Source organism: Pseudophryne corroboree, chromosome 12 (assembly GCF_028390025.1).
Source record: "Pseudophryne corroboree isolate aPseCor3 chromosome 12, aPseCor3.hap2, whole genome shotgun sequence".
NCBI lineage: Eukaryota > Metazoa > Chordata > Amphibia > Anura > Myobatrachidae > Pseudophryne > Pseudophryne corroboree.
This window is the reverse complement of record NC_086455.1, coordinates 37,980,179-38,102,074: the sequence shown is the minus strand read 5'-3', so window position 1 is coordinate 38,102,074 and position 121,896 is coordinate 37,980,179. Positions and strand designations below refer to the sequence as shown.

General features: G+C 47.4%; 1 protein-coding gene across 2 annotated transcripts; it reads right to left on the bottom strand.

The window, feature by feature from the left end:
- Positions 1 to 281: 281 nt before the first annotated feature.
- EXD1 (exonuclease 3'-5' domain containing 1) lies at positions 282 to 98,048 on the bottom strand. 2 transcript variants are annotated; one of them, XM_063947353.1, is made up of 13 exons: positions 97,894 to 98,048; positions 81,253 to 81,351; positions 69,348 to 69,496; positions 68,277 to 68,345; positions 67,016 to 67,082; positions 57,957 to 58,081; positions 54,680 to 54,741; positions 45,471 to 45,557; positions 42,702 to 42,806; positions 33,464 to 33,544; positions 24,346 to 24,489; positions 3,967 to 4,158; positions 282 to 905 (listed from the first exon to the last, which is right to left on the bottom strand). In XM_063947353.1, exons 3-13 carry the CDS (start codon positions 69,478 to 69,480, stop codon positions 789 to 791), a joined length of 1,182 nt encoding a protein of 393 aa, XP_063803423.1. In that variant the 5' UTR covers positions 69,481 to 69,496; positions 81,253 to 81,351; positions 97,894 to 98,048; the 3' UTR covers positions 282 to 788. The 2 variants fall into 2 exon arrangements, with proteins under 2 accessions (XP_063803423.1, XP_063803422.1); XM_063947352.1 differs by lacking the exon at positions 81,253 to 81,351.
- Between the last annotated feature and the right edge of the window lie 23,848 nt (positions 98,049 to 121,896).

The window sequence follows — 121,896 nt, the reverse complement described above, 5'->3', positions numbered from 1 at the left end:
TGTCCCATATTAATGTAAAAGAAAGACGCCAGATCTAGCCAAGCTGCATGGGACCTGGCGGCTCACTCACGCCAGGCATCTTGCTACGCGGCGTATTGAGCCTAGATATAGGAGGACACATCTGTACAGGGTAACACATGCGCTGTATTAGTTGTTAGAGGATTTCAAGCACGATTGCAAAAAGAAAAAAGAATAATCGCTGAACTACGTTAACATCGGCGCTGCGAGTGAATCAGGCCCAAGTGTGGACGTGAGTTGTCAGTAGGAAACCAGAGAGGGCATGACATTTGCAATGATATTTTTATTGGTTATAGCGATAACATTACTATTTTGGAACACATCCAAAAATTATACAGTGCTTCACAAAAAAAAACTTAATGGAATTATAAAGCACATAGGTTTAAATGTATGAAGCAGTGAAACGAGTGGAGAAGTGAGCAAGCGGAGAAGTTGCCCATGGCACCCAATCAGCTGCTCTGTATAATTTTATATAGTATGCAAATTCTGAATGTTACTTCATTGCTAATTGCTTGCCGTGTGCAACTTCTCCACTGGTTTACTTCTTCACTCTGATAACTGCTTCATACATTTACCCCATAATTAAGTATTATGAAGAAGACAAATTAGAGGTACAGACTATGCTGAAGCACAACAGTCAACGGAAAGCTTGTAGCTCAGGGACAAGCAGAAAATCTCTGCTTATAGACTGGTACGCACCATAAATGTGCCAAAGGGGTGTGTTAAGGTAGGTTGTGATGGTGAGGTATTGCAGCTGTGTGTTTGACTCTTCAGTCCCGTGTGAGGAACCCTTGGTCACTAACAATAAATTCATGCAGGGCCTTCTCACGCCTGACTTGCTGCAAGACAGAAAGTTGCTGAAGTTCTTTTGGAAGCTCAGAGCAGATCTGTGGGGGCAGAAACAGACAAGACTGTAATCACTGATTATATGATATCAAACAAAGAAAATACAATTACATATTCACCAATTAAACTTTTATCAATTGAACCATTTAAAAATAAATACTACAGAAGAAACACGTGGCAAGGTAATAATAATGACAACTCAATTATATTATATATATATATATATATATATATATATACATACATACATACATACATACATACATACATACATAGAGTCAACATTCCCTATCTCGACTACCCAATGTTGACATGTCCATGGTGTTTACAAGCACAATGTCATCTTGGAACATGTCGACACTAACAAAAAGTCAACATGTTTAAAAATGTTGACAATCGTTTTTTTATTTAAATTGGGTTTATTTATAAGTTTTAAAGTTTATAACCACAAGAACATAATGCACCGAACAAGCAAGAGTCACGGCAAATGTGTAGCAATACATGTAATAATATAGCGCTGCGGCACATATAAAAACCATGAGGGGGAAAAAAAGAAAACAGTAAATTTGAGAAATGCAACATAAACACAGCATATTAAATACATCACAAAAATGGGTGTGTGGATCATTAGGTCGACAGTCAATAGGTCAATCCCATATGGTCAAAATGTCGACAGTCATTAGGTCAACATGTAAAAGACAGACAATGGAAAAGGTTGACACATGAAAAGGTTGACATGAAAAGGTTGACATGGTAAATGGTTGACACAAAAAGTTAGACTACGGTTTTAAATTTTTTGGTGTCATTTTTTGCAGTCACAGCACAGGGAAAACCAAATAGTTTACTGCGACCCCTGTCACGGCTTTCCTCACTCGCCATGCTTCGGGCAAGGCGCCTCACATGCTACCAATGCACTTGGCACAGGTTACTATTCCCAATCGTAGTCCACGTGGATGGTAAAGTATGAACAAGCTGGAAAAAAATGTAAATAACCCTTAAAAGGTTGTGTGTCGATCATTGTCACATTAACCATTTGAACCTGCCGACCTTTTGCATATCTACCTAATGAATGTTGACCATTAGTGGTCGACCTACGGACTGTCGACCTTTACATGGTTGACCTATAGTGGCCCATGAATTCAAAAAGAGTGGCCCTTGTTCAGGTGGAAACAGTGTAGCCACCACAAGAGGGAGTAGCAATCCTCTAGCGAGAGGATTATTCTCCAGGCTTTGATGTGCAGATGTGACTTGTTCCACCTGGCAAGAACTTCCAGCTGTAGAGAATGGGAGTGAAACTGGGCATACGCTACCTTGTCGAACGTGGAGACTAAAGACCCCATGATCTGCATGCTAGAATGGATAGACACTAGACGAAGACCGAGAAATGTGCGAACCTTGTACTGCACAGCCTGGAGACCCATTAAGTGTGGAATCCAGCAACATCTCCAGAGTAGTTGATAACGAAGACTTGCGCAAATTGATCTTTTGCGTGACTGCTGACGCTCCAACATCAGCTGAATATGGCTCGTGAAAAGCTCTGGCGACTGGGCCAGTATCAGAAGGTCATCCAGATAGGGAAAGATTCTGACCCCCCTGCGAAGCAGGTTGGCTGCCAAGACCACCATGACCTTGGTGAATACCTGAGGTCCCCTGGACAATCCAAACTGTAATACCCAAAATTGGTAATATTCAGAACGAAACATAAATCTGAAAAAGCGCTAATGGTTGGCTCGGATGGGGATGTGTAAATATGCATCCTAGATGTCCAACGATGCCATAAAGTCTCCTGGGTCCATGGCCAAGATAATGGAGTGAAGAGACTCCATGTGGAATCTGGTGATACGCAGATACTTGTTCAGCACCTTCAGATTGGAGGATAGGTCGTAACGAGCCATCAGGCTTTTGAACTAGAAAAAGGTTGGCATAAAAAAGCCTGAACCTCTTTGAGACTGGGCGACCAGGATGATGACCTTGAGACTAAAAGGGAGAAGACCAATTTCGTCCGGGAGCGCATAGCTAATTAGGACAGCGCTATGAAGTTGCGCTGTCTGACTGGCTGGTGCCCCAGCGACAGGAGTCACAAGGGCTCCTGCCATTCGGGGAAAGGGTGGTTCTGTGGGGGTAACTCCAAGTTGATCGCAGCAGGATTTTTGATAGCAATTGGGCAAAACCATGTGCACTGCAGGGGAGGCAGATATAACATGTGCAGAGAGAGTTAGATTTGGGTGTGGCGAGTTCAATCTGCAATCTAAATTGCAGTGTAAAAATAAAGCAGCCAGTATTTACCCTGCACAGAAACAAAATAACCCACCCAAATCTAACTCTCTCTGCAAATGTTATATCTGCCCTCCCTGCAGTGCACATGGTTTTGCCCAACTGCTAAAAAATTTCCTGCTGCGATCAACTTGGAATTACCCCCTGTGTTCCTTAAAGCTAACAGTAAAATACAGAGATTCCAGGCAAGGTAGAGAAGTGACATACAAAGCTTGTACTCTAGATCTAATGGCCACGATCTGCTGTAGAAAGTGTCAGCAATGCTATGGAGACTCCTGCTTAATGAAGCTGCTTTAGGGTGTGCGTGCAGAAGCACCCTTACTCCTAAGGCACATCATTTACATGGAGTTTCTCCGATGTGAGGGAATAAAGATGGGGAGTGGCTTTTAGAATATGTGTAGAATTCAATCCCTAGTCCAGAGGTTCCCAAACAAGGCCCTCAAAGCACCTTAACAGTCCAGGTTTTAAGGCTATCCATGGCTGAGCACAGATAGTTAAATCAAAATGACTGCGGTACTAATTCACTTGTACTCAAGCATGAATATTCTTAAAACATGGACCGTTAGGGGACCACGAGGACTGAGTTTGGGAACCCCTGCCTTAGTATAAAAAACCGTCATGGTCCGTTTCCCCTAACTTGCTGACCAAGAGAATGAAGTAGTCGGATAAAGAGGTTTTAAGCTCACGAACTGCTACTGATGAGAACGGTTACAAAGAAACAAAATAAAAATATTGATATTATAGAATAATAATTTCTTCATTAAATCCACAGACCTAAAGATAAACTAGTATAATTAGACTACAGAACTAAATTACTATTTAACTTACCTCAGTGCTGCCTAATGCATCTGCTGTTCCTTGGCAATATGTATTTAGATACCCATCAACCAATAATGTAAAATCAGCTAACATGGCATCCAGCATGGCTAAGCGCAGAGCCAAAAGGTGCATTACTTCCAGAGCCAATACTTTCAGCAAGTGTGTGGGCATTGGACGATCAAGCCATATATTGGGGTTATCCTGTATAGGGAAAGTATATAATATGATGTTAGAAAAACAAACAAAAATCCTAACAAGTGTAAACTGATCATGTATGACATCACCAACAAGATAAGACCCTCAATGCCAATGTATCCTTAAAGAATCGTAAGCAATCAAAATTTCCAAAAAGCATTTTTGGGATTAAGGGGCCCATTTATCAAGAGTTTAGCTATTTAAAAAACTCATTGCATATGATAAATGGTGCTTCAGCCAATCAGCTCCCAGCTACCATGTGTTTTGAAATAGTTAGGAGCGGATTGGCTGAAGCACCATTTATGATACGTAACGAATTACAAATAGCGAACACTAGTTCATATATGGGTTCCTTATTACGACTGCAGAATCTTCTTTCCAAGAAGGATGGGCTTGCCCAAGATCTTCTGTGCAGTGAGCCTTGTACACCTAAGGTTGAGACTTGTAGAACTCACAAGCGGGTCTTCTTGACGAGAATAGCCACTTTTACCATAAGGCGGAACGTTCTTACAGTACTGGGATGCCACTTCGCCCCAGTTACCAGGGAAGCTGCGGATGGGGAGCGGAAGTACGCAGGGCCGGATCTAGACCTTGTGGTGCCCAGGGCGAAAGTGTCCTTTGGCGCCCCATCCCCCCCTTCCCAAAGAGTAAAACAGGCATAGTGCGCGCCTACAGTGTGCGGCAAAAATATAGGATTTTAATTGCCTACCGGTAGATCCTTTTCTTGTAGTCGGTAGAGGATGCTGGGGTCCATATTAGTACAATGGGGCATAGACGGGTCCACAAGGAGCCATGGGCACTTTAAGATTTTGATAGTGTGGGCAGGCTCCTCCCTCTATGCCCCTCCTACCAGACTCAGTCTAGAAACTGTGCCCGAGGAGACTGACAACTTCGAGAGAAGGATTTTACAGATAGTGGCGAGATTCACACCAGCTCACACATACAAGGCAAACCAAGCTAACCAGCTTGAAAACACAGCAACGGCTGAACAATATTAATCAAGTAACAAAAAACAGTACTCAACCAAGAACAAAGCAGTACTGAACTAAGTAACCATTGCAGGATCACGAAGCACTGGGCGGGCGCCCAGCATCCTCTACGGACTACGAGAAAAGGATTTACCGGTAGGTAATTAAAATCCTATTTTCTCTTACGTCCTAGAGGATGCTGGGGTCCATATTAGTACCATGGGGATGTACCAAAGCTCCCAGAACGGGAGGGAGAGCGTGGAGGCTCCTGCAAAACTGATTGACCAAACTTTAGGTCCTCAGAGGCCAAAGTATCGAACTTGTAGAACTTAGCAAAGGTGTTCGACCCAGACCAAGTAGCCGCTCGGCAAAGTTGTAAAGCCGAGACACCCCGGGCAGCCGCCCAGGAAGAACTCACCTTATGAGTAGAGTGGGCCTGAACAGATTTAGGACAGGGAAATCCTGCCGTAGAATATGCATGCCGGATAGTGACCCTGATCCAGCGAGAGATCGTCTGCTTAGAAGCAGGACACCCAATTTTCTTGGGATCATACAGGACAAACAGAGTCCGATTTCCTGTGACGAGCAGTCCTCTTCACATAGATTTTCAGAGCCCTTACAACATCCAATGACTGACGGAATTGAGGAGTCAGTAGCAACTGACACCACAATAGGTTGGTTGATATGAAATGCTGACACAACCTTTGGAAGGAACTGCTGACGTGTTCGGAGCTCAGCTCCATCTTCATGGAAGATCAAGTAGGGGCTTTTACAAGACAAAGCCCCCAACTCCGACACCCATCTAGCAGAAGCGAAGGTCAACCAAGTGACAGCCTTCCATTTGAGAAACTTGACCTCAACCTCCTGTAGAGGCTCGAACCAATTCGATTGGAGGAACTGTAACACCACGTTAAGATCTCAGAGTGCCGTAGGTGGCACAAAGGGAGGCTAGATGTGCAGAACCCCTTTTAAGAAAGTCTGAACCTCAGGGAGTGAAGCCAGTTGTTTCTGGAAGAAAATGGATAAGGCCAAAATTTGGTCTTTTACGGATCCCAAACGCAGGCCCATATCCACACCTGCTTGCAGGAAGAGGAGAAACCGTTCCAGATGAAACTCCACCATCGGAAACTTCTTGGAATCACACCAAGAGACATACTTTTTCCAAATGCGATGGTAATGCTTAGACGTTCCTCCTTTTCTAGCCTGAATCAGGGTAGGAATAACCTTGTTCGGAATGCCCTTCCGAGCTAATATCTGGCGTTCAACCTTCAAGCCGTCAAACGTAGCCGTGGTAAGTCTTGATAAGCGAACGGCCCCTGTTGCAGAAGGTCCTCTCGGAGAGAAAGAGGCCTTGGATCTTCCAGCAGTAGATCCAGAAAATCCACGTACCAAGCCCTTCTTTGCCAGTCTGGAGAATGAGGATTGCCTGTACTCTTGTTCTCTTTATGAGCTTTAGAATTCTTGGAATTAGCGGAAGTGGAGGAAAACACGTACACTGACTAGAACACCGATGGTGTTATCAGGGCGTCCATCGCCACTGCTTGTGGGTCTCGTGACCAGGAACAATACCTCCAAAGCTTCTTGTTGAGACGGGAGGCCATCATGTCTATTTGAGGTACACCCCAAAGATTTGTCACCTCCATGAACACCTCTGGATGAAGCCTACTCTACCGGATGGAGATCGTGTCTGCTGAGGAAGTCCGCTTCCCAGTTGTCCACTCCCGGAATGAAGATTGCTGACAGCGCTAACGCGTGCCTTTCTGCCCAGAGGAGGATTCTTTTACCTCTGACATTGCAGCTCTGCTCTTCGTTCCACCCTGTCGGTTTATGTAGGCCACCGTCGATACATTGTCCGACTGCACCTGAATAGTCCGATCTTGTAGAAGATGTGCCGCTTGGATAAGCCCGTTGTACATTGCCCTTAATTCCAGAATGTTGATTGGAAGAATGGATTCCAGACTTGACCACCTTCCTTGGAAGGTTTCCCCTTGGGTGACTGCGCCCCAACCTCTGAGACTTGCATCCGTGGTTAGAAGGATCCAGTCCTGAATCCCGAACCTGCAGCACTCTAGAAGGTGAGGCAAGTGTAGCCACCACAGGAGGGAAATCCTGGCTTGTGGTGACAGACGTATCCTCTGGTGCATGTGCAGATGAGATCCCGACCACTTATCCAGGAGATCCAGTTGGAAGGACCGTGCATGAAATCTTCCGTACTGAAGAGCCTCGTAAGAGGCAACCATCTTCCCCAGAAGGCGAATGCACTGATAAACATATACCCGGGTAGGCTTCAAGACATCCCGGACCATACTTTAGATCACCAACGCTTTTTCCACCAGTAGAAATACCCTCTGTACTTCTGTGTCGAGGATCATTCCTAGGAAAGACAATCTCCTTGTCGGCTCCAAATGTGATTTTGGAAGATTCAGGATCCATCCATGTTCCCTGAGCAGTGGCGTCGTGAGAGCAATGGACTGCAACAACCTTTCCCTGGAAGATGCCTTTATCAGCAGATCGTCCAGGTAAGGAATTATATTCATCCCCTGCCTGTGGAGGAGAAACATCATCTCTGCCATTACCTTGGTGAACACCCTCGGTGCCGTGGAGAAACCAAATGGCAGGGCCTGGAACTGGTAGTGACGGTCCTGTAGTGCAAATCGTAGGTAAGCCTGATGAGGCGGCTAAATCGGGATATGAAGGTACGCATCCTTGATGTCCAGAGACACCAGAAATTCTCCCTCCTCCAGACCTGAGATCACCGTTCTCAGAGACTCCATCTTGAATTTGAACACCCTTAAGTACGGGTTCAGTGACTTGAGGTTTAAAATGGGCCTTACCAAACCGTCCGATTTCGGTACCACAAACAGGTTAGAGTAATAACCTTTGTTTTGTAGGTGAATTGGAACTGGGACAATGACCTGAGATTGTACCAGCTCCTGGATTGCTGCCTGCAAAGTCAGACCTGCTTCTGGTGAAGCTGGTAAGCCTGATTTTAAGAATCTGTGAGGTGGGAGTTCCTGAAATTCAAGTCTGTATCCCGGGACGATAAGGTCTTTGACCCAGGGATCCTGGCATGATGTTGCCGAAATGTGACTGAAATAATGTAACCGGGCTCCCACCTGCCTGTCCTCCAGGCAGTGCGGTCCACTGTCATACTGAAGGCTTCGAGGAAGCAGAACCAGCGGTCTGTTCCTGAGAACCTGCAGCTGCTGGTTTTCTGGGTTTACCTCTATTACCTTTGAAGGCTGTAGAAGAACCTTTGAATTTGCCTTTGAATTTCGTTGTCCGAAAGGACTGCAGAGTTGGAGCAGAGTAGGTTTTCCTAGCCGACGGTGCTGCGGAAGGAAGGTACGTAGACTTACCCGCCGTAGCCTTGGATATCCACGTATCCAGTTCATCTCCAAAAAGGGCCTCACCTGTGAATGGTAGGCTTTCCACGCCTTTCCTGGAATCCGCGTCTGCAGTCCATTGGCGTAACCACAAGCCTCTGTGTGCTGACACTGCCATGGCAGTGGCGCGTGCGCTGAGCAAATACATTTCCTTTAAGGCCTCCACCATAAAGGTAGCAGAGTCCTTAATATGCTGTAGGAGTAAAATTATCTCCCCCCTGGGTAAGGAATCTAATCCGTCAATTAGGTTACCTGACCACTTAGCAATGGCCTTAGTGATCCATGCACAAGTAATAGTGGGTCTCTGGGTCACCCCAGCAGCAGTGTATAAAATTTGAGAGTGGTCTCAATCTTGCGGTCAGCCGTGTCCTTTAAGGATGCTGCCCCAGGAACAGGTAAGACTATCTTACGTGATAACCTAGATACCGATGCGTCCACAATCTGCGGGTTTTCCCATTTCTATCCTCCAGAGGAAAGGGAAAGGATGTAATCAACCTTTTAGGGATCTGAAACTTTTATTAGGATTAGCCCAAGTTTATTCAAAAAGAGCATTCAATTCCTTTGATGCTGGAAAAGTAGCCGAGGATTTTTTTTTTACATTAAAATAAGATTCCTCCTCTACCTCCGCCACCTTGTCAGGAATGTGCTGGACATCTCTAATAGCTTTTCTTAGGGCCTGTATTCCTTGTGACATGACTGCATCACCCCCCACTCGCATCCACTTCACCCTCCTCTGAGTCTGATGTATCGTCATCAGTATCATCCTGCATGAGATGGGCCAGAGTACGCTTTTGTGGGCAAATGGCAGGGGTGTGAGACGCTGGTATGGGGACTGAATCTCTATGACTGTCTTAAGTATTGCGTCTCTTTCTCAGTATGGGATAATTTAGTAGAAATATTAGATATCATCCCTTTAATGGAATATAACCATGGGGGTCCTGCCCCACTAGCCAGAGAATGCGTACTATTCGGGGTACATGGTAGAGAGTCTCCGGGGGAGGACAGATACTCTGCTGTGCAGGAAACACAATCCCAGGACGTGAAGGGACCCACACACACCCAGAAGGTGAAAACAGTTTTACCCACACAGAGCCGGCAGGGAGACACAGACAAAAGGAGCCAGCCACACTGCGCCCTTTTAGCAAAGTAAAAACTCAGCTGGGTCGCCACACTAAATCCCTTAATAGGGCTTAGTATACTACAGACCACAGAAAAAAACAAATAGCAGCGCTAGCGTGATAATGAATTAAGACGGATTGAGTGATAAAATTCTTCACATTTAATAGGGTATGAAATTAAACTACTTTAAAAACACGTTTAAAAATTCATAAAAAGTAAAAAATAAATATGAATAAAAATAAGGGTCACAATTACAACTGCCTATATCAATGTAATCCGTTTCGGTTTGGAATAAACTGGATTGCAGATGGGTTTAATCCAGTTTATTCCAAACAGAAACGGATTACAATGGTATTGGCAGTTGTAATTGTGACCCTTATTTTTATTCATATATATTTTTTACTTTTTATGAATTTTTAAATGTGTTTTTAAAGTAGTTTAATTTCATACCCTATTAAATGTGAAGAATTTTATCACTCAATCCTTCTTATTATATTAATTCATTATCACGCTAGCGCTGCTATTTGTTTTTTCTATGGTCTGTATTTTTGGGTGTAACTACCTCAAAAGGTTTAGCAACAGCATAAGAGCCACAGCACCTATTAGCGCCCGATCATCCATTTCTTGGTATTTTCTTTCTTGCTTAGTATACTACAACCTTCCCCCCCTTCTAAGACCCCCTGGTACCACTGAGGAGACGTGGAGTCTTCGTGGAGGAGCTGCGCTTCCCTGTGATTCCTGTCAGTACAAGCTGCAGAGGGAAAATGGCGCTGGTGAGCTGCTGGATCCGCTCAGAGTGAAGCCCCGCCCCTGAAAAGGCATGCAGCTTCTCGTTTTTTTATACTGGCCTGAGGTCTTGTTTTATATAACAGAGGGTTAGAACTTGTTAGTTATGTGCCAGTGTGGGTATCATTGGTAGCTCAGTGCGCCCCTCACAGCGTGTCCTCCTGAGCCTCCCGGAGCGCAGCCTGCATATCAGCACTGCGCTCCAACCCGTGTGCCGCCATTCCCGCCGGCGACCCGCTAACCGGGACGCCTGCATTCTACTCACCACTCTTCTTTATTCTGGCTCTGTTAGGGGTGGCGGCGTGCTGCGGGAGGGTACGTTCGCCGTGCTGGGGCTTGCGAATTACTCCCTCAGGAGCTCAGTGTCCTGTCAGCGGAGAAACGGGACCATTAACTCTTTGGGAAGTTGGGCCGTTCGCCCCCCTAAGTCCCACGAAGCAGGCAGTCTGGTGCCACCCAGCAATGCCTGTAAAATAACAAACAGAAAATAAATTGTAGAAAACTCTTCAGGAGCTTCCATAAGCGTGACCAGCTCCTCCGGGCACATTTTCTAAAGTCTGGTAGGAGGGGCATAGAGGGAGGAGCCAGTGCACACTATTGATTTCTTAAAGTGCACAAGGCTCCTAGTGGACCAGTCTATACCCCATGGTACTAATGTGGACCCCAGTATCGTCTAAAATGTAAGAGAAATAGGGGTGTGGCTTCATGGGGAAGGGGCGTGGTCACAGTTACTAACCCCTGTAGCTGTGCCCCCTGCAGCTGTGCCCCCACAGTACTGTGCCCCCTGTAGCGCCGATTACAAAAAAAAACACTACATAAATAAAAAAACTCACCATCCCCGCTCCTGCTTCCCGAACGCTGCTGCCCTCCGTCTCTGGCCGCCGGCGCCACTCCTCGGATCTATGGGAGAGACGTCATGACATCTCTTCCATAGCACCGCACAGACACTAGAGGTCAATTATGACCTCTAGTGTCTACGCCCGCTCCCACAATGCTGTGCGGTGCGCAATGACATCATCGCGCACCGCACGGCACCAGTAGCGGATCTTGCCACGGCGGCGGTGCCTTCAGGACAGCGGCGCCCCAGGCAAAAATCCTGCTTGCCCATGGCAAGATCCGCTACTGGAAGTACGCAAGCGTCTGGTCGTTGCTAAGCGGGAGTCACAGTCCATGGCGGATCGTGACACCCCTACGTTCAATATGAGCAAGTTATGCTAAGGAGGAGTTGAGGTGTAAACTGTATTAGACAGATATCTTGATGTGGTCTGTGGGGGGGTAGGGGAAACAAGAAAAAAAAAACCCTCAAGTTTACATTATTCAATAAAGGAAACATCTAAAAATTACATAAACATATAGAAAAATAACTTGGCAATAACATTCATTCACCGCTATCACCATTTTGAACCAGCATGTAAAATATCTATGCCTACTATACTGAAAACGTATGGCTGATTCAATTATCAGCAAAATACGCAAATGCCGCAACTTGCAGCAATCACTAACAATTGAATAGCCGCCATAGAAATGTGAAAAGAATCCCCGACAATAGTTCAAAGCAAAAGGAAACTATCTACAACTATCAACATCAAACTACACCTAAAACTACATTTTTAGTTCTAGGTAGCGTTCTTCCAATAAAGAGTTAATAAATATTATTTACATACAAGTAGTTTTTTTCTATTACAATCTATAATAATATTACTTCCCTCTAAGGAACCAAATAAACTTTTTACTTTATATTTTTGCATATCAAATTCTTCTATCATTAGAACTTCATATGTACACATGCGAAGATTATGGGGCATATTCAATTATGCGCATGACTTCGGCCGCAAAATGTTTTGCGGACCTCGTGACCAATTGTGAATTACTGCAGGTATACACGTCCCCACAAAATTCAATGTAAAAATAAATGGTTGCAAAGTTTTTTCCGGCCAAGAACGCATCATAGGGGAAGAAAAAAAAAAGCCCATACCTGCCCACCACCACCCGCCAACTTACTGGAGGAGATTGTGGTGGTGCTGGTCCCAGCTGGACCAGCGAGCGTTCCAGGGGATGCAGCCCAAGACCTGGAGCACCAGAGTCATGGCCGCCAGCCGCAGCCAGTCTGTCGTCACTAAAGAGGAGAAAGAGCCCGGAGAAGCTGAAGGAGGAAGCTGTCCTGCTATATATGACGCTATGCAAAATGCTTGGGAGGAGAAGAGACCTTTGGTGGCAGAGAAAGAGGACAGTGCTGCCGGAAAGTCATGTATTTAGTGGGCTAATTAAGCTATCTGGAAATTTCCAATTGCTTAATTTGTCAATAGGGGGAGTCTTCAAAGGGTTTCCGAAGCAAGACCCTACAATTTTTTTCTTAAAATAACAATTTAAGAAAAAATTATACCAGCTCTGGAGCTACGGAAAAAAAAAATAAGAATTTACTTACCGATAATTCTATTTCTCATAGTCCGTAGTGGATGCTGGGGACTCCGTAAGGACCATGGGGAATAGCGGCTCCGCAGGAGACTGGGCACATCTAAAGAAAGCTTTAGGACTAACTGGTGTGCACTGGCTCCTCCCCCTATGACCCTCCTCCAAGCCTCAGTTAGGATACTGTGCCCGGACGAGCGTACACAATAAGGAAGGATTTTGAATCCCGGGTAAGACTCATACCAGCCACACCAATCACACCGTATAACTTGTGATCTGAACCCAGTTAACAGTATGATAACAGAGGAGCCTCTGAAAAGATGGCTCCCAACAATAATAACCCGATTTTTGTAACAATAACTATGTACAAGTATTGCAGACAATCCGCACTTGGGATGGGCGCCCAGCATCCACTACGGACTATGAGAAATAGAATTATCGGTAAGTAAATTCTTATTTTCTCTAACGTCCTAAGTGGATGCTGGGGACTCCGTAAGGACCATGGGGATTATACCAAAGCTCCCAAACGGGCGGGAGAGTGCGGATGACTCTGCAGCACCAATGAGAGAACTCCAGGTCCTCCTCAGCCAGGGTATCAAATTTGTAGAATTTAGCAAACGTGTTTGCCCCTGACCAAGTAGCTGCTCGGCAAAGTTGTAAAGCAGAGACCCCTCGGGCAGCCGCCCAAGATGAGCCCACTTTCCTTGTGGAACGGGCTTTTACAGATTTTAGCTGTGGCAGGCCTGCCACAGAATGTGCAAGCTGAATTGTACTACAAATCCAACGAGCAATAGTCTGCTTAGAAGCAGGAGCACCCAGCTTGTTGGGTGCATACAGGATAAACAGCGAGTCAGATTTCCTGACTCCAGCCGTCCTGGGAACATATTTTCAGGACCCTGACAACATCCAGCAACTTGGATTCCTCCAAGTCCCTAGTAGCCGCAGGCACCACAATAGGTTGGTTCAGGTGAAAACGCTGGAACCACCTTAGGGAGAAACTGAGGACGAGTCCTCAATTCCGCCCTGTCCGAATGGAAAATCAGATAAGGGCTTTTACAGGATAAAGCCGCCAATTCTGACACGCGCCTGGCCCAGGCCAGGGTCAACAGCATGACCACTTTCCATGTGAGATATTTTAACTCCACAGATTTAAGTGGTTCAAACCAATGTGACTTTTGGAACCCAAACTACATTGAGATCCCAAATTGCCACTGGAGGCACAAAAGGAGGCTGTATATGCAGTACCCCTTTTACAAACGTCTAAACTTCAGGGACTGAAGCTAGTTCTTTTTTGGAAGAAAATTGACAGGGCCGAAATCTGAACCTTAATGGACCCCAATTTCAGGCCCATAGACACTCCTGTTTGCAGGAAATGTAGGAATCGACCCAGTTGAATTTCCTCCGTCGGGCCTTACTGGCCTCGCACTACGCAACATATTTTCGCCATTGCGGTGATAATGTTTTTGCGGTTACATCCTTCCTGGCTTTAGACCAGGATATGGATGACTTCATCCGGAATGCCTTTTTTTCCTTCAGGATCCGGTGTTCAACCGGCATGCCGTCAAACGCAGCCGCGGTAAGTCTTGGAACAGACAGGGTCCTTGCTGGAGCAGGTCCCTTCTTAGAGGTAGAGGCCACGGATCCTCCGTGAGCATCTCTTGAAGTTCCGGTTACCAAGTCCTTCTTGGCCAATCCGGAGCCACGAATATAGTGCTTTCTCCTCTCCATCTTATCAATCTCAGTACCTTGGGTATGAGAGGCAGAGGAGGGAACACATACACTGACTGGTACACCCACGGTGTTACCAGAGCGTCTACAACTATTGCCTGAGGGTCTTTTGACCTGGCGCAATACCTGTCGAGTTTTTTAATCATGTGGACGATTTCTGGGTGAAGTCCCCACTCTCCCGGGCGGAGGTCGTGCTGAGGAAGTCTGCTTCCCAGTTGTCCACTCCCGGAATGAATACTGTTGACAGTGCTATCACATGATTTTCCGCCCAGCGAAGAATCCCCGCAGCTTCTGCCATTGCCCTCCTGCTTCTTGTGCCACCCTGTCTGTTTACGTGGGTGACTGCCATGATGTTGTCCGACTGGATCAACACCGGCTGACCTTGAAGCAGAGGTCTTGCTAAGCTTAGAGCATTGTAAATGGCCCTTAGCTTCAGGATATTTATATGAAGTGATGTATCCAGGCTTGACCCTAAGCCCTGGATATTTCTTCCCTGTGTGACTGCTCCCCAGCCTCGCAGGCTGGCATCCGTGGTCACCAGGACCCAGTCCTGAATGCCGAATCTGCGGCCCTCTAGAAGATGAGCACTCTGCAACCACCACAGGATGGATACCCTTGTCCTTGGTGACAGGGTTATCCACTGATGCATCTGAAAATGCGACCCGGACCATTTGTCCAGTAGGTTCCACTGGAAAGTTCTTGCGTGGAATCTAACGAATGGGATTGCTTCGTAGGAAGCCACCATTTTTACCCAGAACCCTTGTGCATTGATGCACTGAGACTTGGTTCGGTTTTAGGAGGTTCCCGACTAGCTCGGATAACTCCCTGGCTTTCTCTTCCGGGAGAAACACCTTTTTTCTGGACTGTGTCCAGGAACATCCCTAGGAAACAGAAGACAAGTCGTCGGAACCAGCTGCGATTTTGGAATATTGAGAATCCAATCGTGCTGCCGCAACACTACCTGAGATAGTGCTACACCGACTTCCAACTGTTCCCTGGATCTTACCCTTATCAGGGAATCGTCCAAGTAAGGGATAACTAAAATTCCCTTCCTTCGAAGGGATATCATTTCGGCCATTACCTTGGTAAAGACCCGGGGTGCCATGGACCACCCCTACGGCAGCGTCTGAACTGATAGTGACAGTTCTGTACCATAACCTGAGGTACCCTTGGTGAGAAGGGTAAATTTTGACATGAAGGTAAGCATCCTTGATGTCCCGAGACATCATGTAGTCCCCTTCTTCCAGGTTCGCAATCACTGCTCTGAGTGACTCAATCTTGAATTTGAACCTCTGTATGTAAGTGTTCAAAGATTTTAGATTTAGAATCGGTCTCACCGAGCCGTCTGGCTTCGGTACCACAATAGTGTGGAATAATACCCCGTTCCCTGTTGCAGGAGGGGTACCTTGATTATCACCTGCTGGGAATACAGCTTGTGAATGGCTTCCAAAACTGCCTCCCTGTCAGAGGGAGACGTCGGTAAAGCCGACTTTTGGAAACGGCGAGGGGGAGACGTCTCGAATTTCAATATGTACCCTTGAGATATTACCTGAAGGAACCAGGGGTCTACTTGCGAGTGAGCCCACTGCACACTGAAATTCCTTGAGAACGGGCCCCCACCGTGCCTGAGCTTGTAAGGCCCTAGCGTCATACTGAGGGCTTTGCAGAGGCGGGAAAGGGTTTCTGTTCCTGGGAACTGGGTAATCTCTTTTCCTCTCCCTCTGTCACGAGCAGAAAAGAGGAACCTTTTGTCCGCTTGCCACAAAGGACTGCGCCTGATAATACGGCGTCTTATTTTGAGAGGCGACCTGGGGTACAAACGTGGATTTCCCAGTTGTTGCCGTGGCCACCAGGTCTAAAAGACCGACCCCAAATGTCCCCTTTCAAAGGCAATACTTCCAAATGCCGTTTGGAATCCGCATCACCTGACCATTTTACTGGTAGAATTGGACAACGCACTTATACTTGATGCCAGTCGGCAGATATTCCGCTGTGCATCATGCATATATAGAAATGCATCTTTTAAATGCTCTATAGGCAATAATATACTATCCTTATCTAGGATATCAATATTTCCAGTCAGGGAATCCGACCATGCCAACCCAGCACTGCACCTCCAGGCTGAGGCGATTGCTGGTCGCAGTATAACACCAGTATGTGTGTGTGAATACATTTTTGGATACCCTCCTGCTTTCTATCAGCAGGATCCTTAAGGGCGGCCATCTCATGAGAGGGTAGAGCCCTTGTTCTTACAAGCGTGTGAGCGCCTTATCCCCCCTAGGGGGTGTTTCCCAACGCACCCTAACCTCTGGCGGGAAAGGGTATACAGCCAATACTTTAAGAAATTATACATTGTTATCGGGGGGAAACCCACGCATCATCACACACCTCATTTTATTTCTCAGATTCAGGAAAACTACAGGTAGTTTTTCCCTCACCGAACATAATACCCCTTTTTGGTGGTACTCGTATTATCAGAAATGTATAAAACATTTTCCCTTGTCTCAATCATGTAACGTGTGGCTCTACTGGAAATCACGGTTGTCTCTTCACCGTCGACACAGGAGTCAGTATCCGTGTCGGCGTCTGTATCTGCCATCTGAGGTAACGGGCGCTTTAGAGCCCCTGACGGCCTATGAGACGTCTGGACAGGCACAAGCTGAGTAGCCGGCTGTCTCATGTCAACCACTGTTTTCTTATACAGAGCTGACACTGTCACGTAATTTTCAACAGTACATCCACTCAGGTGTCGACCCCCTAGGTGGTGACATCACTGTTACAGACACTCTGCTCCGTCTCCACATCATTTTTCTCCTCATACATGTCGACACAAACGTACCGACACACAGCACACACACACAGGGAATGCTCTGATAGAGGACAGGACCCCACTAGCCCTTTGGGGAGACAGAGGGAGAGTATGCCAGCACACACCAGAGCGCTATATATATATATATATATATATATATATATATATATATATACAGGGATAACCTTATATAAAAGTGTTTTTCCCCTTATAGCTGCTGTATGTTTTAATACTGCGCCTAATTAGTGCCCCCCTCTCTTTTTTTAACCCTTTCTGTAGTGTAGTGACTGCAGGGAAGAGACCGGGAGCTTCCCTCCAACTGAGCTGTGAGGGAAAATGGCGCCAGTGTGCTGAGGAGATAAGGCCGCCGAAAAGGGGGCGGAGCCTATCACCCGTTTTTCTGTATATTCTGGCATGGGTTAAATGCATCCATATAGCCCAGGAGCTATATGTGATGTATTTTTTGCCATGTAAGGTATTTTTATCCTGTTTTATTGCGTCTCAGGGCGCCCCCCCCAGCGCCCTGCACCCTCAGTGACCGGAGTATGAAGTGTGCTGAGAGCAATGGCGCGCAGCTGCAGTGCTGTGCGCTACCTTATTGAAGACAGGAACGTCTTCTGCCGCCGATTTTTCCGGACCTCTTCGCTCTTCTGGCTCTGCAAGGGGGCCGGCGGCGCGGCTCCGGGACCCATCCAGGCTGGGCCTGTGATCGTCCCTCTGGAGCTAATGTCCAGTAGCCAAGAAGCCCAATCCACTCTGCACTCAGGTGAGTTCGCTTCTTCTCCCCTTAGTCCCTCGATGCAGTGAGCCTGTTGCCAGCAGGTCTCACTGAAAATAACAAACCTAAACTAAAACTTTCACTAAGAAGCTCAGGAGAGCCCCTAGTGTGCACCCTTCTCGTCGGGCACAGAAATCTAACTGAGGCTTGGAGGAGGGTCATAGGGGGAGGAGCCAGTGCACACCAGTTAGTCCTAAAGCTTTCTTTAGATGTGCCCAGTCTCCTGCGGAGCCGCTATTCCCCATGGTCCTTACGGAGTCCCCAGCATCCACTTAGGACGTTAGAGAAATAAGATTTGAAACCTACCGGTAAATCTTTTTCTCCTAGTCCGTAGAGGATGCTGGGGACTCCGTGAGGACCAGATAGACGGGCTCCACAGGAGACATGGGCACTAAAAAGAACTTTAGATATGGGTGTGCACTGGCTCCTACCTCTATGCCCCTCCTCCAGACCTCAGTTAGAGAAACTGCCCAGAGGAGACGGACAGTACGAGGAAAGGATTTTTGTTAATCTAAGGGCAAGATTCATACCAGCCCACACCATCCACACCGTATAACATGGAATATACGAACCAGTTAACAGCATGAAACCAAACAGCATCAGTCCGAGACTGATCAAAACTGTGACATAACCCTAAAGTACGCAAAAACTATATACAAGTCTTGCAGATGTAGTCCTCACTGGGACGGGCGCCCAGCATCCTCTACGGACTAGGAGAAAAAGATTTACCGGTAGGTTTAAAATCTTATTTTCTCTTACGTCCTGGAGGATGCTGGGGACTCCGTAAGGACCATGGGGATTATACCAAAGCTCCAAAACGGGCGGGAGAGTGCGGATGACTCTGCAGCACCGATTGAGCAAACATGAGGTCCTCCTCAGCCAGGGTATCAAACTTGTAGAACTTCGCAAAGGTGTTTGAACCCGACCAAGTAGCAGCTCGGCACAGCTGTAAAGCCGAGACACCTCGGGCAGCCGCCCAAGAAGAGCCCACCTTCCTAGTGGAATGGGCCTTTACAGAATTTGGTAACGGCAAACCAGCCGTAGAATGAGCCTGTTGAATCGTGTTACATATCCAGCGAGCAATAGTCTGCTTCGAAGCAGGAGCGCCAACCTTGTCGTCTGCATACAGGACAAACAGTGCCTCTGTTATCCTAACCCGGGCCGTTCTGGCCACATAAATTTTCAATGCCCGGACCACATCAAGGGACTCGGAATCCTCCAAGTCCCGTGTAGCCACAGGTACTACAATAGGTTGGTTCATATGAAAAGAAACCACCTTGGGCAAAAATTGAGGACGAGTCCGCAACTCTGCTCTATCCACATGGAAAATCAGATGGGGGCTTTTGTGAGATAAAGCCGCCAACTCCGACACTCGCCATGCCGATGCCAAGGCCAACAACATGACCACTTTCCTAATGAGATATTTTAGTTTCACGGTTTTAAGTGGTTCAAACCAGTGAGACTTAAGGAACTGCAACACCACGTTAAGGTCCCAGGGTGCCACTGGAGGTACAAAAGGAGGCTGGATATGCAGCACTCCCTTCACAAAAGTCTGGACTTCTGGGAGAGAAGCCAATTCCTTTTGAAAGAAAATGGATAGGGCCGAAATCTGAACCTTAATGGAGCCTGATTTTAGGCCCAAATTCAATCCCGTTTGTAGGAAGTGAAGGAAACGGCCCAAATGGAATTCTTCCGGAGGAGCATTCCTGGACTCACACCAAGATACGTACTCTCTCCATACACGGTGATAATGTTTCGCTGTCACGTCTTTCCTAGCCTTTATCAGAGTAGGAATGACCTCATCCGGAATGCCCTTTTCCGCTAGGATTTGGCATTCAACCGCCATGCCATCAAACGTAGCCGCGGTAAGTCTTGGAACATACAGGGCCCCTGTTGTAACAGGTCCTCTCTGAGAGGAAGAGGCCACGGATCTTCTGTGAGCATTTCCTGCAGATCCAGATACCAGGTCCTTCGCGGCCAATCTGGAACAATGAGAATTGTTTGTACTCCTCTTCATCTTATGATTCTCAATATCTATGAGATGAGCGGAAGAGGAGGAAACACATAGACCGACTGAAACACCCATGGTGTCACGAGGGCGTCCACCGCCACTGCCTGAGGGTCCCTCGACCTGGCGCAATACATCGGTAGTTTCTTGTTGAGGTGTGACGCCATCATGTCTATCTGAGGCAGTCCCCACCGACTTGCAATCTCTGCAAAGACTTCCTGATGAAGTCCCCACTCTCCTAGATGTAGATCGTGTCTGCTGAGGAAGTCTGCTTCCCAGTTGTCTACTCCCGGAATGAAGACAGCTGTCAGGGCGCTTACATGATTTTCCGCCCAGCGAAGAATCCTGGTGGCTTTTGCCATTGCCACTCTGCTCTTTGTTCCGCCTTGGCGGTTTACATGCGCCACTGCGGTGATGTTGTCTGACTGGATCAGAACCGGTAGGTTGCGAAGCAAATTTTCCGCTTGTCGAAGGGCGTTGTATATGGCCCTCAACTCCAGTATGTTGATGTGAAGACAAGCCTCCTGGCTTGACCAGAGACCCTGGAAGTTTCTTCCCTGTGTGACTGCACCCCAACCTCGGAGGCTCGCGTCCGTGGTTACCAGAACCCAGTCCTGAATGCCGAACCTGCGACCCTCCAGAAGGTGAGCACTTTGCAGCCACCACAGGAGAGATACCCTTGCCCTGGGGGACAGGGTGTTCATCCGATGAATCTGTAGATGTGACCCGGACCACTTGTCCAGAAGGTCCCATTGAAACGTTCTCGCATGGAACCTGCCGAATGGAATGGCCTCGTAAGTCGCCACCATCTTTCCCAGAACTTGAGTGCAGTGATGCACCAACACCCTTGTTGGCTTCAATAGGTCCCTGACACCCTTGTTGGCTTCAATAGGTCCAAAGACATGAGTTCTTGGGCCTTTTCCATCGGTAGATAAACCCTTTTCTGGTCTGTATCCAGAATTATGCCTAGGAAGTGCAAACAAGTCGTTGGAATCAACTGTGACTTCGGGATATTGAGAATCCAGCCGTGCTGTTGCAACACCCTCAGGGAGAGTGATACGCTGTTCAGCAGCTGATCTCTCGATCTCGCTTTTATTAGGAGATCGTCCAAGTACGGGATAATTGTGACACCCTGCTTGCGCAGGAGCACCATCATTTCCGCCATTACCTTGGTGAAAATCCTCGGGGCCGTGGAAAGCCCAAACGGCAACGTCTCAAATTGGTAATGACAATCCTGTACCGCAAACCTCAGGAACGCCTGATGAGGTGGATATATGGGGACATGAAGGTATGCATCCTTTATATCCAGGGACACCATATAATCCCCCCCTTCCAGGCTGGCGATGACCGCTCTGAGCGACTCCATCTTGTACTTGAACCTTTTTAAGTATAGGTTTAAGGATTTTAAATTCAAAATGGGCCTGACCGAACCGTCCGGTTTCGGGACTACAAACAGGGTTGAGTAATACCCCATTCCCTGCTGCAGCAGGGGGACTTTTGACTTGTTGAAGACACAATTTTTAAATAGCCTTGAACACTAACTCCCTCTTTGGGGGAAAAACCGGCGAGGAGGCACCTCTTCGAATTCCAGCTTGTAACCCTGGGAAACAATTTTTATTGCCCAGGGATCCACCTGTGATTGAACCCAGACGTGGCTGAAAAGTCGAAGACGTGCCCCCACTGGGGCGGACTCCCTCAGTGGAGCCCCAGCGTCATGCGGTGGATTTTGTAGAGGCCGGGGAGGACTTCTGCTCCTGGGAACTAGCTGTGGTTGGCAGCTTTTTCCCCTTGCCCTTACCTCTGGCAAGAAAGGAAGATCCCCGCACTCTCTTGGGTTTATGCGACCGAAAGGACTGCATCTGGTAATGTGGCGTTTTCTTAGGCTGTGAGGAAACATAAGGCAAAAAAGTTGATTTACCTGCCGTAGCCGTGGAAACTAGGTCCGTGAGACCGTCCCCAAATAATTCCTCACCCTTGTAAGGCAAAACCTCCATATGCCTCTTCGAGTCGGCATCGCCCGTCCATTGTCGGGTCCATAGGGCTCGCCTAGCCGAAATCGCCATAGCGTTGGCTCTGGAACCCAGTAGGCCAATGTCTCTCTGAGCATCTCTCATATATAGGACCGCATCTTTAATATGACCTAGGGTCAACAAAATGGTTTCCTTATCCAGCGTATCCATTTCAGCCGATAAGGTATCTGTCCACGCCGCTACAAACCCAAACCGACGCTATCGCCGGTCTGATTAAGGTACCAGTATGTGTGTAAATAGACTTCAAGGTAGTCTCCTGCCTGCGATCAGCAGGATCCTTGAGGGTTGCCGTATCTTGAGATGGCAGCGCTACCTTTTTGGATAAACGTGTCAACGCTTTGTCCACCCTTGGGGAGGATTCCCACCGTATTCTGTCCTTAGCCGGGAAAGGATACGCCATAAGAATCCTTTTGGGAATCTACAGTTTTTTATCTGGAGATTACCAAGCCTTTTCAAATAATTCGTTCAGCTCATGAGATGGAGGAAAGGCTACCTCAGGTTTCTTTTCTTTAAACATGTGGACCCTCGTGTCAGGGACAGAGGGTTCATCCGTGATATGCAACACCTCTTTTATAGCAATAATCCTATAATGAATACTTTTAGCCAATTTAGGCTGCATCTTTGCATCATCGTAGTCGACGCTGGAATCAGAATCCGTGTCGGTATCAGTGTCTACTATTTGGGATAGTGGGTGCTTTTGAGACCCAGAAGGTCCCTGTGACATAGTGAAAGGCAGGGCTAAACTTGTACAGTCCCTGGACTCAGCTTTGGCCAACCTTTTATGCAATAAATTCACATTTGCATTTAACACATTCCACATATCCAACCAATCAGGTGTCGGCGTTGCCGAAGGAGACACCACACTCATTTGCTCCACCTCCTCCCTAGAAGAGCCTTCAGCTTCAGACATGCCGACACACGCGTACCGACACACCACACACTCAGGGAATTCTCTATCTGGAGACAGTTCCCCCACAAGGCCCTTTGGAGAGACAGAGAGAGAATATGCCAGCACACACCCAGCGCCAATGACCCAGGGAAATAAATTACCAAGATAGCGCTTTTTAAAAAAAAAATTATATATATATATATATATATATATATATATATATAACTCTGCGCCAAATTATGTGCCCCCCCCCCCCTTCTTTCAAACCCTCTGTCACCGTGTTCAGTAAGGGAGAGTCCGGGGAGCCAGCTTCTCAGCGTGTGCTGTGGAGAAAATGGCGCTGGTGAGTGCGGAGGATCAAGCCCTGCCCCCTCAGCGGCGGGCTTCGGTCCCGCTTGATTGCTTTGAAAAACTGGCGGGTGCTCTCCTATATATTGAGCGAAGCCCATATATATATATATATATATATATATATATATATATATATATATATATATATATATATATATATATATATATATATATATATATATATATATATATATATACACACTAATGCCAGAGAAGAGGCTTAATTGCTGCCCAGGGCGCCCCCCCTGCTCCGTGCTCCCTGCACCCTTACTGTGCCTGCCGTGTATGTGCTGTGTGGGAGCAATGGCGCGCAGCGTTACCGCTGCGCGTTACCACTGCGCGTTACCTCAGTGAAGATCTGAAGTCTTCTGCCGCCTTTGAAGTCTTCTTTCTTCTTATACTCACCCGGCTTCTATTTCCGGCTCTGTGAGGAGGACGGCGGCGCGGCTCTGGGACGAACTGCAAGGAGAGACCTGCGTTCCGACTCCCTCTGGAGCTAATGGTGTCCAGTAGCCTAAGAAGCAGAGCCTAGCATTTAAGTATGTCTGCTTCTCTCTCCTCAGTCCCACGATGCAGGGAGCCTGTTGCCAGCAGGGCTCCCTGAAAATAAAAAAACCTAACAAAATACTTTCTTTCAGTGAACTCAGGAGAGCTCCCCTGTAATGCACCCAGTCTCCTCTGGGCACAGTATCAAAATCCTCTAGGACGTAAGAGGGGGGAAAAAAAGTCAGTGATTTCTCACTGCCGCTCATTTTCTCTTCTTCTGGGTTTAACTATATTTCACCCCCCAATTGAATATGCCACTATGCATCTTTCACGTCAATCTAATTAATTAGGATACACAAGTACTAGCATAGAACTCTGGGGCAGTTCTTATTTGAGAGAGTCACAAGTCTACTGTTGCTAAAGCATCTTCAGAAAATAAAGCTCACCTTTATTAAAGTTTGCTTGTAAGTCAGGAAGGATATTTGTGAGGATGGCATGTTGAGATGTCGAGTCAAACATTCCTTAACTGAACATGTACGATTAGGAAGGAAGCCACCAGTTTCCATAAAGAATAGGTATACATCTCCAACCTATTTTAAAAGTACATTTTTGACATTACATGAACACAAATAAAAGATGTTATTCCGTTACATTTAATATTGCAACAACATCATCATAGTATGACAATGAGCCTAATTCAGTAAGGATCGCTTATGCAACCCTTACTGCAGTTTCCCGATGGTGGGGAAACTGCGCACATGCAGGACATAAAAGGAATGTAAGGTTAATTCACTATGAAATGCACGAGAAGGATATGAAAAAGAAAAGGCAAAACTAATTTATAACTACAATATAACGCAGAGTGATTGATACTAAATGTTCAGCAGTCACATATTGGGATAGGGTAGAGTTATTCTCTGATACATAGGGACACTATTTAAAGAGCTATATATTTTATGATATATATATATATATATATATATATATATATATATATATATATATCTGGAGAGACCAGATGTAATTGTTTACTATTTTTTTTTTTTTTTAATCTCTTAACGAGGATGAAAAAATACGGAAAGGGGAAAAAAATAATACATTTTTTAAAAAAAGAAAAAAAAGGGAAAGGGGGTGTGGGGGGGAGAACAGGTAAGGGGAATAAAGATGTATATAAAGTACAATTGGTAAAAATACACCGCTCAAATTAAGGTCTACCACTGATAACATAAGAGAGGATGCCCAATGGAGCTAAAAAAGGCAAATGTAGGATGCAGGAAAGTATGGGAAATTAGGAGAGAGAAAAATGTCTGGAGAAGAGGAGGAGCGAAGGAGGAATTTTTTGGGGTTTTTTTTTTTTTGGGGGGGGGGGGTTGCTATATATGTGTATCACATTGTATCACATATCGAATGATTATTTATATGGTATAAAGCATGTGAAGGTGTGAATTTGTATCTATATATACAAAGAAAAGTTTAATAAAGAAATTCTCAATTGAAAAAAAACAAAAAAACAGGAAACCCCTAACTTTTATGTTGCTAGCCTGGAAGGGTCGCACCACTCTTCCATCAGTGACAGAACGCTCACCTCCACATTACAAATAGTTGTGGTTTCTGAGGCGAGTTTTGGCTAATTTGCAGCCTAAGGCAGGGTAGGGAAAGATTAATGAGGGTGGGGGCAGCAGTAGGGACAGCGCGTCAGAGCACACAGACACTATCGCGGCATTTCCCCTCACAATTCCGAGACTGCCTACGCATGGAGGAGCTCCTCGGTAGCCGCTGTTAATAAACAGCTGAGTCGCCGGAGGGAGACTGCTCCGATTCAACAACGCAACGTGTGTGGGCGACTGGGACAGCTGCCCCGGTCGCCCCTCCCTTAATTCGGCCCTGAGGTATGGATACACAGACACGAGACATGTACAGAAGTGTCCAATTCTTTGGGAGCAGATCTGACCTTGGGAATTGCGCCACGCTTCTTGCCTGTCCCGGCAAACGGGATACGGTCATTAGGTCGACAGTCATTAGGCCGACCACTGAAGGTGGACATGCATTAGGTCGACATGGTCAATAGGTAGACATAGTCATTAGGTCGACATGTACTAGGTCGACAGGTCAAAAGGTCGACATGAGTTTTTCACATTTTTGGGATTTTTTCATACTTAACAATCCACGTGGACTACGATTGGAACGGTAACCATGTTTTATCATATTAAAACTTCATTTCATAAGCTGGTTCTATGTGATTCTTATCTGAGCTATTTGCCTGAGGATTCAGCTAATTAATGCTACTACAGGTTTTTATTTGTAAGCCTCTCTGTCTGGGCGCGCGCCAGCCCGGACGGAGACGCTCTCCATTCAAGCGAATGGGGAGCATCTCCGTCCGTGCGCACCCGCCCGTCCAGACAGAGACACAGTGACTAGGTGCGCCCAGGTGGGCGTGCCCAGTCACATACGGAGCAAAAATAATGGAGGCTCCATCTGTAGCTTCTGAAAAAACTTCATTCTCAGGTTCAGCCACCACGGATTAGTAAAGGTGTGAGTTACCGGGCAGAGCGTAATAATTTTTAGATAGACCCGTTTTTTTTTGTTTGTTATTTTTTTTTAAATTAACCATGTGTTACACATATGTCACGCAGGCTCAAGAGAGTGCTGCTCGTCACAAGTTAATGAGAGCAGCTAGACATAGACATTTCTTAGAAGAGGATCTGTGACACATTCTTAGCTTGCAATTTCTCTACAATTTTACTGTTGATTATACCTAACCCACCCTCTTCTTTTGCATACTGCTTGGGTACGCTTCGTATCTGCTATGAAGGAAATGTAAAAATGACTACTATTGTTTTTTATTCATTTGAAATACTGTATGCCATGACAGCTGGAGATTCCAACCCGTCTGACTAGTTTAGGTTTTTTTAGGACCGCTTGGCAAGATTCTGAACACCACCAAAAGGAAGAAGACATGTTACCTTCTGGGAGCGAGTCTTTTCCTCTCTCTACTGAGCAGACTATAAACCATTATAAGTATGATGAAGTATTTAGTGGAAAGAAAATTAATTGTAATAATTCTCCAACTCTCTTCACTCATCCTGTATGCGCTATGGGCCCAATTCAATAAGGATTGCAAATTCTGCTAATTAGCAGAATTTGCAATCCTTCTGTTCGCATGCTGGTGGCCGCCCATCACATGCTGACCGCCGCCCCCTTCCCCCTTCAACAAGCAGAAATTGTGATCGCATTGCAATTTCTGTTTGTTAGCAGAAAATAAGATTTTACTTACCGATAAATCTATTTCTCGTAGTCCGTAGTGGATGCTGGGGACTCCGTCAGGACCATGGGGATTAGCGGCTCCGCAGGAGACAGGGCACAAAAATAAAGCTTTAGGATCAGGTGGTGTGCACTGGCTCCTCCCCCTATGACCCTCCTCCAAGCCTCAGTTAGGATACTGTGCCCGGACGACCGTACACAATAAGGAAGGATTTTGAATCCCGGGTAAGACTCATACCAGCCACACCAATCACACCGTACAACTTGTGATCTGAACCCAGTTAACAGTATGATAACGTAGGAGCCTCTGAACAGACGGCTCACAACAATAACAACCCGATTTTTTTGTAACAATAACTATGTACAAGTATTGCAGACAATCCGCACTTGGGATGGGCGCCCAGCATCCACTACGGACTACGAGAAATAGATTTATCGGTAAGTAAAATCTTATTTTCTCTAACGTCCTAGTGGATGCTGGGGACTCCGTCAGGACCATGGGGATTATACCAAAGCTCCCAAACGGGCGGGAGAGTGCGGATGACTCTGCAGCACCGAATGAGAGAACTCCAGGTCCTCTTTAGCCAGAGTATCAAATTTGTAGAATTTTACAAACGTGTTCTCCCCCGACCACGTAGCTGCTCGGCAGAGTTGTAATGCCGAGACCCCTCGGGCAGCCGCCCAGGATAAGCCCACCTTCCTTGTGGAATGGGCCTTGACAGATTTAGGCTGTGGCAGGCCTGCCACAGAATGTGCAAGTTGAATTGTGCTACAAATCCAACGAGCAATCGTCTGCTTAGAAGCAGGAGCACCCAGCTTGTTGGGTGCATACAGTATAAACAGCGAGTCAGATTTTCTGACTCCAGCTGTCCTTGAAATATATATTTTCAATGCCCTGACAACGTCCAGCAACTTGGAATCCTCCAAATCGCTAGTAGCCGCAGGCACCACAATAGGCTGGTTCAGGTGAAACGCTGACACCACCTTAGGCAGAAAATGAGGACGCGTCCGCAGTTCTGCCCTGTCCGAATGGAAAATCAGATATGGGCTTTTATACGATAAAGCCGCCAATTCTGACACTCTCCTGGCTGAAGCCAGGGCCAGTAGCATGGTTACTTTCCATGTAAGATATTTCAAATCCGCCGATTTGAGTGGCTCAAACCAATGGGATTTGAGAAAATCCAAAACTACATTAAGGTCCCACGGAGCCACTGGGGGCACAACCGGGGGCTGTATATGTAGTACTCCTTTTACAAAAGTCTGGACTTCAGGAACTGAAGCCAATTCTTTCTGGAAGAAAATCGACAGGGCCGAAATTTGAACCTTAATGGACCCCAACTTGAGGCCCATAGACAATCCTGTTTGCAGGAAATGTAGGAATCGACCCAATTGAAATTCCTCCGTGGGGGCCTTCCTGGCCTCACACCACGCAACATATTTTCTCCAAATGCGGTGATAATGTTGTGCAGTCACCTCCTTCCTAGCTTTTACCAGTGTAGGAATGACCTCTTCCGGAATGCCTTTTTCCCTTAGAATTCGGCGTTCAACCGCCATGCCGTCAAACGCAGCCGCGGTAAGTCTTGGAATAGACACGGTCCCTGTTGAAGCAGGTCCCGTCTTAGAGGTAGAGGCCACGGATCTTCCGTGAGCATCTCCTGAAGTTCCGGGTACCAAGTTAGTCTTGGCCAATCCGGAGCCACGAGTATCGTTCTTACTCCCCTTTGCCGTATAATTCTCAGTACTTTTGGTATGAGAGGCAGAGGAGGAAACATACACTGACTGGAACACCCACGGCGTTACCAGAGCGTCCACAGCTATTGCCTGAGGGTCTCTTGACCTGGCGCAATACCTGTCCAGTTTTTTGTTGAGGCGAGACGCCATCATGTCCACCTTTGGTTTTTCCCAACGGTTCACAATCATGTGGAAGACTTCTGGATGAAGTCCCCACTCTCCCGGGTGTAGATCGTGTCTGCTGAGGAAGTCTGCTTCCCAATTGTCCACTCCCGGAATGAACACTGCTGACAGTGCTATCACATGATCTTCCGCCCAGCGAAGAATCCTTGCAGCTTCTGCCATTGCTCTCCTGCTTCTTGTGCCGCCCTGTCTGTTTACGTGGGCGACTGCCGTGATGTTGTCCGACTGGATCAACACCGGCTGACCCTGAAGCAGGGGTTTTGCCAGGCTTAGAGCATTGTAAATCGCTCTTAGCTCCAGTATATTTATGTGAAGAGACATCTCCAGGTTTGACCATACTCCCTGGAAGTTTCTTCCCTGTGTGACCGCTCCCCAGCCTCTCAGACTGGCATCCGTGGTCACCAGGACCCAGTCCTGTATGCCGAATCTGCGGCCCTCTAACAGATGAGCACTCTGCAACCACCACAGCAGAGACACCCTTGTCCGTGGCGATAAGGTTATCCGCTGATGCATCTGCAGATGTGATCCGGACCATTTGTCCAGCAGATCCCACTGAAAAGTTCGTGCGTGGAATCTGCCGAATGGAATCGCTTCGTAAGAAGCCACCATCTTTCCCAGGACTCTTGTGCATTGATGCACAGACACTTTCCCTGGTTTTAGGAGGTTCCTGACAAGTTCGGATAACTCCTTGGCTTTCTCCTCCGGAAGAAACACCTTTTTCTGAACCGTGTCCAGAATCATTCCCAGGAACAGCAGACGTGTCGTCGGGGTCAATTGAGATTTTGGAAAATTCAGAATCCACCCGTGCTGTTGCAGCACTATTTGGGTTAGTGCTACTACGTCCCCCAGCTGTTCCCTGGACCTTGCCCTTATCAGGAGATCGTCCAAGTAAGGGATAATTAATACGCCTTTTCTTCGTAGAAGAAACATCATTTCGGCCATTACCTTGGTAAAGACCCGAGGTGCCGTGGACAATCCAAACGGCAGCGTCTGAAACTGATAATGACAGTTTTGCACCACGAACCTGAGGTACCCTTGATGTGAAGGGCAAATTGGGACATGCAGGTAAGCATCCTTGATGTCCAGGGACACCATAAAGTCCCCTTCTTCCAGATTCGCTATCACTGCTCTGAGTGACTCCATCTTGAACTTGAATTTTTGTATGTACAGGTTCAAAGATTTCAGATTTAGAATAGGTCTTACCGAGCCGTCCGGCTTCGGTACCACAAATAGTGTGGAATAATACCCCTTTCCCTGTTGTAGGAGGGGTACCTTGACTATCACCTGCTGAGAATACAGCTTGTGAATGGCTTCCAATACCGTCGCCCTGTCTGAGGGAGACGTTGGCAGAGCAGACTTTAGGAACCGGCGAGGGGGAGACTTCTCGAATTCCAACCTGTAACCCTGAGATATTATCTGCAGGATCCAGGGGTCCACCTGTGAGTGAGCCCACTGTGCGCTGAAATTCTTGAGTACACCCCCCACCGCCCCTGAGTCCGCTTGTAAAGCCCCAACGTCATGCTGAGGGCTTTGCAGAAGCCGGGGGGGGCTTCTGCTCCTGGGAAGAAGCTGCTTGGTGCACTCTCTTACCCTTTCCTTTGCCTCGGGGCAAATATGACTGTCCTTTCGCCCGCTTGTTCCTATAGGAACGAAAGGACTGCGGCTGAAAAGACAGTGTCTTTTTCTGTTGGGAGGGGACCGGAGGTAAAAAGGTGGATTTCCCGGCTGTTGCCGTGGCCACCAAATCCGATAGACCGACCCCAAATAATTCCTCCCCCTTATACGGCAATACTTCCATATGCCGTTTGGAATCCGCATCACCTGACCATTGTCGCGTCCATAAACTTCTTCTGGCAGATATGGACATCGCACTTACTCTCGATGGCAGAGTGCAAATATCCCTCTGTGCATCTCGCATATATAGAAATGCATCCTTTAAATGCTCTATAGTCAGTAAAATACTGTCCCTATCCAGGGTATCAATATTTTCAGTCAGGGAATCCGACCAAACCACCCCAGCACTGCACATCCATGCAGAGGCGATGGCTGGTCGCAGTATAACACCAGTATGAGTGTATATACTTTTCAGGGTAGTTTCCAGCCTCCTATCTGCTGGATCCTTGAGGGCGGCCGTTTCAGGAGACGGTAACGCCACTTGTTTTGATAAGCGTGTGAGCGCCTTATCCACCCTAGGGGGTGTTTCCCAGCGCGCCCTAACCTCTGGCGGGAAAGGATATAATGCCAATAACTTCTTTGAAATTAGCAGTTTTCTATCGGGGTTAACCCACGCTTCATCACACACTTCATTCAATTCGTCTGATTCAGGAAAAACTACAGGTAGTTTTTTCAGACCCCACATAATACCCCTTTTTGTGGTACATGCAGTATCAGAGATATGTAAAGTCTCCTTCATTGCCGTGATCATATAACGTGTGGCCCTACTGGAAAATACGTTTGTTTCTTCACCGTCGACACTAGATTCGGTGTCCGTGTCTGGGTCTGTGTCGACCGACTGAGGTAAAGGGCGTTTTACAGCCCCTGACGGTGTCTGAGACGCCTGTACAGGTACTAACTGGTTTTCCGGCCGTCTCATGTCGTCAACTGATTTTTGTAATGTGCTGACATTATCACGTATTCCATAAATAAAGCCATCCATTCCGGTGTCGACTCCCTAGGGGGTGACATCACCATTACCGGCAATTGCTCCGCCTCCACACCAACATCGTCCTCATACATGTCGACACACACGTACCGACACACAGCAGACACACAGGGAATGCTCTTATCGAAGACAGGACCCCACTAGCCCTTTGGGGAGACAGAGGGAGAGTTTGCCAGCACACACCCAAGCGCTATAAATATATAGGAACAACCCTATAGAAGTGTTGTCTCCCTTATAGCAGCTTAATATATATCAAAAACACCAAAAAAAGTGCCCCCCCCTCTCTTTTTTACCCTGTTTCTGTAGTGCAGTGCAGGGGAGAGTCCTGGGAGCCTTCCTCGCAGCGGAGCTGAGCAGGAAAATGGCGCTGTGTGCTGAGGAGATAGGCCCCGCCCCCTATTTCGGCGGGCTCTTCTCCGGAGTTTGTGAGACCTGGCAGGGGTTAAATACATCCATATAGCCCCAAGGGCTATATGTGATGTATTTTTTAGCCAGAACAAGGTATTCTCATTGCTGCCCAGGGCGCCCCCTGCACCCTCCGTGACCGCTGGTGTGAAGTGTGTGACAACAATGGCGCACAGCTGCAGTGCTGTGCGCTACCTCATGAAGACTGAAAAGTCTTCTGCCGCCGGTTTCTGGACCTCTTCGCTTTTCGGCATCTGCAAGGGGGTCGGCGGCGCGGCTCCGGGACCGGACTCCATGGCTGGGCCTGTGTTCGATCCCTCTGGAGCTAATGGTGTCCAGTAGCCTAAGAAGCCAATCCATCCTGCACGCAGGTGAGGTCACTTCTTCTCCCCTAAGTCCCTCGTTGCAGTGAGCCTGTTGCCAGCAGGACTCACTGAAAATAAAAAACCTAAAAACTTTTTCTAAGCAGCTCTTTAGGAGAGCCACCTAGATTGCACCCTGCTCGGACGGGCACAAAAACCTAACTGAGGCTTGGAGGAGGGTCATAGGGGGAGGAGCCAGTGCACACCACCTGATCCTAAAGCTTTATTTTTGTGCCCTGTCTCCTGCGGAGCCGCTAATCCCCATGGTCCTGACGGAGTCCCCAGCATCCACTAGGACGTTAGAGAAATTAAGGATGCCTACTGCCGGCCCACCGCCATATTTCCGATAACGGCTGCTGCGTGTGAACGCCACACAGCTGCCGCGATCACACCCCCCTACGCGCCACACTGCCCCCCGTTTGCCGGACTCCACCCCCGCAACACTCCATCTCCTCCCTGGAAACAGAGCGTTGACGCCCCCCCTCTGCCTGATTTGACAGGCAGAAGCAATCGCATTTTCTGGAGCCCCTCCGCAGAAAATGCGGAACGGGCGCTGCGCCCGCATCTTTTTCTAATTTTTTGCGGTTGTATCACACACTGCGATCCAACCTGAATTAGGCCCTAAGTATTTATGTAGACATTTAACGACAACTGGTAAATGTACGTAGACTTTCCAGACAGTCATAACCTATTCATTGTATCATCATCTACAGATAGAGTACATTCCAACACCAACAAAAGGCATACATTAATAGATGTGTACACATTTAATTCCTATGCTTGGACGATAAAAGGCTAATCTTAGAACTCGAGGATTTCTAGCAATTATAGTGAGTAAAGAGGGGACAGCTCACAAAAGAAGGGTGGGTCGGGGGTATTTAAGAATATACTGTCAGAAAAAGTACTTCAGTCATCTGGTTTAATATATTTATTCTGGCTATGATTATTCTGTAGGCATACCTGTGTATCAAATACATTGCTAAGGACCACACTATATTGGTGGGACAAGACCTCCCCCAGCCAGCGACAGTCATGAACCACCTAAGAAATATAACCAAAATATGAATTAGTTCTTGTTAATCTACAGTAAACATATATTGTGTCGACACACCGTATTAATGCATAACCCATATTAAAATATAGAACATTTATCTTAAAACATTTTACATTCCCTTTGCTGTGGTGTTCCTAATCCTCTTGGCTTTGGTTTACTTTATCTTAAATCATACTAAATTTTCCAAAAAGTCTATTCCATATGCCTCAGTGTATATAACCATGGGGGAGGTTTATCAAACCTTCTTAAGAGGACAAGTGTAGGTGTTGCAAATAGCAACCAACCAGATTCTCCCTATCATTTTTCAGAATGCACTAGAGAAACTTTAGCTAGATTGTGATTGGTTCCTATGGGCAACACTGCAACTTCTCATTTGTACGCATCTTGTTGCTGGTCACTTGCGGACGGATGGGCATTTCTGGTTAATAACTGGCCATAAGCACATAGAATAAATTAGTCTTGAGCATGTAAAGAGTTAAGGTGGGTACACACTGATAGATATATCTGCAGCTCAATTGATCGGCAGATATATCTATGGACGGATCGGGCAGTGTACTGTGCATACACTCTGCCCGATCCGTCGGGGACTGACGTCATGAACTGGGCGGGCGTGTACACACGCCCGCCCAGTTCAGCTGTCAATCACCGCCGGCTACCACAGCTTGTGTACGGGCGGCCGGCTAGTCGTCCTTACACACACAGCGATGCGCCAATATATCGGTAGATATATTGGCAGTCGGCTGTGCTGCGGGACGCGATATGTCTGTTCACAGACATATCGCCCGTACACACTGGCCGAAAGACCCGCGATATATCGGCCGTTCAATAGAATGGCCGATATATTGGCCAGTGTGTACCTACCTTAAGGAAGAAGACGACCATCCTGCTGCTGGGCAGAGTTCTGAAGATGCTGGTGTCCGTGAGCCCCGGAGGTCAGCAATGCTCTTGTGGAATTGTGCCATCAATATCTCTGGTACCTCCCATCCTTTCCTTTAATAAGTCTATGAGATGTCTTCTCTGATCCATCTTACAAGTGTATTTTTGGGAGAAAGGATTTTACTGCTGCACAGGATTGTGGTGAACAAGTAAACAAAACAAATGGAGTACCAACAATAATTAAGGCATATGGGAATATATTTACCTTTTCAGAATCTGTGTGTTGGTGGAGCTCCCACAGGTCAAAAAGGTCAGACTAATATGTAACAGAATAATGGAGCTGAGCACCTATTTGTGTAACCCAGAGTTTCCAAAACGCCATCATTACAGTCCAGGTTTTCAGGATATTCGTGTTTGAGCACAGGTGACTTAATTAGCACCTCAGTCAATTTGATTTAACCTTCTGACTTAAGCATTGATATCATTAAATTCTGGACTGTAATGGCAAAGCTTGGGAAACTTTGGTGTAACCCCTTCTCTCCACTATTGTGGTCCGTAATTACCTTTGGCCCCCACAACTGAGGACCAGATTTTCTTAGTAGGCGGAAAAGCCAGATTTAAGTTGGCCTCACCGGCCACTCTCATCCTTGTATCAAGCAAGTAAGTTTACATTTGATATCTGGACAGTGCACATTACAGTTGGTGCTTAAGCTGGGTCCATGACGTATTGAGTGTAGTTTCTACGTATGTCCTGCCTTTGTTTACGTGGGGGGTGACTCCGAGGACTCTGGTTTTCTACCCACAATCCAAAACCATGCTGGTGGCTTAATGTTAAATTATGATTTTGTGTGTTAATGCTAAAGACTAAGGGACAAATTCAGAGATGGACGCAGATCACACAGCATCTGTGTCTTTGGACGCCCCTAGGTTATGAAAATATAATAATGCCCAGGAGGCATTTTGTGTAAATAGAAGCATCCTGCCAGCTTCTCTGACCCCGAACACGCAGCTTCAGATCATCTGATAGCCCCCCGTTTTGTAAAACGGTCACCATAGCTGCCACCATCCCCAAACTGCAGCATCATGTCAATCAAGCCGCAGGTTAGGGGACACTGCAACTGCCAGTGCATCCATACATCTGCACACGCGCAGTGCTGAACCCATGCAGACACAGATCAGTGACCATCATAAAGGTACACAACCATCGGGTATGCGTACAACCTAAACTCCAGTGCAGCAGGGACAAACAGTGGTGCCAGCAGCCATCTCATGGTGTTAGCAATCTGAAGCAGAGCTATAATGAAAGCAGGACCAACACAACGCTGAGGCTTGGGCCTACCCATGAACCATGCTCTCCATTGTGAGAGCAAAGTACAGTTATGGATCCTAGCAGCACAGAAAGCTGGTCCCAAGTTAGAGGTCACCATAATTCCCTACAGATTCCAGCGGTAACTTCTGGATCACTTCCATGGTATCCTTTACATAAGGTTTCAGCTTTTTCACTTCTGGCTGTAGGAAATGGTCCAGAAAATGCGACAGGTTAGAGGTTAAAGAGTCTGTGCCCGATATAATTGGATGACCGGGGGGATTGTGTATGTTTTTATGGACTTTAGGTAAAATATACATCATTGGTAATACTGGATTCTCTTTAATTATATATTTGGCTTCTTGTTCTGTGATTGTTCCATTTTCTTGTGATCTTGAAATGAATACCATATTTTTCGGACCATAAGACGCACTTTTTCTCCCCAAAAATGTGGGGGGGAAGTATGTGCGTCTTATGGAGCGAATAAGACATGTGGAGAGCCATCGCAGATGGAGTGTGCGGGTAGCGGCGGGTCCTGGATGCTGCTGCTGCGCTGTCATCTCAGAGCCCAGCAGCAGAGCCGGCATCATGTTTCCTGATCGTTCAATTGTCTTAAAACCTCATTGTTGTATTTAGTGGTGTCCATTACAACCACTCCTCCCCCCTTATCAGCTGGTTTAATGGTGATATCTGAATTCTTTTCCAATTTTTCTAATGCTAATTTCTCTCTTGATGTTAAGTTCGGTTTCTTATCCACCCGGTGAGACAATTTTTCTAGATCTGCACATACCATTTTATTGAAACGTTCTACCAGACATCCTCTGCTAAAAATGGGATTAAATGTGGATTTGGGTTTGAAAAGATTAGGTTTATTGCTAGTGTCTACCTTCTGACCCACAAAATACTTTTTGAGAGACAGATTCCGTACATATTTTTGGATATCGATGTATGTCTCAAATTTAGTTTACTCTTTGGGGCGAATTTTAGTCCTTTTTTTAGGACTGACGTCTCATCTGTACTAAGTGGATATTCACTTAAGTTGAATATTTTAATGTCTGGATTGTCTCCTAGTGTATTTTCTACCACCCCCTTTAAATGTTCTTTGGCTTTTCTTTTCTTTCCTCCTTTCACTCTTTTGCCTCTGCTGTCTGTCTGCTGGTAACAGCGGACGTCAGTTCATTATATACTATCATACAACATGAAAGGGGAATTGAAGCGGTAGAATTTTTCCTCCGGAAAAGTGGAATGGAAGAAAATAAAATAAAGTTTGTCAAAGAAGGCATATCATTCATATTGAACAATAACTTTTTTTGGTTTAACAGGAAATTCTATAATCAAACACGTGGGACCGCTATGGGTACACGTTTCACCCCTCATAAGCAAATCTGTTTATGGGATGGTGGGAGTAGATGGAAATATGGAGAGCAGACAATATTTACAGTGGTAATATAACTTGGATCAGATTTATAGACAACATATTTTTTGTATGGAAAGGGGATCGGTTATTATTGGATACTTTCTGCAGTGAATTAAATGAAAACCAGCTAAACATTAAATACATTTTTAAAATTGATGTACAAGAGGTTGATTTCCTAGATTTAGTTATATAAACTCCTACATACATACATACATACATACATACAAGTAGCCATCATCATCCGAGATGGTTACATAATGTCCCAAAGGGTCAAATACAACGGATAAGATGTAATTGCACAGACGATAACATCTTTAAAGTACAAGCAGGAGAATTAAAAAATAAATTTGTTAGCAAAGGCTATGCAGAATCCCAGATTGACTTGGTCATTACAGAAATAGGTGCATCCAAACAAGAAGATCTAATCGTATATAAGGATAATAAGAAAATGAACGGTAAGAAAACCAGTGTTACCCTTTATCGCTACATTTAACAATGCATATAAATCAGTTAAGAAGATAATCTCCAAACATTGGCCCTTGTTACTTCAGGATCCAATATTAAAAAACATAATTCCGGAGAGACCGCAATTTACATATAGGAAGGCAGCCAATATAAAAAATAAAATAGTAAGGAGCACTGTACCAGAAAAACGAACAGGTCGAATCAAAACAGTTGGTTTCCACAGATGTGGTACATACATAATTTGTAGAACACACACAAAACAAGCTACAAAAATTGAAACCGTAGAATTCAGTCAAAAAAATGAATATAAAATAACGAGTTTCATTACATGCATGAGCAAAAACTGTATCTATTTGATACAATGTGAATGCGGTTTAGAATACATCGGGCGAACATCAAGGATGCTGAAAGAAAGATGGTGGGAGCATCTTCGTAACATTACAAAAGGTTTCTAAAACCATTCAGTATCAAAGCATTTTAAAGACAAACATGAATGCAGTACAAAGGGAACTAGGAAAATTGTAGGAAGTAAAAAGATCAAGGGTAACTGGAGAGTGAAGGGAACCGAGTCTACTTTAGCAAGAGCAGAGATTAAACTAATTTATGACATGCAAACACTTGAACCTAGGGGTTTGAATAGTGAATTTGAATTAAAAGTGGTTTTTGTGATGAGTTTGTAAAGTCTGGGGGGATTCACTGTACACACACGGTGCCGCGTGTTACAAATGTGTCTCTTTTCCCATACCCTAGGTTCATTGATTATTAGAATGTATACATGGTTCATGTCACTTAAGTATCAAAATGTTACAAAATTGCATCCAGGACAGTAATGCATCTCTCTGTAATTGCAATCCTATGAGGTATATCATAAATCAATGTAAACGAACACTTCAAAATATATATATATATATATATATATATATATATATATAATGGAATGAACGAGGCGGCACTCAGAGACTTTCAATTCAAACGTGTAGTTAGTGCAAAACGTGCAAGAAAGGTCACATCAACGTTTCGGGGACCTGGTCCCCTTCTTCAGGATAACAACAGTGCAAAAACAACAGTGTTTATATAAGGTAAAAGACACTTACCCCCCTGACCCCATTCGGTCACATGCTGTAACGCTGACCGGCGGTCAGCGTTACAGCATGTGACCGAATGGGGTCAGGGGGGTAAGTGTCTTTTACCTTATATAAACACTGTTGTTTTTGCACTGTTGTTATCCTGAAGAAGGGGACCAGGTCCCCGAAACGTTGATGTGACCTTTCTTGCACGTTTTGCACTAACTACACGTTTGAATTGAAAGTCTCTGAGTGCCGCCTCGTTCATTCCATTACATACCACCGGTCCCCGGTTGGGGAGGGCACCAGAGCAGGTCGAGTCCAGCTTTGGACTCTGTGGAGTGCCGGAGCAGCCATACTTTTTATATATATATATATATATATATATATATATATATATATATATATATATATATATATATATATATATATATACACCGTATATATATATATATATATATATATATATATATATACCGTATATACACTCGATTATAAGCCGACTTTTTCAGCACGTTTTTCTGTGCTGAAAAAGCCACCTCGGCTTATAATCGAGTCAGCGTTGAGGGACACGAAGAGCGCAGCGCGCGGCTCTCCTGTGTCCCTCCTGCATCTCCGGCAGCAGCGGCGTCTGAGTGTTAAAGGAAGTGCACGAACCGGCACTTCCTTTAACACACGCCGCTGCCGCCCGAGATGCAGGAGGGACACAGGAGAGCCGCGCGCTGCGCTCTCCGTGTCCCTCATTTAGAAGACAGCGCGGGAGCGACGGAGGGTAAGTATCTAGCACTGTGGGGCATATCAGGCAGAGGGGGGCATATCAGGCAGAGGGGGGCATATCAGGCACTGTGGGTCATATCAGGCAGAGGGGGGCATATCAGGCACTGTGGGGCATATCAGGCACTGTGGAGCATATCAGGCAGAGGGGGGCATATCAGGCACTGTGGGGCATATCAGGCAGAGGGGGGCATATCAGGCAGAGGGGGGCATATCAGGCACTGTGGAGCATATCAGGCACTGTGGAGCATATCAGGCAGAGGGGGGCATATCAGGCACTGTGGAGCATATCAGGCAGAGGGGGGCATATCAGGCACTGTGGGGCATATCAGGCAGAGGGGGGCATATCTGGCACTGTGGGGCATATCTGGCACTGTGGGGCATATCAGGCACATCTGGCACCGTGGGGCACATCTGGCACTGTGGGGCACATCTGGCACTGTGGGGCATATCAGGCACTGTGGGGCATATCAGGCACTGTGGGGCATAATAGGCACATCTGGCACTGTGGAGCACATCTGGCACTGTGGGGCATATCTGGCACTGTGGGGCATATCAGGCACTGTGGGGCATATCAGGCACATCTGGCACTGTGGGGGCATATCTGGCAGTATGAGGGCATATCTGGCACTGAGGGCTGTGTACGGCTAGAGCTGCATTTCCCACCCTAGGCTTATACTCGAGTGAATAAGTTTTCCCAGGTTTTTGGGGTAAAATTAGGTGCCTCGGCTTATATACGGGTCGACTTATACTCGAGTATATACGTTATATATATATATATATATATATATATATATAAACACGGGTGTTGTATATATGTTTGTCTAATTTTAAAAGACTTTGAGGGCTCTGCTGGGAAATAAAGAGTATATTGAACCCCAGTGGACCGCAAATGTGCTCCATGGCTGAGGTCATGTGACTGGAGATCGAGAGGGGTAGTGTGATGGCGCTGCGGAACTGGGAAGTCCAGCGGCGGGTCCGGGTGGAACGCGGCTGCGTTCCATACTGCACAACAGGAGGTCACGTGATCCCGGATATCCGGATGTTAGAGGTGGAACCCAGATGCGTTCCACATCGACGGTAGATCGCGCGGAGGTCCGGGACACTCATATATTGTGTAGTGATGAGGGGTGTTGCTTGGAAGAAGCAGGCACAAGTTTATGTAACCGAAAGTACTAAAAAATGACTTCCGGGGGAAATGGATATGAATGGAATAATAAAAAAACCCTTATAACTGCACATTCAGAGAGATGTTTCAGTGTTCACAGGGATCAGACAGTCACAGTGTGGTATAATGTTAAAATAGTCTATGAATTAAGTTGTTTTGATGATTTTTAATGTATCAATTGACACAGTACCTCCCACTTGTTTATGATTGGTTAGAAGTAGTATAAATAGAGAAGGCTTAACAACCACCATTACACCTTGAAAAAGACTGACTGATGAAACGCGTAGGTGGATACAGGCAGAGACTGACACAGTGTGGATCCTTAAAGGGCTGGACATCTGGACCGTGGAGGAGTTATACCTGGGACTAACCCTTTCAGGTAAAACATATGCCTTGTACAGGCCCACTCTGGTACGCAGTCACTCTGTATGGTGGTGGAGAAATCATTTTATATCATTTTATGAACTTCATGGTTTTATAATAAACGTATAAAAACTGTTTTACGCTATGAAAGGTGCATCTTTCTAATTTTGTTTGAGGTATCTGAAGAAAACGGATACAAAAGAAGATATACAAGCGTGACACAGTGAACATAATATAAACCTTTACAAATTGGATGGACATTATAATTGGCGATATATACCCTAATTGGGGAGCGTAATTTACTACTTTTCTTTTATACATGCATGTTTAAGGTTTGTGGTGACCTGGTGAACAGCTGCACCCCTTCAGTCTTAGCGCAGATAATATACTTTTTGTTCGATAACAATACAAGACTGCCCTATTGCATTTGAGAGGAGACACAGGAGAGAGGACACCAGCGCACCCAACGCTGCACCGCCCCAGTGAGGCTGTCAGTGTTTCACATATACATATAAACAGTGAGACTGTCTAATGAAAAATCCCTCAAAGGAATGATATTTGTGCACAATATAGCGGCTTTACCCCTCTACACCCGGTACCAGTGATCCAGCGTGTGACCGTTATTGAGGAGCCATATGAGGCTGCTGCTGCTTATGCAGAGGAAGGCGCCAAAATGCCGCTGAGCCCACTCTGATGTAGCCCCGCCCCCCGTAATGGCGCCAGAGCTACTGTGTAATATTTATACTGGCCATCTCTCCCTATGTGTTTGTAGCCTCACATAAATGCTTGGTACAAGAATATGTAGCCAGTCTCACGCAGGGGCTACAGCGGGTCCCCCCAGGAGGGACCCGTATGCCACACCCGCGCTTTTGATGCACAGCGAACCAGGGGACCCCCCTAGCGGGGTCCCCAGTGTGTACTCACCACCGGTGATCATCTTCAGGTAGGGGTGTGCGGCATGCTGCGGCTGCGACAGCCAAGGCACCATGCCCTGCTGAACTAATAGCCCCTCAGGACAGTGGTCCTGCAGCGGGGAAGCGGCTCTGCACCTCAAGAGGCCGGTGACCGCCCCGTCCCCCCACGAACCCCCAAGGGCCAGGTATGCTGTTGCCCAAACAGCATACCAAAATAAATAAATGTTACAAAGAAATTGAAGAAAAAACTCTGGAGCTCAGAGTTGTGCATCCTCTACTGAGGGCACTTTTTTCTAAACTGACCTGCGGGAGGAGGCATAGAGGGGAGGAGCCAGCACACCCAGTTGAAGAAATTTAAAGTGCACAGGCTCCTTTGGACCAGTCTATACCCATTGTACTAAATCTGTCCCCAATATCCCTTATGGATGCTAGAGAAATATTGGCTGCTTTATTTTTACACTGCAATTTAGATTTCAGTTTGAACACACCCCACCCAAATCTAACTCTCTCTGCACATGTTACATCTTCCACACCTGCACTGCACATGGTTTTGGCCATTAGAGAAAAAGTTTGCTGCTGCGATCCGGTCTAAATTAGGCCCAATGTCAGAATGATACCTGGGGGTGTCAGTATTTCTTTCGTATTTACAGATTCAAGAAGACTGAAATAGTAACATTGGTTTCAAATCAGAACATGCTATTATCTTGCATTGGCACCTTTCATTTCAAAACGAGCTAAAGTACTTTTTGAAAAGATTTCAAATCCATGTTCCAGCTAAATAACCGTTGTCTTATTACCTTTAGAATGCTTTTGTCTTCGAGCACCATTTGAAGCCCATTTCGGAAAACTCCTGGCCCCAAGAGAAGGATGTCAAAAAGATAAACACATGTTTTCGTTGCCACCTGTTATAGAAGCAAATTCAAAATAAACCAATAAGCAAATAAAATGTCAATTTTATACTTTACAAAAGACCTTCTCCTGTAAGGTCCTTGGAAGGTGGAGGAGAACTGGCCCTGTCACAAGAAGGAAGAATAGCATTTTTTGTTTTTTTTGTAGATGTGGTTGGAGTTGTTTCCTTATAAGCAAATGTCCACCAATTAACTGGACAAGCCAATCTTATAAGAAACTACAAAAAAGCTTTTTCCTCGCTCACCGTACCTTGAACACCAAAACACAAAAAAATAACCCAAAGTCATATCTGTGGGAGTTCAGTAGAGGCTATTCATTACATACTTTGAGAGAGCTAGTAGAATAAAAAATGGGGATAAGAAAAACTAAGGAATCCCTATAAGTGTATGTCATACCTCCCAGAGTCTGGAAGATAGAACAGCGTTTGGTTGCATTATACAGAGATGGCTTGTGCCTATTCTCCCAGTGGAATCCACTGGTGCCCTGTGCCTCAATGCATGAACAGAGAAACAATCTTATGACCTTTACACTGAAATAACTAGTATTACTGATCAAATATGGCCATAACATATGAGGTCTACGAGAAATGTCTATTCTCATACTGCATTTTACTGTTCTTGTTAATAAAGCACAGACGTATTACACAGTGCTGCACACCGAGGGGAACATTATACAAACCAATGGGATGTAGTTATCATTCCGGCGGTCTGGATCCCGGTGGTCAGCATTCCGACGCCGGCATCCCGACTGACAGAATGTTGGCAGGGGGCCCAAGGGCTATTTCCACTCGTGGTTGTCCACAACACCCATAGGGGGTATTCAATTGTTTGAAAAGTCAGTTGGGAGTCTGTTTTTTCTTATCTAATAGACAGGAAAAACCAGACACCCAACCGACTTTTCAAACAATTGAATTCCACCCATAGAGTGGTATTAGAACCTGTGGCATGCGCGAGTCACCAAGCCCGTAAGGGGCTTCATTGCGCTCGCCCCCATTCTGGCAGTCGTGATACTGGCGTCTGTAAACTGGGCACCAGGATCCCGGCCGCCGGTCACACAACCCAAACCAATGACACAATAACATGAAAAAAAAGGTAACGATGGCCATGTCCATATTTTTCAATATAAACCGTGTACTGCCGTGACCGATCTATAATTATTGGTCTTTCGGATATGCAAAATCGTCCAGCAAGTCCGATGAATCCGGTCATATGTCGTCTGCATCTGGCGGAGTATGCACTGCAGCGGCCAACCTCCCGACATTTACTCTGTTCCTTTATAGATAAGGAACACGGGGGGTCATTCCGAGTTGGTCGCTAGCTGCATTTGTTCGCAGCGATGAGGCAAAAAAACGGGACTGTGGTGCAATGCGCACGCGCGACGTACTATTACAATGAACGATGTCATTTCACACAGGGTCTAGCGAAGCCTTTCAGTCGCACTGCTGACCACAGAGTGATTGACATGAAGTGGGCGTTTCTGGGTGTCAACTGACCGTTTTCAGGGAGTGTTCGAAAAAACGCAGGCGTGCCAGGAAAAACGCAGGCGTGGCTGGGCGTGTTCGTGACATCAAAACAGGAAGTGAACAGTCTGAAGTGATCGCAAGCGCGGAGTAGGTTTTGAGCTACTCTAAAACTGCACAAAAAAAAAAACTTTGTAGCCGCTCTGCGATCCTTTCGTTCGCACTTCTGCTAAGCTAAAATACACTCCCAGTGGGAGGCGGCATAGTGTTTGCACGACTGCTAAAAACTGCTAGCGAGCGATCAACTCGGAATGACCACCACAGTTCTCCTATACTGGACGCAGGTATCTCACATTGTACAGATACCATATATGACGGGTTTCAGATTGTCTGACAAAATGCCTGTTGGTCTGACAGACATTTCCTCTCACAGTGTGTGCCCAACTTTAATTCAAAGAGACAATTGTATTGATTAATGACAAAACAATCCTTTATAGTATAGAATCTCAAACTCTGTCCTCAGGGCCCCAAACAGTCATCGTTTTCCAGGTCACATAGCTGGTGCACAGATACATTCATTACCCACTGACACATTTTTAAAGGTAATTATTCACTTGTTATTCTGTGAGGAGACCTGGAAAACATGCACTGTCTGGGTCCAGAGGACAGAGTTTGAGAACTTGTGCAGTAGAGCAAGTCTTCTAAACACCAGTCCTCAAGTATCACCAACAGGTCATGTTTTGTGGAGGTCTTAAATTATACACAGGTGCGTTAAGCTACACACTGGCAGATATTTTGGTCGGCCTGACAATTGAGCGAATTATTCGCCTAGAGGGGGAGGGGGTCCCGATATCTGTTCTACACACTTTATTTTTTTCTTTGAAAATTCAGACAATTTTTCCTGAAATCTTGAGAAATCGGGCGATGGAAAAAGAAACCGATCCTTCGTACACACTATACAATAAATATGCCCGATATACCAATTACTGGCAAATTGGTCCAATAATCGTATAGTGTGTACCTAGCATTACTCTATGTTGCTGGGTCAGTAATTATCCCGCCTGCTTTCACAGACAGAAAACCTCACAACATGACCTGTTAGGAAGACTTGAGCGTTTAGGTTGAGAACCAGTGGTTTATAGGCCCCTGCAAACAGTCTATTTATCAGCCATATTTAATCAGCCCCTCAGTGTCTAACCTGCAGCCAGCACAACTTCCCATGGCGATACAAGTTCAGCCCAACAGCCCCTAAGCTCAGGACTTTCTGGCTCTGTAGATGTCGAATCTAATAAGTGAAAAATAAAACAGAGCTAACCGTTAAAGAGTGTACAGTTATTAATATCCTATCATTTATATAGCCCAAGATTGTGAAGCTCCATAATAATAATAATTAATTATTATTATTATTATTATTATTATTTATTAACAGTTTCTTATATAGCGCAGCAAATTCCGTTGCGCTTTATAATTGGAAATAACAATGATATAACAAAACTGGGTGATAACAAACAGTCATGGAGGTAGGAAGGCCCTGCTCACACGCTTACAATCTATAGGGAAATAGGCATGTATACACAAGGATAGGTGCCATCTATTGCATAGTTGTCCGCTAGATTGCAAAGGTTCTTGGTGGGCTGTATGATATGGTCATACAGCAATGATGAACCGGGGTCGAGAGGAAGGGAAAGTGAAGAATGAGAAGACATGTGAGGATATGTGTGGACTGTGCAGAGTGGATGCAATTTGATAGGAAGGTTTATGAAAGTTATGTGGGCGGTTCTGGAATTTGATACGCTTGCCTGAAGAGGCGAGTTTTCAGGGAATGCATGAAGGTTTGGAGACTAGAGGAGAGTCTTATTGTGCGTGGTAGGGCATTCCACAGAGTGGGTGCAGCCCGATGAAAGTCCTGCAATCGTGAGTGGGTGCGAGTAATGAGTGTATGAGAGACGCAGGTCTTGTGAAGAGGTCGGGTTGGGAGATATTTTGAGAGAAGCGAAGTGATGTACGTTGGTGTAGTTTGGTTAATGGCCTAGTGTGCGAGTAAAAGTATTTTATATTGAATACAGGTAACCAATGGAGGGACTGACAGAGTGGATCTGCAGACGATGAACGTCTAGCGAGGAAGATTAGCCTCGCAGCTGCATTCTGAATGGACTGTAGTGGTGAGAGTCTTGTTTTGGGAAGGCCAGTTAGGAGACTATTGCAATAATCAATGCGGAAGATAATGAGAGCGTGGATTATGCAAATAAATGAGAGGTCAGATTCTGGTAGAACTGAAAGCGAATGAATGAAATCACATTTAAAAAGGTACAATAATAATTATAATTTTTTTTAAATGCATTTGCATTTTGCCTTTACACCCAGTCAATGCACACTGCAAAATGCCTGCATGACCTTTCCAGCACACTTGAAGATGAACTATAAACCCCAGCTTTTGGGAAATAATTCTACACACGTAAAAGGTTGAAGGAAAAAAAAAAAAAAAAATCTACTTTTCATGCCAATAAAATATGTTCACTGTATTGTTTGGCAGTCATTATGATGCTCTCTGTATTTGAGTGGTATTAAATACTGTGGCAGTATCACCAAGGAAGGCATTGGTGAATAGGCTATTCAGTGTGTGGCTGGAGGGATCCGCCCACATAAGAACAAAAAAGAGGCGTGTCCACACCTAGATGATGCCCTTTGCAAAGAGCCCAGGTGAGGCTGGAGAAGTCCCGTTCAGAACTGCAGTGAGAGTCCATTGCCTGGAGGCTAGAAAGCCAGCACGCAGGGAGAACCCTAAAACTATAAAGACTGAGTTACCTGCAAAGAAGCAGGTCAGATTGTGGGACTCTGGGACTGGACTTATGTTGCTTGGAACAGGGCCGGCGACAGGGGGGTCAAAGGGGACACCTGTACCTGACCGAAGGATTAGAGGGGCCCGAAGGATATGCCACTTGTGAGCCTTCTTTCCTAAATAGGGCAGCGAGCTGAAGGAGGTGTGGGCACAGGAACCTCTCGCACACAGTGACTGGGTGGCGACGGTGTGCCCCCGCTCTTCCGGATCCAGCTCTTTTGCAGGCAGTTACGGGACATGGCAGCAGCTCCACTGACCAGGATTCCCGTGCCCTGCGCAGGCCTCTTCTGGTGGGGTGTCAGGGCCGCATGGTTCCTGCTGTGCGGTGTACGATCTGTATACTGGGGAGCAGGTCCTGCAACAGAAATCTTGGGGCCCGGTATAGGTATATCTCTGGGAAGATTTCTGTTGCTGGCCTTGGCTTGGAAGAAGCCAGGCCAGTGAGACTGAGTAGCTGTGGCAGCCAAGCCAGGCTAGAGCCTGTGATATATTTGGAGAGCCTTTGTTCGAAGGTTAGCTGCTCGAGTATAGTCAGGGGCGAAGCAGTGAGTCAGTGCCCTGAATGGGGCTAGGTTGATTTTGTTTTGTTTCTGCTGACAGTAAAGCATTATTTCTTACATAAGCACCTAGACACTGCACCAAATACACCCCTCTACCAAGCCAATTACCCCATATCCTCACAATGCATAATACCTGACTTTAATATTTATCACTTACTCTCATACATAATGACTCTATGGAGTAATATTTAAATACGCAAACTGGTGGTCCATATTTGTAACACTTCCAAACCTGTGATAGCCAAGAAATGCTAATCTCCTGTACACATTCATTAGGGGCCCTTCGGGACCCAGAATCATTTTGTGGCCTCAATGGAATATATTACGTGCTTGCAAAACTCCTCCCTGGCCACCTTTCACATAGGGGGTAATTCTGAGTTGATCGCAGCAGGAATTTTGTTAGCAGTTGGGCAAAACCATGTGCACTGCAGGGGGGACAGATATAACATGTGCAGAGAGAGTTAGATTTGGGTGGGGTGTGTTCAATCTGCAATCTAAATTGCAGTGTAAAATAAGAATTTACTTACCGATAATTCTATTTCTCATAGTCCGTAGTGGATGCTGGGGACTCCGTAAGGACCATGGGGATAGCGGCTCCGCAGGAGACTGGGCACATCTAAAGAAAGCTTTAGGACTAACTGGTGTGCACTGGCTCCTCCCCCTATGACCCTCCAAGCCTCAGTTAGGATACTGTGCCCGGACGAGCGTACACAATAAGGAAGGATTTTGAATCCCGGGTAAGACTCATACCAGCCACACCAATCACACCGTATAACCTGTGATCTGAACCCAGTTAACAGCATGATAACAGAGGAGCCTCTGAAAGATGGCTCACAACAATAATAACCCGATTTTTGTAACAATAACTATGTACAAGTATTGCAGACAATCCGCACTTGGGATGGGCGCCCAGCATCCACTACGGACTACGAGAAATAGAATTATCGGTAAGTAAATTCTTATTTTCTCTAACGTCCTAAGTGGATGCTGGGGACTCCGTAAGGACCATGGGGATTATACCAAAGCTCCCAAACGGGCGGGAGAGTGCGGATGACTCTGCAGCACCAAATGAGAGAACTCCAGGTCCTCCTCAGCCAGGATATCAATTTTGTAGAATTTTACAAACGTATTTGCTCCTGACCAAGTAGCTGCTCGGCAAAGTTGAAAAGCCGAGACCCCTCGGGCAGCCGCCCAAGATGAGCCCACCTTCCTTGTGGAGTGGGCATTTACAGATTTTTGGCTGTGGCAGGCCTGCCACAGAATGTGCAAGCTGAATTGTACTACAAATCCAACGAGCAATAGTCTGCTTAGAAGCAGGAGCACCCAGCTTGTTGGGTGCATACAGGATAAACAGAGAGTCAGATTTCCTGACTCCAGCCGTCCTGGAAACATATATTTTCAGGACACTGACAACGTCTAGCAACTTGGAGGCCTCCAAGTCCCTAGTAGCCGCAGGCACCACCAATAGGTTGGTTCAGGTGAGACGCTGAAACCACCTTGGGGAGAAACTGAGGACGAGTCCTCAATTCCGCCCTGTCCGAATGGAAAATCAGATAAGGGCTTTTTCAGGATAAAGCCGCCAATTCTGACACGCGCCTGGCCCAGGCCAGGGCCAACAGCATGACCACTTTCCATGTGAGATATTTTAACTCCACAGATTTAAGTGGTTCAAACCAATGTGACTTTTGGAACCCAAAACTACATTGAGATCCCAAAGTGCCACTGGAGGCACAAAAGGAGGCTGTATATGCAGTACCCCTTTTACAAACGTCTGAACTTCAGGGACTGAAGCCAGTTCTTTTTGGAAGTTGACAGGGCCGAAATTTGAACCTTAATGGACCCCAATTTCAGGCCCATAGACACTCCTGTTTGCAGGAAATGTAGGAATCGACCCAGTTGAATTTCCTCCGTCGGGCCTTACTGGCCTCGCACCACGCAACATATTTTCGCCAATTGCGGTGATAATGTTTTTGCGGTTACATCCTTCCTGGCTTTGATCAGGATAGGGATGACTTCATCCGGAATGCCTTTTTTCCTTCAGGATCCGGCGTTCAACCGCCATGCCGTCAAACGCAGCCGCGGTAAGTCTTGGAACAGACAGGGTCCTTGCTGGAGCAGGTCCCTTCTTAGAGGTAGAGGCCACGGATACTCCGTGAGCATCTCTTGAAGTTCCGGTTACCAAGTCCTTCTTGGCCAATCCGGAGCCACGAATATAGTGCTTTCTCCTCTCCATCTTATCAAACTCAGTACCTTGGGTATGAGAGGCAGAGGAGGGAACACATACACTGACTGGTACACCCACGGTGTTACCAGAGCGTCTACAACTATTGCCTGAGGGTCTCTTGACCTGGCGCAATACCTGTCGAGTTTTTTAATCATGTGGACGACTTCTGGGTGAAGTCCCCACTCTCCCGGGTGGAGGTCGTGCTGAGGAAGTCTGCTTCCCAGTTGTCCACTCCCGGAATGAATACTGTTGACAGTGCTATCACATGATTTTCCGCCCAGCGAAGAATCCCTGCAGCTTCTGCCATTGCCCTCCTGCTTCTTGTGCCACCCTGTCTGTTTACGTGGGTGACTGCCATGATGTTGTCCGACTGGATCAACACCGGCTGACCTTGAAGCAGAGGTCTTGCTAAGCTTAGAGCATTGTAAATGGCCCTTAGCTTCAGGATATTTATGTGAAGTGATGTATCCAGGCTTGACCCTAAGCCCTGGATATTCCTTCCCTGTGTGACTGCTCCCCAGCCTCGCAGGCTGGCATCCGTGGTCACCAGGACCCAGTCCTGAATGCCGAATCTGCGGCCCTCTAGAAGATGAGCACTCTGCAACCACCACATGATGGATACCCTAGTCCTTGGTGACAGGGTTATCCGCTGATGCATCTGAAAATGCGACCCGGACCATTTGTCCAGTAGGTTCCACTGGAAAGTTCTTGCGTGGAATCTAACGAATGGGATGGCTTCGTAGGAAGCCACCATTTTTACCCAGAACCCTTGTGCATTGATGCACTGAGACTTGGTTCGGTTTTAGGAGGTTCCTGACTAGCTCGGATAACTCCCTGGCTTTCTCTTCCGGGAGAAACACCTTTTTTTCTGGACTGTGTCCAGGAACATCCCTAGGAAACAGAAGACAAGTCATCGGAACCAGCTGCGATTTTGGAATATTGAGAATCCAATCGTGCTGCCGCAACACTACCTGAGATAGTGCTACACCGACTTCCAACTGTTCCCTGGATCTTACCCTTATCAGGGAATCGTCCAAGTAAGGGATAACTAAAATTCCCTTCCTTCGAAGGGATATCATTTCGGCCATTACCTTGGTAAAGACCCGGGGTGCCGTGGACCATCCCTACGGCAGCGTCTTAACTGATAGTGACAGTTCTGTACCATAACCTGAGGTACCCTTGGTGAGAAGGGTAAATTTTGACATGAAGGTAAGCATCCTTGATGTCCCGAGACATCATGTAGTCCCCTTCTTCCAGGTTCGCAATCACTGCTCTGAGTGACTCAATCTTGAATTTGAACCTCTGTATGTAAGTGTTCAAAGATTTTAGATTTAGAATCGGTCTCACCGAGCCGTCTGGCTTCGGTACCACAATAGTGTGGAATAATACCCCGTTCCCTGTTGCAGGAGGGGTACCTTGATTATCACCTGCTGGGAATACAGCTTGTGAATGGCTTCCAAAACTGCCTCCCTGTCAGAGGGAGACGTCGGTAAAGCCGACTTTTGGAAACTGCGAGGGGGAGACGTCTCGAATTTCAATATGTACCCTTGAGATATTACCTGAAGGATCCAGGGGTCTACTTGCGAGTGAGCCCACTGCGCACTGAAATTCATTGAGAACGGGCCCCCACCGTGCCTGAGCTTGTAAGGCCCTAGCGTCATACTGAGGGCTATGCAGAGGCGGGAAAGGATTTATGTTCCTGGGAACTGGGTAATCTCTTCAGCCTTTTTCCTCTCCCTCTGTCACGAGCAGAAAAGAGGAACCTTTTGTCCGCTTGCCAACAAAGGACTGCGCCTGATAATACGGCGTCTTATTTTGAGAGGCGACCTGGGGTACAAACGTGGATTTCCCAGTTGTTGCCGTGGCCACCAGGTCTAAAAGACCGACCCCAAATGTCCCTTTCAAAGGCAATACTTCCAAATGCCGTTTGGAATCCGCATCACCTGACCATTTTACTGGTAGAATTGGACAACGCACTTATACTTGATGCCAGTCGGCAAATATTCCGCTGTGCATCATGCATATATAGAAATGCATCTTTTAAATGCTCTATAGGCAATAATATACTATCCTTATCTAGGATATCAATATTTCCAGTCAGGGAATCCGACCATGCCAACCCAGCACTGCACCTCCAGGCTGAGGCGATTGCTGGTCGCAGTATAACACCAGTATGTGTGTGAATACATTTTTGGATACCCTCCTGCTTTCTATCAGCAGGATCCTTAAGGGCGGCCATCTCATGAGAGGGTAGAGCCCTTGTTCTTACGAGCGTGTGAGCGCCTTATCCCCCCTAGGGGGTGTTTCCCAACGCACCCTAACCTCTCGCGGGAAAGGGTATACAGCCAATACTTTTTAAGAAATTATCAATTGTTATCGGGGGGAAACCCACGCATCATCACACACCTCATTTTATTTCTCAGATTCAGGAAAACTACAGGTAGTTTTTCCCTCACCGAACATAATACCCCTTTTTGGTGGTACTCGTATTATCAGAAATGTATAAAACATTTTCCATTGTCTCAATCATGTAACGTGTGGCCCTACTGGAAATCACGGTTGTCTCTTCACCGTCGACACAGGAGTCAGTATCCGTGTCGGCGTCTGTATCTGCCATCTGAGGTAACGGGCGCTTTAGAGCCCCTGACGGCCTATGAGACGTCTGGACAGGCACAAGCTGAGTAGCCGGCTGTCTCATGTCAACCACTGTTTTTTTATACAGAGCTGACACGGTCACGTAATTTTCAACAGTACATCCACTCAGGTGTCGACCCCCTAGGTGGTGACATCACTGTTACAGACACTCTGCTCCATCTCCACATCATTTTTCTCCTCATACATGTCGACACAAACGTACCGACACACCGCACACACACAGGGAAAGCTCTGATAGAGGACAGGACCCCACTAGCCCTTTGGGGAGACAGAGGGAGAGTATGCCAGCACACACCAGAGCGCTATATATATATATATATATATATATATATATATATATACATATATATATATATACACAGGGATAACCTTATATAAGTGTTTTTCCCCTTATAGCTGCTGTATGTTTTAATACTGCGCCTAATTAGTGCCCCCCTCTCTTTTTTTAACCCTTTCTGTAGTGTAGTGACTGCAGGGAAGAGCCAGGGAGCTTCCCTCCAACTGAGCTGTGAGGGAACATGGCGCCAGTGTGCTGAGGAGATAGGCTCCGCCCCCTTTTCAGCGGCCTTATCTCCCGTTTTTCTGTATATTCTGGCAGGGGTTAAATGCATCCATATAGCCCAGGAGCTATATGTGATGTATTTTTTTGCCATGTAAGGTATTTTTATCATGTTTTATTGCGTCTCAGGGCGCCCCCCCCCCAGCGCCCTGCACCCTCAGTGACCGGAGTATGAAGTGTGCTGAGAGCAATGGCGCACAGCTGCAGTGCTGTGCGCTACCTTATTGAAGACAGGAACGTCTTCTGCCGCCGATTTTTCCGGACCTCTTCGCTCTTCTGGCTCTGTAAGGGGGCCGGCGGCGCGGCTCCGGGACCCATCCAGGCTGGGCCTGTGATCGTCCCTCTGGAGCTAATGTCCAGTAGCCAAGAAGCCCAATCCACTCTGCACGCAGGTGAGTTCGCTTCTTCTCCCCTTAGTCCCTCGATGCAGTGAGCCTGTTGCCAGCAGGTCTCACTGAAAATAACAAACCTAAACTAAAACTTTCACTAAGAAGCTCAGGAGAGCCCCTAGTGTGCACCCTTCTCGTCGGGCACAGAAATCTAACTGAGGCTTGGAGGAGGGTCATAGGGGGAGGAGCCAGTGCACACCAGTTAGTCCTAAAGCTTTCTTTAGATGTGCCCAGTCTCCTGCGGAGCCGCTATCCCCATGGTCCTTACGGAGTCCCCAGCATCCACTTAGGACGTTAGAGAAAAATAAAGCAGCCAGTATTTACCCTGCACAGAAACAAAATAACCCACCCAAATCTAACGCTCTCTGCACATGTTATATCTGCCTCCCCTGCAGTGCACATGGTTTTGCCCAACTGCTAACAAAATTCCTGCTGCGATCAACTCAGAATTACCCCCTTGGTGTGGTCCCCCTGTCGTATTCTCTTTTTCCTCCCCTTAGTTTATCCTCCATTCGATTGTACTTTTGCTCCCTACACTCAGTTTCCCTTCTGGTTTTTCCGTATCTTCTATTACATGCCACCACTTAGTGAACTTACACCCATGATCTTCATTTATGACCGAGGTAAGACTCTCATGTCTTAAGTTCCAATGCCCACTGAGAACTTCATCTAGCACGGCACAGTGTGCATTTGTTAGCATCTCAACTGAAGTGCAACAAGGCACAAAACAGCAAATAACTTAAAAAGGAGTATAAGACAAGACTCAAAGTTAGGTCTCAGCCGGTGCAACACTGGAGTGTTTTGCAAATGGAACCAGGTGCGAGTTCCAATGAATGCCCCTAGAAATTAAACCCTTGATCGGATTATATCTTATTTCTGCACTGTAAACCATGAAGCATTACTGCCTCAATTCTAGATTTTACTAGGACAGTCTTCACCCTCCCCATTTTATTCCTGCTGCTCTCAAAAAAACGCAACTATCTTGTTCTCTAAGCATGTTCGCAGGCAATTCATTTTCAAGGCGACCATCGTCACTCTACGCAGTTGTTTTTTGCCTCGCAAATAATCTCCACTTTTTGAAGCAACTGTTAAAAGAATTCCATGTTATTATTATATACTCTGCAGATACCAATGAATATAAATCATGTTATTAACTGTAATAAATATTGATCAGAACTTACTGCAGGGCCGAGCATGGGCTGAAACTGGTCTATCACAATATAGTTTACAGCTTCATCCTCAACTGAAACAATAAAAACACACATTCTGTAAATGAGAAGTCCAAACATGTTACCAGGTATGCAGTAAAGAAAGTTATAAGCATAAGCATTTTGGCTGGCCAATTAATAAAATATACCCAAGCAAATTTTTTCTTTTCTTTTTTTATACCCATCATTATATGATGACATCACCATAACATCACCATGTTTAATAACGTTTACATGTCAATTGTAATCTCAGCCTACAAGAATTGATTTCAAGATTATGCCTTTTGTACGTAGAAAGGGTCTGCATGAGCGCTATTAATGATGCGGTAATTGAATTTTAGTGGTACTACAAGGACTGCAGGGGCCGGATGTAATGGATTGAGAGACGACCGCAGCTCCGAGACTCCGGCAGAACTTATACGTTTTTTAAAGCAGCAAACCGTTACAAGGCAATACCACCTTGTAAATGTTTGCAGCTTTAATAAAATTGTACAAGTTCAGCCGAAGCTACAATCCATTAAATCTGGCCCCAATTGTGAGTTCAGAAAGACTCCTATACCAAGATAAAGTGGTCACATAGGGCGGGATTCAATTCTTTTCACCCCTTTCCACGATGTTCTGTTTCTGCCCTCAGGGGCGTGGTATCATTATTTCAGCTCGCTACCCCCGGAGTAGGGAGGCACCCAACCCTTTACACAGCTAAACCTGATCACTATGGGCGCAATATGCGCAATAACGGAGATAATTTTAGAAAGGAAATTGGGTGTGATATATAATTTGAATCACACCCATAAAATCCTGTGTATTGTATTAACCCTGCTATGCTTGCAACATGCAATGAACAAACCACAAGAAATCAGACCGCAAACAGATTTTACAATGGACAGTCTAAATTCATAAACAGATTGCTTTAATTTTAAAGTATTGAACTACGGGGGATCATATACTTAGACAAATATCTTGAAAAAATGTCCCCAGATACTTTATGCCAGTGGTTCTGTGTGTGTGCGCCTAGTACCCGTACCTGTGTGCTAGTACCTGGGGTACTTGCAGCGGTGCCTTGGATTGGTGGTACAGGACCAATTCTAATTATTTATGGTCAATGTAATAGACAAAACCAGCGCTGGTGGCTGCCAATCATAAAATATGTGGACAAACAGAGGCAAATCTTGTCCCTCACCACAAAACTGACCCTAAAGATGACATATAAACACAGAGCAGCAAGGGCTGCTGATCCGCCCTAACGATTGCTGACAGTGTGGTATCACTAGTGGACGCCTTCAAGTTCCTAGGGACCACAATATCCCGGGACCTTAAATGGGGATCCAACGCTGACGCCACTGTCGGGAAAGCGCAGCAGAGATTGTTCTTACTCAGGCAACTAAGGAAGTTCAACATCCCACAGAAACTTCTGCTCCTCTTCTACTCCGCGACTGTGGAGTCGGTACTGTGTTCCTCGATACTGGTATGGTACGGCTCCGCTAGCACGAGGGACAGATGTAGGCTCCAAAAAGTGGTCAGAACCGCAGAGAAGATCATCGGGGCCGACCTTCCCTCAGTCCAGTACCTGTACAGAGTTAAAAAGCGGGCAACACAGATAGTAAAGGACCAGCTACACCCCGACCACAGCATGTTTAACTTGCTTCCTTCAGGCAGGCGTCACAGGGCCGTATAGCCAGAATGAGGGGTTCAATACCCTGAGCAGAAGCGGAATCCCCACTAATGGGATCCAAGTCCTCCCCATCCTCCTGTATATCCTCATCTGAATCAGAGAGAAGAGCAGGTAAACCACGCTTTTGTGGTCCTGAGTTAGAGAGGGGGGGCTGTGTAACATCTGCCCTAGCAGCTAAGTCTGCAACAGCCTGTTGTAGTAGCAGAGTTTTCTAAACATTAGCAGTGAGTTGTGATGACATATCAGACATCATATTCTTAAGGACCCCTAGCCAGGAGGGCTCTGGACCCTCTTCCCCAGCTCCCTCACTGAGTTGTGAAGATTGGCTGCATTGTTCACATGAAACAGAATTAGATAAGGGAGATAATCTGGTGTGGCACACACTTTATAGTTTGTGTTTACCCATGTAAATCACTATGACATAGGCATACACACTGACAGTAATACTTATCAAGCCTGCCCTTACTGTATGTGAGAGGGAGACACAGAGAGAAGACCAACACAGCTCAGCTACACAGCCCCAGTGAGGCTGTAAGCTTATTATATCACGGTGATACACTAATGATTTATGTCCTGTATAGGACACAGATAGTTTACAACAGAGTCTCTCCCCCTTTGCTACACCCTGTACCAGTTTTTCAGCCTTTTTTGAGTGTCAGGAGGAGCTGTGTGTGCCTGCTGCTGCTGCAGTAAGCAGAGGAAGGCGCCAGAACACCGCTGGTCCTGCTCTGAGGTAGCTCCACCACCCCCAATGGCGCCTGAGCTACAGAGATTTTTATACTGGCAGAGTCTCCTAAAGTGCTTAAAAACATCACACAAGTGCTAGTTAAAGCCACCGCTAGCCAGTTTACACAGGGGACTCTAGCGGGTCCCATATGCCGCGCCTGGGTTCAGCCGCACCATGAACCTAGTGGGGCCCCCTGTTTGTACTCACCACTGTCCGTGACCTTCAGGCATCTGTTAGGGGTGTGCGGCGTGCTGCAATTGCAACACCTAAGGCGCAGTGCCCCGCTAAACAAACAACCTCTCAGGATGGTGGTCCTGCAGCAGGCAAGTGGCTCTGACACCTCGCAAGGCCGGTGACCATTCCCCCCCTAACTGCCACAGTGCAAGTATGCTGTTGCCAAACAGCATATCAAAAATAATAAAAGTTTAAAAGAAACTGAAGAAAACTCTCTAGAGCTACAGAGTTGTGCATCCTCTCCTGAGGGCACTTTTTTCTAAACTGCCTGTGGGAGGGGCATAGAGGGGAGGAGCCAGCACACCCAGTGACGAAATTTAAAGTGCACCGGCTCCTTTGGACCCCGTCTATACCCCATCGTACTAAGTCTCCCCAATATCCCTTATGGATGCTAGAGAAAAGGGGTCGACGCAGAAAAAACCCAGGTCTGCGGTAAAGTTTGAAAGGGGTTCTCCGAGCTGGGACCCAAGTTACACCTGTGTTGAAAAACCTGTGTCGGAGCAGTGTGTTTGCCTGGACGTATATCCAAAAGGGATATTGCGGTCAAAGTAAATACATGGATTAAGATTAAGAGTTCTGAGTTAATCATTAACAAATAGGATTCTAAAATAACATACCTGCACGTTTAATGGCCTGTATGATACTAGCATGCATCTCGTGTGGAGCAGATGTCTCAGTCTCTTTAATTTCCATGGCTTGTTCCCCAGCATATTTGTCACTCTCTTGTGACAAGCTATTATCTCTGCAAGAAACAGGTTGAAGATCCACTAAATTTAACTGCTGAAATTTTCAGAATTATTATAAGAAATTAGACTAGATCAAATGAATGCCAATCACATGGGAGGGTGAAGAGGTCCATTGAGAGTCTAAAGGGTGAGGTCTAGGGGAAGTGGGGATGTCAATAGGGATATTGAAGTTACCCAAGATGAGGGAGGGAAAGCTTGGTGAGGATAAGTGGGAGAGCTAGTAGGCAAAGTGGTCCTGGAATTAGGAGATATGGCAGTGGAACCATAAAAGAAAGCTGCTGGAAGGTGAATAGGGCGGAAGAATCGAATAGCATGAACCTCAAAGAAAGAGAATGAAAGGGATGGTTCTGAGGGTAGGAGTTGGAAGAAGCAGCAGGATAGAATGAGTATGGGACTCCATGTCGATACCAAAAAGGTCGACACCAATTGGTCTACACCTGAAATATGTCGACATGGACAAAAGGTCGACATGAACTTTTAATGGTTTTTGGTGTCGTTTTCTTCGTAGTGTGACCGGGAACCCCAATTAGTGCACGGTGTCCCCTCACATGACTCGCTTCGCTCTCCATGCTTCGGGCAAGATTACTGTTCCCAAATGTAGTCCACGTGGATCGTAAAGTATGAAAGACTTCCAAAAATAAAAAAATATGAAAAACTCATGTCGACCTTTTGTACATGTCGACCTATTGCAGGTGTCGATCAATCGGTGTCGACCTAAGGTGTGTCGATCTAAGGTGTGTCGACATTTTGGTGTCGACCTGGAGTACAGATACCGGATAGGAGGACCCCTATGCCACCATGCTGACACCCAGGGCAGGGTGTATGAGAGACCAGCAAGATAAGTAATGTTTGAAGGGGAAATCCAGGATTTAGTGATGGCTAGGAGATTCAAGGTGTTGGAGATGAATAGATCATGAGTGGGGACCAGTTTGTTATAGACAGATCTTGCATTCCAGAGAGAAAAGAAAAGAGGGACAGCGTTAAGGGGAGAGACGTGATATTATCAGGGTTGTTGTACCTTGCAAGGCTTAGTGGTGGGGTAGCGGGACCATGGTGGTAGAGAAGCAAGTGGAATGGAGGAACAAGAAAGGAGGGGTGGAAAGCAGAAAGAGAGGTGAGACAGGGGGAAGGAGGAGATAAGAGGAGACTTGACGGGGGGAGGGGAATGGATTAGGTGACAAAGCAAACGATTATCTAGCGGGGGAATTAAGTGAGTGGAGGAACTGAAATAAAGATGGACAGTGCATGTGGGAAAGAGGGAGGATAAGCTGACATAGTAGGGGAGACCATGTGATGCAGAAACAATGCACTTAAAATGTCAAAATATATACAAATATGCAGATAAAAAGAACAATGCTGGTAAATATTTAAGCACAACTACAATATCGTATTATAAAAAAATAACTCACAGAAAAATAAGAATTTACCTACCGATAATTCTATTTCTCGTAGTCCGTAGTGGATGCTGGGGACTCCGTCAGGACCATGGGGATTAGCGGCTCCGCAGGAGACAGGGCACAAAAGTAAAAGCTTTAGGACTAGATGGTGTGCACTGGCTCCTCCACCTATGACCCTCCTCCAAGCCTCAGTTAGGATACTGTGCCCGGACGAGCGTACACAATAAGGAAAGATTTTGAATCCCGGGTAAGACTCATACCAGCCACACCAATCACACTGTACAACTTGTGATCTGAACCCAGTTAACAGCATGATAACAGAGGAGCCTCTGAAAAGATGGCTCACAACAATAATAACCCGATTTTTGTAACAATAACTATGTACAAGTATTGCAGACAATCCGCACTAGGGATGGGCGCCCAGCATCCACTACGGACTACGAGAAATAGAATTATCGGTAAGTAAATTCTTATTTTCTCTGACGTCCAAAGTGGATGCTGGGGACTCCGTCAGGACCATGGGGATTATACCAAAGCTCCCAAACGGGCGGGAGAGTGCGGATGACTCTGCAGCACCGAATGAGAGAACTCCAGGTCCTCCTCAGCCAGGGTATCAAATTTGTAGAATTTTGCAAACGTGTTTGCCCCTGACCAAGTAGCAGCTCGGCAAAGTTGTAAAGCCGAGACCCCTCGGGCAGCCGCCCAAGATGAGCCCACCTTCCTTGTGGAATGGGCATTTACAGATTTTGGCTGTGGCAGGCCTGCCACAGAATGTGCAAGCTGAATTGTACTACAAATCCAACGAGCAATCGTCTGCTTAGAAGCAGGAGCACCCAGCTTGTTGGGTGCATACAGGATAAACGGCGAGTCAGTTTTCCTGACTCCAGCCGTCCTGGAAATATATATTTTTAGGGCCCTGACAACGTCTAGCAACTTGGAGTCCTCCAAGTCCCTAGTAGCCGCAGGCACTACAATAGGTTGGTTCAGGTGAAACGCTGACACCACCTTAGGGAGAAACTGAGGACGAGTCCGCAGTTCTGCCCTGTCCGAATGGAAAATCAGATATGGGCTTTTGTGAGACAAAGCCGCCAATTCTGACACTCGCCTGGCCGAGGCCAGGGCCAACAGCATGGTCACTTTCCATGTGAGATATTTCAAATCCACAGATTTGAGCGGTTCAAACCAATGTGATTTGAGGAATCCCAGAACTACGTTGAGATCCCACGGTGCCACTGGAGGCACAAAAGGGGGTTGTATATGCAGTACTCCCTTGACGAATGTCTGGACTTCAGGAACTGAAGCCAATTCTTTCTGGAAGAAAATCGACAGGGCCGAAATTTAAACCTTAATGGACCCCAATTTGAGGCCCATAGACACTCCTGTTTGCAGGAAATGCAGGAATCGACCGAGTTGAAATTCCTCCGTGGGGGCCTTCCTGGCCTCACACCACGCAACATATTTTCGCCAAATGCGGTGATAATGTTGTGCGGTCACCTCCTTCCTGGCTTTGACCAGGGTAGGTATGACCTCTTCCGGAATGCCTTTTTCCCTTAGGATCCGGCGTTCAACCGCCATGCCGTCAAACGCAGCCGCGGTAAGTCTTGGAACAGACAGGGTCCTTGCTGAAGCAAGTCCCTTCTTAACGGCAGAGGCCATGGGTCCTCTGTGAGCATCTCTTGAAGTTCCGGGTACCAAGTCCTCATTGGCCAATCCGGAGCCACGAGTATAGTTCTTACTCCTCTCCGTCTTAGAATTCTCAGTACCTTGGGTATGAGAGGAAGAGGAGGGAACACATACACTGACTGGTACACCCACGGTGTTACCAGAGCGTCCACAGCTATTGCCTGAGGGTCCCTTGACCTGGCGCAATACCTGTCCAGTTTTTTGTTGAGGCGGGACGCCATCATGTCCACCTTTGGTTTTTCCCAATGGTTCACAATCATGTGGAAGACTTCCGTGTGAAGTCCCCACTCTCCCGGGTGGAGGTCGTGCCTGCTGAGGAAGTCTGCTTCCCAGGTGTCCACTCCCGGAATGAACACTGCTGACAGTGCTATCACATGATTTTCCGCCCAGCGAAGAATCCTTGCAGCTTCTGCCATTGCCCTCCTGCTTCTTGTGCCGCCCTGTCTGTTGACGTGGGCGACTGCCGTGATGTTGTCCGACTGGATCAGCACCGGCTGACCTTGAAGCAGAGGTCTTGCTAGGCATAGAGCATTGTAAATTGCCCTTAGCTCCAGTATATTTATGTGGAGAGAAGTCTCTAGACTTGACCACGTTCCCTGGAAATTTCTTCCCTGTGTGACTGCTCCCCAGCCTCTCAGGCTGGCATCCGTGGTCACCAGGATCCAATCCTGAATGCCGAATCTGCGGCCCTCTAGTAGATGAGCACTCTGCAGCCACCACAGAAGAGACACCCTTGTCCTCGGAGACAGGGTTATCCGCTGATGCATCTGAAGATGCGATCCGGACCATTTGTCCAGCAGATCCCACTGAAAAGTTCTTGCGTGAAATCTGCCGAATGGAATCGCTTCGTAAGAAGCCACCATTTTTCCCAGGACCCTTGTGCAATGATGCACTGACACTTTTCCTGGTTTTAGGAGGTTCCTGACTAGCTCGGATAACTCCCTGGCTTTCTCCTCCGGGAGAAACGCCTTTTTCTGGACTGTGTCCAGAATCATCCCTAGGAACAGCAGACGTGTCGTCGGGATCAGCTGCGATTTTGGAATATTTAGAATCCACCCGTGCTGTTGTAGCAGTACCCGAGATAGTGCTACACCGGCCTCTAACTGTTCTCTGGATCTTGCCCTTATCAGGAGATCGTCCAAGTAAGGGATAATTAAGACGCCTTTTCTTCGAAGAAGAATCATCATTTCGGCCATTACCTTGGTAAAGACCCGGGGTGCCGTGGACAATCCAAACGGCAGCGTCTGAAACTGATAATGACAGTTCTGTACTACGAACCTGAGGTACCCTTGGTGAGAAGGGCAAATTGGGACATGAAGGTAAGCATCCTTGATGTCCAGGGACACCATATAGTCCCCTTCTTCCAGGTTCGCTATCACTGCTCTGAGTGACTCCATCTTGAATTTGAACCTTTGTATGTAAGTGTTCAAAGATTTCAGATTTAGAATAGGTCTCACCGAGCCGTCTGGCTTCGGTACCACAAATAGTGTGGAATAATACCCCTTTCCCTGTTGTAGGAGGGGTACTTTGATTATCACCTGCTGGGAATACAGCTTGTGAATTGCTTCCAATACTGCCTCCCTGTCGGAGGGAGACGTTGGTAAAGCAGACTTCAGGAACCTGCGAGGGGGAGACGTCTCGAATTCCAATCTGTACCCCTGGGATACTACCTGTAGGATCCAGGGGTCCACTTGCGAGTGAGCCCACTGCGCGCTGAAACTCTTGAGACGACCCCCCACCGCACCTGAGTCCGCTTGTTAGGCCCCAGCGTCATGCTGAGGACTTGGCAGAAGCGGTGGAGGGCTTCTGTTCCTGGGAAGAGGCTGTCTGCTGCAGTCTTTTTCCCTTTCCTCTACCCCGGGGCAGATATGACTGGCCTTTTGCCCGCTTGCCCTTATGGGGACGAAAGGACTGAGGCTGAAAAGACGGTGTCTTTTTCTGCTGAGAGGTGAGTTGGGGTAAAAAGGTGGATTTTCCAGCTGTTGCCGTGGCCACCAGGTCCGAAAGACCGACCCCAAATAACTCCTCCCCTTTATACGGCAATACTTCCATGTGCCGTTTGGAATCCGCATCACCTGACCACTGTCGTGTCCATAAACATCTTCTGGCAGAAATGGACATCGCACTTACTCTTGATGCCAGGGTGCAAATATCCCTCTGTGCATCACGCATATATAGAAACGCATCTTTTAAACGCTCTATAGTCAATAAAATACTGTCCCTGTCAAGGGTATCAATATTTTCAGTCAGGGACTCCGACCACGCCACCCCAGCGCTGCACATCCAGGCTGAGGCAATCGCTGGTCGCAGTATAACACCAGTATGTGTGTATATACTTTTTAGGACATTTTCCAGCTTCCTATCAACTGGCTCCTTGAGGGCGGCCGTATCAGGAGACGGTAACGCCACTTGTTTTGATAAGCGTGTGAGTGCCTTATCCACCCTAGGGGGTGTTTCCCAACGCGCCCTAACTTCTGGCGGGAAAGGGTATAATGCCAATAATTTCTTAGATATCAGCAATTTTTTATCGGGGGAGACCCACGCATCATCACACACTTCATTTAATTCTTCTGATTCAGGAAAAACTACGGGTAGTTTTTTCACACCCCACATAATACCCTTTTTTGTGGTACTTGTAGTATCAGAAATATGCAAAGCCTCCTTCATTGCCGTGATCATGTAACGTGTGGCCCTACTGGAAAATACGTTTGTTTCTTCACCGTCGACACTGGAGTCAGTGTCCGTGTCTGTGTCGACCGACTGAGGTAATGGGCGCTTTAGAGCCCCTGACTGTGTTTGAGACGCCTGGACAGGCACTAACTGACTTGCCGGCTGTCTCATGTCGTCAACAGTTTTTTGTAAAGTGCTGACACTATCACGTAAATCCTTAAATAAGACCATCCAGTCAGGTGTCGACTCCCTAGGGGGTGACATCACTAATACAGGCAATTGCTCCGCCTCCACACCATTTTCCTCCTCATACATGTCGACACACGCGTACCGACACACCGCACACACACAGGGAATGCTCTGATAGCGGACACGACCCCACTACCCCCTTGGGGAGACAGAGGGAGAGTTTGCCAGCACACACCAGAGCGCTATATATGTATAGGGACAACCTTATAAATAAGTGTTTCTCCCTTATAGCTGCTATATATGTTTTTATATGCCAAATTAGTGCCCCCCCCTCTCTTTTTTACCCTGTTTCTGTAGTGCAGGACTGCAGGGGAGAGTCAGGGAGACGTCCTTCCAGCGGAGCTGTGAGGGAAAATGGCGCTTGTGTGCGAAGGAGATAGGCTCCGCCCCCTTCACGGCGGCCTTTCTCCCGCTTTTTATGAGGTAAAATGGCAGGGGTTAAATACATCCATATAGCCCAGGAGCTATATGTGATGTATTTTTTACCATAAATAGTGTTTTCATTGCGTCTCAGGGCGCCCCCCCCCAGCGCCCTGCACCCTCAGTGACCGGAGTGTGAAGTGTGCTGAGAGCAATGGCGCACAGCTGCAGTGCTGTGCGCTACCTTTCTTGAAGACAAGATGCCTTCTGCCGCCGATTTCTGGACCTCTTCACTCTTCTGGCTCTGTAAGGGGGCCGGCGGCGCGGCTCCGGGACCCATCCATGGCTGGGCCTGTGATCGTCCCTCTGGAGCTAATGTCCAGTAGCCAAGAAGCCCAATCCACTCTGCACGCAGGTGAGTTCGCTTCTTCTCCCCTTAGTCCCTCGATGCAGTGAGCCTGTTGCCAGCAGGACTCACTGAAAATAAAAAAACCTAAGTCTATACTTTTATTCTAAGCAGCTCAGGAGAGCTACCTAGATTGCACCCTTCTCGGCCGGGCACAAAAACCTAACTGAGGCTTGGAGGAGGGTCATAGGGGGAGGAGCCAGTGCACACCATCTAGTCCTAAAGCTTTTACTTTTGTGCCCTGTCTCCTGCGGAGCCGCTAATCCCCATGGTCCTGACGGAGTCCCCAGCATCCACTTAGGACGTCAGAGAAATAGATATTTACAATGATGTGTACCCTGCCTTACACAATCCTGCACTTGCATCTAAAAATAGGCTGATGCATCGTAACATATGCTCCTTTTATTTATTTATTATAAAAAGGAAGGCGTTACCCAAAATGTGGCGAACAAAATTGAATAAAACTAATTTATGCACACACAGTACACTTAGTGACCACCATTGGCTGAAAAGAAGATTTGGTACCAAGAACAGCCCCACCTTCACAGAAGATAAGCAAAAGTAGACCTACAAGACAGAATTCCCAGCTCCAAAATCCTGCAATCTGTGGAGATAGCTGAACAGGAAGACAGTCTACAGTATGTAAGGAATCATCACCTGAATCCATTGGGACAAAGGGGTGTACTGCAGGAGCCCAAAACTGAAAATGACAGGACTACATACTGTAGCATTCTGAGGAGGCATTGGTGAGCTCCCAAATGGAACATACCACAGAGTGGTGGGATCTGGACACCTAGCTGCCCACACCTGCTGCCTTCTTTGAAGATCTACGCGGGGAGTGGAGAGCACACGACGATCTCACTGAAAACACATCAGCTCCTTAAAACTCATTACCTATTATATAACCTACGTAAGGTTCACCTTGCAGCCCACTTGCTCATTTATAATTTCATTTGTTTATAAATTATATAGACAATAGATATAAAATTACTGTCTTTGAGTCTAGAATTCACTCAAGATCTGTTATGCACACCAGTGCCTGCAGGAATGTACTGGTGTCTGAACTGTTATGCACACCAGTGCCTGCAGGAATGTACTGGTGTCTGAACGGATAGGGATGCAAAACAAATGAACTCACAGACAGACTGGGGAATATGACATTACGTACACAGAAGGTGATAGGGTAACAAAAAAAACACAAAGTGAACAGAGAAGCCCAGAGGCTAAGAAACTGGGTGTCTCCCTAGTATTAGGAATGCTCAGATGGAAAAAGCAAGATGTTGTGTTTTAATACGTAGAGAACCCGAAATGCTGTTGCTAAGGGCAACAGCAAAACCCTAAAGGGTTACCAACGGGTGTGGCAGTAAACTCCTTGGTCAGAGATGGAATGATAGACACAAGGAGAGTCTCCACAATCCTAATCCTCACTTGCAGTGCACAGGTTCAGCTTACTGCCACTAAACTGACACCTGAACACCTTGCACAGTGAGAAAGGATTTAGGCAGGCAAGTCTGAGAATACAGCCGCAAACTTGCTAAGTTCACAGAGTAGCAAAAGAACCCCAGCAAGTTAAACGACTGACTCCAGTCTTACTGCTAGGTCTGGATTGGCAGAGTGTAGTACCAAACCCCAAGGCCTATTTGCAGTAAGCAACAACAAATACAAAGCTACACAGTACTGGCTAACTTTCAGGAACTGACTAACCAACAAAGATTCAGCAGCATCTGCTTAACCTGAGAAGAGGGTTTATAAAGCAGGTGCTGTCCACGCCCCACTCAGACCTCACAGACTGTGAGCACAAAAACCAGCACCGGATCCCCTGCCGTGCACAGAGCCTGTAACCACTGCACAGCAAAAGACCCGAACCGGAGTATCAGCTCCGCTCAGGTTACTCCGCTAGCACTTGTCTCCCGGTTGCCATGACGACGTGGCAGCACAGGGCAGGAGACCCTAACAAGATCATATATCCCTAATAAATCATTCTCCATTCATTTTTTCTAGAGGAACTTAAGAAATAAATTATGTTTCAACCATAAAAAATGAACCAATATGAGGCTGGGCGTCTCATCCAAGAATGTAAAGTCTGCGACTAATGGGAGGCTGTCGCTCAATGTCCCCGTTAACTTTAATTAAATCCATACTTAAGACAGAGGTTAGTTCACTACCGTTCGTTAACTGTCAGATCTTCTGGCTCCTGAGATGAAAGACCTGAAGGTTCTTCTTGAGGTTCCACTACAAACAATATAAATAGAGAAAAACAGGTCAACAAGGGGCTTCATTTAACCTACTGATTTTTGGCACTTTAATTAAAAAGGGTCCCTAAATAACAAATATTACACCATGTGTGTTTCAACAACAACTCTATAATTAAGGAGCAATCCTCTTTACCAGAATCAATATTTCATTGTGATTTTCTGAGTGAATTATTATTAGCAGTTTCTTATATAACACAGCATATTCCGTTGCGCTTTACAATTAGAACAAGTTATAGAACAAAACTGTGCAAAGACAGACCTAGAGGTAGGAAGGCCCTGCTCGCAAGCTTACAATCTATAGGGAAATAGGCATTGATACACAAGGATAGATGCTACCTAACATAATGGTTCCCCAGATTGCTAGGTTCTTAATGGGTTGTATGATATGATCACCCAGCAATGTTGGAAGACAAAATGTGATGTTATGCGGACTGTACAGAGAGGATGTAATTGGATAGGGAAACATTGAAGGTTATGTGGGTCTGGAATTTGATAGGATTGTCTGAAGAGATGAGTTTTCAGGGAACGTTTGAAGGTTTGGAGAGTCTTATTGTGCGTGGGAGGGCATTCCACAGAGTGGGTGAAGTCCGGGTGAAGTCTGGGTCAAGTCCTGTAACTTTTCTGACTTCTGGCTCTGTTAGGGGAGGCGGCGTGCTGCGGGTCTGTACGCTCGCCGTGGTGGGTCTTGCGAATAGAACCCTCAGGGGCTCAGTATGCTGTCAGCGGGGAACGGGACCATTAACCCTAGGGAGGTTGGCCCGTTACCCCTCCCAAGTCCCACGAAGCAGGCAGGCTGGTGCCAATCAGACCTACCTGAAAATAGAAAATAAGTGCAGAAAACTCTTCAGGAGCTTCCCAAGCGTAACCGGCTCCTCCGGGCACATTTTCTACACTGAGTCTGGTAGGAGGGGCAGAGAGGGAGGAGCCAGCCCACACTATCAAATTCTTAAAAGTGCCCATGGCTCCTTGTGGACCTGTCTATACCCCATGGTACTAATGTGGACCCCAGTATCCTCTAGAACGTAAGCGGAAAAAAGTTGTTTTTTACAGACATTCAGATCATGGTTCGCATAGCTGAACCAACTACAAAACAAAGGCTAGCAAGACTGCTGATTTATCACATACAGTATGTATTTTTTATCATCATTTCTTTCGGCCTTTATAATATTACCTTTCAGAATGGTATGGCCAAAAAGGATTTTTGTTCCAGGCACGGCCTTCCCAGTTGCTACATCCTTAACTGAAATAAAGTAAAATAATATAATTAGGGGACTGAAAATCACAGCACAAGAACATTTATGAGAATACTGAGCTACACTGATGTGCACTCTTACACAAGTTTGGTTAGCAACCTTTATCAAAGATTACAATTTAAGTTTAAAAAAAAAAAAATGCTTATGAAGAATATGATGGTTTCCTATAGAACACTGAGAAATCATTGCACCAGTTCTCACAAATGTCATCCATTATAATTCAAGTGCACCTGTATCAGTGGTTGACAAGCAGGATATCAGGGAAAATAACTAAAATTAAACCACAGAGATTGGGCAAAATGTCAAGGAAACTAACCATGTGGAAAACGGGTTTTTGTCTCGAAAAGTATAAATGGTACCATGCACTCAAAAAGAGAAAATTGGTTTTCTAGTACTGCAGATAAACCATGAGACTCCTGTCAGTCAAGAACACAAATGAACAGAAATGCATCAAATCTATGAAATCTTGTATTTTTTTAGGTTACCAGTTCATCCGTATGGTTGGTATATTTTATGTTAATGGTCAATAATTTTTTAAATATGTAGTACTTTGGAGCCGTCATTCACCAATTTGCTGTCTTTCTCCTCTCTGCTACCAAACCCCCATTTGTCTCCCATCTTCTTTGTCCCCTCACATCTGTCTCTCTCTCTCATCTCTACCTCCCTCACTTCATCTCTTTGATCCATGTACCCCTCCCTCCTTCTCTCTCCCATTCATTTCTGCCCACCCCCACCCGTCAACTATCATATAATTGAATATGTGTTATTGAACAAGAATGCTTTCATGGTTTGGGATCTGTTCAATCCAAATCTGTGTGACACAAAACAGAATGGGTTTCCATTTAGGAACAAATGTGTGTAAAAACAGTCATGTGCTTTTAGGCACTTAAAAATCATATGGGAGTAGCAGGCTTTAAAAGTTACTAAAGGTTTCCTCTTTTTTTTTTTTTTTGGTTATTAAAAACACCCAACATGTTTTGCATAATTACCTTTTATTAAAGTGATTGTACGGCTTGCATGAATACTCAGGAGCACGCCCTGAAAGCATCCATTGATGGCTGTAACTTTTATATACTTCCCAATAACCTTCGTTAGGAAGCTGGTATCAGTTACTATATCCATGTTGAACTTGTACTACCTATAGAACAAAAGAACATAATATCAGCTAATGTAAAGTCATATTCAGAAAAAATAAGAATTTACTCACCGGTAATTCTATTTCTCGTAGTCCGTAGTGGATGCTGGGGACTCCGTAAGGACCATGGGGAATAGACGGGCTCCGCAGGAGACTGGGCACTCTATAGAAAGATTTAGGACTATCTGGTGTGCACTGGCTCCTCCCCCTATGACCCTCCTCCAAGCCTCAGTTAGGAACTGTGCCCGGAAGAGCTGACACAATAAGGAAGGATTTTTGAATCCCGGGTAAGACTCATACCAGCCACACCAATCACACCATATAACACGTGATAGGAACCCCGGTTAACAGTATGATAACAAATGGAGCCTCTGAAGAGATGGCTCACAACAAAACCCGATTTTTGTAACAATAACTATGTACAGGTATTGCAGACAATCCGCACTTGGGATGGGCGCCCAGCATCCACTACGGACTACGAGAAATAGAATTACCGGTGAGTAAATTCTTATTTTCTCTGACGTCCTAGTGGATGCTGGGGACTCCGTAAGGACCATAGGGATTATACCAAAGCTCCCAAACGGGCGGGAGAGTGCGGATGACTCTGCAGCACCGAATGAGAGTACTCCAGGTCCTCCTCAGCCAGGGTATCAAATTTGCAGAATTTTGCAAACGTGTTTGCCCCTGACCAAGTAGCTGCTCGGCAAAGTTGTAAAGCCGAGACCCCTCGGGCAGCCGCCCAAGACGAGCCCACCTTCCGTGTGGAATGGGCTTTTACAGATTTAGGCTGCGGTAAGCCTACCGCAGAATGCGCCAGCTGAATAGTGCTACAAATCCAGCGCGCAATAGACTGCTTAGAAGCAGGAGCACCCAGCTTGTTGGGTGCATACAGGATAAACAGCGAGTCAGTTTTTCTGACTCCAGCCGTCCTGGAAACATATATTTTCAGGGCCCTGACTACGTCCAGCAACTTGGAATCCTCCAAGTCCCTAGTAGCCGCAGGCACCACAATAGGTTGGTTCAAGTGAAAAGCTGAGACCACCTTCGGGAGAAACTGAGGACGAGTCCTCAATTCTGCCCTATCCATATGGAAAATCAGATAAGGGCTTTTACAAGACAAAGCCGCCAATTCTGAAACCCGCCTGGCCGACGCCAGGGCCAACAGCATGACCACTTTCCACGTGAGATATTTTAAACCCACAGTCTTAAGTGGTTCGAACCAATGCGATTTCAGGAATGCCAAAACCACATTGAGATCCCAAGGTGCCACTGGGGGCACAAAAGGAGGCTGAATATGCAGTACTCCTTTGACAAAAGTCTGAACTTCAGGCAATGAAGCCAGTTCTTTCTGGAAGAAAATCGACAGAGCCGAAATCTGGACCTTTATGGACCCCAATTTGAGGCCCAACGTCACCCCTGCTTGCAGGAAGTGTAGGAATCGACCCAGTTGAAATTCCTCCGTTGGGGCCTTCATGGCCTCACACCAAGCAACATATTTTCGCCAAATGCGGTGATAATGTCTTGGGGTGACATCCTTCCTGGCTTTGATCAGGGTGGGGATGACTTCCTCCGGAATACCCTTTTCCTTCAGGATCCGGTGTTCAACCGCCATGCCGTCAAATGCAGCCGCGGTAAGTCTTGGAACAGACAGGGTCCCTGCTGCAGCAGGTCTTGTCTGAGCGGCAGAGGCCAAGGGTCCTCTGTAAGCATCTCTTGAAGTTCCGGGTACCAAGCTCTTCTTGGCCAATCCGGAACCACGAGTATGGTTTTTACTCCTCGCCTTCTTATTATTCTCAGTACCTTGGGTATGAGAGGTAGAGGAGGAAACACATAAACCGACTGGTACACCCATGGTGTCACTAGAGCGTCCACCGCTATCGCCTGAGGGTCTCTTGACCGGGCGCAATATCTTTTCAACTTCTTGTTGAGTCGGGACGCCATCATGTCTACCTGTGGTTTTTCCCACCGGTTGACCAGCATTTGGAAGACTTCTGGATGAAGTCCCCATTCTCCCGGGTGGAGGTCGTGCCTGCTGAGGAAGTCTGCTTCCCAGTTGTCCAATCCCGGAATGAACACTGCAGTCAGTGCTAACACATGATTCTCTGCCCATCAGAGAATCCTTGTGGCTTCTGCCATCGCCATCCTGCTTCTCGTGCCGCCCTGTCTGTTTACATGGGCGACCGCCGTGATGTTGTCTGATTGGATCAGTACCGGCTGGTTTTGAAGCAGAGGCCTTGCCTGACTCAGGGCATTGTAAATGGCCCTCAGTTCCAGAATATTTATGTGTAGGGAAGTCTCCTGACTTGACCAAAGTACCTGGAAGTTTCTTCCCTGTGTGACTGCCCCCCCAGCCTCAAAGGCTGGCATCCATGGCCACCAGGACCCAGTCCTGTATGCCGAACCTGCGGCCCTCTTGAAGATGGGCACTCTGCAGCCACCACAGTAGAGATACCCTGGTCCTTGGAGACAGGGTTATCAGCCGATGCATCTGAAGATGCGATCCGGACCACTTGTCCAACAGGTCCCACTGAAAAGTTCTTGCATGGAACCTGCCGAATGGGATTGCTTCGTAGGAAGCTACCATTTTTCCCAGGACTCGCGTGCAATGATGCACAGATACCTGTTTCGGCTTCAGGAGGTCTCTGACTGGAGATGACAGCTCCTTGGCTTTCTCCTCCGGGAGAAACACTTTTTTCTGGTCTGTGTCCAGAACCATCCCCAGGAACAGTAGACGTGTCGTAGGAACCAGCTGTGACTTTGGACTGTTTAGAATCCAACCGTGCTGTTGTAGCACTTTCCGAGATAGTGCTACCCCGACTAACAACTGCTCCTTGGACCTAGCCTTTATAAGGAGATTGTCCAAGTACGGGATAATTAAAACTCCCTTTTTTCGAAGGAGTATCATCATTTCGACCATTACCTTGGTAAACACCCTCGGTGCCATGTACAGTCCAAACGGCAGTGTCTGGTAATGGCAATCCTGTACCACAAATCCGAGGTACTCCTGGTGAGGATGGTAAATGGGGACATGCAGGTAAGCATCCTTGATGTCCAGGGATACCATGTAATCCCCCTCGTCCAGGCTTGCAATAACCGCCCTGATCGATTCCATCTTGAACTTGAATTTTTTTATGTATGTGTTCAAGGATTTTAAATATAAAATGGGTCACACCGAACCGTGCGGTTTCGGTACCCCAAACAGTGTGGAATAGTAACCCCGTCCTTGTTGAAGTAGGGGCACCTTGACTATCACCTGCTGGGAATACAGCTTGTGAATTGCCTCTAGCACAGCCTCCCTGCCTGAGGGAGCTGTCGGCAAGGCAGATTTGAGGAAACGGCGGGGGGGAGACATATCGAATTCCAGCTTGTACCCCTGAAATACTACTTGAAGGAAACAGGGATCCACCTGTGAGCGAGCCCACCGATTGCTGAAATTTTTGAGGCGCCCCCCCACCGTACCTGGCTACGCCTGTGGAGCCCCCGCGTCATGCGGTGGACTCAGAGGAAGCGGGAGAAGAATTTTGATTCTGAGAACTGGCTGACTGGTGCAGCTTTTTCCCTCTTCCCTTGTCTCTGTGCAGAAAGGAAGCGCCTTTGACCCGCTTGCTTTTCTGAAGCCGAAAGGACTGTACCTGATAATACAGTGCTTTCTTAGTCTGGGCCAGATGTACTAAGCTTGAAAAGTGATAAATATCACTGTGATAAAGCACCAGCCAATCGGCTCCTAACTGTCATTTTTCAAACACAGCCTGTGACATGGCAGTTAGGAGCCGATTGGCTGGTGCTTTATCACAGTGATATTTATCATTTTTCAGGCTTAGTACATCTCCCCCTCTGTGAGGAAACCTGAGGTAAAAAAATTTCTTCCCAGCTGTTGCTGTGGATACGAGGTCCCAGAGACCATCCCCAAATAATTCCTCACCCTTATAAGGCAGAATCTCTATGCGCCTTTTAAAGTCAGCATCACCTGTCCAGTGACAGGTCTCTAATACCCTCCTGACAGAATGGACATTACATTAATTTTGGATGCCAGCCGGCAAAATATCCCTCTGTGCATCCCTCATATATAAGACGACGTCTTTAATATGTTCTTATGTTAGCAAACTAGTATGTTTGACAGGGTCACCGACCACGCTGCAGCAGCACGATCTGCAGGTCTCAGTCTAGTACCTGAGTGTGTAAATACAGACTTCAGGATAGCCTCCTGCTTTTTATCAACAGGTACCTTCAAAGTGGCCGTATCCTAAGACGGCAGTGCCACCTTTTTTGACAACCGTGTGAGCGCCTTATCCGCCCTAGGGGATATCTCCCAGCGTAACTTATCCTCTGGCGGGAAAGGGTACGCCATTAGTAACTTTTTAGAAATTACCAGTTTCTTATCGGGGGAACCCACGCTTTTTCACACACTTCATTCACTCATCTGATGGGGGAACAAAACACTGCCTGCTTTTTCTCCCCACACATAAAACCCTTTTTTAGTGGTACTTGGGTTAATGTCAGAAATGTGTAACACATTTTTTATTGCCGGGATCAAGTCACGGATGTTCCTAGTGGATTGTGTATATGTCTCAACCTTATCGACACTGGAGTCAGACTCCGTGTCGACATCTGTGTCTGCCATCTGAGGGAGCGGGCGTTTTTGAGCCCCTGATGGCCTTTGAGACGCCTGGGCAGGCGCGGGCTGAGAAGCCGTCTGTCCCACAGCTGTTACGTCATCCAGCCTTTTATGTAAGGAGTTGACACTGTCGGTTAATACCTTCCACCTATCCATCCACTCTGGTGTCGGCCCCACAGGGGGCGACATCACATTTATCGGCATCTGCTCCGTCACCATATAAGCCTCCTCATCAAACATGTCGACACAGCCGTACCGACACACCGCACACACACAGGGAATGCTCTGAGGACAGGACCCCACAAAGCCCTTTGGGGAGACAGAGAGAGAGAGTATGCCAGCACACACCAGAGCGCTATATAATGTGGGGATTAACACTATAACAGAGTGAATTTTCCCCAATAGCTGCTTGTATGTACAATATCGCGCCTATATTTAGTGCCCCCCCCTCTCTTTTTAACCCTTTGAGCCTGAAAACTACAGGGGAGAGCCTGGGGAGCTGTCTTCCAGCTGCACTGTGAAGAGAAAATGGCACCAGTGTGCTGAGGGAGATAGCTCCGCCCCTTTTTCGCAGACTTTTCTCCCGCTTTTTTTATGGATTCTGGCAGGGGTATTTATCACATATATAGCCTCTGGGGCTATATATTGTGATTGTTTTACCAGCCAAGGTGTTTTTATTGCTTCTCAGGGCGCCCCCCCCAGCGCCCTGCACCCTCAGTGACCGGAGTGTGAAGTGTGTATGAGGAGCAATGGCGCACAGCTGCAATGCTGTGCGCTACCTTGGTGAAGACAGAAGTCTTCTGCCGCCGATTTTCCGGACCTCTTCTTGCTTCTGGCTCTGTAAGGGGGACGGCGGCGCGGCTTCGGGAACGAACACCAAGGCCAGTTCCACGCAGTCGATCCCTCTGGAGCTAATGGTGTCCAGTAGCCTAAGAAGCCCAAGCTAGCTGCAAGCAGGTAGGTTCGCTTCTTCTCCCCTTAGTCCCTCGGTGCAGTGAGCCTGTTGCCAGCAGGTCTCACTGTAAAATAAAAAACCTAACATATACTTTCTTTCTAGAAGCTCAGGAGAGCCCCTAGTGTGCATCCAGCTCGGCCGGGCACAAAGATCTAACTGAGGCTTGGAGGAGGGTCATAGTGGGAGGAGCCAGTGCACACCAGGTGACCTAAAGCTTTCTTTAGTTGTGCCCAGTCTCCTGCGGAGCTGCTATTCCCCATGGTCCTTTCGGAGTTCCCAGCATCCACTAGGACGTTAGAGAAATAAGATTTTACTCACCGGTAAATCGATTTCTCGTAGTCCGTAGTGGATGCTGGGGACTCCGTAAGGACCATGGGGAATAGTGGCTCCGCAGGAGACTGGGCACAATTAAGAAAGCTTTAGTACTACCTGGTGTGCACTGGCTCCTCCCACTATGACCCTCCTCCAGACCTCAGTTAGGATACTGTGCCCGGAAGAGCTGACACAATAAGGAAGGATTTTGAATCCCGGGTAAGACTCATACCAGCCACACCAATCACACCGTACAACTCGTGATATTATATCCAGTTAACAGTATGAAATATAACGGAGCCTCTCAACAGATGGCTCTCAACAACAACCCTTTAGTTTAACAATAACTATATACAAGCATTGCAGACAATCCGCACTTGGGATGGGCGCCCAGCATCCACTACGGACTACGAGAAATAGATTTACCGGTGAGTAAAATGTTATTTTCTCTAACATCCTAAGTGGATGCTGGGGACTCCGTAAGGACCATGGGGATTATACCAAAGCTCCCAAACGGGCGGGAGAGTGCGGATGACTCTGCAGCACCGAATGAGCGAACTCTAGGTCCTCCTCAGTCAGGGTGTCAAACTTGTAGAATCTTGCAAACGTATTTGACCCCGACCAAGTAGCTGCTCGGCAAAGTTGCAAAGCCTAGACCCCTCGGGCAGCCGCCCAAGAAGAGCCCACCTTCCTCGTGGAATGGGCTTTCACTGATTTAGGATGCGGCAGTCCAGCCGCAGAATGTGCAAGCTGAATCGTGCTACAGATCCAGCGAGCGATAGTCTGCTTAGAAGCAGGAGCACCCAGCTTTTTGGGTGCGTACAGGATAAATAGCGAGTCAGTTTTCCTGACACCAGCCGTCCTGGAAACATAAATTTTCAGGGCTCTGACTACATCTAGCAACTTGGAGTCCTCCAAGTCCCGAGTAGCCGCAGGCACCACAATAGGTTGGTTCAGATGAAACGCTGAAACCACCTTAGGAAGAAATTGGGGACGAGTCCTCAATTCCGCCCTATCCATATGGAAAATCAGATAAGGGCTTTTACATGACAAAGCCGCCAACTCTGACACCCGCCTGGCCGAAGCCAGGGCCAATAGCATGACCACTTTCCACGTGAGATATTTTAGCTCGACCGTTTTAAGTGGCTCAAACCAATGTGACTTAAGGAAATCCAACACCACGTTGAGATCCCAAGGTGCCACTGGAGGCACAAAAGGGGGCTGGATATGCAGCACTCCCTTAACAAAAGTCTGAACTTCAGGCAATGAAGCCAGTTCTTTTTGGAAGAAAATCGACAGAGCCGAAATCTGGACCTTAATGGACCCCAATTTGAGGCCCAAAGACACCCCTGACTGTAGGAAGTGCAGGAATCGACCCAGTTGAAATTCCTCCGTTGGGGCCTTCCTGGCCTCACACCAAGCAACATATTTCCGCCATATGCGGTGATAATGTTTTGCGGTCACATCCTTCCTGGCTTTGATCAACGTAGGAATTACTTCCTCCGGAATGCCCTTTTCCTTCAGGATCCGGTGTTCAACCGCCATGCCGTCAAATGCAGCCGCTGTAAGTCTTGGAACAGACAGGGCCCCTGCTGCAGCAGGTCTTGTCTGAGTGGTAGAGGCCATCGGTCCTCTGAGATCATTTCTTGAAGTTCTGGGTACCAAGCTCTTCTTGGCCAATCCGGAACAATGAGTATAGTTCTTATTCCTCTCTTTCTTATTATCCTCAGTACCTTGGGTATGAGAGGAAGAGGAGGGAACACATAAACCGATCGGTACACCCACGGTGTCACTAGAGCGTCCACCGCTTTCGCCTGACGGTCCCTTGACCTGGCGCAATAGTTTTCTAACTTTTCGTTTAGGCGGGACGCCATCATGTCCACCTGTGGCTTTTCCCAATGGTTTACTATCTGTTGGAAGACTTCTGGATGAAGTCCCCACTCTCCCGGGTGGAGGTCGTGCCTGCTGAGGAAGTCTGCTTCCCAGTTGTCCACTCCCGGAATGAACACTGCTGACAGTGTTAACACGTGATTTTCCACCCATCGGAGAATCCTTGTGGCTTCTGCCATCGCCATCCTGCTTCTCGTGCCGCCCTGTCGGTTTACATGGGCGACCGCCGTGATGTTGTCTGACTGAATCAGTACCGGCTGACTTTGAAGCAGGGGTCTTGCCTGACTTAGGGCATTGTAAATGGCTCTTAGTTCCAGAATATTTATGTGTAGGGACATCTCTTGGCTTGACCATAGTCCCTGGAAATTTCTTCCCTGTGTGACTGCTCCCCAGCCTCGAAGGCTGGCGTCCGTGGTCACCAGGACCCAGTCCTGTATGCCGAATCTGCGGCCCTCCAGAAGATGAGCACTCTGTAGCCACCACAGTAGAGACACCCTGGTCCTTGCAGACAGGGTTATCATCCGACGCATCTGAAGATGCGATCCGGACGACTTGTCCAGCAGATCCCACTGAAAGATCCGTGCATGGAACCTTCCGAATGGAATTTCTTCGTAAGAAGCTACCATCTTTCCCAGGACTCGCATGCAGTGGTGCACCGACACCTGTTTTGGCTTTAGGAGGTCTCTGACTAGAGATGACAACTCCCTGGCCTTCTCCTCCGGGAGAAACACCTTTTTCTGTTCTGTGTCCAGAACCATCCCCAGGAACAATAGACGCGTTGCAGGAACCAGCTGCGACTTTGGAATATTCAGGATCCAGCCGTACTGTTGTAGCACTTCCCGAGCTAGTGCTACTCCGATCAACAACTGTTCCCTGGACCTCGCCTTTATAAGGAGATCGTCCAAGTACGGGATAATTAAAACTCCCTTTTTTCGCAGGAGTATCATCATTTCGGCCATTACCTTGGTAAATACCCTCGGTGCCGTGGACAGACCAAACGGCAACGTCTGGAACTGGTAATGACAGTCCTGTACCACAAATCTGAGGTACTCCTGGTGAGGAGGGTAAATGGGGACATGCAGGTAAGCATCCTTGATGTCCAGTGATACCATGTAATCCCCTTCCTCCAGGCATGAAATAACCGCCCTGAGCGATTCCATCTTGAACTTGAATTTCTTTATATACATGTTCAAGGATTTCAAATTTAAAATGGGTCTCACCGAACCGTCCGGTTTCGGTACCACAAACATTGTGGAATAGTAACCCCTTCCTTGTTGAAGGAGGGGTACCTTGACTATCACGTGCTGCGAATACAGCTTGTGAATTGCCTCTATCACTGCCTCCCTGTCCAAGGGAGTCGTTGGCAAGGCAGATTTTAGGAAACGGCGAGGGGGAGACGTCTCGAATTCCAGCTTGTATCCCTGAGACACCACTTGCAGTATCCAGGGATCCACCCGTGAGCAAGCCCACTGATCGCTGAAGTACTTGAGACGGGCCCCTACCGTACCTGGCTCCGCCAGTGGAGCCCCAGCGTCATGCGGTGGACTTTGAGGAAGCGGGGGAGGACTTTTGTTCCTGGGAACTGGCTGTATTTTGCAGCTTTTTCCCTCTACCTCTGCCTCTGGGCAGAAAGGACGCGCCTTTAACCCGCTTGCCTTTCTGGGACCGAAAGGACTGTACCTGATAATACGGTGCTTTCTTTTGCTGTGAGGGGACATGAGGTAAAAATGCTGACTTCCCAGCCGTCGCTGTGGAAACTAGGTCCGAGAGACCATCCCCAAACAACTCCTCACCCTTATAAGTCAAAACTTCCATGTGCCTTTCAGAATCTGCATCCCCTGTCCACTGCCGGGTCCATAAACCCCTCCTGGCAGAAATGGACAGTGCATTTATTCTAGATGCCAGCCGGCAAATATCCCTCTGTGCATCGCTCATGTATAAGACAGCGTCTTTTATATGCTCTATGGTTAGCAATACAGTGTCCCTGTCTAAGGTATCAATATTTTCTGACAGGGAATCTGACCACGCAGCTGCAGCACTGCACATCCATGCTGAAGCAATAGCTGGTCGCAGTATAATGCCTGAGTGTGTATAAACAGACTTCAGGATAGTCTCCTGCTTCCTATCAGCAGGTTCCTTGAGGGCGGCCGTGTCCTGAGACGGCAGTGCCACCTTCTTTGATAGACGTGTGAGGGCTTTATCAACCTTAGGGGGCGTCTCCCAGCGTAACCTGTCCTCTGGCGGGAAGGGGTACGCCATTAGTAACTTTTTAGAAATTACCAGTTTCTTATCAGGGGAAGCCCACGCTTCTTCACAAACTTCATTTAATTCATCAGATGGGGGAAAAACCACTGGTAGTTTATTCTCCCCAAACATTATACCCTTTTTTGTGGTACCTGGGGTAACATCAGAAATGTGCAAGACATTTTTCATTGCCGCAATCATATAACGGGTGGCTCTATTGGAATGTACAGTAGTCTCATCGTCGTCGACACTGGAGTCTGTATCCGTGTCGACGTCTGTGTCTGCCATCTGTGGTAGCGGGCGTTTTAGGGCCCCTGATGGCTTTTGAGACGTCTGGGCAGGCACGAGCTGAGAAGCCGGCTGTCCCACATCTGTTATGTCGTCAAACCTTTTATGTAGGGAGTCGACACTATCACGTAATTCCTTCCACATTACCATCCATTCAGGTGTCGGCCCCGCAGGGGGTGACATCACATTTATCGGCATCTGCTCCGCCTCCACATAAGCCTCCTCATCAAACATGTCGACACAGCCGTACCGACACACCGCACACACACAGGGAATGCTCTGACTGAGGACAGGACCCCACAAAAGCCCTTTGGGGAGACAGAGAGAGAGTATGCCAGCACACACCAGAGCGCTATATAACACAGGGATTACACTATAACTGAGTGCTTTTTCCCCTAATAGCTGCTTATATATATGTAATTTGCGCCTAAATTTAGTGCCCCCCCTCTCTTATTTACCCTATGTAGTCTGGAAAACTGCAGGGGAGAGCCTGGGGAGCGTCCTTCCAGCGGAGCTGTGAGGGAAAATGGCGCCGGTGTGCTGAGGGAGATGGCTCCGCCCCTTTTTCGGCTGACCTTTCCCACACTTTTTAAATGTATATGGCAAGGGTATTTTACACATATATAGCCTCTGGGACTATATATTGTGTAGTTTTTGCCATCAAGGTACTTATATTGCAGCCCAAGGCGCCCCCCCCCAGCGCCCTGCACCCATCAGTGACCGAAGTGTGAGGTGTGCATGGGAAGCAATGGCGCACAGCTGCAGTGCTGTGCGCTACCTTGTTGAAGACCGAAGTCTTCTGCCGCCGACTTTCTGAACCGTCTTCTTGCTTCAGGCTCTGTAAGGGGGACGGCGGCACGGCTCCGGGACCGGACTCCGAGGCTGGGCCTGTGTTCGATCCCTCTGGAGCTAATGGTGTCCAGTAGCCTAAGAAGCCCAAGCTAGCTGCAAGCAGGTAGGTTCGCTTCTTCTCCCCTTATTCCCTCGTAGCAGTGAGTCTGTTGCCAGCAGATCTCACTGAAAATAAAAAACCTAAATATACTTTCTTTTCTAGGAGCTCAGGAGAGCCCCTAGTGTGCATCCAGCTCTGCCGGGCACAAAATTCTAACTGAGGTCTGGAGGAGGGTCATAGTGGGAGGAGCCAGTGCACACCAGGTAGTACTAAAGCTTTCTTAATTGTGCCCAGTCTCCTGCGGAGCCGCTATTCCCCATGGTCCTTACGGAGTCCCCAGCATCCACTTAGGACGTTAGAGAAAATGTGTCTAAGTGCATAAAATGGAGACAGACTCCTTTTATGGCTTTGTTGCCAGTCTGGGTACTGTGTCCGCTGTTCAGCGTCTGTGTCCGTACACAGCGGGAGACAGACCGCCTCGTTTAGAAGCCATGAGTCTCCGTACCCTCATGCCGCCATAATGGACGGCAACCCGCTACCTGGGACGCCGGCTTAGTACTCACCACTCTTCATTCTTCTGGCTCTTAGGGGTGGCGGCGTGCTGCGGGAATGTATGCTTGCCGTGGTGGGGCTTGCGAATAGTTCCCTCAGCAGCTAGTGTCCTGTCAGCGGGGAACGAGACCATTAACCCTTCAAGGAGTTGGAAATCAGAACACTACCCAAATGTTGTCCAGTCTTTTCATGCAGTTATCACCTGCCATAAGTAACCAAAGGGGACACATTTCTAGGTAATTACTTTATGGAGTCGGTAACAATAGGCGTCCTCTCTGCCGCTCACAAAGGAAATGCGACTCCGAGCAAAATACCCAAACCAATCATCAAGGACAATTTGAATCTTCAAAGCATATTTCTTCATATTTCAGGATTAGGGAAATTTGCTTTGTAATTTATATTTAAATAAAAGAAATGTATAATGTGTGCAAATTAGGATAAACTGATGCACGGAGAACCTATGTTAATCATGTATCTTCTGTAGGAAAGATTATAAATGCCATAAGAATGTCATCTATTATATCACAATGTGCGGCCGGTTACGATCAAAGCAGTTGCGCTAGAATCAGTTTCTGTTAAATATTATTGAAAATAAGAATTTACTTACCGATAATTCTATTTCTCGGAGTCCGTAGTGGATGCTGGGGTTCCTGAAAGGACCATGGGGAATAGCGGCTCCGCAGGAGACAGGGCACAAAAAGTAAAGCTTTAGGATCAGGTGGTGTGCACTGGCTCCTCCCCCTATGACCCTCCTCCAAGCCTCAGTTAGGATACTGTGCCCGGACGAGCGTACACAATAAGGAAGGATTTATGAATCCCGGGTAAGACTCATACCAGCCACACCAATCACACTGTACAACCTGTGATCTGAACCCAGTTAACAGTATGATAACAGCGGAGCCTCTGAAAAGATGGCTCACAACAAATAATAACCCGATTTTTGTAACTATGTACAAGTAATGCAGATAATCCGCACTTGGGATGGGCGCCCAGCATCCACTACGGACTCCGAGAAATAGAATTATCGGTAAGTAAATTCTTATTTTCTCCATCGTCCTAGTGGATGCTGGGGTTCCTGAAAGGACCATGGGGATTATACCAAAGCTCCCAAACGGGCGGGAGAGTGCGGATGACTCTGCAGCACCGAATGAGAGAACTCCAGGTCCTCCTTAGCCAGGGTATCAAATTTGTAGGATTTTACAAACGTGTTTTCCCCTGACTAAATAGCCGCTCGGCAAAGTTGTAAAGCCGAGACCCCTCGGGCAGCCGCCCAAGATGAGCCCACCTTCCTTGTGGAATGGGCATTTACATATTTTGGCTGTGGCAGGCCTGCCACAGAATGTGCAAGCTGAATTGTATTACACATCCAACTAGCAAAAGTCTGCTTAAAAGCAAGAGCACCCAGTTTGTTGGGTGCATACAGGATAACAGCAAGTCAGTTTTCCTGACTCCAGCCGTCCTGGAACCTATATTTTCAGGGCCCTGACCACATCTAGCAACTTGGAGTCCTCCAAGTCCCTAGTAGGCGCAAGACACCACAATAAGCTGGTTCAGGTGAAACACTGACACCACCTTAGGGAGAGAACTGGGGACGAGTCCGCAGCTCTGCCCTGTCCGAATGGACAAACAGATATGGGCTTTTTTGAGAAAAAAACCACCAATTTGACACTCGCCTGGTCCAGGCCAGGTCCAAGAGCATGTTCACTTTTCATGTGAGATGCTTCAAATCCACAGATTTGACTGGTTTTAAACCAATGTGTTTTGAGGAATCCCAGAACTACGTTGAGATCCCACAGTGCCACTGGAGGCACAAAAGGGGGTTGTATATGCAATACTCCCTTGACAAACTTCTGGACTTCAGGAACTGAAGCCAATTCTTTCTGGAAGAAAAATCGACAGGGCCGAAATTTGGACCTTAATGGACCCCAATTTGAGGCCCATAGACACTCCTGTTTGCAGGAAATGCAGGAATCGACCGAGTTGAAATTTCTTCGTGGGGCCTTCCTGGCCTCACACCACGCAACATATTTTCGCCACATGTGGTGATAATGTTGTGCGGTCACCTCCTTTCTGGCTTTGACCAGGGTAGGAATGACCTCTTCCTGAATGCCTTTTCCCTTAGGATCCGGCGTTCCACCGCCATGCCGTCAAACGCAGCTGCGGTAAGTCTTGGAACAGACATGGTACTTGCTGAAACAAGTCCCTTCTTAGCGGCAGAGGCCATAAGTCCTCTGTGAGCATCTCTTGAAGTTCCGGGTACCAAGTCCTTCTTGGCCAATCCGGAGCCATGAGTATAGTTCTTACTCCTCTACGTCTTATAATTCTCAGTACCTTAGGTATGAAAAGCAGAGGATGGAACACATACACCGACTGGTACACCCACGGTGTTACCAGAACGTCCACAGCTATTGCCTGAGGGTCTCTTAACCTGGCGCAATACCTGTCCCGTTTTTTGTTCAGACGGGACGCCATCATGTCCACCTTTGGTAATTCCCAACGGTTTACAATTATGTGGAAAACTTCCCCATGAAGTTCCCACTCTGCCGGGTGGAGGTCGTGCCTACTGAGGAAGTCTGCTTCCCAGTTTCCATTCCCGGAATGAAACACTGCTGACAGTGCTATCACATGATTTTCCGCCCAGCGAAAAGTCCTTGCAGTTTTTGCCACTGCCCTCCTGCTTCTTGTGCCGCCCTGTCTATTTACGTGGGCGACTGCCGTGATGTTTTATCCCACTGGATCAATACCGGCTGACCTTGAAGCAGAGGTCTTGCTAAGCTTAGAGCATTATAAATTTACCCTTAGCTATATTTATGTGGAGAAAAGTCTCCAGACTTGATCACACTCCCTGGAAATTTTTTCCTTGTGTGACTGCTCCCCAGCCTCTCGGGCTGGCCTCCGTGGTCACCAACATCCAAAACTGAATGCCGAATCTGCGGCCCTCTAGAAGATGAGCACTCTGTAACCACCACAGGAGAGACACCCTTGTCCTTGGATATAGGGTTATCCGCTGATGCATCTGAAGATGCGATCCGGACCATTTGTCCAGCAGATCCCACTGAAAAGTTCTTGCATGAAATCTGCCGACTGGAATTGCTTCGAAGGAAGTCACCATTTTTTTACCATGGCCCTTGTGCAATGATGCACTGATTTTAGGAGGTTCCTGACTAGCTCGGATAACTCCCTGGCTTTCTCTTCCGGGAGAAACACCTTTTTCTGGACTGTGTCCAGAATCATCCCTAAGCACAGGAGACTTGTTGTCGGGATCAGCTGCGATTTTGGAATATTTAGAATCCACCCCTGCTGTTGTAACAGTATCCGAGATAGTGCTTCTCCGACCTCCAACTGTTCCCTGGACTTTGCCCTTATCAGGAGATCGTCCAAGTAAGGGATAATTAAGACGCCTTTTCTTCGAAGAAGAACCATCATTTCGGCCATTACCTTGGTAAAGACCCGGGTTGCCGTGGACAATCCAAACGGCAGCGTCTGAAACTGATAGTGACAGTTCTGTACCACGAACCTGAGGTACCCTTAGTGATAAGGGCAAATTTGGGACATGGAGGTAAGCATCCCTGATGTCTCGGGACACCAGATAGTCCCCTTCTTCCCGGTTCGTCATCACTGCTCTGAGTGACTCCATCTTGATTTGAACCTTTGTAAGTGTTCAAATTTTTTTAGATTTAGAATAGGTCTCACCTAGCCTTCTGGCTTCAGTACCACAATATAGTGTGGAATAATACCCCTTTTCTTGTTGTAGGAGGGGTAATTTAATTATCACCTGCTGGGAATACAGCTCGTGAATTGTTTCCCATACTGCCTCCTTGTCGGAGGGAGACCTTGGTAAAGCAGACTTCAGGAGCCTGCGCAGGGGAAACGTCTCGACATTCCAATCTGTACCCCTGGGATACTACTTGTAGGATCCAGGGGTCCTGTACGGTCTCAGCGTCATGCTGAGAGCTTGTCAGAAGCGGTGGAACGCTTCTGTTCCTGGGAATGGGCTGCCTGCTGCAGTCTTCTTCCCTTTCCTCTATCCCTGGGCAGATATGACTCTTATAGGGACGAAAGGACTGAAGCTGAAAAGACGGTGTCTTTTTCTGCAGAGATGTGACTTAGGGTAAAAACGGTGGATTTTCCAGCAGTTGCCGTGGCCACCAGGTCCGATGGACCGACCCCAAATAACTCCTCCTTTATACGGCAATACACCTTTGTGCCGTTTGGAATCTGCATCACCTGACCACTGTCGTGTCCATAACATCTTCTGGCAGATATGGACATCGCACTTACTCTTGATGCCAGAGTGCAAATATCCCTCTGTGCATCTCGCATATATAGAAATGCATCCTTTAAATGCTCTATAGTCAATAAAATACTGTCCCTGTCTAGGGTATCAATATTTTTAGTCAGGGAATCCGACCAAGCCACCCCAGCTCTGCACATCCAGGCTGAGGCGATCGCTGGTCGCAGTATAACACCAGTATGTGTGTATATACTTTTTATGATATTTTTCCAGCCTCCTGTCAGCTGGCTCCTTGAGGACGGCCCTATCTATAGACGGTACCGCCACTTGTTCTGATAAGCGTGTGAGCGCCTTATCCACCCTAAGGGGTGTTTCCCAACGCGCCCTAACTTCTGGCGGGAAAGGGTATACCGCCCATATTTTCTATCGGGGGGAACCCACGCATCATCACACACTTCATTTAATTTATCTGATTCAGGAAAAACTACGGTAGTTTTTTCACATCCCACATAATACCCTCTTTTGTGGTACTTGTAGTATCAGAAATATGTAACACCTCCTTCATTGCCCTTAACGTGTGGCCCTAATAAGGAATACGTTTGTTTATTCACCGTCGACACTGGATTCAGTGTCCCTGTCTGTGTCTGTGTCGACCGACTAAAGTAAACGGGCGTTTTAAAACCCCTGACGGTGTTTTTGAGACGTCTGGACCGGTACTAATTGTTTGTCGGCCGTCTCATGTCGTCAACCGACCTTGGCGCGTGTTGACATTATCACGTAATTCCCTAAATAAGCCATCCATGCCGGTGTCGACTCCCTAGAGAGTGACATCACCATTACAGGCAATTGCTCCGCCTCCTCACCAACATCGTCCTCATACATGTCGACACACACGTACCGACACACAGCACACACACAGGGAATGCTCTGATAGAGGACAGGACCCACTAGCCCTTTGGAGAGACAGAGGGAGAGTTTGCCAGCACACACCAAAAACGCTATAATTATATAGGGACAACCTTATATAAGTGTTTTCCCTTATAGCATCTTTTTTATATATTTCTAACGCCAAATTAGTGCCCCCCCTCTCTGTTTTAACCCTGTTTCTGTAGTGCAGTGCAGTGCAGGGGAGAGCCTGGGAGCCTTCCCTCCAGCCTTTCTGTGAGGGAAAATGGCGCTGTGTGCTGAGGAGATAGGCCCCGCCCCTTTTTCGGCGGCCTCGTCTCCCGCTCTTAACGGATTCTGGCAGGGGTTAAATATCTCCATATAGCCCCCGGAGGCTATATGTGAGGTATTTTTAGCCAAAAATAGGTTTTCATTGCCTCCCAGGGCGCCCCCCTCCCAGCGCCCTGCACCCTCAGTGACTGCCGTATGAAGTGTGCTGAGAGGAAATGGCGCACAGCTGCAGTGCTGTGCGCTACCTTAAGAAGACTGAGGAGTCTTCATGCCGCCGATTCTGGACCTTCTTCTTGTTTCAGCATCTGCAAGGGGGCCGGCGGCGAGGCTCCGGTGACCATCCAGGCTGTACCTGTGATCGTCCCTCTGGAGCTAATGTCCAGTAGCCAAAGAAGCCAATCCATCCTGCACGCAGGTGAGTTCACTTCTTCTCCCCTAAGTCCCTCGTTGCAGTGATCCTGTTGCCAGCAGGACTCACTGTAAAATAAAAAACCTAAGCTAAACTTTTCTAAGCAGCTCTTTAGGAGAGCCACCTAGATTGCACCCTTCTCGGCCGGGCACAAAAATCTAACTGAGGCTTGGAGGAGGGTCATAGTGGGAGGAGCCAGTGCACACCACCTGATCCTAAAGCTTTACTTTTTGTGCCCTGTCTCCTGCGGAGCCGCTATTCCCCATGGTCCTTTCAGGAACCCCAGCATCCACTAGGACGATAGAGAAAATAGGATTTTAATTGCCTACCGGTAAATCCTTTTCTCGCAGTCCGTAGAGGATGCTGGGGTCCACTTTAGTACCATGGGGTATAGACTGGTCCACTAGGAGCCATTGGCCCTCTAGAAGGTGAGGTAAGTGCAGCCACCAGAGGAGTGAAATTCTGGCCTTTGGCGACAGACGGATTCTCTGGTGCATGTGTAGATGGGATCCCGACCACATGTCCAGGAGATCCAGCTGGAAGGACAGACTGTGAAACCTCCCGTATTGCAGAGCCTCGTAAGAGGCCACCATCTTCCCCAGAAGGCGAATGCACTGATGAACTGACACCCGGGTTAGCTTCAGGACATCCTGGACCATTGTTTGTATCACCAACGCTTTTTCCTCTGGAAGAAACACCCTCTGCACTTCCGTGTCGAGGATCATTCACAGAAAGGACAACCTCCTGGTTGGTTCCAAATGTGATTTTGGAAGATTCAGAATCCAACCATGTTCCCTGAGAAGCTGGGTCATGAGAGCTATGGACCATAACAGCTTCTCCTTGGACGATGCTTTTATCAGCAGATCATCCAGATATGGAATTATGATCACCCCGTCTGAGGAGGAGAATCATCATTTCCGCCATAACCTTGGTGAATACCCTCGGTGCTGTGTAGAAGTCGAATGGCCTGGAACTGACAATGACAGTCCAACAGTGCGAATCAAAGATAAGCTTTATGTGGCAGCCAAATTATAATGTGGAGGTACGCATCCTTGATATCCAGGGATACCAGGAATTCCCCCTCCTCCCGACCTGATATCACTGCCCTTAGAGACTCCATTTTGAACTTGAACTCTCTCAGAAAGGGGTTAAGTGATTTTAAGTTCAGAATGGGCCTGACCGAACCATCCGGTTTCAGTACCACGAAAAGGTTCGAATAGTAACCTTTGTTTTGCATCTGTGGAGGAACAGGTACGATAACCTGTGCCTCCACCAGCTTCTGGATGGCTCCCTGTGGGGTAGCGCTGTCTGCCGCCGGTACCCCTGGGACACAATATCTAGTACCCAGGGATCCAGGCCGGACGACACCCAGACGTGACTGAAATGTCTGAGTCTCGCCCCCACCGTCCCCACCTCCAGGCCGCACTGTCCACCATCATGCTGAGGACTTTGGTGTACCAGAAGCAGGTTTCTGTTCCTGGGAACCTGCAGCAGCAAATTTCTTGGATTTTGGCCGACCCCCTCTAAAGAAGGTGTTGGACGGTTTGGCCTTTCTTGTTTTAGTAACACGAAAGGACTGTGATGCCGCTGAAGGAAAAGATTTCTTCACAGCAGGTGCAGCTGAGGGAAGAAAGGGCGACTGACCCGCTGTAGCCGTGGAGATCCACACAGTCAACGCTTCCCTAAAGGGAGCATGACCTGTATATGGTAGGGTCTCCACAACTCTCCTGGATTCCGCGTCGGCAGACAACTGGCGCAGCCACAGTCCTCGACGAGCTGAGACTGACATGGAAGAAATTCCTGCAGCCATTGAACCCAGGTCCTTCATGGATTCCACCATAAATCCTGCAGAATCCTGACTGTTACGTAAAAACAATTATACGTCACCTTTATCCATTGTATCCAAATCCTCAAGTAACATGCCTGACCACTTTACTATAGCTTTGGAAATCCATGCACAGGCAATAGTGGGCCGTAGTATCGCCCATGAAGCAGTGTATATGGATTTGAGCGTAGTATCAATTTTGCGATCAGCCGGCTCCTTTAAGGCGGTAGATCCCGGAACAGGTAAAACCACCTTTTTTGAGCGTCTACTATGGGTGGGTTTTCCCATTTTTTCCTATCCTCCTCAGGGAAGGGAAAAGCAACCAGAACCCTTCTAGGAATATGGAATTTTTTCTCCGGGTTTTCCCATGCTTTCTCAAATATAGCCTTTAATTCTTTGGATGCAGGGAAGGTTAGTGAGGTTTTTTTTATCGCCAGTGAAGTAAGCTTCCTCAACCTGCTCCGATGTTGTATCTGCAATATTCAACACATCCCTTATAGCCTCTATCATCAACTGCACCCATTTAGCAAGAGATGAGGCCCACCTAAGCACATCCCCATCACCGTCTGCAGTGTCAGAGTCGGTATCCGTGTCATCCTGCATAATCTGTGCAAGAGCACGTTTATGGGAAACTCCTGAGGGGGGCCCTGAGGTAACAGAACCGGACCAAACTGCCATAGAGTTCTGTAAAACCCGAGTTGCAGATTCATTCTGTGCAACCCTAGTAGAAATCTGAGAAATCATGGATTTGATAGAGGATAACCATTCAGGCTCCCTTGCTAGTATCTGTGCTAAAACAGTGCAATCCTGATTACATGGAATGGGATCATCCTGAGAGGACATATCCTCTGCAGCATATGACACGGAGTCCCTGGACATAGCTAATAGAGACCACAGAGACACCACACATACACAGGGGAGGACAGAGAGAGTTTCACCACCAAGAATGGCAAGAGAGACTGAGATTGGAGCCAACCCACACACAGCGCTTTCCAGGTATAGGGAGACCCTAAACCAGCGCTGACTGTGTACCTTAATAGGTTACACAGTCTTTACACAGCCCCCCCCCCCCCCCCTCCTACAACCCCCTGGTACTGTACGGATAGCTAGAGTTGCTCTGGAGGGCCTGCACATCACTGGCAACGTTTCTGCAGGCAAAAAAATGGCGCTGAACGCTGCTGGGTCTGCTCTGAGAAGCTCCGCCCCCTTAATGAGGCGGTCTTCTCGCTCTTCATAGGATTATACTGGCCTGAGGATTTATGCTGGCAGAGATCCAGGGACCCTGACAGGCTGTGTGACCAGTGTAGGGTGTATGCGCTGGCTGCACTATGTACCGCTGGGCCCTGGAGAGCAGTTAGTACTGCGCTCCATACCCTGTTGCCGCCATCTTCACACCGGCTCTCCGCTTGCTAGGGGGACCAGTGACTAACTCGCCACCGGTCTTCTGGCTCTGCTGTTGCCAGCAGCCTTCCTGTAAAATAAAAAGCTGTAAACTAAACTTTTACTAAAGAAGAGCTCCCCTAGCTGTGACCGGCTCCTCTGGGCACATTTTCTAAACTGAGTCTGGTAAGAGGGGCATAGAGGGAGGAGCCAGCCCACACTCTCAAACTCTTAAAGTGCCAATGGCTCCTAGTGGTCCCGTCTATACCCCATGGTACTAATGTGGACCCCAGTATCCTCTAGGACATAAGAGAAAAGTTTTATGCTAAAAAAGGATTTTAACTATTTTGAGACACCATAAATCACACTGCCTTTCAGAGTAGTCCACCCAGAGGTTAAAGTTTGTAAGCCCTGTATAGAAATGTAATTTGGAAATGGTCTTGATCAACTCAATGAGAGACTGGATCTTCAATTTCCAAAACTGACTGCAGATTTTAATGATATCCCTGCTTGAGCACAGATGGTTAGATCAAAATAACTGAGGTACTAATTAAATCACCTGTGCTCAAGTGTGGCTGTCCTTAAGACATGGACTGCTAGTGTGCCTTGAGTACACGTGGGGCGCATATATTAAGCCTGGAAATGGGATAAGTAGATGGTGATAACGCATCAGCCAATCAGCTCCTAACTGTCATTTTTCAAACCCATTATGATTGGCTGGTGCATTACTCCCTTCTACCTATCACTTCTCCAGGCTTAATACATTTGCCCCCATGTTTGGAAACCCCTGTGTTAGGAAATTGGGGGTTATTCAGGTTTGTTAGCAAACCAAAAAAGCACTCTAATGGGTGAAACCATGTGCATTGCAGGTGGGGAAGATGTAAGATGTGCAGAGAGATTTAGATTTGGGTGGGTTATTTTGTTTCTGTGCTTACACTGCCGTTAGATTTCGGTTTGAACACACCCCACCCAAATCTAAAGGGCCCTATACACTAGCCGATCCGCCGCCGAGCTGCCCGACGGCGGATACGGCCGACGAGCGACCCGGCGGCGGGGGGGCAGTGAAGTTTCTTCACTCCCCCCGTCACGCGGCTGCATTGAAGTGCAGGCAAATATGGACGAGATCGTCCATATTGGCCTGCATGCACAGCCGACGGGAGACCAGCGATGAACGAGCGCGGGGACGCGCATCGTTCATCGCTGGAGTCTCCACACTGAAAGATATGAACGAGTTCTCGTTCATTTATGAACGAGATCGTTCATATCTTTCAGAAAATCGGCCAGTGTGTAGGGCCTATAACACTCTCTGAACATGTTATATCTGCCCCACCTGAGGTGCACATGGTTTTACCCATTAGCGTGCTTTTTTGGTTTGCTAATAAACCTGTATAAGACCCATTGTTGTTGATATTTGCACAAGTGTAGTACCTCTATAAGACCAGGAGGGGCTGCTATCACACTGTGGGTCAGGCTGTTTCTGTACGCTTGCATATCTCCCAACATGACCCTCTCCAGGAGGGACATTGGGGCAGATGTATTAACCTGGAGAAGGCATAAGGAAGTGATAAACCAGTGATATGTGCAAGGTGATACAGGCACCAGCCAATCATTTCTAATATGTAAATTAACAGTTCAGATCTGATTGGCTGGTACCTTTATCACCTTGCACATATCACTGGTTTATCACTTCCTTATGCCTTCTCCAGGTTAATACATCTGCTCCAAAATGCTCTGCTTCTGGACTTTTAATGTATGATTGCCAGCACCTGTGTTGAACTAGTTACTTGATAAAAAAAGGTGTTTCACCACAGATGATGGCAATCATAAATTGAGAGAAGTCCAGGAGCAGAGCATTCGGTCCCTCCTGGAGAGGGTCATGTTGGGAGGTATGTGCTTGTATCTACATCACAGGTTCTCAAACTCGGTCCTCAGGACTCCACACAGTGCATGTTTTGCAGGTAACCCAGCAGGTGCACAGGTATATGAATTACTCACTGACATGTTTTAAAAGGTCCGCAGGTGGAGCTAATTATTTCACTTGTGATTCTGTGAGGAGACCTGCAAAACATGCACTGTGTGGGGTCCTGAGGACCGAGTTTGAGAACCTGTGATCTACATTATGCTCTATGACAGGCATTCCCAACCTCAGTCCTCAAGGCGCACGAACACTGCAGGTTTTAGTGATATCCAGGCTGCAGCACAGATGATTAAAAAAAATAAAAATAATAACAGGTACTCATTTATGTCACCTGTGCTCAAGCATGGATTTCACGAAAACCTGGACTGTTAGTTGCCTTTAGGACTGAAGTTGGGAATGCTTGCTCTATGAACTTTATACATGGCAAAATCTCATGGATGCGACAAATAGCAATCCACTGATAAAATATTGCAGGTTGATAATGGCTAAATCTCACGTTTTAGCTTCCACCGCCCACATAGGTGAATACTTTTTAAAAGTTGTCCATTTAACCTACAAATTTCAAGATATAATGTAGATTATCAGGGAAAGCCCTTATGAAGAGTAAAAATGCATTTCAATGTAGTCTAGTGTAAAATAAATATATTAATAATAATTGCCAAGCATTTCCCTTTTTTTAGCACAGCAGTGAGTAATTAGTGTACGGCTGGCATGTTTAGAGTTGATTTTTGCATCGCTGATAGATATAAAAACGTTAGGCTCTAAAAGATATGAACTTTAACACTTACATGCAATGATTGCAGTGCTTCAATGTGCAGTGGTATTTCAAAATGTGTGGTTTTAAATACACATTCAATCAATTATCTAATAACCAGGGAGAGAAACAGCTGTGCAGGTTTTTGGGCATAAAATCAGCATTTGGATGAAGCCTGCTCAATTGATTAATTCCTGTCCTCTGCATTTCCCAGTAAAACTACAGAGGATAAGGTCAAAGCGAGTGGTTGGAGTATAAGCCACAAAGAATTTCCCTGTGGTGTTTCTGTAAAATTCACTTTCTGGAACGTTGAATAAAAAAAAAAAAAAATGCTTTTTCGCTGAGTTTGGTAACATTTTATTTGACTTGGTGATAGCATAAAAACTAAATGTGTGTTATTGTGGCACATCTGGAAGTGGGGTATCTGTGGATGGGGAAAGTATGGGAAAAGTAGTATGTGCAATATTAAAAAATATATATATATATATATATATATATATATATATATATATATATATATAGCAAGGTGACAGCACTCTATGTCTAAAGTCAAAAGATAGTTGGTGCAAGGTCCTAATAATCAATATACACACTCACTTTTCCCATAGCTGAAAAAAGAATTAGACCAGCACTCACGTTTTAGTTGAAGAAAAAAAGGGGTTTTTTAATCCTGAAAAGACATCAAGGATACACCCCACTGTTTACAGTACGCCCAACAGCCGTTTCAACACATGGTGGTGGTGATGAAGACCACCATGTGTTGAAACGGCTGTTGGGCGTACTGTAAACAGTGGGGTGTATCCTTGATGTATCCTTGATGTCTTTTCAGGATTAAAAAACCTTATTAAAAAAGAGCCTTATAAAAATAGTCCCACTTTGTATTTTTTTGTGAATAAATAACATTTAGGGGTTTACTCATGTAGAGGTCGATGCGATATACAACTTTGTTTTGCAGCAATTCACGTATACTTACCTTTCCTGCGATGCGCTCCAATAACCAGGGCTTGGTCCCGTCTTCAGCTGCGGGCCTCTCTGAGAAGTTGGAAGACAGGGCCTTTCTGTGCATGTGCCACCATCTTCGCTTCAGAGAGGCTGCAGTGCATTGGCGTTTCTATAATGGGTGCAGTGTGTGTGGTACACATGGGCCCCTGAGTCCAGGGGGGGCCACACCGCACCCATTTACTATACTTACCATTCCGGAGTCCCGCGTCGACTACCCTCTAGTGCAGGCATAAATCACTTAGAAAATGGCCACCGTGGCCATTTCCGAGTGATTTGCACATGCGCACTGGAGATGTCCCCGGGAACAAGGCGCGGGCGCCATGTTCCCGGAGACCTGCGCATGCGCAGTAGACTCTGGCAGTATGCCAGAGTCTACTTGCTGCCGGAGAGGAGGGGGCCCGCAACGGAGGCTGCACGCAGGTCCCCTCCTCTCTTAAAACGCCCCTGCTGCAGTGGCTACAGGGATATAAAGGGGCGGGGTTAAAATGGATGCCGGGCTGACAGACAGGAAATCCCCATCCTTTTCCTATTGGACGACGCCAAACAAGTAATGAACTTCTTCACAGCAACGCACTCTAGGAATAGAACGAAGCAGGGAAAATCCCTGTTATCAGCAAAACAGTACTTTCCACAGCTCTATGACTAGACCCCCTCAGTCTATACAATACCCCTTTCACACTGCCTGAGGCGGGCTGCACCCGGGAACTTGACACGGGTGCTTCCCGGCTGCAATCCGCCTCAGGCCCCTCACCGCCGCAGTTTCCAACCAGGCATACTGACGGGTTGGTGACGTCACCGGTGAAAAAGAGGGGGCGGCGCTTAGAGATCACATGATCTCCAAGCGCCGCCCATCCACACAGAGTGAACAGGAAACGGATCACATCGACTCGGCTTCCCTGTTTACACAGTACAACAAGCCGGATTGAACACGTGTTCAACCCTGCTTGCTACCCCAGTTGGAATACCGGGTCACTCAACCAGGACTATTCCAACTGGGTCCTTTTAGACCATACAGCAACACGGGTTATGAACACTCAAGTGCTATAACCCATCTTCAAAGCTGGCAGTGATATTTTGTGATATTTTCTGGAGCAGCAATATTTACACCTGTGGTACAGATAATCCCAGGAGTGCCTCTGACAAAACTGTCAAGTACTTCCACTTCTCATATTAAACACTTGCTTGGCACGGTCGCATTCCATCAACAAGTGCATTACCTGATCTGGTCACAAACAATGCGACCAGTCAGATACAATGTGTGCAGCTGCAGAGAAGAGAACTTCCAGCAGGACGTGCAGTCAGGAGAGGCAGTGCCTCCCCTGCTAGTAATGATTAAAATAATATAAAGAAGATACTTATGAGACATATTCTGTGTCATAAGTATCTGCTTTATATTAATCTAATTATTATCCCTGTCTAAATGTGTTTGGGAGGCACCGATCGTGGTGCCTCCCGTTGTGAATGGGGAAAGGTGTGGGAGCGAGAGGCGGGCGAAGGCGGGGCCTAGCAATGGGCATTAAAAGCCCATTTTTGAAATTCAAGATGGCCACCGCGAGCCAATCACGGCTCACTGCGTCATCGGCCCGCCCCCTCCGGTTGACTTATGTAAGGCAGCGGCGCGTCAGTCCGACGGCGGAGGAGGAGAAGAGAAGACCTCCTGAAGACAGAACACGCCGGAAGTCCTGGATGGGCGGCGGCTATGCAAAAGAGCTTAACAGACGCCGCCCACCAGGTGAAGACGCTGGAAGCCCTGGGGAAGGCGGCACCCACGCAAAAGAGCTTAAAGACCGCCACCCCCCAGGTGAAGACGCTGGAAGCCCTGGGGAGGCGGCGGCCCTCCAGGTGAAGACACCGGAAGCCCTGGGGAGGCGGCGGCCATGCAATAGAGCTTAAAGGCCGCCGCCCCCAGGTGAAGACCCTGACTAATAAACTTTTTTTTTTTTTAAAGATAGTGTGGTGTTTTTATTTTAATATTTTCTTTACAGGTGGACTACAGGTGCCAGCGGGCCATTTATGTCCGGGCATGCTAGCACTTGTGGTTCTCCAAGTGCCAGCATGCTGGGGCAGGCTTGCTGGGACCTGTAGGCCACCTGTAAAGAACAATATTAACATGAACTCCGCACCCACCGCCACCAGGGGTGTGGGGTGTGATTTTCGCTTGGGAGGGGGGACCCCATTTTTAATTTTTGGGGTCCCCACTTCCAAGGAATTCCAGTCCTGGGCAGACATTAGCAGCCACTGGGTAAATGTGCACTGGCCCCCTTAACAGCCCCCATTTTTTATTTTTTTTCAATGTACATTTTTACATGATTATTCCCGCTATGTATAAAATGTAAACTTGCAGGGACAGTGGTAACTACTGTCTCTGCAAGTTACATTCCGAAGGTATCTGGGTCTTCCACTTTTCTTTTTTTTTTAAACTCATCCTGGGACACATTTGTATTTTAAGTGCCTCCCTGCAGCTCAGCACACAGTAGCGTGTGCTGGTCTGAGAAGAGCTGCAGCTGCCAAGTTATACCTCTTTCAGACTGACAAGAGCCGGGTCGCACCCGGGAATGTGTAAGCAGGTGCTTCCCGGCTTGAGACCCCTTCAGACTTGCGGTCCGACCCGGCATATTGCCGATTGGTGATGTCACTGCTGATGCTACTGGAGGCGGAGCTTGGAGATAATCATCTCCAAGCACCGCCTCCTCCTATGCAGAGAACGGGTGACGGGTCGCCTTGACCCAGTATACCTATTCACACTGCACCGCATCCCGGATTCAATCCTGCTCGTCCCGGGATATTCTTACAGGACCCTTTCACACTGAGCAATTTCCCGGGTTGATGCGCGTTCATGTGCAATAACCTGGGAAATTTTTGTCAGTCTGAAAGGAGTATAAAGGGGTACCTTGGCCCTCCCACCAGACGGGGGGGCGGGATATACTAAGCGGAAAATGCGGTAAACCCTGTTTACCGCATTTTCCTGATGTACTAACCCCCGTCCGACAGGTCAGCGCCGCAGCGGGGTTCGCCAGTTTTAGCTGGCGATAGTCCATAGAAGCCTATGGGCTTCTCTCCGCGGCGCTGTGTGAGGAATCCCATCGGATCCCTCCCAGCATGCCCTGCGGCCGCCCCCGTCACCCCGCGCGTGCGCAGACTGACTTCTGGGGCCAAATCCCGGAAGTCAGGCTGCCGCTGTGCATCGCGGAGGACAGCTCTTATTGGAAGAGCTGTCCTCCGCAATGCTGATCGCGTATGTTAGTACATATGCGATCAGCATCGTGGCGCAGGGCGGCGATGTACATTAGTACATCCCGCCCCTGGGCCATTAGTACCCTCCCACCCCCCTCTCAGCACCACTGCCTGCAGGCGACTGATCACGAGATCCCTCTCTTCTGAATACACCACCATAAGCATAAAACAGTATTGCAATCTAAACACACTGGGGGTAATTCCAAGTTGATCGCAGCAGGAATTTTTTTAGCAATTGGGCAAAACCATGTGCACTGCAGGGGGGGCAGATATAACATGTGCAGAGAGAGTTAGATTTGGGTGGGTTATTTTGTTTCTGTGCAGGGTAAATACTGGCTACTTTATTTTTACACTGCAAATTAGATTGCAGATTGAACACACCCCACCCAAATCTAACTCTCTCTGCACATGTTATATCTGCCCCACCACTGCAGGTGGTTTTGTTCAACTGCTAAAAAATTTCCTGCTGCGATCAACTTGGAATTACCTCCACTGGTCGGCATTTTTGCATGTATGCACACACAGCTATGAACGTGGACATCGCCGGCGATTACACAATATACATTATGGATATTAGTGGATAACTACCCAAGGAGTTATTTCAGCCCTGTAACCCCCTGGCTGCTGCGTCACACCTGTACCCAACAGGAGAAACAGCAGCAGCAGCACCACATGCAACAGCCAGCCTTACACACAGTGACAGCACCGCCGCTTACTCACGGGCATTGGACGAGCAGAGCACAGCACAGGGACAGCACCGGCGGCAGCGGCAGCAGCAGCAGCCAATAATAACGGCAGTCCGCACTCCAGGGCGCCAGACTCATGCATGCAAGGCTTCCTGTGATAAGCCCCGCCCCCGAATATGTACGGAGCCAATCCCGCCGCGGGCTTCTGCTTGGTCTTTAAACAGCGCATTGTCTGTGGGTCGTCCATGCAAATCAGTATGCTAATGACCTGCGTCTCCCGTGATGCTTTGCGAGGATACGGCTTGCGGCGCATTGGGATTATATAGCCGCACTGCTGCGCTGAGGAACGGGTGTATGGAGCGCTGGTGATGGTAACTGCATGGGGAGAACACAGCCCTGCAGTTTGCCGGTCACTCTTTAGCGGATGCCCCTAGTTTATTGCATACACACATACAATGCAGCAGCTGATTGCTGGGACAGATAATGATTAGCATGAGGGCAAATACATTATAATAGGATTGTAGTTTAGAGATAAATTGGGCGTCAAAGATACATTTGGAAAACGCAGCTTGTGATTTATGCACAGGTTCATTTATATTTATACCATATTTGATTTAGATCATTTAAATATCGCATCTATGTAAGGGGGTCATTCCGACTTGGTCGCTCACTAGCAGTTTTTAGCAGCCGTGCAAACGCATTGTCGCCGCCCACCGGGGAGTGTATTTCCGCTTTGCAAAAGGGCGAACCCTTGTGCAGCAGAGCGCCTGCAAAAAACATTTTGTGCAAAACAAGACCAGCCCTGTAGTTACTTATCCTGTGCGTTGATTCATACGTTGGTGGGTTGGCTTTTGACGTCACACACCCGCCCAGCGTTCGCCCAGTCACACGCTTGCGTTTTCCCTGGCACGCCTGCGTTTTTCTAAGCACTCCCTGAAAACGGTCAGTTGACACCCAGAAACGCCCGCTTCATGTCAATCTTCTTGCGGCCAGTGGCGTAACTAGGCATTTTAGCGCTGTGTGCAAGAAACGACAGTGGCAACCCCCCAATGTAAGATAGGGGCAGTGCGCGCCGTAGGCGCGTCAAAAATTTATAGGGGCGTGGCCACACGGGGTTGGGGCATGGCCACAAAATAATAGCAATTCATACTACGGTGCACAGTAGTCTACATTATTCAAATTACGCTGCACAGTAGCGCCACTACACCAGGTAGAGCCCCTTTTATACATTACAGCAGACAGCATTCCCCTTTTTACACATTACAGCAGACAGTCTCCCTTTTAACACATTGCGGCAGCCAGTCCCCCTTTTTACACATTGCAGCAGACAGCGTCCCCTTTTTTACACATTACAGCAGACAGCGTCCCCTTTTTTACACGTTACGGCAGACAGCGTCCCCTTTTTTACACATTACGGCAGACAGCGTCCCCGTTTTTACACATTACGGCAGCCAGTCCCACTTTTTACACATTGCGGCAGCCAGTCCCACTTTTTACAGATTGCGGCAGCCAGTCACCATTTTACACATTGCGGCAGCCAGGCCCCCTTTTTTACACATTGCGGCAGCCAGTCCCCCTTTTTACACATTGCGGCAGCCAGTCCTCCATTCTACACATTGCGGCAGCCAGTCCCCATTTTACACATTGCGGCAGCCAGGCCCCCCTTTTACACATTGCGGCAGCCAGGACCCCTTTTTACACATTGCGGCAGCCAGGACCCCTTTTTACACATTGCGGCAGCCAGTCCCCCTTTTTACACATTGCGGCAGCCAGTCCCCCTTTTTACACATTGCGGCAGCCAGTCCCCATTTTACACATTGCGGCAGCCAGTCCCCCATTTTACACATTGCGGCAGCCAGTCCCCCTTTTTACACATTGCGGCAGCCAGGCCCCCTTTTTATACATTGCGGCAGCCAGGCCCCCTTTTTATACATTGCGGCAGCCAGTCCCCCTTTTTACACATTGCGGCAGCCAGTCCACCATTTTACACATTGCGGCAGCCAGTCCTCATTTTACACATTGCGGCAGCCAGTCCACCATTTTACACATTGCGGCAGCCAGTCCTCATTTTACACATTGCGGCAGCCAGTCCCCCTTTTACACATTGCGGCAGCCAGTCCCCCATTTTACACATTGCGGCAGATGGGTTCACTACGGCTGGCCGGCGGTCGGGCTCCTGGCGACCAGCATCCCGGCGCCGGGAGCCCGACCGCCGGCTTAACGACAGCTTGGCGAGCGCAAATGAGCCCCTTGCGGGCTCGCCACGCTACGGGCACGGTGGCGCGCTACGCGCGCCACACTATTTTATTCTCCCTCTATGGGGGTCGTGGACCCCCACGAGGGAAAATAAGTGTCGGTATGCCGGCTGTCGGGCTCCCGGCGCCGGTATACTGAGCGCCGGGTGCCCGACCGCCGGCAAACAGAAGACCACCCCGGCAGATGGTGTCCCCCTGAGAGAGAAAGAGAAAGAGAGATACATACTTACCATGTCAGGCTCCTCATGCAGCTCCCATTTGGAGGATACAGGGGTGCCTCCAGGTAAACTAGCTCTCAATCTGGATATGTTTTGTATGTGCCATTATCATGTGGCCATACATTAAGCAATTGTATGACCCATAGTGGATGTTATTATTATTATTATTATTATTATTATGCTGTGTATGGGTTTGGGGAGTGGTACCCCCCGGGTCTGGTAGGGCTGGGTCACCTTGGGGTAGCACGCCATATTATTTATTTAGCACTTATGTAACACTCCTATTTTTTCACTAATATTACCCCTTTGAGTATTTTATTAACACCCTTATTTTTGTAGCACTGTCTAACCCATAGCTTCTGCTTCTTTCTTAACACATATTAACACTTTAGTATTTCAATGGTGTGCTGCCCTAGGGTGGTCGGCCTGAGCCGACTTTGTGGGGTCCAAGCCCTGGACTTATGCTTAGTTAGGGACCTCCAGTAATAGAGCAGCCGTGAAGTGGCCTGGAGGCTTATCATACCTTTTGCAAAACATATGTAATGAAGAGCTCTAAATTTTCTATTATTACATAGTGTATATAGTTCTTCTTACTAACAGCCAGCAGAGTGCGTGGGAAAAATCCCTTTTGTATTTCTTGTCCAAAGGAGGCTCATTCAGCTGCTATTACATTTATATATTATTGCCATTACTGTGTCACATTGGTACATATATATACAGGTGACTTACCTGAAGTATTGTTATGCACACCAGTGCCTGCAGGAATGTACTGGTGTCTGAACGGAGAGGGATGCAAAACAAATGAACTCACAGACAGACTGGGGAATATGACATTACGTACACAGAAGGTGATATGGTAACAAAATCAACACAAAGTGAACAGAGAAGCCCAGAGGCTAAGAAACTGGGTGTCTCCCTAGTATTAGGAGTGCTCAGATGGAAAGAAGCAAGATGTTGTGTTTTAATACGTAGAGAACCCGAAATTCTGTTGCTAAGGGCAACAGCAAAACCCTAAAGGGTTACCAACGGGTGTGGCAGTAAACTCCTTGGTCAGAGATGGAATAATAGACACAAGGAGAGTCTCCACAATCCTAGTCCTCACTTGCAGTGCACTGGTTCAGCTTACTGCCACTAAACTGACACCAGAACACCTTGCACAGTGAGAAAGGATTTTGGCAGGCAAGTCTGAGAATACAGCCGCAAACTTGCTAAGTTCACAGAGTAGCAAAAGAACCCCAGCAAGTTAAACGACTGACTCCAGTCTTACTGCTAGGTCTGGATTGGCAGAGTGTAGTACCAAATCCCAAGGCCTATTTGCAGTAAGCAACAAACAAATACAAAGCTACACAGTACTGGCTAACTTTCAGGAACTGACTAACCAACAAAGATTCAGCAGCATCTGCTTAACCTGAGAAGAGGCCTTATATAGCAGGTGCTATCCACGCCCCACTCAGACCTCACAGACTGTGAGCACAAAAACCAGCACCGGATCCCCTGCCATGCACAAAGCCTGTAACCACTGCACAGTAAAAGACCCGAACCGGAGTATCAGCTGCGCTCAGGCCACTCCGCTAGCACTTGTCTCCCGGTTGCCATGACGACATGGCAGCACAGGGCAGGAGACCCTAACAGGTATTTTGCAAGAGCTGGTCTGCATCTTGTAATGGTACCAGCTGTGTGGCAGTATTAATGTGTATACAAAACTAAGACTTTTGCTGTCTGCACTAATAATAATATACTGCACATCTGTGTGCATGTAGTAAATAAAACATTGGGGATTTGGTCATATTTTGATCAAAATATTTCAGATTGTAGCCCATCATCAAGGGAGCCCAATTTCCTGCAAGTTTCTGTTCTACACTAGCGTATATGCCCAGCACACCATTACATTGCAGTTACATGTACTCCCCTCCCAGATCCTCCTTTTTACACATTGCGGCAGCCAGTCCCCATTTTACACATTGCGGCAGCCAGTCCCCCTTTTTACACATTGCGGCAGCTAGGCCCCCTTTTTACACATTGCGACAGCCAGTCCCCCTTTTTACACATTGCGGCAGCCAGTCCCCCTTTTTACACATTGCGGCAGATGGTGTCCCCCTGAGAGAGAGAGAGAAAGAGAAAGAGAGATACATACTTACCATGTCAGGCTCCTCATGCAGCTCCCTTTCGGAGGATTCAGGGGTGCCTCCAGGTAAACTAGCTCTCAATCTGGATATGTTTTGTATGTGCCATTATCATGTGGCCATACATTAAGCAATTGTATGACCCATAGTGGATGTTATTATTATTATTATTATTATTATTATTATTATTATTATTATGCTGTGTATGGGTTTGGGGAGTGGTACCCCCCGGGTCTGGTGGGGCAGGCCACCTTGGGGTAGCACGCCATATTATTTATTTAGCACTTATGTAACACTCCTATTTTTTCACTAATATTACCCTTTTGAGTATTTTATTAACACCCTTATTTTTGTAGCACTTTCTAACCCATAGCTTCTGCTTCTTTCTTAACACATATTAACACTTTAGTATTTCAATGGTGTGCTGCCCTAGGGTGGTCGGCCTGAGCCGACTTTGTGGGGTCCAAGCCCTGGACTTATGCTTAGTTAGGGACCTCCAGTAATAGAGCAGCCGTGAAGTGGCCTGGAGGCTTATCATACCTTTTGCAAAACATAGGTAACGAAGAGCTCTAAATTTTCTATTATTACATAGTGTATATAGTTCTTCTTACTAACAGCCAGCAGAGTGCGTGGGAAAAATCCCTTTTGTATTTCTTGTCCAAAGGAGGCTCATTCAGCTGCTATTACATTTATATATTATTGCCATTACTGTGTCACATTGGTACATATATATATACAGGTGACTTACCTGAAGTATTGTTATGCACACCAGTGCCTGCAGGAATGTACTGGTGTCTGAACGGAGAGGGATGCAAAACAAATGAACTCACAGACAGACTGGGGAATATGACATTACGTACACAGAAGGTGATATGGTAACAAAATAAACACAAAGTGAACAGAGAAGCCCAGAGGCTAAGAAACTGGGTATCTCCCTAGTATTAGGAGTGCTCAGATGGAAAGAAGCAAGATGTTGTGTTTTAATACGTAGAGAACCCGAAATTCTGTTGCTAAGGGCAACAGCAAAACCCTAAAGGGTTACCAACGGGTGTGGCAGTAAACTCCTTGGTCAGAGATGGAATAATAGACACAAGGAGAGTCTCCACAATCCTAGTCCTCACTTGCAGTGCACTGGTTCAGCTTACTGCCACTAAACTGACACCAGAACACCTTGCACAGTGAGAAAGGATTTTGGCAGGCAAGTCTGAGAATACAGCCGCAAACTTGCTAAGTTCACAGAGTAGCAAAAGAACCCCAGCAAGTTAAACGACTGACTCCAGTCTTACTGCTAGGTCTGGATTGGCAGAGTGTAGTACCAAATCCCAAGGCCTATTTGCAGTAAGCAACAAACAAATACAAAGCTACACAGCAGGGCCGGCTCCAGGCATGTTCGACAAGAGCGGCCGCGCGGGGCGCCACTCTTATAGGGCGCCGCACGCTGCGGCCGCCATATTCCTGCCTGGAGCCAGCCTTTGTGTCCCACTCCCGGCCGCTTGTGTGCGCGCTATGCAGCGCGCTGTGCGGCGTCTGACGTTAGACGCCGGCGCCGCGCAGCGTGCATAGCGCGCAGACAGTACCGTTCCTCCGTCCGCGGTCCGCCCACCCGCCCGCGCCCACAGCAGTACTCCCAGCTCCCAGCAGCACCACAGTGTCAGTGACAGGTAAGTTAAAATCTGTCTGGCACTGTGTGGGGTCGTTTATGTTTCCGGCACTGTGGGGGCATATCTGCACTGTGGGGGCATTATGTTTCTGGCACTGTGAGGCGGGGGCATACCTGCACTGTGGGGGCATTATGTTTCTGGCACTGTGGGGGCATACCTGCACTGTGGGGGCATTATGTTTCTGGCACTGTGGGGGCATTATGTTTCTGGCACTGTGGGGGCATATCTGCACTGTGGGGGCATTATGTTTCTGGCACTGTGGGGGCATACCTGCACTGTGGGGGCATTATGTTTCTGGCACTGTGGGGGCATATCTGCACTGTGGGGGCATTATGTTTCTGGCACTGTGGGGGCATATCTGCACTGTGGGGGCATTTATGTTTCTGGCACTGTGGGGGCATATCTGCACTGTGGGGGCATTTATGTTTCTGGCACTGGGGGCATTTATGTATCTGGCACTGTGTGGGCATATCTGCACTGTGGGGGCTTTTATGTTTTGTGGCACGGCGGGCATTTATTTATCTGGCACTGTGGGGGCATTTATGTTTTGTGGCACTGGGGGCATTTATGTATCTGGCACTTATGTATCTGGCACTGTGGGGTAATTGATGCATCTGGCACTGTGGGGGCACTTATGTATCTGGCATTGTGTGGTCATTTATGTATCTGGCATTGTGGGGGAATTTATGTATCTGGCACTGGGGGCATATCTGCACTGTGTGGCCATTTATGTATCTGGCACTACTGGGGGGCATGTCACGTGTAGCTGGCACTGCTGGGGGGTATGTCACGTGTAGCTGGCACTGCTGGGGGGCATGTCACGTGTAGCTGGCACTGCTGGGGGGCATATCATGTAGTGTATCTACTAGGCGTCTGTGGCTAGGCAATGTGTCTATCGTGCGCTGCCTGGCGCAAAGTGTCTATCGTGCTCTGCCTGGCGCAAAGTGTCTATCGTGCTCTGCCTGGCGCAAAGTGTCTATCGTGCTCTGCCTGGCGCAAAGTGTCTAACGTGCTCTGCCTGGCGCAAAGTGTATGGGAGGTTCTACCTGGTGCAATGTGTATTAGCTGCACTACTATGTGGTGTAATGCGAATTGCCACTATTCTGTGGTCATGCACCTTCCCCACAAAGCAACGTCCCTGCTTCAGCATGTGGGTGGAGGAGCACCAAGCATTACAGTATGTACATCATTTTGCCCTCCTTACTTAAAAATGTGCCCTCCTTGTGATCAGCACCCTGCCCTAAAACGTGAACACTATCATGTGTAGCTGGCACTGCTGGGGGTCTATTGTGTGTAGCTGGCACTGTTGAGGGGCATGTCATGTGTAGCTGGCACTGCTGCGGGGCATGTCATGTGTTGCTGGCACTGCTGCGGGCCATGTCATGTGTAGCTGGCACTACACTGGAGACATTGTGTGTAAGGAACACTACTGTGGCTGTTCTGCATAAGGCTGCTAATTGTGTGCATAGAGGGGGTGTGAAAAAATATATTTATTTATAGTTTAATAATATGAAGTTATGAGGCCACACCCACTTTCCCAGGAGGCCACGCCCACTTTCTCCGAAGCGCGCCGAAGGGGGGCGCTTTTACATTTTCTCGCTCAGGGTGCTAGTAGGCCTGGAGCCGGCCCTGCTACACAGTACTGGCTAACTTTCAGGAACTGACTAACCAACAAAGATTCAGCAGCATCTGCTTAACCTGAGAAGAGGCCTTATATAGCAGGTGCTATCCACGCCCCACTCAGACCTCACAGACTGTGAGCACAAAAACCAGCATCGGATTCCCTGCCGTGCACAAAGCCTGTAACCACTGCACAGCAAAAGACCCGAACCGGAGTATCAGCTGCGCTCAGGCCACTCCGCTAGCACTTGTCTCCCGGTTGCCATGACGACATGGCAGCACAGGGCAGGAGACCCTAACAGGTATTTTGCAAGAGCTGGTCTGCATCTTGTAATGGTACCAGCTGTGTGGCAGTATTAATGTGTATACAAAACTAAGACTTTTGCTGTCTGCACTAATAATAATATACTGCACATCTTTGTGCATGTAGTAAATAAAACATTGGGGATTTGGTCATATTTTGATCAAAATATTTCAGATTGTAGCCCATCATCAAGGGAGCCCAATTTCCTGCAAGTTTCTGTTCTACACTAGCGTATATGCCCAGCACACCATTACATTGCAGTTACATGTACTCCCCTCCCAGATCCTCCTTTTTACACATTGCGGCAGCCACTCCCCATTTTACACATTGCGGCAGCCAGTCCCCCTTTTTACACATTGCGGCAGCTAGGCCCCCTTTTTACACATTGCGACAGCCAGTCCCCCTTTTTACACATTGCGGCAGCCAGTCCCCCTTTTTACCTTTTTACATATTGCGGCAGACGGTGTCCCCCTGAGAGAGAGAGAGAGAGAGAGAGGGAGAGAGAGAGAAAGAGAGAGAGAAAGAGAGAGAGAAAGAGAGATACATACTTACCATGTCAGGCTCCTCATGCAGCTCCCTCGGTGCAGGCAGGTGAGAAGGAGGAGGAGGGAGGGTGAGCAGGGAGCGGCAGCAGCGCTATGTCATTGGTAGTAAGCGCCGCTGCAGCATCCCCCTCTCCTTTCGTATTGGCTGCCCGGCGCTGCTGTGGATGCTGGGATAGAGGAACCGCATCCCAGCATCCACAGCAGCGCCGGGCAGCCAATACGGAAGGAGAGGGGGATGCTGCAGCGGTGCTTACTACAAATGAAATAGCGCTGCTGCGGCTCCCTGCTCCCCCTCCCTCCCCCTCCTTCTCACCTGCCCGGCGCTGCAGACTTCTCCCTCCACAGTGCGGCGCACGGCGCACACAGCAGAGGCGGCATGTAATGAGTCAATTTGACTCATTACATGCCGCTGGCCGTGCGCCCTCAGGGCAGCTGCGCTGTGTGCCAAGCCCACTTGGCACACTCGTAGTTACGGCCCTGGCTAGGGGGGCATGACATAGCTGGGGAAGTCAGTGGGTCTAAATGTGTAAGTGGACGTTTGGAGTAGGATGGCAGCTTACTCCAAAGGAGGCTCATTCAGCTGCTATTACATTTATATATTATTGCCATTACTGTGTCACATTGGTACATATATATACAGGTGACTTACCTGAGGTATTTTGCCAGAGCGGGTCTGCATCTTGTACATGGTACCAGCTGTGTGGCAGTATTAATGTGTATACAAAACTAAGACTTTTGCTGTCTGCACTAATAATAATATACTGCACCTCTGTGTGTATGTAGTAAATAAAACATTGGGGATTTGGTCATATTTTGATCAAAATATTTAAGCTTGCAGCCCATCATCAAGGGAGCCCAATTTCCTGCAAGTTTCTGTTCTACACTAGCGTATATATGCCCAGCACACCATTACATTGCAGTTACATGTACTCCCCTCCCAGATACAGAGGGGAGCATCTATACAGGGCTGGCTAGTGAGCCGCACCCAGCTAGGCCTTTTATAGCCGTGACTGAAAGCTGCCATGATCGCAGACTAGGCCTGTGCTTGGTTACACCAATTGTGTGCATAGTACCAGCTGCATGGCAGTATTAATGCCATATATGTACAGATGTGTCCAGGGCCGGATTAACAATGGGGCTGATGGAGCTGCAGCTCCAGGCCCACGCTCATAAATAGGCCCACTGCTTCTGAAGATCTCAGTGCAGCACTGCAGGTGCAGATAGGAAACAAATGTTTCCTTGTAGTGCAGCCTGCAGCGTCCTAGGTCCCGCCCCCTCCGGCATTAGCAAACACCGCCCTCTACCCCTGCGTTGTATCCCGCCCGTCCTTCTGCTCATCCAGGGCCTGCCGGACAATTAGGGGAGCTGTCATGGTCTGCCACACACGACAACTGCAGCTGCAACACGCCAACCAGTCACCCTCATGTGCCGCTGTGCGCCAGCGCCTCCCGGCCGCCCGTCTGCCAGCTAGGGTAACAGCATACAGCCAGCAGCGGCTGTGACCGATATGGAGGGGAGGGGAGAGAAGAAAGAGCCCGCGGAGGTGCCTGTGGCCGTGCATGCCGGGCACAGGTCGCTATCAGGAGCGGCTGGCAACAGGCCAGGGAGCGGAGCCTGTGCTGCTTACCGGACCCAGATGGTGAAGACCAAGTCGAGAACTCTGAATGGCCTGGCGTCAAATTCATTTCATCCCCCACCTGCTCTAGGCTGAGGCAAGTGGACAAGCGGGGGTGGGGGGCACGGCAGGAGTAGAAATGTTGTCTCTCTATTTGTCATTCTATCATTATTATATGTCCTATACACTGGCCACCGTGTCATATTTTTATATTTTTATATGTGCATGTGTGTGTGTATGTATGTATGTATGTATATATATATATATATATATATACACACACATGCACGCACAGACTATATATATTTTTATTTTCACTAATATTTTTTTTAATATCTCTCTATTATTTGTAATATATTTCCCTGTCACTATCTTCCAGTCACTCACTATCTCCCTGTTGACCCTGCCTCCCCAATCACCCACTACTCCCTGTCACCCCAGCATCCCCAGTCACCCACTTTCTTCCCGTCACCCCTGCCTCCCCAGTAACTTACTTTCTCTCAGTCACCCACTCTATCCCTGTAACCCCTGCATGCGCGCGGGGGTTCCGAGTACTTGGAACCCCCTGCATACCAATATATCGCCGCAACTGACCGATTTGTATTCTTGCTTTTTATTTATCTCTTGATCTCACGGAGGAGCAGGCACTGGTAGCGTCACACGGGAAACTGCAGCGCGCATTCCTCAGCTCCCACTCAGACAGGCTGTACCGCGTACCCATGATGGAGCACTGATTGCGGTGTGTGCTCACTCACATACTGGGTGGTACAGGCGCGTGCTGGGCAGTGTGTATTTGTGCTGGATTTCCGGGGTACTTCCTGTTTACTCCTATCTCCTTACTAGTAGCCGTGGCCTCTGTCTGACAGCACCGTGACCCGCTGTCATGTAGTGACAGCGCTGCAGCCACACTTTGAGCACTGAACTCAGAGGGCACAGGAGGCAAGGGCTGGAGACCTCAGTTAATTTGGCTGCACAGCAGCAGCGGTGCGGTGCAGCATGCATGGTTACAGCTGCACAGCTTTTACTTTCCTCACTGGTTGCTCCTCCCCCAACAACAGCGCATTGGAAGCATGCTGCAGGACCTGCTCCTACTCTATGAAGGCCATTCATGCTTTGTGACTGGAAGCAGTGAGAAAGCTGGTAAGTATCGTGTCCCTGTGGCACACACTGAAAATGGGGATTATTTTATTGTCTACAGTAGCTAATGCGGCCTTGCAGGTTTTATTCCTCTGTGTCGCTTATCGATCCCCTATTAGTCCCTTGTCTCTCTCTGTCACCCCGATATCTCACTCTACCCCTCCCCCCATCTCACTCACTATTCCCCACATCTCGCTCTCTTTCCCCATGTCACACTCACCCCAACATCTCTCGTTCTCCCGCCACTGCTACTCCCAGCCTACCCCCTTCTCTGCTCTTCTGCTCCCATCCTTCCTTATGACTACTACGCCGAGCTTGCACCCTGCTTCCCACTACTACTCCCAGCCTGCCTCTTACTTTCTACTACTACTCCCATCCTTCCCCTTATCCTCACTACTAATACTCCCAGCCTGTCTCAAAAGGTGGTAGAGTGTATGGAGCTCATGCTTCAGGCACTGGCTTCGTTGGTGGGTAATAGGCTAACCAGCCCTATCCCCTAGCCTCACAGTACAGTACCACCCTAACCACCACCCCCACCTTCGGAACTTCCCTCTCTCCATGCCTCTCTTCCTCTCTCTCTCTCTTTCAATGCTCCTCCCTATTCCCCACGGCCCTTCTCTCTCTCTCCGCCATGTCTCTGTCTCCAGACTCTGTCACGTCTGTCACATGTGCTCAGTGAGAACCTGCTTCCATCTGTGAAGAGCACAGGGCGCCAGTGGCGAATTTGCCAATCTTGGTGTTCTCTGGCAAATGCCAAACGTCCTGCACGGTGTTGGGCTGTAAGCACAACCCCCACCTGTGGACGTCGGGCCCTCATACCACCCTCATGGAGTCTGTTTATGATCGTTTGAGTAGACACATGCACATTTGTGGCTTGCTGGAGGTCATTTTGCAGGGCTCTGGCAGTGCTCCTCCTGTTCCTCCTTGCACAAAGGCGGAGGTAGCGATCCTGCTGCTGGGTTGTTGCACTCCTACAGTCTCCTCCACGTCTCCTGATGTACTGGCCCGTCTCCTAGTAGCGCCTCCATGCTCTGGCACTACGCTGACAGACAGCAAACCTTCTTGACACAGCTCGCATTGATGTGCCATCCTGGATGAGCTGCACTACCTGAGCCACTTGGGTGGGCTGTAGACTCCGTCTCATGCTACCACTAGAGTGAAAGCACCGCCGGCTTTCAAAAGTGACCAAAACATCAGCCAGAAAGCATCGGTGCTGGGAAGTGGTCTGTGGTTACCACCTGCAGAACAACTCCTTTATTGGGGGTGTCTTGCTAATTGCCCATCATTTCCACCTGTTGTCTATTCCATTTGCACAACAGCATGTGAAATTGATTGTCAATCAGTGTTGCTTCCTAAGTGGACAGTTTGATTTCACAGAAGTGTGATTGACTTGGAGTTACATTGTGTTGTTTAAGTGTTCCCTTTATTTTTTTGAGCAGTATATATATATATATATATATATATATATATATAAAATTGGAAACCCCCGATTAAAGTCCTGCATTTGCCCCTACCCTGCCTCCCCAGTCACTATCTCCCTGTCACCCCTGCCTCCCCAGTCACCCACTATCTCCCTGTCACCCCTGCCTCCCCAGTCACTGCTATTTCCGTCACCCCTGCCTTCCCAGTCACTTACTATCTCCCTGTCACCATTACCTCCCCAGTCACCCACTATCTCCCTGTCACCCCTGCCTCCTCAGTCACCCACTATCTCCTTGTAACCCCTGCCTCCCTAGTCACTTATTTCTGTCCGTCACCCACTATCTCCCTGCCTCCACAGTCACCCACTATCTCTCTGTAACCCCTGCCTCCCCAGTCACTTATTTCTGTCCGTCACCCACTATCTCCCTGTCACCCCTGCCTCCACAGTTACTTACCATCTCCCTGTCACCCCTGCCTCCACAGTTACTTACCATCCCCCTGTCACCCCTGCCTTCCCAGTAACTTTCTCTCAGTCACCTACTCTCTCCCTGTCACCCCTGCCTCCCCAGTCACTTACTGTCTCCCTGTCACCCCTGCCTCCCCAGTCACTTACTGTCTCCCTGTCACCCCTGCCTCCCCAGTCACTTACTGTCTCCCTGTCACCCCTGCCTCCCCAGTCACTTACTGTCTCCCTGTTACCCCTGCCTCCCCAGTCACCCACTATCTCCCTGTCACCCTTGCCTCCCCAGTCACTTACTATCTCCCTGTCACCCCTGCCTAACCAGTCACCCCTGCATTCCCAGTCTTCCATTATCTTCCTGTCACCCCCTGCCTCCCCAGTCATCCATGATCTCCCTGTTACCCCTGCGTCCCCAGTCACTTACTATCTCACTGTCACCCCTTCCTCCCCAGTTACTCACTATCTCTGTGTCACCCATTATCTCCCTATACCCTTGGGGGTACTATTGTGTGGCCACACACCTTCCTTGTGAGACCACATACTTTTTTGCAGCGCACTCTCACTTTATAAAGCTTATCCCATAAAGGGGCACCAAAATCTATAGTCGTTTATAAAAAAAAAATGTTTGGACTGGCACTGTGCTCACTTCTGCTCGGATGCTGTGGCTGGTCCGTCCCCCAGCCATGGGCTGTCCTGCTGCTGCATTGTGAATAGGCAGAGAAGTCATGATAGACCCTCCCAGCTAAAGGAGCAGGCCTGCCCCCCTCCTGCTCCTATAATTCGACTGCCGCCCTCTATTCTTATTCCCCCGGTGGCAGAGCTTCTGTGCATGTACCTCGGGTCTTGTGGAAAGAGACAGAGACATCCTCCTTACAGGTAATTGCCTGTGGAGGCTGGGTCTTTTCTAATGTAATGGTAGGGAGAATTACTGACGTGTAATGCAGTGATGTAGTGTGTGGTATTAGTGCTGTTATGTAATGTGTGGGGGGGGGGGGCACGCTGAGTGATATAGTATGGGTAGGTAGTGTAGTGATGTAGTATGGGTAGGTCGAGTAGTGCTGTTATGTACTGTGGGGAGGCAGTGCAGTAAAGTAGTACGGAGATGTAGTGATAGTGTGTGGAGAGGTAGCACAGTAATGTGGTGTGGGAAGGCAATGTGTGGGACTGTAGCGCTGTTAATGTGGTGCAGGAAGGTAGAGCAGTAATATGGTGTGGGAAGGTAGCACAGTAATGTGGTGTGGGACTGCAGTGTTGTAATGTGGTGCAGGAAGGTAGAGCAATAATGTGGTGCGGGAAGGTAGCACAGTAGTGTGGTGTGGGAAGGTAGTAATGTGGCGTGGGAAAGTAGATGTAGTGCGGGAATGTAGTCTAGAGAGGTAGTGCAGTGAAATAGTGTGGAATTGTACTGTGAGAAGGTAGAGTATTTAAATACTGCAGGGTCGTCGTGCAGTGATGTAGTGTGAATAAGTTTCATAGTGATGTAGTGTGGGGAAGTAGCACTGTAATGTAATCTGAGGATGTAGCTTAGTGATGTAGTGTGGGAAGGTAGTCCAGTGATATAATATGTCACCACACCCCCTTCCCCACCCGGGAACTTCTCTACGGCGCTGATCACACTACCTGTGATGGCACATAATAGGCCTTTTCTAAATCTCAGCTCCAGGCCCATGTGGACCTTAATCTGGCACTGGATGTGTCCTGTTGTGGCGCTGCTGACTATAGCAACACTCTGTAGCTGGATCGTGATGCAAACGCATTGTTGTATGCCGCAAGTGTTTGCATCGCAGCCGGTCCCTTTGAAGTAAATGGGAGTCGGGCGCGTGTGCGTGCCGGCTCCTATTCAAGTCTGTAGCATAGTGGAAGCATGTGATCACATGCGCCCCGCTATGCTGCGCTGTCCCAAGGATAGCAGGACACATCTGTATACAAAAAAAAAACGTTTTGCTGTCGCTGCTAACAATAATATACTGCAAATCTGTGTGCATGTATAAAATAAAACAGAGGGTATATTGTCATATTTTGATCAAAACATTTAAGCTTGCAGCCCAACGTCAAGGGACCCCAATTTTCTGCAAGGCCCTACCCTAGCTTATATGTCCAGCCTACCACTATATTGCAGTAGGCAGATCTCCTGGGACGTAGCCGGGGTGGGTCAGGTGCATTTCCAGAGACATAGCCGAGGTCAGGGCAGGCGGCAGGCAGTGTATAGTGAGGGATGCACTGGATGTTGGAACAGGCAGCTGATGCAACAGGAACAAGATGTTTTAAGGATTGCAGATGTTTCTATTTCCCGCTAGTGCATGTCTAGGGTATAATATCTGATTGCATTGGCACATTATGGTACGTTTCTCTCCAGACAGGGCATACAAATTGAATGTTGTCAAATAGCCCCTGGTCCATGGCAGGAATTGGTTGTCTGAAAATTTCACTGTGGGGCACAGGAATATTCTGTTTATCTAGATCTATGGCGTTCTTGAGCACTGTGAGTGGGGATGCTGTTTTTCCACTCTCTACCTCTTCCCAGTTAATAGAAGAGAAGAAGGGGTGTTCTCGCACGTCACCATTTACCCCAAGCCGGAGGAACTGGTCCTTACACAGGAGGTTGGATAAAAAGTCCTTTGTTACTCCAGTAAGGCCTTCGTATGATGGTTCCTCTGCAATGATCATTGCTGCTATCTCTGACACGGATTCTCCAGGGAAAGGCTCCGATCCTGTAGCGAGCATATATAATATAACCCCTAATGCGAACCAGTCCACAGCTGCACTGTATGGCTGGCGGGTTATCATTTCTGGAGCAAAATAGCCAGGTGTCCCGCAAATGCCTGCATTATCAATTACTCCATACACATTCATTAGGGCTAGACCAAAGTCTGTGATCTTCACATGGCCGTCTGCAGTCAGCAGAACATTTTCCAGTTTGATGTCTCTGTGAATTATTCCTTTAGAATGCATGAACTGTAATCCACAAACCAATTCCGCCGCTATAAATGTTATTGTGGGAAGGTCCATCTCTGATGTCTCCAAATAATCGAACAGATCTCCACCACTAGCCAGTTCCATTACACAGTATAGATAACGATGTGTTTGGAAGACTGCATATCCATGAGTAAGGAAATTGCTCTGATGTGCCAGCTGAAGGACCCGAAACTCGACCAAGCTGCCCTCGTTCTCTGTTAGGGCTGTCTTCTTTAAGATCTTTATTGCCACTCTTTCCCTGCGAAGAGCGTCTGTTGCCAGCAGCACTTTTCCGTAGCCTCCCTCTCCAAGTATTGAGTGGAAAGTGAATTTGTCCACTGTTAAGGGGGCAGTATCGGTGTTTTGTTGGCTGGTGGGCGTAGCGCCTGGTCGGCCTCTTCTAAATGCTGTTATGAATTGATCTTTTTTATTTTTTAGAAATGCTGCAATTCTGTCCCAGTTTCTTCGTGATCCCTTCCTAGTGATCTTTTTCGCTGAAAGGGAAACCGGGCCTGCCATATGGCTGCACCCTTCCCCTGGATCTTCAGTAATGTCAGCGTTTCTTCTGTCACGCCAAAATCTGGGACATCGGTTACATGCTTTTATGAATTGATCCTGTTTCTTTTCCAGAAATGCTGCCAACATGTTCCATCCTCTCTGTAATCGTGCAACAAATCTCCTCACCTTTCTGGCTGCTGAGTTGTTCCGGCCTGCCTGCTTTCCTCTGCGGTTCTTTTTTCCTCGGCACTTCTTTCTTTTCTGTCTCTTGTCTCTGGTTCTCCATGCTTTCTCTCGTATTTTCTTTCTCCTATTCGTTCCCATGTTTTGTCATCCGACAGAAACAGGGCCCTTTAGAGAATATAACGCAAGATGTGTCTTCAGTCTAGAGCGTCTGAAGACTGGTTCTCAGGGGCTTCAGCAGCTGTAGAAGTAGCTGCATGATGTCAGCAGTGACTGTGATGTCAGCAGTGACTGTGATGTCACAATTGTGCAGCTGAGCCTAGTCCTAAACATCATCTACATTTTATGGCAGTTGATGTATAAGAAAGTTTCTTCCTGTCTAAACTTGAAATTGTGTAAGATATGTAGAAAGTGTCTTAATTCTACCTATATAAAATGTACCGGCCCATATTATGACATCAAAATTTATATGTTATAAGAAACATGACATTTGTGAGGAGGGATTAGACTGTATTGCGGTCATATCAGACCAGAGAAGCATGTAACACATTCTAATTATTGGAGAATCTACGTGTTTATACCACGTATACCCATTATCCCCAACAATTTCCCTTTTCAATTCAAGCACCTCAAAAATAATTGATAATAATGATAGCTATTTTTTTTACTAAGTGACTTAGGGTCAGATTTATTAAGCTCAGTGAAGTGATAAAGTGGAAGTTGATAAAGGACTAGCCAATCAGATCATTAATGCCATGTCATAGGCTGGGTTTGAAAAATGACAGTTAGGAGCTGACTGGCTGGTCCATTATCACCTTCCACTTTATCACTTTACCAAGCTTAATAAATCTGCCCCTTAATCTCAACTGGTGGCAGGAGTATTACCATGCAATCACTTCTATATCCCCATTGCCACCATTATTAAGAACAATCACAGTTAAGGTGGTTTCCAATTATTTGTAGGCATGTGTAACTGTATGAAAGAGCCAAGAGATGGTGAAGAGCATTAGCATCAGTACAGAGTTTGTTTTGCGAAGGGAGAGATTGTGTGTGTCATGTGTCAGCAAAAAGATGACTAGAATAATAATACATCTAGTAACTGTGCTGCCCTTTGCCTCGTCTTTTCTGCAGACTGATTAGCTAAAGGGCCTGAGTCATACCTGATTGATGCTGTGTGTATTCGCACAGCGGGCGATAAGGTCCTAACTGCACATACTATGCACCGCAATGCGCACGCGCGTCAGACAACAACAAAAGGGCATCGCCGGTCAGCGTCAGGATGGTGCGAAAAATCTAATCGCACAGGTGTTCACAAGGTGAGTGACAGGAGGAGGCCATTTGTGGGTGGTAACTGAGCATTTATGGGGAGTGTCCTGAAAAACACAGGCGTGCCCGAGCGTTTTTAGGGAGGGTGTCTGACGTCAGCTCCGGCCTCGATCAGCCTGTTCTCATTGCATTGGAGGAGTAAGTCCTGGCCTGCATAGAGACTGCACACATGGGATGTTTGCAGCTCGGCGTACACATGGGATCGCACACCTGCACAGCGAATTTACACTCGCCCTGGAGGCGGCGACTATCTGAACGCAGGACAGCAAAGTGATCAGCCCAGCGATCAGATCTGAATCACCCCCAAAGAGTATAGATCAGAGGTTCTCAAACTCTGTCGTCGGGAACCCACACAGTGCATGTTTTGCAGGTCTCCTCACAGAATCGCAAGTGAAATAATTAGCTCCACCTGTGGACCTTTTTTAAATGTGTCAGTGAGTAATTAATACACCTGTGCACCTGCTGGGTTACCTGCAAAACATGCACTGTGTGGGCCCACGAGGACCAAGTTTGAGAACCTCTGTATAGATGGTATCTATCACTTTGTATCCATTGGTATAGTGCTCTGAGAAAGTCTGCTGACGGTGGCTTGGAATACTCTGAGTTTCCTGATATGTTCTGTTAATAGCTGAGTAAGGAATTATCCACCTACTGACAGAGGCATTCTGTGACATGTTATATCAGATTGATTTCACTTATGTGTGGTCAAAATGAAGTGAAACCATCTCTGCCACTAGCAGTAATCACCCTATATTGAGTATATATCAGAACTGGTGGTAGCACAGGTTATAGGTATTGTGATTCAGGTCACTAATGGCCTGTTGCACCAATTTTACACTCTCAATAAAATATAATGTTAGATCAAATATTACCAACCAGTCATCTGTGGCCACAATAGGTTTATGATCTAACGTATCTCCTAATAGTAATATACAGGGCCGGTTCTAGCCCTATTTGCGCCCCGGGCGGGAAATAGGGGCGTGGCTTCGTACAGGGGGCATGGTCAGTTACGCCCCCTGTACAGTAGAGTAGCGCCACTGAAATGCTGAGCGGTGCGCATTACATCATCGCGCACCACACAGCAAAGGTCCTCTCCACGAAGGGAAACTAGACGCGTAGCGTCTAGTTCCCTTCACATGGGGACACAGCGGAGGGACACAGCGGGCAGCAAGGGGTACAGCAGTAGCGGATCTTGCCATGGTGCGGTGCTCTCCGGTAGGCGCCGGCGCCCTCCGGAAGGCGGCGCCCCGGGCAAAAGTCCTGCTTGCCCGTGGCAAGATCCGCTACTGGTAATATATAACATATGCAGACCAACTTTGCATGCCCATATAAGTTACAGTAGCTGGTAACTTAATATTGAAACCCCATTTAGTTGTTGTAATACTGGTTATAAAAAGAATGTCAGTTGGGTACAGGTATAGATTTAAGAGAAGTGTAATGTAACACAACTATAATAATTGATACATTTATTATATCTGTCTTATTAAACATCCAGTGTCAAGTAAACATTTCTTATTTATTTCTTAGAACTTGTATGAGAACAGTGATTATAGAGAGTAAGATATAAATGTAATCTCAGGAACAGTGTGATATGATACAAATGTAGCACTAGATTACTCGGGTATCAATTTCCATCAGTATAACATCTAAGCACAGGATTGTGTGCCAGTGTTAGCTATGACATCATACAACATAAGTTCCATAAACGGAGGTTCTCATTTGTTATTACATGACGTCTGCTTATACCAGCTTGTTGAGGAATATTATTGGAAAATATGCTGTTTTTTATCCGTAAATGTTGCATCTACACACCATAAAATAGGTAACTCTGCATGTTTAGCCACAGAGGCGAGTCTGTACCCTCCTGCTATTCAGATATGTAGTGCCACTTATATGCGGTACACTTTCAGATATGTACTGCCACTTATATGCGGTACACCTTCAGATATGTACTGCCACTTATATGCGGTACACTTGTCCACTATGACATTGTCCCCTCCTTCCTTCTGAAATCTGCAGACCCCACACGGGTTGGGTAGAATATTCCGGCGGCCGGGATGCCAGCGGTCAGAATACAGGCCACGGCATCCCCTGCATATATTGTTTACAAATAAATTTTGTGATCAATGGGCACGATTCAATTTGATGACAGTTGATGACACCCTGTTTAGTCCGGGAGAATGGACATTCTCTGACTTTTCACTGCGCTGTATTGAATAGCCCCGGGAGCTAATTCCCACCGCTATTCAACTGTCATCGAATTGAACCGTGCCCAATGTGTACATATAATCACAATATTACATTGCACTAATGTCCTTGTACAATTAGTTCCGCTGAGTAATAGCAGATATCCATGTGAACAAAGGCACGGGCAAACGTTAGTGTGTGTGTGTGTGTATAAATTAAAATATAATTTGTTTTAGCAAGGATTGCTGTAGCAGTAACATAAGGCACGCACAGTCTTTTTGAGGGGTTTCTGGGGGTGCGTAGTCTCTAAAGATTGGCTTTCATTTCTTACAAAGCAGAGAACCCCCCACCCTGACAGATGCCCGTACCACTGCTGTCAGCAGCACGAGTATGTACAGGGTGCTAGGGGCAGTGGCGTAACTAGGCATTTTAGCGCTGTGTGCAAGAAACGACAGTTTGCGCCCCCCCCCCCCCCATGTAAGATAGGGGCAGTGCGCGTCGTAGGCGCGGCAAAAATTTATAGGGGCGTGGCCACACGGGGAAGGGGCGTGGCCACAAAATAATAGCAATTCATACTACCGTGCACAGTAGTCTACATTATTCAAATTACGCTACACAGTAGCGCCACTACACCAGGTAGAGCCCCTTTTATACATTACAGCAGACAGCGTCCCCCTTTTTACACATTACAGCAGACAGTCTCCCTTTTAACACATTGCGGCAGCCAGTCCCCCTTTTTACACATTGCGGCAGACAGCGTCCCCTTTTTTACACATTACAGCAGACAGCGTCCCCTTTTTTAACATTACGGCAGACAGCATCTCCTTTTTTACACATTACGGCAGACAGCGTCCCCGTTTTTACACATTACGGCAGCCAGTCCCACTTTTTACACATTGCGGCAGCCAGTCCCCCTTTTTACACATTGCGGCAGCCAGTCCCCCATTTTACACATTGCGGCAGCCAGTCCCCATTTTACACATTGCGGCAGCCAGTCCCCATTTTACACATTGCGGCAGCCAGGCCCCCTTTTTACACATTGGGGCAGCCAGTCCCCCTTTTTACACATTGCGGCAGCCAGGCCCCCTTTTTACACATTGCGGCAGCCAGTCCCCATTTTTACACATTACGGCAGCCAGTCCCCCTTTTTACACATTGCGGCAGCCAGTCCCCCTTTTTACACATTGCGGCAGCCAGTCCCCATTTTACACATTGCTGCAGCCAGTCCCCATTTTACACATTGCGGCAGCCAGGCCTCCTTTTTACACATTGCGGCAGCCAGGCCCCCTTTTTACACATTGCGGCAGCCAGTCCCCCATTTTACACATTGCGGCAGCCAGTCCCCCTTTTTACACATTGCGGCAGCCAGTCCACATTTTACACATTGCGGCAGCCAGTCCCCATTTTACACATTGCGGCAGCCAGGCCCCCTTTTTACACATTGCGGCAGCCAGTCCCCCTTTTTACACATTGCGGCAGATGGTGTCCCCCTGAGAGAGAGCGAAAGAGAGATACATACTTACCATGTCAGGCTCCCCATGCAGCTCCCATTTGGAGGATACAGGGGTGCCTCCAGGTAAACTAGCTCTCAATCTGGATATGTTTTGTATGTGCCATTATCATGTGGCCATACATTAAGCAATTGTATGACCCATAGTGGATGTTATTATTATTATTATTATTATTATTATTATGCTGTGTATGGGTTTGGGGAGTGGTACCCCCCGGGTCTGGTGGGGCTGGGCCACCTTGGGGTAGCACGCCATATTATTTATTTAGCACTTATGTAACACTCCTATTTTTTCACTAATATTACCCTTTTGAGTATTTTATTAACACCCTTATTTTTGTAGCACTTTCTAACCCATAGCTTCTGCTTCTTTCTTAACACATATTAACACTTTAGTATTTCAATGGTGTGCTGCCCTAGGGTGGTCGGCCTGAGCCGACTTTGTGGGGTCCAAGCCCTGGACTTATGCTTAGTTAGGGACCTCCAGTAATAGAGCAGCCGTGAAGTGGCCTGGAGGCTTATCATATCTTTTGCAAAACATAGGTAACGAAGAGCTCTAAATTTTCTATTATTACATAGTGTATATAGTTCTTCTTACTAACAGCCAGCAGAGTGCGTGGGAAAAATCCCTTTTGTATTTCTTGTCCAAAGGAGGCTCATTCAGCTGCGATTACATTTATATATTATTGCCATTACTGTGTCACATTGGTACATATATATACAGGTGACTTACCTGAGGTATTTTGCCAGAGCGGGTCTGCATCTTGTAATGGTACCAGCTGTGTGGCAGTATTAATGTGTATACAAAACTAAGACTTTTGCTGTCTGCACTAATAATAATATACTGCACATCTGTGTGTATGTAGTAAATAAAACATTGGGGATTTGGTCATATTTTGATCAAAAATATTTCAGATTGTAGCCCATCATCAAGGGAGCCCAATTTCCTGCAAGTTTCTGTTCTACACTAGCGTATATGCCCAGCACACTATTACATTGCAGTTACATGTTCTCCCCTCCCACATACAGAGGGGAGCATCTATACAGGGCTGGCTAGTGAGCCGCACCCAGCTAGGGCTTTTATAGCCGTGACTGAAAGCTGCCATGATAGCACTAGGCCTGTGCTTGGTTACACCAGTTGTGTGCATGGTACCAGCTGCATGGCAGTATTAATGCCATATATGTACAGATGTGTCCTGTTGTGGCGCTGCTGACTATAGCAACACTCTGTAGCTGGATCGTGATGCAAACGCATTGTTGTATGCCGCAAGTGTTTGCATCGCAGCCGGTCCCTTTGAAGTAAATGGGAGTCGGGCGCGTGTGCGTGCCGGCTCCTATTCAAGTCTGTAGCATAGTGGAAGCATGTGATCACATGCACCCGCTATGCTGCGCTGTCCCAAGGATAGCAGGAGACATCTGTATACAAAAAAAAAAACATTTTGCTGTCGCTGCTAACAATAATATACTACAAATCTGTGTGCATGTATAAAATAAAACAGAGGGTATTTTGTCATATTTTGATCAAAACATTTAAGCTTGCAGCCCAATGTCAAGGGACCCCAATTTTCTGCAAGGCCCTACCCTAGCTTATATGTCCAGCCTACCACTATATTGCAGTAGGCAGATCTCCTGGGACATAGCCGGGGTGGGTCAGGTGCATTTCCAGAGACATAGCCGAGGTCAGGGCAGGCGGCAGACAGTGTATAGTGAGGGATGCACTGGAGGTTGGAACAGGCAGCTGATGCAACAGGAACAAGATGTTTTAAGGATTGCAGATGTTTCTATTTCCCGCTAGTGCATGTCTAGGGTATAATATCTGATTGCATTGGCACATTATGGTACGTTTCTCTCCATACAGGGCATACAAATTGAATGTTGTCAAATAGCCCCTGGTCCATGGCAGGAATTGGTTGTCTGAAAATTTCACTGTGGGGCACAGGAATATTCTGTTTATCTAGATCCATGGCGTTCTTAAGCACTGTAAGTGGGGATGCTGTTTTTCCACTCTCTACCTCTTC

Excerpts from the sequence above, each read along its gene's own strand:
- EXD1 (XM_063947353.1), bottom strand. The coding sequence starts at position 69,480 with ATGGATATAGTAACTGATACCAGCTTCCTAACGAAGGTTATTGGGAAG. Across the intron at positions 68,346-69,347 it reads TACAATCACTTTAATAAAAG|TTAAGGATGTAGCAACTGGG; the intron begins GTAATTATGCAA and ends ACTTTATTTCAG. Across the intron at positions 67,083-68,276 it reads TGGCCATACCATTCTGAAAG|TGGAACCTCAAGAAGAACCT; the intron begins GTAATATTATAA and ends TATTGTTTGTAG.